Here is a 143,400-nt window from a genome sequence, read left to right as displayed (position 1 = left end):
GGACGTGGCCGGGTGGGGCACACTGTGGGGATGGCCACCCAAGTGGTCGGGGGTAGAAAGCCATCCAATCACTTGGAAGAATAAGCGATGTTTAGCTTTGATAAGTGAAGCCACCAGGCAGGACAAGATAATTGGACTTCACTTTAGAAAGCACTGGAGTGGTTGAAAAATATTTTTTGTTATGGAAATCTTTAAATATACAAGAATAGAACAATATAAGAGACCTCCATGAAACCATCCCTGAGCCACACCGTTATCAGTCAGTACTCAGCTGGTCTCAATTCACCTGTACCCCTACTCGACTATTTTGAAGCCAATCTCAGACAGCATATCATTTCATCCTCGAACACTTCAGTATGTATTTTGCAGAGAATTAGGAAAAGAAAATTTTTTGTGAGTGGAACCAGAGCCAGTGGGTAGAAGCGGAACAGATTTCAGTGAAGTATGAGAAATAATTCTAACAGACCTGTCAACCATTGAGTGGATTGCTCTGGAAGGTAGTGAGTTTATCGTAAGGAGATATTCAAGTCAAACCTGAATGAGCCATTTGTCCTCAGCGTAATTGAGGAATCCGATCACTGGACACGTGATTGGACTTAATCAGTAGTTCTCATATTTTTTCCCCATAGAGAAACAAATGACAGGAGACACAGAACTGCTCTGCACACACACTTGGTTTCCTACAAGCCACGGCCACTCCATATATCTCCCCCGAGAAAGCACGTTCAAGTGCAACTAAGAGTTGTTACCAGAGAGATAGCTTAGTTAGCTTTCATTTATGAGGCGTGAAAAGCAAATCCTTCACAAATTCTGATACTTTGAACAGAAACAAATCATGGGGACCCAGCCCACCATGACTCTTGACATCCAGTGGGTCCACAGCTCTGAGAATGAGAACCACCGGAGCAGTTGGCCATGAAGGTCCACTCTAACTATGAGGGGGGTTGATTCTATGAGTAGAGCAAAGCCGATTTGTAGTCTGTATAGGAGTTACTCACATGGAAAAGTTGGAGATGAAGGCTCCTTTGGGAATCTGAACATCAAACACAACATTCTGAGGCCGTGGGGAGTTGTTCACCACTTTGGTCTGGATGAAGGTGTTGGCCATACGAGAAGTAATAGTGGACTGGACTTTATAGCTATAAAGAGTTACTTGATCAACATCGTCCTGTAATTGGTAAGAAAGCATAGGCGTACTCATGGCAAAATGGCACAGAACTTCACCACATATTTGATGTTAACAGCACTACCTTCTACCATGAACAATCCTCAGGCATTGCGAAGCATATGACTCAGGTATTACTAGGCTTTCTCCTCGCTTAGAATATTCTCCAGGCAGAAGCCTGCCTTTGTTTTAAGATCTCTGGAGATGCCTTTCAGCTCTACGGGTCTATTAATAATGACGTTTAAAGTGAGAATGCGAGTAGAAAATGGTTGTGGGAAGCAAGGTTGGAGCGAGAAAGTTCAGGCAACAATGTCAAATGCAGGGCCCTAGCAAAGGAAAGGATACAGGATTGCGGGTCTAGGGGACCCTGGCTGTGTCTTCAGAGTGGGGCGCAGCAAGGGGACAGTGGGGTTGAAATACACGTGCGGGCCCATACTGCTACCTGCCTTCTTCCACCGTATCTGTTACGGGGCCATCTTCTCCCACTTTTCTTCTCCTTCCCCCAATTCGAACAACATACAAACTGTAACACGCTGCCGGGTGTGAGCAACCAATGGAACGTGGAGAGAAAGTATCGTGTGGACGCGATGATTGGTCCCGTGCTCTGGATCACCTTTCCCCACGCTGCTCTACAGACTTAGTGTGAGCTTAGTGTGCAGCTCTAGTGTGAAAAATTACGGTATCTCAGTGCGCTCAAAGGCAAGGTACTAAAAGCCCACATCTTTCAGGAGATGCCTGAGAACTGCGAGCTTCTTCAGGACCATGGCAATGATGTGACCCATCACAAGATTTTGCTTGTTTCTCCAAACGGATTTGCTTATTTCGATAGTAGGTGTCACGTGCCAAAGTCCGTCAGCCAAGATTAAGCCTCTGGACTCGGTAACAGCCAGCAAACTTCAAGCTACGACAAAATCCGGGCTACATTACTTGTCCTTACTACCCCTTAAATGTATGCTTCTCAAAGTTTCTGTCCGTGCAGAGCAGGAAGCCAACGTAAACCACTTCCTTTTGATGTTTTCTCACCACAGGAAGGACTTCTTCGAACATCTCAGGGAATCGGGCCATGTTGTGTTGGGGAGCTCCCTCTCACAGTCCCATTCCCCCCTCCATATTTTAAGTGAAAACGGCTAGGCTGGAATGAATACATGTGCCTGGATGAAGCCAGTGTTGTTGGCAAAACTTGAGACGGTTGAGAGAAACGACATTTTCAGCTCCTGGTGACATCTCTCCTGGCTACTCTCATGCTGAATTTCAGACACACTTCCAAACAGAATTGGGCAAGAGGATATTTCGCAAGTCAGGTAAATGCTCTCGGGGATAGAGACGAAGGAGGCAACCATATTGATCTCCAGATAATAGGTAACAGGAAAATCATTCTGGCGTTAATTTTTAACAAAATCAAAGTAAACTCACCATCGTTTCTCCAGATTCTCCGGAAACGCTTCTCTGTGAAAGGAAGTTAGATAATCATTCTTCAAGAGTGTGTTACTTATTACCTAGAGGACAAAAGCTGCTTTCTCTCAGTCAAAAAAAAAAATTTGTTTCCCTTCAATACTGATCTGTAATTGATTCACTGGAGCCGAGACATAAATGTCAAATAGTCTCGAATACTATTTTCCCAATGGTATGTTTCTCTGAACACATTTCCCAGCCACTTGGCAAGCACATCATTCTTTGATATAATGCTAGAACAAATATTTTTATTTTATTTTATTTATTCTTTTTTAATATGAAATTTATTGCCAAATTGGTTTCCATACAACACCCAGTGCTCATCCCAAAAGGTGCCCTCCTCAATACCCATCACCCACCCTCCTCTCCCTCCCACCCATCAACCCTCAGTTTTAGAACAAATATTTTTATTTTTATTTATTTATTTATTTATTTATTTATTTATTTATTTATTTTTTATTTTTTTTAATTTTTTTTTTCAACGTTTATTTATTTTTGGGACAGAGAGAGACAGAGCATGAACGGGGGAGGGGCAGAGAGAGAGGGAGACACAGAATCGGAAACTAGCTCCAGGCTCCGAGCCATCAGCCCAGAGCCTGACGCGGGGCTCGAACTCCCGGACCGTGAGATCGTGACCTGGCTGAAGTCGGACGCTTAACCGACTGCGCCACCCAGGCACCCCAGAACAAATATTTTTAAAAAACATTCAACCAAACACACACTGAGTGGCCTGTATCACCTTTATCCTGTTTTATTTATTTATTTTTTATTTAGTTGAGTGGTGATCTGGATGCTGGGGCTCTGGGCATGCCGTTCACAAGGTCTATAAGTGCTTTGCCTTACAGGGTCCCTTGTCCCCCACCCCACCCCACCCCCATCCTTCAGACCTCAGCCTGGGGGAATTTTGTCAGTCAAGCTCTCTCATGGCCCCCCACCCCCAAATCCAGGTACGTTTCCTTTAAGTTTCCATGGCAGCTAAATTCTTCCTTCCAAGCGAGACAGTGTGGACGTGTGTCTCTCTCTTCCATTGGGCTCAGCTACGTGAGGGTAGGGATTTCGAGGTATTTCCTCTCTGGGGCCAAGAACAGTGACTGTCATGTGAAAAATCCTGTACTTCAACTGCCATGCGAGGGAATTATCCACATGAAGGATTGTCCTCTGGACACGGAAAGCCGAATGGGTTTAAAGCAAAGGGTGAACACCTAATGTCTGTTGAACTTTAACAGAATAAGTCAGGTGCTGGATATAAGGCTAGTTATGCTAATTTGGGATGAACTGAGGTTTTAGGGCAGTGTTCCGTGACATCGTGAGGTCAACAGTTACCCTCTTCTGAACTTTTTGAATGTAATTTTCAGTGACGAGAAGAAGTTTTCCCTCTTGTGGCCGGATGGCATGAGAACTTGCCTATTGGATTTCAATACTACTGGTCTACAAGAAACCTGGACTTTCAGAGACTCAAAAAGTCACATCCGTACAAAATAAGCCGTTGGTCGGCTTCGTGTGGTGTCCATGAAACACCCCCATTCTCAGCACGTGGCCTCCATGCAGGAGAAGCCATACCCTGGCTGGCTTCCCTGGAGAACTCACCCCCAAGAGTTAGAGGACGCATCTGTGCTGTTGCTGGCAACCTCCAGGATACAGCCTTGGACATGGCCGGTCCCCAGACTCTGAGCTACTCCCCACCGCAGCAGTGACTGCCCCAGGAGGATGTGTGCTCAGAGGGAGGTATCTGCCACCCCCGGGAGAAGAAATGCCCTCCTTAAGAAGAAATCCTTCCTTATGAGGCAGTAACATCATCCCATAGTCTTAAAATTAGAAGGAAACACATAGCTCTTCATCCTTTAAGGAACTAAGGTGACCATTATGATAAAAAATAAAGCTCTGAGACCACTTAGCAAGAAGCATCTTAATCTTTTCCCTCCTTCGGTCGTGATCTCTTTCACTCGTTGTCCCTTTCGAGACTGAGGCTTACTGTACCTGAAATCTCTGTTTCTCTGGTGCAAACTGAAATTTCCCCGGGGCCAGCTCCACGAGATCTCCATATTCTGCAAACTTAGAAAAGAATTTAGGATATTTATTTCTATTAATAAAAAAGATTCAGAGCAAAGGAGGCAGCGAGGGACAGGCATAAGGGATTCATTCATTATGCTTTGCTATCTTGTTTCCTATAACTCTGGGAAATCCCATTTTTTAATACAATGACTTCTTTAATGTTTTTATGTTTGCTAGTTATGTCTCAGAGGTGACCAAATGGAAGCTGTTATCCTCCAATTTGTTGGACGAAGGAACGCATTTTTTAGTCGGCCAGAAGACGACGGGGGCATTCAGGTGGGGGTCACCGCAACCCAGTGATCAGGGAGGTGCCTGGGGGAGGCATGGGGTAGATCTTGGCATCAGCAAATGTGTGAGTGGATAAATATGTCCATACGTCTCCTCCAATTTAAAATGTTGATAGGAAAGGAATGCACAAACACATTTGGGTATCTTGGCTTGGATCCCTGGCTCTGTCAGTGAGATTTCCAACACCCTCTGGGGGTTCTTAAGGTGTTGGAAAATAAGATCGTTTCTAAGCAGACAGAGTGACTCCCCCCGCACCCCTGCCATCCCGTTCTTTGGCATTTTTGTGGGTAATCCACTCTGCACGTATTACAAAGCCCCTGCATCTCCTACGATATTCCCATAACACACATTGCTTTTCTGGCGTCGGAATAACTCTTGCGTGACATTCAAAATGACTCAGTCCAAAACTTTCCTTCTGTTGGCGATGGCCAAGGATCTGAAGTAAAGGCCTTGAACTCCCTGGAAATAATTCCTGCCATCTGCCAGCCTGCAGGCCATCTCCTCCCAACAGGAATATTTAAAGTGCCCTCACTACAGGACTCATGGTACACATGGGTATGAAAACCAATAGTGTTAATGACTTTTCTTATACTGAAAGCAATGTGTCATCCTCATCCAGCTAATAATTATTAAGTGCTTCCTAGTGCTTGCATGGTGCTAGGTAGTTTACATATGGCATTGAATTCCCCTAGTACCTTTGGGGTAGGTCAAGGATCCCCATTTTTCAGATAAGGAGTAGGCAGCCGGGTTCCATAGATGGCACCCCGTGGGGCCGGTCCATTGAATTTGACTTAATACTCATGCAAATCCCATTAATGCTTTCAAAGGTAAGTATACATTCCAGTAATTAGAAAAGCAAACACTCCTACCCAGATGAATTTTACCACAATTTCCTTTCCGCACAGACCACAGTCCTTAAATGGCAATGGCCACAGACTACTGGGCAAACGCACAGGGCAACGACAAGGGGTTTTCTGGAAGTACTTACTTCTGGAAGTCCACTGGTGGGGATTTCGAAGCCTCGTGTCACAGAAACGAAGAAGCAGACGAGAAGGCACGTGAGTCGACTCATTTTGCTGGGTGGCTTTGCCAAGCTCTCCGTGCAGCGTCTCGGGAGAATTCCACTCCTCGCTGAACCCAGTTCAAAGGAACAGCAGAAGAGTGCGTTTTTCAAAAGAAGAAAAAAGAAGAAAAAAGCTCTCAAACTTTGTTCAAAAACGGGACAAATATTTGTTCTGGAGTTCAAACTTGCGCTGTGGGGGTGGATCGGACACCCAGAGGTTATTCAAACAGCAAAGCCAGAGGTAGTCAGTGGGCTGTGAGGACAAGTCAGGGTCAGATGGATGTGCTTTCTTTGCCTTTTGCTGATTTCTGTTCATCTCAGAATCAGAGGGACCTGAAGATCAGCATCATCCTCTTTCACGGACCAGGTGGGGAACTATATGGAGAAAGAGAGTCAGAGAAATAGCGTCAGTGTAGAGTTTCTGGAAACGAAGCCCTTTTATTCAAATGAAAGCAGGAGAAGTTTAGCACAAGTGGAGAAAGAAACACAATGGTTTTCTGAGCAAAGCATTCACTGCTAGCCTGTTCCCCTCTGTCTCTGATAACTGAGGATCCGCTGCAGTAAAGCACCAGGCACAAAGCCGTGCCAGGTACAAAGGCACGCTCTTCAGTGGGGATATTTCATGAGTGTCTTTGACTCAGAGGACAGTATCTGTTCTTGTGGCTGTCCCTGATCAGCCTCACTCAGGTCCGTGGAAAAATTAATTCTCCTCAGTTCCAGAATCAGAGAAAACCCAGTCTGGAAACACTGTGGATGATTGCTTCCCATTTGTGGTCTGGAGATAATAAGATAATGTCAGCTAAGAGGTACTGAGCCTTTCTGGTGTCAGGCATTTTTACTTATTATCTTTAACTCTCTCTCTTTTTTTTGAATCTATACAAGAACCGTGCGAGGTATGTGCTATATTTATCCTCCTTTATAATGGAGGAAAATAAGGCTAAGTAATTTATTCCACATCTCACGTTAAGTGGAGACACAGATCCAGCAAGGTTGGCCTGACCCCAAGCACTTTGCTCTCCATGACCACGCGGGCTTAGGAGAGGTAATCTGCCGTCCATCACTGGGATCCAGTATTCCAGGTGTGAATCTAGACTAGAATTCACCTGAAGTCCCCAACCTGCATGGTAAGTCTACTTGATGAGTCTTTCTCTTGAGTTTCTATCCCAGACATTTGCTTGAACAAGGGTCATGCCGTGGACCCCAGTTTGGTCAGCAGGGGACCTGAGCCCCCATGCCTTTTCTGGTTTTCCTTCTCAGAGTAGAACCCATGGCTTCCTGCCTAATGTTCTGGGATCTAACACCTGGCCTTGGACTTGTAGCTGGAAATGACCACTCCCTAAAAGTCCACTCCCACGGGGGAACCTGCACCTGCATGGAACGAGGAAGTCTGCTTTGGCCTCAGACGCGTGATGCTGGAGAGCTCTTTCCAGGGGATCCTATTCTGAGCACACCCAGCAGCTTCCCTCGAACCCAGAGACTCACTGTGAGAGTTACATCGAACACACGGCCATTGTCTGAGACAGCCGTGGATTTTGTTTAAAGGGAAATGGTTTAAAAGTTTATTTCAGAAACAATGCAAAGGAAGAAAGAAAGTCAAAAACAATGCCCTGAAGAGAAATTTATATTGAAATATGCAGGATGGTACATAAAAAAACTACAATTTTATTTATAATATCCACGCACATGCCAAAAATCATTCGAAGTGTAGTTTCAAGTAGAATATACAATGCAAATTAAATTTAAAAAATTTGACAATTAAAAAAAAAAGTCAACCATACGCCGTCTCCATGAGACACTTCATCTCAATGAGACAAAAACAGACTAAAAGTTGATATTGCATTAAAATTCTGTTCATTTCAAAGACTTAAAAACAAAGAGGGTGTTACAAAGGGGGTATCAGGTTAAAATAGATGTAGCAAATCATAACAAAAAGAAAGTCAGAAGAGAGAATTAAGTTTAAGATTAGAAATTAACAATTTGGAGGGGCACCTGGGTGGCTCAGTCGGTTAAGTGTCCCACTTCAGCTCAGGTCACGATCTCGTGGTTCATGAGTTCGATCCCCACGTCAGGCTCCGTGCTGATGGCTCAGAGCCTGGAGACTGCTTTGGATCCTGGGTCTGTCTCTCTCTCTCTCTTTCCCTCCCCCTTTCGCACTCTGTCTCTTGCTATCTCTCAAAATAAATAAACACTAAAAAATTAAAAAAAAAAGAAATCAACAGTTTGGAGAAAAAATGATAATAAAATACGTTTTTAAATTGGAAGACAGTGATCCATCAATGTGATTAATAAATGCAGAATATGTGAAAACAATTTAAAAGTGAAGATGAGGCATACAGTATTTTTTGTGAATTTTTTTTAATGTTTATTTTTGAGAGACAGAGCATGAGCAGGGGAGAGGCAGAGAGAGAGAGAGGGAGACATAGAATCCGAAGCAGGCTCCAGGCTCTGAGCCGTCAGCACAGAGCCTGATGTGGGGATTGAACTCACGAACCAGGAGATCATGACATGAGCTGAAGTCGGATGCTTAACGGACTGAGCCACCCAGGTGCCCCAAGATATAGAGTATCCACATGAATTGACCAGTGTGTCAAATTCATTTACATTAAATGTAAAATATTTATTAAAAATAGCCCATAATATAGAGGTAAACAGAACAAAAAAACGGAGAGAGAAATAGAAAAATTACATAAAAAAATAATTGAGCCTGACCACTTTTTGGAACTTCACACGATATACAATATCTGGACAACGTACTGAAAGTGACATCGTGGTTTTTAATTAATCCAATGAAGTAGATGTTGTTTTCACCCACAAATCTGAATTACACACTAAAAAAATTTTACAACCAATTTACCTTACTAAAAATAATAAATATTATCCTGGACCACATTTTCATACCAGGAAAGAATAATCCATAAGAGTGAAAAGGGGATTTGCCTAGGTGATTGAGGCTGTTATAACATAAGAAAATTTATCAAACTAAAACTTCAGCAACAAAAATACTAAAAATTTCTCACTCTCAATAGCTATTGAGAAGTCACTCAATAAATTACAAAATCTATTTCAGGTGAAAGTGCTTAAAACATTAATCTCAGGAAGCTTTTTTTTTTTTAATATACAGGAAGAGTGCATGTGCATGTGTGTGTGAGTGTGTGAATGTGTGTGTGTGTGCGCATACACACGTATGAAACCAAGACTCAAACTGGAAAAAATCAAGAAACACTATGCAGAAAAGTCACTTCTCTTAAAAAGAGAAACCACAAGATTAGTTTTTGTTGAGGGTGTGATTCCTAATGTAGAAAATTCAGAGACTCTCATTAAAAAATTTACTAGAAGTAGCAAATCTGTTTACCAAACAGCAAGGTACACAGGTGAACCCGCAAAATCAGTTACATTTTTCTTTACTAGTGATTGCCCTAGAAATGGCGCAAAAGAAGTACCTTTTTACTAAGTGTATCAAAAGCACATAGACATTTAAGTCAGGACAGAGGTTTATAACAAGAACCATCTTCAACTTTGGTAAAATAAAGGAGTTTATAGAACTGGAAAACTCTACGGGATGAAAAGACAAAAGTCAAAGAAACATGGTTTGAAACCACTAAGAATTATGCCCCATGTTTTAGGTTTTAAAATTCATTACAAAGCACAAGTTAAAAAACACCTATGGTGTGATGCGTAAAAGTATAGATGCTGATCAATGGAATAAAATAGTGAGTCCAGAAATACATGTCATATAGAATACATTACAGACCCGTAGCAACAAAACACTAGGGAATGAATTCAGTCCTTCATAAATGCTCCTGGAACAATTTGATAGGGGTATGAAAAAGAATCAACTGTAATCCGTACCTCATGTGATATACAGCAAAAATGTAAATTATTCAAAGAATTTCATGTTAAAAAGAGTAATGAAAACTGGCTAGCCTACTACGTGCTGGGTCTTTTTTGAGACACCTAAAAAAGGAAACAGTAGAACGAGTTAAGATTTACTAGGACCGAAGAAAGCTGCAATCTGTCTTTACCTGTCCTTTATAGAAGAGGGCACGGAGGTTCAGAGAGGTTAAGTGGACTCGTTCAAGGTGGCGGAGGCAGGATGGGAACACGGGCTGAGGCTGGCAAGCCTCACAGAAGATGTGGCTCCTAGATGAGCAGAGACATGACATAGAAGGAAATGTAGACGTTACATTACACGGGTTAAACAATACTCAGATGGAAAACAAAAGCGGCTTTAATTTGCTATCAAACACATACCTTAGTCCTCTGGTATCCGTGGGGACAAGTTCCAAGATCCTCAGTGGATGCTTGAAACCGTGGATAGTACTGAGCCTTATGTACGCTGTTGGTTCCTCTACATACATACCCACGATCAAGTTTAACTTACAAGTTCGGCAGAGTAAGAGAGGAGCAACAATAACTAACAAGAACATAGAGCAATTTAACAAGATAGTGAAGTTCTGTACGTGTGGTCTCTCTCTTCTCTCTCTCAAAATGCCTTACGGTCCTGCACTCACCCTTCTTGCCATGGCGTGAAATGACAAAATGCCTACGTGATGAGATGAAGCGAGGTGACGCAGGGGTCACATGTAGCGTGAGGCTGCTGTTGACCTTCTGACCTTCTGAAGATCCTCTTCTAGATCGTGGTTGAGATGGCAGGAAACCAAAACCGGGAAACTGGAACTCTGGATAAGGGGTGGGGGGGGGACTGCTGTATTCCACCAAAACACAACTCAGAGTCTTACAAACGGTACCGGGAGCTGTAGAGAAATGGATGATCACGGATTGCTTGGTGGCACAGAGACTTGCTCCATCTGTCTGGTGACTGACGTGGTACAAATATAAGCCACAAGCTCTAAAATCTTGCCACACTATCCCTACCCCAGAAACAAAGTCCTGGGAAGTGATACAAAGGGGGAAAATGTAGAGCAAAGTTTATACCTGTGAAATATGGACAAACAGCAAAGGGAGAAACTATCGGGGGCTAAGAGAGCCGCGCGTTGGTTAACGAACTAGTTCATGTACCATAAACACCCTGATGGAGACTGACTGTCAAGTGGCTCAGCATGGCGGTGCACAAGGACGTGGGAAGGGCAGACAGCACTCAGCAACCTGTGATAAACTGGAGAAGAGGACGTGGTTCCGGAAGGTATGGCCAACTCCCTTCAGGAAGGACGCCCATTTCACAGAGGAGACGTTGCTTCCGTGGGTCTAGGAGGACGGGCAGGATTTGTCCAGGCTGACTGTGGGAGAATGCCACCCAGAAAGGGAGTGTAGGGGGTGCAGAGGTGGCCGGGGCATTCGGGGCGATGGGCGTCCCTCGGTCTGGCAGGAGATGGCCAGGGGCCCAGGTGCAGGAGAGCGTGATACGCTGCACCAAGGGACTCTCAACGTTGTGCTCTGGGCGTTGGGAGTCCAACGAGGATTTTTAAAGGACAGAAGCAAGACAAAACACGTTTTATAAAGTTCACTTCAGGTGAAGCGAGGATGACGGAAATGGAAGTTTCTGAGGCAGCGGAGGTGCTCACGCGCAAGGGAGGCATGGAGCTCTAAGCCAAGGCAGCCGCATTGAGGACCGATAGTAAGATGCTCACGTTTGAAATGCTCTGTATTTATGTCACTTAGCAAGCGGGTGCTTTTGATGTATAGAAGTGCATGCGCTGATTATTGCTGAGTAACAACGAACAGCTTGCAGATGGGTGAAGACTTGCATTTACAGCTATAAAAACTGGGCAGTTGGCAAATAGCCACAAAGTCTTGGTGACTAAAATGTAGTGTTTAGGTGGAGGTTCTTTAAAAAAAAATGTTAATGTTTATTTATTTATTTTTATATAGACATATATTTTAATGTTTATTTACTTATTTATTTTTTATTTAAGTTAATTTTTTAATTTACATCCAAATTAGTTAGTATATAGTGCAACAATGATTTCGGGAGAAGATTCCTTAGTGCCCCTGACCCATTTAGCCCATCCCCCCTCCCACAACCCCTCCTGTAACCCTCAGTTTGTTCTCTTCTGTTTTGTCCTCCTCTCTGTTTTTATATTATTTTTGCTTCCCTTCCCTTATGTTCATCTGTTTTGTCTCTTAAAGTCCTCATATGAGTGAAGTCATATGATATTGGTCTTTCTCTGACTAATTTCGCTTAGCATAATACCCTCTAGTTCCATCCATGTTGTTGCAAATGGCAAGATTTCATTCTTTTTGATGGCCGAGTAATACCCCATTGTTCATATGTACCACATCTTCTTTATCCATTCATCCATCGATGGACACTTGGGCTCTTACCATATTGTTGATAGTGCTGCTATAAACATTAGGGTGCATGCATCCCTTCAAAACAGCATATCTGTATCCCTTGGATAAATACCTAGTAGTGCAATTGCTGGGTCATAGAGTAGTTCTATTTTTACTTTTTTGCAGAACCTCCATGCTGTTTTCTAGAGTGGCTGCACCAGCTTGCAGTCCCACCAGCAGTGCCAAAGAGATCCCCTTTCTCCACATCCTCGCCAATATCTGTTGTTGCCTGAGTTGTTTATGTTAGCCATTCTGACAGGTGTGAGGTGGTATCTCATTGTGGTTTTGATTTGTATTTCCCTGATGATGAGTGATGTGGAGCATTTTCTCATGTGTCGGTTGGCCACCTGGATGTCTTCTTTGGAGAAGTTTCTATTCATGTCTTTTGCCCATTTCTTCACTAGATTATTTGTTTTTTGGGTGTTGAGTTTGATAACTTCTTTATACATTTTGTATAACCCTTTATCTAACATGTCGTTTGCAAATATCTTCTCCCAGTCTGTCGGTTGCCTTTTAGTTTTGCTGATTGTTTCCTTCGCTGTGCAGAAGCTTTTCATTTTGATGAGGTCCCAGTAGTTCATTTTTGCTTTTGTTTCCCTTGCCTCCGGAGACGTGTTGAGTAAGAAGTTGCCGCGGCCAAGATAAAAGAGGTTTTTGCCTGCTTTCTCCTGAGGATTTTGATGGCTTCCTGTCTTACATTGAGGTCTTTCATCCACTTTGAGTTTATTTTTGTGTATGGTGTAAGAAAGTGATCCAGGTTCATTCTTCTGCATGTCGCTGTCCAGTTTTCCCAGCACCATTTGCTGAAGAGACTGTCTTTATTCCAATGGATATTCTTTCCTGCTTTGTCAAAGATTAGTTGGCCATACGTTTGTGGGTCCATTTCTGGGTTCTCTGTTCTGTTCCATTGATCTGAGTGTCTGTTCTTGTGCCAGTACCATACCGTCTTGATGATTATAGCTTTGTAGTAGAGCTTGAAGTCCGGGATTGTGATGCCTCCTGCTTTGGTTTTCTTTTTCAAGATCGCTTTGGCTATTCGGGGTCTTTTCTGGTTCCATACAAATGTTAGGATTGTTTGTTCTAGCTCTGTGAAGAATGCTGGTGTTCTTTTGATAGGGATTGCATTGAATATGTAGATTGCTTTAGGTAGTACTGACATTTTAACAATATTTGTTCTTCCTATCCAGGAGCATGGAATCTTTTTCCATTTTTTTGTGTCTTCTTCAATTTCTCTCATAAGCTTTCCATAGTTTTCAGTGTATAGATTATCACCTTTTTGGTTAGATTTATTCCTATATATCTTATTGTTTTTGGTGCAATTGTAAATGGGATTGATTTTTCTTTCTGTTGCTTCAATGTTGTTGTATAGGAATGCAACCGATTTCTGCATATTGATTTTATATCCTGCAACTTTGCTGAATTCATGAATCAGTTCTGGTAGTTTTTTGGTGGAGTCTTTTGGGTTTTCTATATAGAGTATCATGTCATCTGCAAAGAGTGAAAGTTTGACCTCCTCCTGGCTGATTTGGATGCCTTTTACTTCTTTGTGTTTTCTGATTGCAGAGGCTAAGACTTCTAATACCATATTGAATAACAGTGGTGAGAGTGGACATCCCTGTCTTGTTCCTGACCTTAGGGAGGAAGCTCTCAGTGTTTCCCCATTGAGGATGGTATTAGCATTGGGTCTTTCTTATATGGATTTTATGATCTTGAGGTATGATCCTTCTATCCCTACTTTCTTGAAGGTTTTTATCAAGAAAGGATACCGTATTTTGTCAAATGCTTTCTCTGCATCTATTGAGAGGATCATATGGTTTTTGTCCTTTCTTTTATTGATGTGATGAATTACATTGATTGTTTTGCAGATATTGAACCAGCCCTGCATCCCAGGTATAAATCCCACTTGGTCATGGTGAATAACTTTTTTAATGTATTGTTGGATCTCGGTGGCTAATATCTTGTTGAGGATTTTTGCATCCATGTTCATCAGGGAAATTGGTTTATAGTTCTCCTTTTTAGTGGGGTCTCTGGTTTTGGAATCAAGGTAATGTTGGTTTCTTAGAAAGAGTTTGAAAGTTTTCCTTCCATTTCTATTTTTTGGAACAGCTTCGAGAGAATAGGTGTTAACTCTTCCTTAAATGTTTGGTAGAATTCCCCTGGAAAGCCATCTGGCCCTGGACTCTTATTTTTTTGGAGATTTTTGATTACTAATTCTATTTCTTTACTGGTTATGGGTCTGTTCAAATTTTCTATTTCTTCCTGTTTCCATTTTGGCAGTGTATATGTTTCTAGGAATTTGTCCATTTCTTCCAGATTGCTCATTTTATTGGCATATAATTGCTCATAATATTCTCTTATTATTGTTTTTATTTCTGCTGTGTTGGTTGTGATCTCTCCTCTTTCATTCTTGATTTTATTTATTTGGGTCCTTTCCTTTTACTTTTTGATCCAACTGGCTAGTAGTTTATCAATTGTGTTAATTCTTTCAGAGAACCAGCTTCTGGTTTCATTGATCTTTTCTACTGTTTTTTTGTTTTTGTTTTTTTATTTTGATAGCATTCATTTCTGCTCTAATCTTCATTATTTCCTGTCTTCTGCTGGTTTGGGGTGTTCTTTGCTGTTCTTTTTCCAGCTCTTTAAGGCATAAGGTTAGGTTGTGTATCTGAGATCTTTCTTCCTTCTTTAGGAAAGCCTGGATTGCTATATACTTTCCTCTTATGACTGCCTTTGCTGCATCCCAGAGGTTTTGGGTTGTGGTGCTATCATTTTCATTGGCTTCCATGAACTTTTTAATTTCCTCTTTAACTTCTTGGTTAGCCCAGTCATTCTTTAGTAGGATTTCTTTAGTCTCCAAGTATTTGTTACCTTTCCAAATTTTTTCTTGTGGTTGATTTCGAGTTTCATAGCACTGTGGTCTGAAAATATGCATGGTATGATCTTGATCTTTTTGTACTTGCTGAGGGCTGATTTGTGTCCCAGTATGTGGTCTATTCTGGGGAATGTTCCATGTGCACTGGAGAACAATGTATATTCCGCTGCGTTAGGATGAAATGTTCTGAATACATCTGTTAAGTCCATCTGGCCCAGTGTGTCATTCAAAGCCATTGTTTCCTTGTTGATTTTTTGATTAGATGATCTGTCCATTGCTGTGAGTGGGGTGTTGAAGTACCCTACTATTATGGTATTACTATCAATGAGTTTCTTTATGTTTGTGATTAATTTATATATTTGGGTGCTCCACATTTGGAACATAAATGTTCACAATCGTTAGGTCTTCTTGGTGGATAGACCCCTTAATTATGATATAATGCCCTTCTTCATCTCTTGATACAGTCTTTATTTTAAAGTCTTGGTTGTCTGATATAAGTATGGCTACTTCGGCTTTCTTTTGGCGACCATTAGCATGATAGATGGTTCTCCATCCCCTTTTCAACCTGAAGGTGTCTTTAGGTCTAAAGTGGGTCTCTTGTACACAGCATATAGATGGATCTTGTTTTCTTATCCGTTCTGTTACCCTATGTCTTTTGATTGGAGCATTGAGTCCATTGACGTTTTGAGTGAGAACTGAAAGATATGAATTTATTACCAGTATGTTGCTTGTAGAGTTGGAGTTTCTGGTGGTGTTTTCTGGTCCTTTCTAGTCTTTGTTACTTTTGGTCTTTATTTATTTATTTGTTTGTTTTTTTCATCTTTTCTCCTCTCAGAGAGTCCCCCTTAAAATTTCTTGCAGGGCTGGGTTAGTGGTCACAAACTCTAATTTTTGTTTGTCTGGGAAACTTTTTATCTCTCCTTCTATTTTGAATGACAGCCTTGCTGGATAAAGAATTCTTGGCTGAATAGTTTTCTGATTCAGCACTTTGAATATATCCTGCCACTCCTTTATGGCCTGCCAAGTTTCTGTAGATAGGTCTGATCCTGGATAGACCTGATCTGTCTTCCCTTGTAGGTTAAGGACTTTTTCCCCCTTGCTGCTTTCATGATTCTCTCTTTGCCTTGAGTATTTTGTGAATTTGACTATGATATGCCTTGTTGATGCTCGGTTTTTGTTAAGCTAATGGGGGTCCTCTGTGCTTCCTGGATTTTGCTGTCTGTGTCTTTCCCCAGGTTAGGAAAGTTTTCCGCTATGATTTGCTCACATAACCCTTCCACGCCTATTTCTCTCTCTTCCTCTTCTGGGACCCCTATGATTCTGACGTTGTTGCTTTTAAATGAGTCACTGATTTCTCTAATTCTTAAATCGTGCTTTTTTGCCTTAATCTACCTCTTTTTTTCTGCTTCATTATTCTCTATAAGTTTGTCCTCTATATCGCTGATTCTCTGTTCTGCCTCATCCATCTTTGCCGCCACAGCATCCATTCGAGATTTCAGCTTAGTTATAGCATTTTTTATTTCATCCTGACTAGCTTTTACTTCTTTTATCTCCACAGAAGGGGATTCTGATCTGTTTTCGACTCCAGCTAGGATTCTTATTATCGTGATTCTAAATTCTGGTTCAGACATCTTGCTTGTATCTGTGTTGGTTAAGTCCCTGGCTGTCGTTTCTTCATGCTCTTTCTTTTGGGGTGAATTCCTTCATTTTGTCATTTTGATGGGAGAAAAGGAATTAATGAGGTAAAAAAATTAAAATTAAAAAAATTAAAATTAAAAAATTAAAATAAAACACACACACACAAAATCAAATAAATGATGCTAGATCCTAGGTGTGTTTTGGTCTGGATGTTGAAAGGGGCTTGATAGATTAGAGAAAAAATGAGAAAGAAGAAAAAAAGGAAATCATTTGAAAATTTGAAAAAAATGAATACACTGAAGTAGGCTAAAATGAAATGATGGAAGTAAAATGGAATTTGAAAAAATTTGCACGAAAGTAAAAACTATAGTAGAAAAAAATGAAAGAAAAAAATTTTTAATAAAAATTGACAATAAAAATGAATTTTTTCTCTTTCTGTTTTCAAGAAAAAGAAACGAAAAAGAAAAAAGCAAAAAAAAAAGAAAGAAAAGAGAAAGAAGGAAAATTGAATAGATGGACCGGTGAACAGACTGAAATACAACTGAAATTACTTCATTTTCCCCTAGAAGTCAGACTATGAAGCGCTTTATAGTTCATGAATTAAGCAGGCGGAGAGACTTGTGTGCCTGAAGAGCGAGGTTGGCCCAGGTGGGCGGGGCTTGGTGTAACAGCTCCGCTCTCCACTAGGTGGCACTGCTCGCCTCCTGGGGTGGATCGTTGCAGAGTTGCAGAGCGTGTAGGTGTGTGTACGCGAATGCGTGATAGCGGTGAAAATGGTGTTCCCCAGCAATCAGTCTCTAGTACCAGAATTCTGTTCTCCCCGCCAGCAGTGGCGCTCCCGACCTTTGTCTCCGGCTTCCATCCACTCCCCGCTTTCACCCAGTCCGTGACCGAGCCCCAAGTAGTACCTCTCTCCCAAGTTTTGTCTCCGATGCGGCTGTTTCTCCCAACCTCTTACTTGTGAGGGAGGGCGGCTTTGACCTGTCCCGCCCGTCTGCGGGAGGCTCTCACCAGCGATGGCCGGGTGCCGGCCACACCCAGGAATGTTCTCAGTACCAGGCTGCTGCCGCTGCTGCCCCAAAACTGCGGCTGGATGCCAGCCCGCCCCAGAAAAAGTTCTCGAGACAGTGTAGCAGCAGCGCCTCCGGGATGACGGCAAATCGCAACACACGCCTGGCGCCAGGCTCCACCCCCAGCGACCTTGTTTCCAGCTGGAGCGAATGTGGTGGTTCTCCGGGGTCCCCTGGGGCCTTGCCTTTGGTGGCGGGGAGCCACACAGCTTCTACCAGGTGTCCTCCCAGCAGGGTACCGCCGCTCCCCGTGTGGCCCCAAGACCCCCGGACCCCACTCCGCTCCTGGGGATTCACCCCTCCCACCAGAGCACCGCCAGGTATGGAGCTGCAGGGCTGCAGCCTATGCGCGCCCCCTGCTTATGGTCTTAATGGCACTTAAACCCTCTCCTTTCTCCTTTTTAGGTTCAGTCCCTGCGGCTGTTTCCTTTTTTCCACCTTCTTTCCAGCTGCTTTTGAGGGGGATGCTTTTCCCGTATTCGCCCCTCCCCCATCGTCTCCGTCCTCTCTCCGGAGGCTCCCCACCCTCTGCTCTCCCCCAGTTCGCCTCTCCACCCCTCCTACCTGCCGAGTTCTGTGGTTCGGGTTGTGCAGATTGTCATGTTAATCCTCAGGTCAGTTTTCTAGGTGTGCAGGATGGTCCCGTGTTGGTCTGGCTACATTTCATGGATGCCAGACACACGAAAAACTTCCATGCTGTGCCGCCATCTTGGCTCCTCCCTCTCATGTTTATTTATTTTTGAGAGACAGAGCATGAGCAGGGGAGGGGCAGAGAGAGGGAGACACAGCATCGGAAGCAGGCTCCAGGCTCCAAGCTGTCAGCACAGAGCCCGACGTGGGGCTCGAACTCACGAACTGCGAGATCTTGTCCTGAACCAAAGTTGGACGATTAACAGACTCAGCGACCTAGGTGTCCCTAGGTGGAGGGTTTATGAACAATTTATCCTTTCTTCTGTAGGATAATGGTTAAGAACATTGGGCTTTGGGGTCTGGCTTCCTGTGTTCATAATTCTGGTTCTTTCACTTACGAGTTGTGAGACCTCACGTGATCTTCTAATCTCTTTGAGTCTTATCAGTAAAATAAGAAAGCTCCCCACTACTATGGACTGGATTATGTGCTCTCCAAATTTGTATGTTAAAGCCCTAACCCCCAAGGTGACTGTGTTTGGACATGGGGTCTATGAGGAGATAATTAAGCTTAAAGAGGGTCATAAAACCCATAAAATCCCGATCCTACAGAATTAGTGTCTTTATAAGGAGAGACACCAGGGAGTTCTCTCCCTCCCTCTCTACCCCCCACTCCCTGCCAGAGGAGCACACAGGACACAGTGAGAAGGAGCCTGTCTGCAAGCCTGGGGGAGACCACTCACCAAAAGCCCAGTTGGTCTTAAACTTCCCAGCCTTCAGAACCGTGAGAAATCAAAATATCTGATGTGTAAGCCACCCAGAGTGGTATTCTGTCACAACCGCCCCGGCAGGCCAGGTCCCTCACTCATTCTCACATGGTTCTCGTTGGCATTAAGGACAATAACACATATAAAATCCTCGCCATGTACTCAGGGCTCAATAAACATTAGCTATAGTTATGAATTCCTTTTTTTTTTAAAGTTTATTTATTTTGAGAGAGAGCGAGAGAGCACGTGTGTGTGAGTGTGGGGGAAGGGGAGAGGGAGAGAGAGAGAGAGAGGGAGAGAGAGAATCCCAAGAAGGCTCCGCACTGTCCATGCAGAGCCCCTCTTGGGGCTCAAACTCATGAACTGTGAGATCATGACCTGAGCCGGAATCCAGAGGTGGACGCTTAACCGACTGAGCCAGCCAGCTGCCCCAGGAATTACTTTCATCACTAAAGATTGATTTCTATGCACTGAGATTTAGGGCACGCAAAACCAGAGTTTAATACTTATTGAACCATTTTTATCCATGAAGTTACCTCTCCTATTTTTCAGATTTGTGACAGTGAATCTTAATTCAGCACCTGCCAGCACAGTTCCTTACACATTTGCTAAACGCCTTATGAAGTTTTCCTTCATATGCTATTTAGAGCTGCTGCTGTCTTTAGGGCGGTCATGATGTACCTTAGATTTTATGCTTTTATCACCAAACTTTCCCTGTGAGAATAGCACATAAAACCCACATTTCAGACCAACACAGTGAGGAAATTTTATATATTAGCCAGTCCTGGCAGAATTTTATTTTCCTTGCAACAAACAAGAAATGTGGCCTCTTCGGCGAAGGACTGAACTAGGCAGCCCCCGCCCGGGGAAGAACTGTGTGACAAAGCAAATGTGTCTTATCCTGGGCCCAGCTTCTGGTGGCCTGGAGCTTCCCGCTACATTTCACGTCGTCCCCACTCTGGTAAGGTAGCGGACTGAAAGAGGGGACCTGACTGGGGGGCCTCTAGGGCTCTATATCCATTGGAAATTTTGATGGCAGGGGTTTAGAGGGAAAGCAAAGAAGTCAGTATTTATTTAGGCACCTCTTGTATTTCCAGCAGAGTTAAGAGAGAGGAGAAGTGTGTCCAGCATGGGGGACCAATGGCTACAGGCTCCTGTGATCCGTCTTGTTTTCCATGGCCACCTTTCTCAGGAAGATTGAGTGGTCGCCTACGTGGACACAGGATCCGAGAATGTGGGAGCCAATGAGATTCACAGCTGGGAACCCACTGAATTAAAAGTGGGGCACCAGACTCTCCCGGCTTGATAATGGGCATTTGGGTGACATTCATCCAAATGCTCAGGATGTATAGATGCAGGTGACGTGCAGGCATCTGGTTTAAGTGGGGGCTGGGGAGCCCCTCAAGTAAAACCACAGGGGAGTCACCAAGCCATGCTTTGTGGCTGCCACATGCTTATCAGAGGGTCAACCCTATAAAGGAGACTTTCTCAGCTGTTACTCACAGCGTCCCTCACTGACTTTTTGAAGGGTCTTGGGGTGAAAGCTACTGCAGAAATCAAAAGGATAAGATTCACTGTCACTGGCGCTTGGCTGGCTCAGTCGGCTTAGCGTCCAACTCTTCATTTTGGCTCAGGTCGTGATCTCACGGTTCGTGAGTTGGGGCCCCACGTCGGGCTCTGTGCTGACAGCGTGGAGCCTGCTTGGGATTCTCTCTCTCCCTCTTTCTCTGCCCCTCCCCCATTCTCTCTGCCCCTCCCCCTCTCTAAAAACAAGTAAACATTAAGAAAAGTATAATTTTTAAACACACAAAACAATAGTACTGTATTGTATGTGGATGTATACGCTTGTAGGGAAACTATGAAAACCTACATTGGAATAATGCCTACTAATTTTCAATAATGGTTTCCCAGGGGAGAGACAGAGAATGGGAAAGGAGGAGACGTCAGTGGTATCTGTTATTATTTCTTAGAGAAAAGAACTTGAAGCAAATATGAGAAATGGAAATGCTAGTTGTTTTATATACATATGTACTTATATATGCATATTTTTTAATTATAGTAAAAGCATGTAGCATAAATTTACTCTCAACCATTTTTTAAAATGTTTATTTTTGAGAGAGAGTGAGTGCGCATGTTCATGGAAGGGGCAGAGAGAGAGAGAGAGGGAGAGAGAGGATCCCAAGCCCACTCCACACTGTCAGCCCAGAGCCTGATGTGGGGCTTGAACTCACAACTGTGAGATCATGACCTGAGCCGAAGTCGGGCGCTTAACCGACCGAGCCACCCAGGCGTCCCTATAAGTAAGCATTTAAAAAATAACTTTTTAGGTGCACCTGGGTGGCTCAGTCAGTTAAGTGTCCGACTTCGGCTCAGGTCATGATCTCACAGTCTGTGAGTTCGAGCCCTGCATTGGGCCCTGTGCTTATAGCTCAGAGCCTGGAACCTGCTTCGGATTCTGGGCCTCCCTCTCTCTCTGCACCTCCCCTGCTCGTGCTCTCTCTCATTCTCGAAAATGAATAAACGTTAATAAAAAATTTATTTAAAAAAGTAATTTTTTAAAAAGCAAAATATCAGGTTCAAATGAGTTAGCAATATTTTAAGCAACTGATAAAAGCAAACTTGGCAGAATACATAAAATCACTTGTTTTATATGCCAGCTAATTTGGTTTAAACAAGATAGAGATCTAAGCTCAACAGGTGTATCTATTAAAGGTGGAGTGGCCTTTGCTGTGAATGAAGGTGACTTGGGTCGGATTGTCTGCATTGGTTTCGTTTTGGTTAGTACACACTGCATGATCTGGGGGGGTGAATTTTCCTTCCCAAATGCTTGGGCTCAGCTGCGAGTGCCGTGGTGAGCATTTCCAGGAACCTACCAACTGATCTCAACTGCCTCTTCTCTCCATTCCCGTTGTCTTTACTGTCACCGTTTCTGGAACGTCGGCAGTATTTCTAGAGGACCCACCTGCCTTTTCTGAATCTATCATATCCCAAGGTCTTGCAAAACACCATGTTTGATCTCTCTTGATCTTGAGAAGCACCATGGCTCCCTATCAGGGTAATGTGTATTCAGGTCACTGGGTCCTGAACCTGGGGCTTTCCCAGCCAGCTTTGGGCCTGGGCAGCTGTAGTTGGTGATTGAAAGTATCTGCTGTTACTTAAAACTCCTTTTATAGGATGGAAATCACTCCTGCAAATGCCACAAGAATATTCACTTTCAGATTTGTGTAAATCAATAGGAAGTGTAGAGAAGAAAATTTCCCTATACTATAATGCTTACGCCACATAATAACTCACGTAGTGCTCAATGAAAATTCTAAGGAACATCAATAAACTTGAAATTCATGACTCTGAATATAAGTCATTGTAGCTTAGCTAACAGTATGGCAAAAGCTCGCACTCATTTATAAAATTTGGTTCTAGTTTCTTCATTGTGAAAAGAGTATATTTTTAAAAGTCCAAAGTCAAAAGTGAACTAACTTACAAATAGCTCTATCTGACCCTGACCTACTTGTTCATTGGTTCAGATGAGGCGTAATATGGAGAAAGTCTGGTTTTTTACACATATTTGAATTCTGATGGCTTCCTTCTCATAATGAAGTCAGTTTGTTTTAGGTTTTTCAAGCAGAATTTATTTTATTTTATTAAAATTTAAAAAATGTTTATTTTTGAAAGAGAGAGAGAGAGAGACAAAGATCATGAGTTGGGGAGGGGCAGAGAGAGAGGGAGACACAGAATCCGAAGCAGGCTCCAGGCTCTGAGCTGTCAGCCCAGAGCCCGACGTGGCGCTCGAACTCACGGACTGCGAGATCATGCCCTGAGCCGAAGTCGGATGCTTAACCGACTCAGCCACCCAGGCGCCTGGTAAACTCAGTTTTAAAACTATATTTGGAACACGTGGGAAAAAATTAAGAAAAGCTGTAGGTCTCCAGCCAGAAAAAGAGGCGGTAATGTTCTGTAGTAGTTTATTCAGATGGGTTTTTCCTTGGAATATGACCACGAATCTGAAGAGAGTAGTAGAAGCGATGGATGAGAGGACAGTAAACCCAAGAGAAACATGAAGAATAAGACTGCACTGAAGTAATCCAAATGAATCATTTCTAATGATATTCCAGGCAACTGAAAGAAGTTCTAGGTTAAAAGAGCTTGTATGGGGCTCAGTCGGCTAAGCATCTGACCTTTGGCTCTCGGCTGAGATCTCAATCTCTGGGTCATGAGTTCAAGCCCCATGTTGGGTCCCACACTGGGCATGGAGCCTACTCAAAATAAATAAATAAATAAATAAATAAATAAATAAAGGAACTTATAAATTAGTACTATTAGATTACTTCAGTTTTCTTCCAAAAAAGAAGAAATTTAGATTCTATAAATTATAGGGTGGGGAGCTTAATTTGTTTTTTTTGAGAGAGAGTAGGGACTGGCAGAAAGGGAGAGACAGAGAATCCCAAGCAGGCCCCATGCCCAGTATGGAGCCCAGGAGCTCAACCGAATGAGCCAGCCAGGTGCCCTAGGTTGGGGAACTTGAAGTTGACTCTATTTTTACCAAAAACAGGTTTTTCATCTATGTGGAAGGGCTTTGACAACTAAGGCTCATTAGATGTGGGACAGGAATACAGTGGAATTGGAGGGTCAACAGACCACAGAGGGCAGGGCACAGCCTGGGCACTGAAATCCTAGGGGTGACTGCATGGGAAGCGGGAGAGAAGTTTGAAAATCAAGGTAAGCTGAGAGAACACTGTACAGATATGTTTAAGGGTCAGGAAGCAGGAGAAAGGAAAGCATCTTCAGGTGCATGCTGATGTTGACGGCCAGAGACACAGGCCCGATCCAGGTCAGGCACTGAGAGGCAAACTAATTCGTCAGCAGAGCTGGGGGCTGGTAACACACATAACCCACGAACACGGCTGCTGTGTCATAGCCAAGTTCTTCCCCTTGATTTTTGAGCTTGTGAACGGCAAAGAGCCATTTACTGCCTAAAGGATCAGTGATTATACAGTGCTTGATTAATGTCAAGTTGAACTAATTTGACTTCTTTTTTACCATGGTGTTTCTAAACTGGAGACCCAGATTTGTCATAAGCACAGATGGATTTTAATGTGCTTATCATGGATGAAGTGGAAAATGAAAATAGAATAATTTTTCAACTGGTTAATTATAGAACCAGTTGTTTGAACAAATCCAAGCAGAAAAGCTTTGATGAATAGATTAATGTTAACTTGCAGGAAAGAATTTAGTGGTGAGAAATAGGGTCCTAAAATTCATGGAACCTGTTCAAATAAAAGATACTTGAAATAAAGTTGAATTAGATGCTGAACAAAATTTCAGATGACACGTAGTTGGGAAGGATGCTTAATATCTTGGAAGACAGACTGAGAATTCAAAGGCATCTTTATAGGCAAAAATAAATTCTACAAGCAGTCTTGTAAGGTCTGAGTGCATTCTCCAAGGTAGACTATGCCTGGAATACTGCATCCAATTCTGAATGAAATATCATGAAGGATTTTAATTAATTAGAGGTAAACCATGGTGGGTATTCAGGACAGTTAGGGATTTGAAAAATATCGTATGAGGATATAATGTTAATACACGGCTCAAGAAAAAGGCTATTCAAAAATGAGAAGATGGGGAGGATATCACAACTCTCCAAACAGGAGACCTCTTGGCTAAACAGGGGGTTCGTTATGAGGTGATCGTCCTGTGGAGACCAGGCACCAAAATGGACAAAAGAAGTTAGAATCCAGGAAATCACAAGCTGGAAGAACTGAGCAGGTAGCCCGTCTCTGAGGCAGAAGAATGAGCAAGATTAGCCCTGGCTGGGGAGGCTGTGAGTAGAGGAGATTCAAGTGGGTAAAACCAGGCCGTTCTAGAACTACCACCATGAGCACCAAGAACCTGCCAGCACTTTCCTCTGAGGCACAATATGGCAGGATTCGTTGGGCCAAGACAAGGGTCCATTGGTGGTAAACTGGGCCAAACTGTCCTGTGGAGATGGTCTAAATCACCATATTTCCAGAAGACTGCATCTGGAATGTTCCATTGTTTTAAAACAGCAGTTTAATATTTTTCCTGAGTCTGTGGGTTGACTGAGTTCAGATAAGCAGTTCTTCTACCCCGTGTGGTGTTGGCTGTGCCTGGGGTCAACTGGATTATGACATCCAACACAGTTCATGATGTAGCTGGTGTTGGTGCTACTGGCGGGGAGCTCAGCCTAGGTCTTTGACCAGAGCATCTGTTTCCCTCTATGTGGCCTCCCCATATGACTCGGGCTTCTCCCTGCATAGCAGCTGGGTTCGCAGAGGAGAATTCCATCTAATAATTGGCACATAGCAAGGTCTTGTAGTAACTGCTATAATAATAATTATAAAATTATTATTATTATTACTATTATTAATGCTATGTCTGTCATGAAAGTGTCTAAACTCTAAACAGAGGCTGCTTGATCAGATTTTAAGAAGGGAGTAGAAGGTATTCCCGCATTGGGAGGGTAAACTGTGGAAAGATGAACATCATTGAAGCTTCCATCATTCAACAGAAAGCTAAAAATAAAAGACTTCCTCCCATTTCTGCTTGTCTCAGATCACCCACCCTCCTCCCATCCAGCTTCTTTCTTGCCTTTTCTAGAGGACAGCCTATTGGAGACCCGTTTTGAAAATAAGGCGGTATATAAATGCATACCAAAAGAATAAGTATTTGGGGTCAATGTGGTTCTACCGCACTCTTCAAATTACAGCAAAGAAACAAACAAAATCCCTTGTAAAACATGCATTTACATGTATGGCCTTATCTTTTATATAGGATCTGATCTATATAAAGCAATTTACTATAGTTTTGTTTCTTTTAGGTGGAGATAAGTTTGTCGATTTAATCATCTACACAGCCAGCTCTTGAATATTCCCGTGTTGGTACCTAAAGAGGGGAAGCGAGGAAACTTGAAGTCACAGATGATTGTAGCTTTTGTCCCTAAGAGACTGGTATACTTTCCAGAAAATGCAATTACACACACCGTAATATTATCTTACAGGAGGCCCTTGCTTTGCACGGTTCTGATATGCCTGGATTTCAGCTGCCGTGGTTTGGTTAAGTAACACGGGTCCCCAACCACATTTCAGTTACAACCACAGTATATCCCTGGGAGTAATTGTGTCAAGGCCTTCGCCTCCAGCCCCTCAGTCCGCCAATCAATGTGTAAACAGCAGATGCCCCGTGATGGACGGCCAATGACGTCACCGCCTCTTCTCTTTCCCGATTGGCCTCTGTGGTTATTGGCTTCACACAGGCAGTAGAGCAGGTGCTTGTGTCCCACGTGATCAACCCACGTGACGCCTTACAAAATGGCTGACGGAAAGAGCGCGTGGGCCCCGGAAAGGAATTTGAACTTGAGCGTGGATGGACTCAGGGAAGGGAGGCCCCCGGGCCGCGTGGCCGCCACTGCTCCTCGAGACCCTGGAGGTGCGGCCAGAAAAATCCGTGGGGACGAATTGGGTGGCATCCTTCAGGGAAGTGGTTGTCGTGACGAGAACGTGTCAGAGAAAGCGACGCCCCCAGGAGACACGGGTGAGGGCGTGCTTGGAGATACTGCGCCACCTGGAAAGCACAGACGAAACGAATTTGGAGGAGGAGCCAAAGTTAGGAGGGCTGGGCGGTTCTCAAGGTTAGAAGAGGCTCCCTTCGCGTCCTGACCTGTGCCGCGGGAAGGAGGCCAGCGTTCAAAGCACTGTTGGTAAGTTTTTACCAAAAAACGAAACACTCATTCTCAGTCATTTCCTGTGTTTGCACTTACGGTGTATTAAGTAATTACAAGTTCTGGGATTTATGCATGTCTTACGCGTGTATAACTGCATAGTGTAATTCCCGTGCAGAATTCTTAATGTCTGGGCAAAAGCATTTAAAGGTCAAGGAATACAAATCGTATTTGTCCCTATTGATTCTTTTTTTTTTTAATTTTTTTTTTTTTAATTTTTTTTTTCTCAACGTTTATTTATTTTTGGGACAGAGAGAGACAGAGCATGAACGGGGGAGGGGCAGAGAGAGAGGGAAACACAGAATCGGAAACAGGCTCCAGGCTCCGAGCCATCAGCCCAGAGCCTGACGCGGGGCTCGAACTCCCGGACCGCGAGATCATGACCTGGCTGAAGTCGGACGCTTAACCGACTGAGCCACCCAGGCGCCCCTGTCCCTATTGATTCTTAAGGTTGGTTTGCACTCTGGCAGCCTCTGTGATCATGAGGATGTGAGAACTACCCGTGTGTGTGTGTGTAAATCTGGAAATAAACTCACATGTGCACAGTATCTTGCTTTATGGTAAAAATGAAGCCCCCTTTGTAATGCTTCAGAACCATGAAGTGGACCTCCACCGGGCGTCATTTTGGGAATTTATGGGGGCATTTTTTGGATTGTCCTGTAATTGAAAGGTGTTGCTGATAGTATTTCCTCCATGAGGTCAGGAATGCTAGGGGTCCCATTACGCACAGGACGGTGCCTCATAAGGGAGAATTGTCTTGAGGACCACAGGACATTTGCATGCTCTGCCCCACATTTGTGTCAGTGAAAATTTATGTTGAAAATTATTTGGTCCCACAACAGAATTTGATACCACATAAGATTTTTGAAATGTGTTAATACACATTGACTTTGTGGAAGTGCGGCTACTGTGTAGATTAAAGTGTAACTGTACTTTGAACCAAGAACTTTTCACCATTTTGGAAAATAACATCACCGATGACAGTGCTGCTTATGGAGTCTGTATCACCAGCGCCACATATCTTTTTTTTTTTTTTTTTTTTTAAATGTTTATTTATTTTTATTTTATTTTTGGGACAGAGAGAGACAGCATGAACGGGGGAGGGGCAGAGAGAGAGGGAGACACAGAATCAGAAACAGGCTCCAGGCTCTGAGCCATCAGCCCAGAGCCCGACGTGGGGCTCGAACTCACGGACCGCGAGATCGTGACCTGGCTGAAGTCGGACGCTTAACCGACTGCGCCACCCAGGCGCCCCAGCGCCACATATCTTTATCGGTGTGAATTTTTGGTATCAAAGTCACGGTGATCTGTTCATGTGCAAGCGTCTGACTTCTTCATAACATCTCATGTGGCTATACCTGAGCAGGTGCCTACTGAACATCAGATTTTATTATAGATTGTTTTCTTTATATTGTAGTTAAGAGTTTATATTGAATTAAAATAATTATGTGTGTAGGTATGCTAGTGATCTATGAATTTTATTCTAAGGTAGTAAAGGGAGTGTTAAAACGTTTACTATAAAAAACAAGATGTTGAGTCTGATAGAATTGAGAACAAGGGGTTTGGAAGGAGACAAGGCAAAGGAATTGCTAATATGCTCTGTGTGTACCAGGAGTTGGGGGGAGAAGAAAGAAAAGAGTGTGGTGAGGATGTGGACAAAGAATCTTTAAGTACCAGAATGTATCTTGCTTAATTTAAAAATGCTTCCTATACTCCCAGAAGTTTTTGAAAATGGTATTTTGGAGAATTAAAGAAAAAGACAAATTCTATGGATAGATCAGTGAATAAGACAGCGAAGGAGGTGGGGAGAGAGAAAGAGAGAGAATGAATATTAGTTTGGGAAGTGTATTAGTCAGTATAGGCTAGACTATGGTTGGGTAACAAATAATTCCCAAATCCCAGAGGCTTAAAACAACAGACTTCGGGCATATTTACTACCTGTCCATTGCAGGTGGGCAGAGGGGTCTGCGCTCTGGTGCCCTCACTCAGAGGCCCAGGCTGAGAGCGCCATGGTAGGGAGTATGGAAAAATGGGGAGGAGAGCATTGTTTAAATGTTTCTACCTAGAGGTGACACATGTCCCTTCCATTCATAGTTCATTGGCCAGAGCATGGCACATATATGGCCATCCTTAATTTCATAAGAGACTCTTAAATACAGAGAACAAACTGAGGGTGGATGGGGGTGGGGGAGAGGGAAAAGTGGGTGATGGGCATCGAGGAGGGCAGTTGTTGGGATGAGCACCGGGTGTTGTATGGAAGCCAATTTGGCAATAAATTATATTAAAAAGAATTTTAGGGGCCAGGGCGTTGCGATCTTTATGTATGCTTGGAAATGGAAACTAGATTTTCATGTAGAATAAACATCTGCAAAAGGAGATGTTTGTGTAAATCTTGGAGGGGGGGGAGGAAGGGGGGAAGGGCTTGGACTCTCCATCTAGCAGGAATAGCACATTCAAATGACATTCACCTAAATAGCAAAGGTGACCGACCAGCTGACGAAGGGTTACTGTAATCACAAATCTGCTCTTTCCACCAGACCGTACACGCCTCTCCTTTATGCACCAGACAACAACGTGGCTTTTCCAGGAGCTGTTTCAATCATATCTTGAAGGAAATAGCTGATAGGGAGAATGGTCCGTTGTACAAGGGAAACACTGGAGAGTTTTTAATAGGGAGCTGCTGTGCAGAACCAGGAAAATCCAGAAGAGTCTAGAGGAATGATTTTAGAACTGCTGCGTATTGGAGCAAAGATCCCAGTTTTATTCCAAGTTTCTGTTTTCATCGTGATTCTCTGGCTTTTGGATGATACCAGTACGCAATTCTGAGAAGTAAGCAACTCACTGGAAATGTTTTTCATCATGTGTCCCCACTAGATGGCGTAAGGTGCTCGCCTATTTTGAGCTGATCCAGAGGACCTTGCACAAAAGTAGGGGAAGAACTTGAACATCAAATATTGACCAGGCAGTTGGTGGATATGAACCACTACATCATTCCAAAATAATATAATCAGGAGCTTTATTGTAGTGTCATTAAAAAGACACAGCTAATATCATAGAGCTAGTTGTGTAGTTTCTCTCTAAAAACACGTGTAAGTAGTCATGTAGTAAAACTATTGATCGAGGGGCGCCTGGGTGGCGCAGTCGGTTGAGCGTCCGACTTCAGCCAGGTCACGATCTTGCGGTCCGTGAGTTCGAGCCCCGCGTCAGGCTCTGGGCTGATGGCTCGGAGCCTGGAGCCTGTTTCTGATTCTGTGTCTCCCTCTCTCTCTGCCCCTCCCCCGTTCATGCTCTGTCTCTCTCTGTCCCAAAAATAAATAAACGTTGAAAAAAAAAGTTTTAAAAAAAAAATAAAATAAAACAAACAAACAAAAAAAAAAAAAACTATTGATCGAGTCTGATATACAATACATGTACGTAATGAATATATACAAGAGTGATTCACTTACAAGTGTTACTCAGAAACTTTACTTACAAAACAAAAGATGTGGATAATTATTTACAGTAAACTAACCAGCCAGTCAACCAACCAATACTTACTGAATACTTTCTATATGGACGCATGTTGTTAGACTTTTTATGGCGCATGTAGCAGATTGGTGGTTAAGAGCATAGACTTTAGACGGCTTGAATTTGTGCCCTTAGTTTCTACCATTGATTAGCTATAACCTCGGGAAGGTTACTTAACCTCTCTTTGCCTTGGTTTCCTTAGCATATTATTAAAATGGGAATAATAATATGTTCCTCACAGAGTTATTGTGAAGGGTCAATCTTTGTAAAGCATCTCAAATATTGCCTGGAATATGGCATTATACAAGTGCTGGTCCTCGTTATCATTATAATCCGACTCTCCACTTTACAAAGGAGCTGACTGTAGGGTTCGATGAAACAAAAAATCTATCGAGTACTTATTACGTATGAGACAGGGTACTGGTCACCATGGGTGAATCAGAAGGCTACGAGAATGTGGAAGACACGGTTTCTGCCTGGCGGAATCTAGGAATTTCATAGAAGAGGTGAAATCACCCAAATAACTAGACCGTGAAGAAACACAGAGTGGTGCTGGTGACCACAATAATCTGGAAAGACGAAGTCGCTTTATTATTTTTTATTTATTTATTTATTTTTTAATTTGTTTTTTTTCAACGTTTATTTATTTTTGGGACAGAGAGAGACAGAGCATGAACGGGGGAGGGGCAGAGAGAGAGGGAGACACAGAATCAGAAACAGGCTCCAGGTTCCGAGCCATCAGCCCAGAGCCTGATGCGGGGCTGGAACTCACGGACCGCGAGATCGTGACCTGGCTGAAGTCGGACGCCTAACCGACTGTGCCACCCAGGCGCCCCCGAAGTCGCTTTAAAGTAGACCTTTCCCAAATGGGAAGGGGCTCAGTGGGCAGAAGCACTCTCGGCCAAGTATCAGCCTGAATAAACACTCAAAAACAGGGGCCGCATGGACACGTCTGTAGAATCTAGAGAGGGCCGGAGTGAACGAAGCCCGGACGCTGCAGTAAAGCGTGCCTGAGAAGGGAGTATGCACCTAGATGATCTTGCAGGCCCATGGAGACCGCTGCTAGCTCGCTCAACAGGCAACAGGCAGGGAGGCAGGCATGCTTGGTTCCTAATTCAACAGTCGTTTCTCCTTCCTCCTGGCTAACAAGACCTGGCTGAGAAGGTGATGAATCATGACTGGTGAATACATATCATGACAATTCGATGCTGCCTTGCCATCTATTGGGCTTCCCGTCCCATTTGCAGCTGGGAGTGGCCTTGTCGTCCAGTTCTGGCAGATAAGACATAAGGGAAAGTTGGTTGGGCTTCCGAGAAAGTGTTTGCTTTCCTGACAAAAACGACTGATACAGTTGGAGATTGTCTCTTTGTGTTTCCTGTCTTAATCATGTTATAGCATCTTCAGTTACAGAAGCTACATCTTCTTGAGACCCTGAGGTAACAAGGGAGAGGATGAAAAGCCAACACAAAGCAGGGAGATAAAAAGAGTGTAGGTACTGGATGGGAGAGTTGAATCAATGGTATCAACCTCCTGTTTGGAATTACTGTTAAGAGAAAAATGAGTATCATTATGAAGTTGGCCAGCGTTCATTAGGTATTCTGTTACATGGAACCGGACACATCCTGTCTGGTGGAATCAAGGTTTTCTTTTAAAAAAAATTCTTATTATGGAAGACTGGACAGCTACCTGCAAAAGAATGAAACTGGACCACGTTCTTACACCATACCCCAAAATAAACTAAAAATGGATTAAAGACCTAAATGTGAGACCTGAAATCATAAACATCCTAGAAGAGAGCCCCGGCAGTAATTTCTCTGACATTGGCCATAGCAGCAGCTGTCTAGATATGTCTCCCTGAGGCAAAGAAAACAAAAGCAAAAATAAACTATTGGGATTACATCAAAATAAAAAAAAAGCTTCTGCACAGCAAAAGAAACAACACAATTAAAAGACAACCTGCTAAAGGGAAAAGATATTTGCAAATGACATATCTGATAAAGGGTTAGTATCGACACCATAAAAACCAAATAATCCAATTAAAAAATGGGCAGAGACACGAACAGACATTTCTCCAAAGAAGACATGCAGATGGCCAACAGACACAGGCGAAGATGCTTAACATCACTCATTATGAAGGAAATGCAAATCAAAACTACCATGAGTTATCACCTCACACCTAAAATCAAAAACACAAGATATAACAGATATTGGTGAGGATGTGGAGAAAAGGGAACCCTCATGCACGGCTGGTGGGAATGCAAACTGGTGCAGCCACTGTGGAAAACAGTATGGAGGTTCCTCAAAAAGTTAAAAATAGAACTACCCTATGACCCAGCAATTGCACTGCTGGGTATTTACCCGAAGAATACAAAAACACTGATTCAGAAGGACACATGCATACTTATGTTTATGGCAGCATTATTTACAGTAGCTAAGATATGGAAATAGCCCAAGTGCCCATCAGCTGATGAATGGATAAAGAAGATGGTCTGTATATATATATATATATATATATATATATATGTACACACACACACACACACACACACACACAGAATGGAATATTATCAGCCCTAAAAAGAATGAAATCTTGCCATTTGCAACAAACAATATGGATACAGGTAGAGAAGATAATGCCAAGTGAAATAAGTTACTCAGAGAAAGACAAATATCATATGATTTCACTCGTATGTGGAATTGAAGAAACAAAAGAACAAAGGAGAAAAAAAAAGAGAGAGGTAGGGGCGCCTGGGTGGCTCAGTCGGTTGGGCGTCCGATTTCGGCTCAGGTCACGATCTCACAGTCTGTGAGTTCGAGCCCCGTGTCGGGCTCTGTGCTGACAGCTCGGAGCCTGGAGCCTGCTTCGGATTCTGGGTCTCCCTCTCTCTCTTCCCTTCCCTACTCATGCTCTGTCTCTCTGTGTCTCTCAAAAATAAAGAAACATTGACAAAAAAATTTGTTTTTAAATTAAAAAAAAGAGCGAGACAAACCAGTTAACAGACCCTTAACTAGAGAGAACGACCTGACGGTTACCAGAGAGGAGGTGGGTGAGGAGAGGGGTGAAATAGGTGATGGGGATTAAGAGCACACTTAATCACGATGAGCACTGAGCAATGTATAGAATTGTTGAGCCGCTGAAACATAACACTGCATGTTAACTAGACTGGAATTAAAATGAAGTTAATAAATATAAAAAATTAAATGAAAAGACACCATGACGGATAAAAATTTGTATTATGGAAAATTGCAAAATTTAAGCGAAAGAAAGACTAGCAGGAGTGCTCATGATGACTGACTGCTTTTCACAGAAAACCCCCATTTCCGCTATTTCCTTATTTTTTCTACATTTTCGCCTCACATACCTTTACTTGTACATTTGTAGTTGCAAGTTTCCCTACATGTCACTTCACTGTATTAGTGCTATTGGAGTGTAAGAAGGTTGAGTTTTGGTTTTGTTTTTGTAAAAGTAATTTTTTTTTTTTAATTCAAGTGAAATTCACACAAAGTAAGCGTTTGAAAGTGAATGATTCAGTGGTGTTTTGTACATTCACAGTGTGGTACAACCATCACTTCTAGTGAGGATGGAAAAGTTGGACGCAAAATTTGTAAGTAAGCGTTGGGAGCTCCCACAGTCCCTGGGTTCACGCCGGGTCTTGCATCAGGCCCGAAGCCCTCCACGGGGGCGAGCGGCTCTCCTCTGTCTCCCTACGTCACTCTGGGTCCTTGTCCTCTCATCAGGCGTGTCCTCTGGGGTACATAGGGAGAGAGATGAGAGGTGAGGGCCAGAAGAGACACAGCTGTAACCCAGTATAGGTGCTGTGATGGTTAACTTGATGTGTCAACTTGGCTGGGCCACGGTGCCCGGATATATGGCCAAACATTATTCTGGATGTTTCTGTGAGGATGTGTTTTGGACAAGATGAACATTCAAATAGGTGGACATTGGATAAAGCCGATGGCTCGTCCCACTGTGGGTGGTCCCCATCCAGTCAGTGGAAGGTCTTAGGAGAACGAAGACTGACCTCCCCCCAGTAAGAGGGAATTCTCCAACACACTGGCTTTGGACTCCAACTGCACCTCGTCTCTGAGTCTCACCCTGCAGACTTTGGACTCGCCGGGCCTCCACGATCACGTGAGCCAATTCCCTACAATAAATGTCTGTCTTGTATGCACCCATCCTGTTCCGTTTTTCTGGAGAACCCTGACTAATGTCACCTCTCAGGACACTTGCTCCAGCGGAATCTCCAGCCGCAGATTTCTTAGCAGTTACCAAGTCTGGCCTTCAGTTGCTGAGCGTGCCTCCCTCAGCCTCTGGTGTTTTCTGCTTACCCCACCCCCGTGGGGGTCACGTGCGGCCTCTTTGTGCAGTCCTTTTGTATAGAAGCGAAGGGAGCCCGTGCCAGCTGCTCAGTGTGCACACGTGTATCCCGAAAGTGCTGTTCACTTTGTAGGTTGCTTTCTCCCCTCACGGTGGCTTCAGCCAGCCGCTCGGGGAGGGGAGACACCAGGGCCACCAACAACCTTCTCCAAAGGAATCCCTTACCTCCGCCTTTCCGGCATCGACCCTTGAGGAGGGTGATGGGCGAAGAGGCACAAAACTGGTCTGGGGACAAGACCTGCATGGGGAGCGAGTGTGGTACTCATTTTGGAATGTAGCAGGACCTATCATTTTGTCCTTGATCTTTGGGAATTCACAGAAAGAATTCTTGTAGAAGACGTTTCTCTTTCTTCTCTCCTCAGAAGTCTCCTCTCCGCAGACTTGAGGGCAGGGTACGAAGTGAATATGCAGAAGACGTGGTAGGTTGAATGACAGCCCTCCAAAGATCTCCACCTCCTAATCTCCAGATCACGTGACTAGGTTGCCTTATGTGGCAAAAGGGATTTTGCAGATGTGATTAAGGATCTTGAGATGAAGAAATTATCCTGGATTATCTGGGTGGGTCCAGTGTAATCGTGAGAGCCCCGGTAAGCGAAAGAAGGGACCTGGAGGGGCAGGGTCAGAGAGATGTGATGTTCGAAGCAGAGGATGCGGCGATGTGGGACCGTGAGCCAAAGCGGGCGGCTTCTAGAAGCTGGAAAAGGCGAGGGAACTATTCTCCCCTACAGCGTCCAGAAAAGGACACCCTGCCAATGCGGTTTTAGAATTCAGCCCTTCAGAACTCTAGGGGAATACAACTGAGTTGTTTTAAGCCACTAAATTTGTTACAGCAACTATTTGAGATTAGCACAGGTGGTCTCTTATGGCGTCTGGTACCAATGAATGTATCATTTATGCATAGTAAAAATACAGAAAATGATCTTTCACTGTTGTGATTACAAAATTAGCGAGGCTCTTAATATAAGGGGAGCAGTGTTGGCCTTCCTTCTGAAAAGGTGGTAAAACCATGGCAGTTTAAAAATAAAAAGATACTCCATTATCAGGTTAAATTACATGGTCAGTGGCATTTTCTATGATATATTTAGTGACTTTAAAAATTTAGACTAGAATATGACAAAGATATAATGAAAATACAGCAGCCTTATGAGGAAATATAAGCTATGTAGCTGGGGTTTTGAATTTATTTTAAGTACAATTGGCACATTAGTTACATTAGTTTCAGGTGGACGACATTGTGACTCAGCAAGTCTGTATGTTCTGTTCTGCTCGCCACAAACGTAGCTTCCCTCTGTCGCGTGCAACACTGTGACAGCACCATTGACTATATTCCCTACTTGTCGACATTTATCCCAGTGACTTATCCATTCCATAACTGGAGGCTTACATCATCTACACTCCCTTTCACCCGTTTTGTCCCTCCCTCCACTCCCCTCCCCTCTGGCAACCATTAGTTCTCAGTATGTATAGGTTCGATTCTGCTTTTTGTTTGTTTATTGATTTATTTTTTAGAGTCCACATGCGAGTGAAATCATATGGTATTTGTCTTTTTCTGGCTGACTTATTTCACTTAGCATAATGCCTTCTAAGAGGTCCATCCATGTTGTTGCCAATGACAAGATCTTGTCCCTTTTTATGGCTGAGTAATAGTCGTGTGTGTGTGTGTGTGTGTGTTACATCTTCTTTATCCATTCATCTGTCGATGGACATCTGGGCTGCTTCCGTTTCTTGGTTATTGGAAATAATGCTGCAGGAAACACAGGAGAGCTTACATCTTTTTCAATTTGCGTTTTCATTTTCTTTGGGCAGCCATGTAGCTGTTGTGAAGTTCAGATAGTCATGGATTTATCAGATCCCAGCCCCACCGTTTTAACCCCCTGGAGAAGTTACTTCACCCTCATTAAGTCAGGACACTGGAGGTTGTCCTGAGGAGAGAATAAGATATGCCGTATACAACGCTCAGCATAACGTTGGCGAGTTGGCTTTCGCTCATGTGTCTATAAAGTTATGTTAGCCAGACTCCTGATAGAAGGGGAACGTGTACTGGCATTTTCACTTAAATGGTAAAACCATGGCGATATTTTTCGAAAAGATACTCTAGTTTATATAGCCAGTGGCAGGGCTGACAAATGAACACGTATAGCAGAAGTTCATTGGTCAGCAGTTTTATTTACTCCATATGTCATGTCTGATTGATAGAGTAAACCAAAATATGATGACCTTCTTTTCTATTTTTGATTAAACAGATCAAAAATAAAGGTGGTAGCTATGATAAAGAGAAGGTAGAAGATGACCACGCATGCCCGCGTGCATGCACACACACACACACACACACACACACACGGTGCTGGAATAATAGCAGGAAAACACCTTCCCTCCTCTGCCTGCCCCCTTCTCCACCTAGAGTCCCATTTTATGTAAGGACATAGAGTGTAGTAAATTTTATTTACTAACTTTTGTTTTATCTTGAGATGGCTATAGATACATAGGAAGTGGTAAGAATAATACGGTATATCTGTGTACCCTTCATTCAGTGTCCTCACTAGTAACATCTTACATAACCAGAGCACAACATCACAATCGGGGAAGTTGCCACTGGCACTCCACAGACTTACTCAGATTTCCCTAGTTGTACACGCATGTGTGTGTTTAATTCTCTGCAGCTCATCACACACATAGGGACGCCTGGGTGGCTCAGTCCGTTAAGCGTCTGACTCTTGATTCGGCTCAGGTCATGATCTCTGGGTCATGAGATTGAGCCCCATGTTGCACTCAGTGCTGGGCATGGAGCCTGCTTAGGACTCTCTCTCTCCCTCTGCCCCTTCCCTGCTTGCACATGTGTGTGTTCTCTCCCTAAGTCAGTAAATATCCCACATGCAGATTTATTCGTGTAACCCCCCACCACAGCCAAGAGGCACAACTGTGCTGTCACCACAAAGATGTTCCCGAAAGTATTACCACTGTGTAGATATACCCAGTGCCTCCCTCCAGCCCCTTCTCACATCCCTAAACCCTGGCAAACACTAATGTCTTCTTCTCCATTTCAAGAGCATCACATAAATGGAACCATACAGTATGTAACCTTTGTGGGCTGGCTTTTTTCACTCAGCATAATACCCTTGAGATCCGTTCAGGTTGTCGGATGTATCCGTACTTTGTTCCTTTTTATTGCTTAGTATTCCCTGGGGGCGAATGTACCATAGTGTGTTTCATCATTTACCTTTAAAAAACATTTGGATTGTTTCTGGGTCTTTACACATAAAGCTGCTACGGATATTTATGCCCAGGTTTTGTGTTTTTATTTCTCTGGGATAAATGTGTAAGGGTGGGACTCCTGGATTAAATGGTAAATTTTGTCTTTTTTCTTTTAAAGACATTTCCACACTTTTTTCCAACGTGACCATGTCATTTTACATTTCCACCCTCAATTCTGAGAGATCCAGTGTTTTGCATCTTTGCGAGCATTTGGTATTGTCACTGTTTTTTCTTTTTTAAATTATTGTAGTGCTTCTAATAGGTGTGTAGTGATATTTCATTGTGGTTTTAATTTGCATTTCCCTGGTAGCTGAAGATGTTGAACTTTTCATGTCTTTATCTGCAGTGCATGTATCCTCTTCGTGAATGTCTGTTCATGTCTTTTGCCCATTTTCTAATAGGATTGTTTGTTTACAGTTTGGAGAATTCTTTACATATTCTAGATATGAGATAAGTTAGACAAGTGGTTTGTTAGATTAGTGATTTGCAAATATTTTCTTCCAGTTTGTAGCTTCTCTTTTTATCCTCTTAGTGACATATTTTTGTAAGCAAAAGTTTTCATGTTTTGTGAAGTTCAATTTAATGATTTTTTGCTTGTATGGATTGTTCTTTGGGGGTCGTGTCTAAGAAGTCTTCAGTAAGCCCGATGGAGGTCCTAACGGAGACAGGAAGAGTCTGGGTGTCGCTAGGTGACTGAGGAGGATAGGCATGCGAGCCTGAGGGTCAGCAGACCTGGAAGGGCTTTGCAAATGGAAGGAGGGAATTTGGGGTGAATGGAGATAAACTTTATAACCGGAGGCCAGATGGGCTCTTGAGTCACTGAGTGGAGTCCAGCACAGAGGCAGACAGACATATGTCCCTAAGTCAGATGGGATGGCGCACATAGCAATGCGGACGGGTTGTTTTAGTCAGCGGCAGGCTGCTGTAACAAAATACTGTAGACTGAGTGGCTTAAATAAGGACATTTATTTCTTAAAGTTCTGAAGGCTGGAAGCCCAAGAGCAAAGTATTGGCCAATTCAGTTCCTGGTGAGGATTCTCTTCTTGGCCTGTTGATGGTCGTTTTCTCACTGTGTCCTTACACAGCTCTTCTCATAAGGTCCCGAATCCCATCATGGGAACCCCACCCTTGTGACCTCATCTAACCCTAATTACCTCTTCAAGGCTCCACCTCTAAATACCATCACATTGGGGGTCATGGCTTTAGCATATTAATTTGGAGGGATCCAAACATTCAGTGCATAACACAGGTGGTGACCAAGGACCAGTGGCCCCTCCTTTGTACCCCCACTCCACTACCTCATGACTTAATGGAGTTTAGAACCAATCCAGTGGATAGTTAAGAAGGCAAAGAACCCCAAGTTGACTAGGAAAACAATATTTTTTTTTTAAAACATCCATATTGGTGTTTTATCACGAATTTGGCAAGAGTAAAGTTTGTTCTGTGTGGGAGAATGGGGACTCAGTATGGGAACCCCTGAGATGTAGGGAAAAAAGGATTACCTGTTTTGTTTAGCAAGTCTGCTAAACCCGGGAGATCCAAACCTGCTGCGCGTGTTACGCAGACAGGAGACTTTCTCTCCTGCCAGCAGGCAGCAAGCCCACGAGTGCCACCGAAAGACCCTGATGACAGCTTGGTTGTTAGGTCTGATTCACGGGGTACGAGATACCTCTCGGCATCAACCACAAAGCCAACGCTGTTTTGTTTTATTCAGAAGCCTTCCAAAGACCCACCTGTGGCTTTCAGTGAAAGTTCTCCGGACGTCTCCCAGCATCTGTCTGGAAAGGATCTGGCAGGTCTCTGGGGAGAAAACGCACCCTGTGGATCAAGCTCAGGCTTTGCTGGCTCCTCTGTCTTTGTGCCCTGGAGTCAGACAGTAGCAGGAAGGGGCATTAACCGCGGGCACTGAGGCGGGTTGAACTGGATGTCCGTCTCCGTCATAGCATCGGTGGCTCCTCTGTGCTATTTCAAGTGTTCCGTGGTCGCAGGTTAAAGCCTGGAAAACTAGGACACAGCTTGTTGCCCTGGGCATCCCTCCAAAAGAAAATGAAAATGATCCTTAGCTTTGCACTGAGATGGTCCGCTGTTTAATGAGCACTTCTGTGGAGACAAAGCATTGTTCAGCCGTCAAATATTTCTTCAGAACTATTTGCTGGCTTTAATTCCATATTAATGCAGATGCAGAAGACAAAGGCAGCCATCTCTGGCTAATGCCAAAGAGTGAAGGACTGGCTTTGATTTGTGTGTGTGTGTGCAACTTGAGGAAATAAGGCAACATTAGCAGTGACTGTGCCTTTTGATGACCTCAAGAATATTAAAAATACATTACTACATATAAACCGTAACATTTTTCAAGGGAGAGAGATGCTTCTGATGTGTGTGCTTGGAGACAGATTGTACAGGGTTCCGAAAGCAGATTTTTTGAGGGGGGCAAGGGTGTCTGGGATAGAAAACTAGACGTAGAAGTGGGGAATTGTTGGATTCGTACTTGATTTCTGTCACCATGTAGAATTCAGGTCTATCAGGAATCTAATAATCTAATAGAAGATTCCTATCAGGAATCTAATAATCTAAGAGAATCTAATAATCTAAGAGAGCATCGCATAGAATATTATATTGAGGGTCTAAAATCCCCTTGTGTTACCCTGGTTCTTGTAATTATAACTCTTACAAAAATACATGATGAAGAGGGATCGTTGTGGGCTAAATGTTTTTGGCAATTGAGGAGACAGTATTATGTTTCTCTTTGAAAATGTGCACCTACAGGGACGTCTGTGCTCATCTAAGGTCTTGCGTGCCCTGCATGCTGGTGTTCTAGAAATTCTCAGTGAAACGTACAATATGGAAAGCATACCATTCTAACGGAGCCTTCCTTACTCACTCGATAAATATTTCTCAAGCTTGGATGACACGCTGGACGCTGACAGTGCACATGTAAAGACGAACAAAACTCAGAGCCTACCCTTCAGTGGGTCGTGGTTTAGTGAGAAAGACAGGCAGGTAAACAAAGAGATGAGAGCTCCATCAGAGGTGTGCACGATAGCACTTACCAACTTGACCGGGACCATGGAGGAGGAAGTGACGTTTGCAGGATTGGGTGGGGAGTCCATGGAAGGCATTCCAGAAAAGAGAAGAGTCCATGCTAAGCAAGAGGGCAGGAATGACCAAGAGTGTTTAGGAAACCAGAAGTTGTTGAGTATGGGTGTGTGTGTGTGTGTGTGTGTGTGTGTGTGTGTGTGTGTGTGTGTGTGTGTTTGGGGGAAGCTGGAGGTAGGGAGTACAGTCCCCTCCCACCATATGCTATTGCGGTCAGTATTTACCCAACAATCGCGATAGAGAAACCTCAGGAGTCAGCTTTTCCATTCTTGTTGCTGCTGCTGTTGCTGTAGCTACACTTTTAAGTTCATTGATTAATCCTGAAGAGGTAGTACATTTACAGTGCTCAAAAGCAAAAAAAAAAAAAAAAAAAAAGAATTAAACATGAAAACAGAATCTCTCCCTTCCTCGTGCTAGATTCTGTCCTGTTCCCGTTTTCTCACCATTCTGCCTTCCTCAAACACTTCTCTTCGTTGTTTGTCCTTCCTGGGATTCCTTCGTGCAAATTCCTTTCAGCAGTTAGGTATCTTACCTTCTTCCTTTCTTACACTAAAGACAGTGTATCCTGTACCACACGTTCAGTACGTACTACACTTGCTTTTTTTCTTAATTATATCATATGTTCAGTATCTATATCAGTACCTAGAAAGCTTCTTCATTCTTTCCTGTAGGTTCATAGTACCACGTTATATTTAACCAGACTCCTCCTGTTAATGAACTTCTGGATTGTTTCCAGACTCCGGGCATTGAAAACAATTCTGTAATGAATAACTGTGTATCTACATCCTTTTGTATGGGAGCAGGTTTATTTTTATGATAAACTCCTCAAAATGGGTTCGATGGGTCAAAGCGTAGACGGATATGCAGATTTGTGAGATTAGATTTTTCTTTGGCTTTCAACTCTGGGGCGTATCACACACATCTGCAGAGCTTTCTGCGCATACAGACTGGGCTCGTTGTCACTTGGCCAGCTGAATCCTAGGTGGGGAGTCACTAACACTGACGTCTCTAAAAAGTCCTTGTATTCATTCACCTACTCAATTTATAGTACCAATAGTGGGAGCAAGCATGGGTAACTGAAATAGGAATGTCTTTATAACTTCTAGGGATATGGTACAATGTTTTGGGGGTGTATGGACAGGTTTTGCAATGGCACGTCCCCACCCCACCCCGCCCCCCAACACCCCAAGCACCTTCCTAAGGTTCTGGTTTACCATTCTTCTCACCCGACAGGATACATACCTCCCCGGGGGACATGCTCATTTCAGTCTCCCACCCCCAGGGCCCATAGTGAGACACTGTCATTGATGGGAATAACAAAGGCCTTTAGAGCACAAGACAGTTCTTTAAAAAAAAATTTAGCTTTATGAAAAAGGTGGACTGCAATGCCTTCTTTTTTCCCCTGTTGCAAGGAGCTGGAGAAAACATTGTCATGAGCCACTGATCAGCGGATTTGTACTTGGGGATCACTGAACACGCCTTTTCCACCATTCAGCTCAAGAAAACTCTACAAGTCATTCCCCAAACTTGAACCTTTCTGTCCTGCGTCTTGCTTGTATTGTCATTTTCCTGACATCAAAGCCTTTCCCACTCTTGCATCCTCTCCTTTCTCTGTCTCCTTAATCTCCCTCTTCTCCAGCTGACTTCCAAAATCTTATTCACGCCGATAACTTCCACGTCCTGCATGAAGCTTTCTCTAATTCCCCTGTTCCACAGCTGTGTCTCACCCTCATCTACATTACCATCTCACAGTTTGAGCTCAGATGATGTCGTTTGTTGGTGCCACCTTCGTATCCAAATGGTCAGTTCCTCCAGGTGATGGACCATGTCTGCAACTTCTGTTGTATCGCACACAGCTAGCACGGAGAGCATGATGACAGATATGCCTTCTTTCACGCATCCGTCGGACGAACTGCGTGTCTGCCGTATTCCACAGCATGTGCCAGGATATAAAAATGAACACGAGCCAATCCTTGGCCAACACAGAGTCAGATCTGTGTGCGGGTACTTAGCATCTGATGTGATACACTTTGTGAATAGTTGGTAATTTCAGCAAGTTGTCAGAAGAAATCAGAAAATGTGCATTCTCTGTTTCCACTTCCGTAAGTCTTCTCCCTGGATTGCACCCAGTGGTTGGTGAAATAGGTAAAAAGTGGGTGCAACTAGACTCCCAGGATATCCTGAGCTCCTGAAAGCATGGAGCCAGGGTTGAAGGGACTCCATTTCCTCCCCAGTCCTTTGAATTAAGGGGAAAAAAAGGCCAAGAAACTGTAGCAATTATGCAAACTTGTCAGGGATCCAAGAGAAACACAAGGCCATATAAACAGATAAAAAGGTGAGACCAAGGAGAGGAGAAATGGCTGGCCCAGATTAGAACAGTGGCCTCACAGATACTCAGAAGGGAGCATGGGGCATGGGAGGGACCGAAGGGGGAGCCCAGGGGACTTGGGGAGGGCCCGATTCAAACAGAAGCTGGGTAGAGGAACCTGGGGCTTCAGGGCACAGATTCAAGGGAGAGGAAGAGACAACAACTTGCCATTTGCTCTTCAGGCGCTGCCGTGACAGGCTTAGCCACGGCTGCAGGCCCATCTGTTGGCAGTCTCTTGGGAGACCAGGATAAAGCCCCTAACTCTGATGAGTCTGGCGCTAAAATTGTGGAAGCCTTGGCCCATCCTTCAGTTATTCGGGGAGCCATTTCCTAGCAAGAGCTGGCACACGGGAACTCTCTGACCCAGCGGGTCCTTCTCTCCGAAGCCCTTGCTGCTGAACCCCACACTAGATTCTGTCAATGAATGTCTGGGACCTTGCCAGAGATTTCTCTCTAACTGGAGTGAGGTCCCGGGCAAGCCCTGTGAGGTGTCTTGAAAGAAAAATGAGCAGTGGGTAAGATGTCCTTTAGGGTCTTCTGAGGTTTAGCTGTGAGCTCTGAGGTTCTAAGAGCTCAGGAGTCTCAAACTGGAAGACCAGCTCCCCTGGAGGTGAAATGAGAAACATGACCTCAAAAGACAAATGTGGGGGGTCTCACTTCAGCCCCCTTTTGGGGGGGGGCAGTTAATTTTTTCATCCTTCTTTATAAGGCCAATATAAGTCATGACCGATGTTTGTGAACAGTTTTGGAAAACTTTCACTGGGTCTTATTTTTATTACACCGACATAGTTTTCAAAGAGCAACCCGGTGGGCCTGGGTGGCTCAATCAGTTGAGCATACGACTTCGGCTCAGGTCACGATCTCACAGTTTGTGAGTTCGAGCCCCGCGTGCTGACAGCTTGGAGCCTGGAGCCTGCTTCAGATTCTGTGTCTCCCTGTCTCTCTTTGCCCCTCTCCCACTCACATGTTGTCTTTCTCTCTCTCAAAATAAACATTTAAAAAAATGTAAAGAGCGACCCTATTCAGTCATGCAGATGCTCAGAAGTCACGAAGAAGCCTGGGCTATTACGGTATTGCAGATACTAGGAATTTCTGAAAGTCCCCCAAGTCGTGTAGCTGGGTAGTGGCTACGTTGTGATGCTAGCCCAGCCTTCTTTCCTGCACAGCCAGCTGGGGCTCCCACCCCGCAGCCTCCCATCTCCTAATGTCCTTCATCGAATGTTCGCCAAGTGCTAACCATGTATTTAGCCCGGTGCTAGAAGTTGTGGGAGATGCTTTTCCCCCAGGAATTTCTGATCCAGCTGGTAGAGCTGTCCTTGAACTAAGCATGACCATACAGCAGAACCAGGGCCTGCAGGAAATTGGAGAGTCCCACAAGATGAAGAAAGTAAAAGTCATTTTTCTTGACATTGGACCTTTGCAGAGACCAGTCGGGACAAATGTGGAAAAGATGGAGAGGGGATAAAGGAAGGGGAAGACAAAGATGTGGTCCCAGTTCTGTCGGAAGACCGAAATAATAGTAGCTGTTGTCCCCTTTCAAAAAATGCGGCTCTCAAATTATGGAAAGAGCCTAAATGTCCATCAACTGATGAATGGATAAAGAAACTGTGGTTTATATATACAATGCAATACTACGTGGCAATGAGAAAGAATGAAATCTGGTCTTTTGTAGCAATGTGGATGGAACTGGAGAGTGTGATGCTAAGTGAAATAAGTCCTACAGAGAAAGACAGATCCCATATGTGTTCACTCTTATGTGGATCCTGAGAAACTTAACAGAAACCCATGGGGGAGGGGAAGGGAAAAAAAAAGTTAGGGAGAGAGCCAAACCATAAGAGACTCTTCAAAACGGAGAACAAACTGAGGGTTGATGGGGGGTGGGAGGGCAGGGAGGGTGGGTGATGGGTATTGAGGAGGGCACCTGTTGGCATGAGCACTGAGTGTTGTATGGAAACCAATTCGACAATAAATTTCATATTAAAAAAATTAAAAGAAACCGCGGCTCTGTCCCAATTCAACTTCAGTTTATATAGTAGGTATTTTTCTTCTGGGAGGGGAGTGGGGAATAGGCAAGCTTTGATTCCAGAAGATCCGGGACTGTCCTCCTTAGTTAGAAACGAGGGGCGGGCGTGCACATAATTTGTATGCTGCGAGGTTTCCGAGTCAGCCTGGGTACAGGGTACGTTGGCAACCTCACTGGTAGGTTGTGTTCAAGAACTAAGAATAAAAATGCTTTGACCCTTCTTCAGAGTTCTTGTTTACTAGTGGTTTTGCTGTAAAACCTTGCTGGGCCAGCTGCTGTTGCTTCTTGTTGGTTGCGTGTATTTTACTGGGCCAGTGGTTAGGCTTAGAAATGAGTAACTGCTAATGCCAATGATTTTCCTTTGTTTTACAATGCAACACGTTTTTTTTTCCCCTTCTCCTAATGTCTTTGTTGAGCAAAGAGCATTTCAATAAGACTAGATAAAGTAGGGGTGCCTGGGTGGCTCAGTCGGTTGGGTGACCGACTTTGGCTCAGGTCATGATCTCACAGTCTGTGAGTTCGAGCCCCGCATCGGTCTCTGTGCTGACCGCTCAGAGCCTGGAGCCTGTTTCCGATTCTGTGTCTCCCTCTCTCTCTGCCCCTCCCCCGTTCATGCTCTGTCTCTCTCTGTCCCAAAAATAAATAAACGTTGAAAAAGACTAGATAAAGTAGGGGTGCCTGGGTGGCTCAGTCGGTTGGGTGACCGACTTTGGCTGAGGTCATGATCTCACAGTCTGTGAGTTCGAGCCCCGCATCGGGCTCTGTGCTGACCACTCAGAGCCTGGAGCCTGTTTCAGATTCTGTGTCTCCCTCTCTCTCTGACCCTCCCCTGTTCATTCTCTGTCTCAAAAATAAATAAACATAAAATTAAAGAGTAGGTAAAGTATTTTAAATTTTTAAAAAAAATGTTTATTTTTTTGAGACAGAGACAGAGCATGAACAGGGGAGGGGCAGAGAGAGAGGGAGACACAGAATCGGAAGCAGACTCCAGGCTCTGAGCCATCAGCCCAGAGCCCGACGCGGGGCTCGAACCCATGGGCCGCGAGATCATGACCCGAGCTGAAGTCGGACGCCCAACCAACTGAGCCACCCAGGTGCTCCTAGGTAAAGTATTTTAAGAAGAGGTATCACCATAAACTAACCACCCATTCTTTTCATTTTTCATGTTTTTTTCCTAGTTCTTATGTGTATGAATCCATATTTTTACCTAAATATAACCATACTGTTGAGTTTTTCCTTTAGATTATACTGTAAACCTTTTTTTTGTTTGTTTGTTTGTTTGTTTGCTTTTTTCCTGTTTCCACAGACTTTGTGATTACTATTTACTGGCTGTATAAGATTCCACAGGATGGATGTTCCATTATTTGAGTTAGTCATTTCCCAGTTCTTAGCCACTGAGGTTGTTGCCAGCCTCTCAGTATCATTCAGCTCATGGACTTGGATGCAGTTCTTAACAGAGACAGAGAAAACGTCTTGGAAGTGATTGTCTTTTGAAAGTTGAAATAAATGAGCAGCTCTAGCTACAGTGTGTGTTTACCAGATAAAAACTTGGTGCCCAGGCTATCAAGCCTGCGTGTGGGTGGTTGACAGGTAATTCTTCCTAGGGCGGAACGGAATTATCACCAATAGTTTGTCACTGACATACACAATGATATTGATTTTCATGATTAATAACCAAAAATTTAGAGAGACTCTACACAGGGCCAGTTCTGGCCTCTCCTTTTCTGCCCCCTTATGCCAGAACTGCATAAAAGAGGACAACATTGCTAGTACTCTCTGCATCAGACGACTAATTAGCGTCCCTTAATTTGGCTTTTATGCATCAGTGCAGGATGCCAAGGGGCATATGCCATTCTCCGGGCAGAAGTCAGAAGGTCTCCTATTGGCTTCATGCTAGCAGGGAGGGAGCGGTTGTGGCTATAGAGCAGGGGAGGGAGTATATTTAACAGATGGGGGGTTTTGGTATATAGAGCAGGGGGTAGGTGGGGGGGGGGCGGTGGGCAGTATACTGAGGGCCAGGCTGGCTACTCCCGTATCCTCCTGCGACAGGAATTTTAGCTAGTCCAGGAAGAAGCATTTCACACCTTGCTGGAGAGAAAGATTTGGGGATGGGGTGGCAGGTGTCATAAGCCCTGAAGGTGGCGGCAGAAGGCGACTGAGGGAGACGGGGCGAGGAGGGCGGAGCTGAAGGGCGGGCCGCGGAGGGGACCGGGGGGCGAGCTGGCTCGCGGTGAGGCTGGCCTGCGGGGGCCTCCTCCCTGGGGCGGTGGAGACCCGACTGGGAGCGAGATCGACGCGGGGCGGGCCGGGGGCGGGGCGCGTGGGGGGCGGGGCCCGGAGGGGGCGCGGAGGCGGGGCCGAGCGCCTCTGCAGCCGCCGAGCCCGGGAGCGGTCCCTTGAGCGCGTCCCGCTTGGTCCCTGCCGCCGCGCCTTAGCCCCCGCCATGCTCCTGCTGCTGGGCCTGTGCTTGGGGCTGCCGCTCTGCGCGGGGTCGCTGGGAGAGGCCTGGCCCCGGGATGACACTTCGGAGCAAGTAAGTAGAGGCGGGAGGACCTAGGGATGGCTCCGGGCGCGGGCTGCCGTCCCTTCCCACCGGCTTCTCGTGGCGCGTGGCTGTTGGACAGACGCCCTCGGATGGGTCCTGGACGCGAGGAAGGGAGGGATCACCTCCACCTCCTGCCACATCGTACCCCCTTCTGCTCTCTGTTCCCCAGTCTTCTCCTGCGCTTCCCCCTCTATTGGTCACTCTTGGCGATCGCCCGGAGGGTGAACTTCCTGCAGAATTGTGTCTGGGACTTGAAAGTCCTGCACAACCAGATCTTGGCTCCCGTTATCTGCGCGGATTTCTCCTAGTTTGTTGCGTGATGTTCATTGTTGAGAGAGAGCCCCCAGTTAATTGCAAAGTTTCTTCCTCAAGATGCATGTAGGGGGTAGTGTGTTAACTACCGTCGTTCCTAATTGTTCAGGGAAAAAGCACAATCTAGGAGAAATTCCAAACTCCCAGAACCCTCCACTTTCCCCATCTGAAAGCCAGGGTAACACGTTTCCCATCAGGTTCCTATCAGTGGGTTAGCCGTTTAAAGGTGGCCTGACGGGGAGGACCAGAACCCAAGGCTCACTTCCCCTAGTTAATATTCTGTGCGTCTGCCAGGAGTTCGTGTTTCTTTTTTTTTTTTTTTAATTTTTTTTTCAACGTTTTTTTATTTATTTTTGGGACAGAGAGAGACAGAGCATGAACAGGGGAGGGGCAGAGAGAGAGGGAGACACAGAATCGGAAACAGGCTCCAGGCTCCGAGCCATCAGCCCAGAGCCTGACGCGGGGCTCGAACTCACAGACCGCGAGATCGTGACCTGGCCGAAGTCGGACGCCCAACCGACTGCGCCACCCAGGCGCCCCTGGAGTTCGTGTTTCAAAAGGCCTAACCTCACAGGTGGTTAAGTCCTACATGTATGAACGCTCAATGCCATGTCTGAGGAACAGCAAAGCCTATTGAAAAACATAGGACGAACTGAGACAGATATCAGCCTGAAGACCTCATGGGGGAAGTGGCTGTGCCCCAGTTAAAGCAGGCAGTGCTTACCTGCATCTCTGGGTGCTGTTCACACACGCCTCATTTAAATTATTTTAAAATTGTGTAGCTTAAAGCATGTTTCACACGATGGGAACAGGAGATAAGTAGGTTTGCTTGTCCTCTTCCTTTTCCAGCACTGTGGTTTGAAGAGCAGATCTGGAAGGTGGTTACTCTCTGGTTGAGTCTGCACGTGGATGTGATTTCTGCAGAATAAACTAGGCGACCCTTCTCTTGTAGGCTTGTCAGGCAGGAGGAGGAACCAGTAAAAATTCCAGGAGGGGGAGAGGTGGAGTGGGGAAAGTGCAGGCTTTGGATCCAGAAAAGAAAATCTGGCCTTCACTTAGCCCTTTACAGTTGTGTGGCCTGGACAGGCGGTGTAATCTTTCTGGGCCTTGCTTTCTGCTTGGTCGCAGCAGAGAATACACCTCCTCTCGAGTATGCTTGTAAGGATTCAGCGGCTAGTTTGTGCAAAGGATCTGGTATGCAGTGGGCACTCAATAAATGGTAGACGTGTTAGCAAAGTGGTTAAGGGCACGGGCTTGGTGTCAGGCTGCCTGGGTTTGATTCCTGGTCCTGTCACTTGCCGGCTCTGTGATCCTGGGCAAGTCACTGGGGGCTTCAACTTCCAATTCTTTAAAATGTGGGCACTACTGGGGTGTAAAAGATTGTGCAGTGAATACGCCTCAAGTGCCTGGCCTGGTGTCCGCATTTACATTAGCTCCTGCTGCTGGGCTTGGACGGCTGAAGCGCAGAGGGAAGGAATTTGGGGTAAAGAGCTTGAAACTTTTGTGGGGGGGGGGGGGTGGAGGGAGGAAAGTGTGGGAGAAACTGAAACAAGGATTATATTTATGAGTTAGGAGGAGGGATGGAAGTGCCAGCATCTGTCAGAGCAAGTGGGCTTAGCACTCTAGACTTTTCTGCACGGACTGACATGGCTTTGCCCCTTTTAGGGATTCTTGCTGCCTCAAACCACAGCACTATTTATTCATCTTGAAAATGACTAACTCAGACAGAAACTGCAGGATACGAAGTTCTATGAAAGTTTGCAATTTTACCTTTTTATCTCTATTAAAAGGTGTGTGTGTGTGTGTGTGTGTGTGTGTGTGTGTGTGTGTGTGAGAGTGATGTGGGGTTTAAGAACACAGGCTCCAGAACCAGATTTCCTGGGTCCAAATCCTGGCTCTGCACGTACTGGAGAGTTACTTACTGTCTGTCTGGGAGTCTCTATTTACCCATCTCGAGAGTGAGAATGATGAAATTACTTAATTAAAAGGAGTTTGAAGATTGAAAGAATTAACATACTTAAAACAACAGCACGTGGGCGTGTAGTTGGTGCTTATTCCCCATAATTATGGTCTTCAAAGCTACATACAAACTTAATTGTTCAATGTAAATGAATATGTGAATTTTATGTAAATTTCAACTTACATGAACATGACCCCTTCCCTTGCATTGCAACTGCTACTTTTTAATTACCTTCATTTGTCAATATCACTAATGACACCTTAAATTCAATCTCCTTTCTCCCCTCCGGCCCTCTGCCCCATTTGTTACCCATAGCGGGGAGGGCTATCAGCAGTGGTCTTCACAGGCTGGTGTGCAAATAGGGCTCAGGAGCTCATTAACTACGCAGACTCCTGAGCCCCCACTCCCATCCATTTAGATCCATTAGGTTTGGGGTGGGGCTCAGGGGATCCTGATACAGATGATCCGCTGACCACACTTAGAATAATACGGCTTTAGAAGAACCGTCTAGGAAATTAATGTTAAAAAGGAAGTCTCTTGTATAAAGTCAGCCAGTTACAGATGTATCTGTTTCCCAAGTTTCAAACTGATATGGCTTCTTTAAATCAGGATAGGGCTGTATTCCTCTTATTACAAAAGCAGTTTTTCATGTACAAAATAATGAAAGCGACTAATTATTGCATGTTCAGAATGTCCCAGAGAGTTTGCTAGTGGCTCTGTGTAAAAATAAGAAGCAGTAAAGGATATGGGTAAGAGCACTCCGAGCCAGACTGCCTGGGTTCAAATGTGCATTCCCAGCACTAACTGGCTGTGTGTACTTGGGCAAGTGACTTAACCTTTCTGGATCTCAGTTTCATCATCTGCCAAATAGGATCATTACTCTCATCTGCAATTAAAGTTTTACATTTTTAGAGGCAAATAAAGTTTACATAATTGGCAGGGCCCTCTTAAAGAAAAAGTATGTCAAATTATGACCACCAAATTAGGTGCTAAAGTGAACATTTATTTAGGATGATAAATCACAACAAATGCCTCATTTCTATAGGCTGGCAAACGCTGCGGGTATCTCCCATTGTTAAGACTGTACAAGCGAGAGGTTCTGAAGCTTACGTTTTACTAGCCTCTAAGTAATAGTAAAATAATAAACACAGTTCTGCTCTTATGATTATTGTGAGGATTAAGTGGGTTAATCCAGGCAAAGTGCACGCATTCAGTAAGCACTAAAGTAAAATGAGCCACTTTTATTGTCTTTGGACGGCCTGGTTGAATCTCTGACTTACCACCGCAAGGAAAGTCTCCGTGTGCGTACTTTCCAGGAGAACCATGGGAATCCGCCCAGAGGAAGTGACATACCCAAGTGATACGTGCAGAGCCCGGGGTAGAACCCAGTGTGCTGAGTGCCAAAGCCAGGCTTTCAAGGACTCCTCCAAAGGCAAAGCCACTTTCGTATTTATAACCTAATAGAATTTGTTTCAATGTGATTTTTATTTGTGGCTCCTGGAATAGGGATGGTGTTGAGTATAGGCTTGTGGTGACCACATCGAGTGTGGGGATGCTCTGATCCCCCGAATCGAGAATTTCTGGGAGTGTTAATTTTTTATAATCTGTCGCTAGCAACCAAACCTTTGCATTCAGAAACACAAATCAAGAATCGAGACGACAAATTTTTTTGTTCTTGTTTTTGTACTTAACTCTTCAACAAGTAAAGTCCATAAAAGATTTTGTGAGCTCCAGGCCACTCTGTACCGTCTCCTTTATGTGCACGGGTGTGATTGGAGAATTGGAGTCGTCAGGCTGAACCGGAAGGAGGTTATTGTGGGAGAGAGTCCAGAGATTTACTCACTCCCGAACCGGCCATCTCTCGTTTCCTTGAGTGGGAGGGGGAGGGAGGATAGGGATGTATAGAGAACCGGGTCATTTTCCTAACCAGCACTCTTCCCAAACCTTGGATGCTCCACAGAAAGCGATCTGGCCTCCCGTGTTTTCAGGGTTTGGTTCGGAGACCCCAGCAAGTTCTCTGTTGCTAACGAGGGACTGGCTCCATTTAAGAAGGTGGGGCCGCGGATGGAGACCTGAGCTCTTTGTGGTGGGGGGGCTCCTGAATCCCCTCCTTATTTGCCTAGAGGCAAAGTCCATTTCCCTTGTTTTTCACAGGTGAAGAAAGGAAACAGTGACTTGCCTAAGGCCAGTGGCCGTTTGGTTTTTTTTTTAACCTACCTGGAAATGGTTTGGAGTTGTAACCCCAAACTAAAGTTTCTTCTTCCACGGCTGAGGTTATAGGCATCCTGAATTGCAAATAGCTGAGCAGCCTGTAGCAACATTACTCCGAAGGAGTAAAACTTCTGTGCGAGTCCTTCAGAGTTACCTACACGAATTGTTCCCAGCCCAGGTGACAGATGGTGACCCAGTGCCTTTCCAACCACGTTTTGTTGCAGGCCCTGTAACAGATCCCTGAGGCACTGACTTCTGAGTTCCTGGATCTTGGTTTCAGGATTGCAGACATCCTCAGGGGACGCGGGCCACCTGGTAGGTCGGTTCCTAGCACAGAGCCCTGTAGGAACTCACGACTTCAGTCCCTTGATGGCGGTGTGGCTGAGGTTAGCCCAAATGCAGTGTCCTTTGGATCTGTTATGGGACCTGGGGTCACAGACCCAGTGATAGAGCTCAAATGGAAGAGTAGAGGGAATGAACTCTGGCTTCACGTCTCTCTTCAGTCATCCTGGGTCATTAAAACATCCATGCCAAGAGGGAATGTCTGTGTCCTACATATTCTGAGTGTCTTTCACCCTGGTTAGAATTGGGTTTTGCGTTTTCCTCTCCTCGCATGCTCTTCCCATTTATGGACTTCTTGGAATGCTCTAAGGGCATTTCTCTTCTCTTCTAATCGTGATCCAACACTGTGATAAATCTTGGGGAACAAGTACAGTCCTTAGTCAAATTGTGAACATTTAAGCCGTGCCTGCCATCTTACTAGAGCTAGACTAACTGATGACCTAGATGCCAGAGCCGTGACTGTTAGTACTATATTCTTTGCACAAAGGAAATCCTCACCGACCCCCACCTCCTGGTAGTGAGTGCTGCTTGGTCCATACATATTGGAGAGGCAGTTGTGATCTCTGAAGCTGTTTCTCAGCATAGTTCCTGTTGAACCTGATTCTCCGTCCATTTCTCCTGTCCTTTCATCCACTCCCCAAACCCCTACCTGGCTGGTTCAACCGTACCTCCATCGTAAAGCTTCTCATCGTTACTTGCAGCCTAGCAAACTCGACTTTTTTCCCGTTTCCTTTGTAACTTACAAAAACGACCCTGTCTGTTAAGTTGTCATGAGCACAGTTCTTTCTTTCAAGTTGTATGGTATGGTCCTCAATGGCAAGGATCCTGGCTTACGTTTCTCACTAAATATCGTGGCCTGGAAATCTTCTGTTCTGATGCTTGAGAAGGAAGCTCAGCTCCGTAGGAGCAAAGAATCTTTTTGGAGCTCTCTGGCAAGTCTGTGATTTGGAGCCCCAAGCTCTTGAGATTACTGTTCGTGGCAGCCCTTGACAGTGAGCTGGAGTCAGTTACATTTCTGTTCTTGAACCCCACTCCCAGGGAAGCACTTGAACAATAAGAGGGATCAGGAATCCCTAACTAAAAACAATGCTGATGACATCGGTGTGATTTCCAGAGCCGATCCTAGCTGGCACCAGGAGTCTGTCTGTACCGGGAAGTTTTGATTCTGGTTCAATCTCGTTTAAACTTGGACTGAAGTGCTGCCATAGCGATCCCCTGAGACATAAGATAGTCATCTCAAAAATGAAAAACCAACTTCTCTTGTTCTCCTTAAAGCTTGTTTATTTTCTTGGAGAACTTATTTTACAAAGGAGGGAACTTCAAAGGAAATACTTTAGATCAATCACAGATCATAATACCTGGGAGGGGCTGGGCTTTCCCTCTGACCGGCGCTATGTTAAGCGGTCCCCAGCCTATTCCACAGTTTGAGGAAGGGAAAGACCTGAGATGAACCTGCAGAACTGGTGGAGACCTTGCCCAGAAAGCGTCCCTTGGAGAGTGGCTCAGACATCACCCCTCATTGTAGAAAGAGAAATCAGTATCATCCTACTAATTCTTTGGTTCTCATTTGGAGTCAGGGTGGTGGGTGTCAACCTAAATCCTGTGGTATTTCTTCTGTTCCATGCTCTGTAGAGTAGGAGGCTCTATAATGGCTTATAATGATAATTTATAATAGCATATATATATATATATATAGCATATATATATATATAGCATATATATATATACACACACACACATATATATATTTTTGTGTTTTTGAGGGGAGATCAGGAGAGGATAGGGATTAAAACAGTTACTGTTATGATTTTAGTTTCCTAAATGGAAATATCTTTATTGCTTTTTTTTTTTTTCCTGTTTCGGAAGTAAAACGTGAAATTGTCAAAATGGGAGATAATACGGGGAAGTATAAAGAAAAAGAGTTCAGCCACCCACAGGTAACAGCCATTACATTTCGGTATACATTCTACACATACAAACACGTGACTTACACACAACGAGATCATGTTAGATGTGATGTTTTGTTACCAGATTTAATCACTTAAAACACGTCATGGATTTATTAATCAGGATAGGCTAGGTCACTCTGTGGTGACGATGTCTTAAAAATCTCAGTGTCTTAGATACCAAACATTTATTCCTTGCTTGTACAGCTCGTCTGTCCTGGGTTGGTGGGGGCCACTGGGAACTTGGGCTCGATGGAGCCACTACCATTTCCAACACTGCTGTTTACTGTGCCAGAAAGAAAAAGCAGTTCTGTAGGATGGTCCACTGTAATTAAATCACTTAACCCGGAAGTGACAAATGTTACTTACATTCATAACTTCTTGGCAATAGCTCGTCACATGGCCCTGTCTCCCCACAGGGACCGAGGAAACGCAGTACTTCTGCAGATAAAGATTCAGTAAAATGAACATTTATTGATGTATGGATACACATCATTATTTTCTGTAGCTGTATTCTAATTGATCTGTGTATCATAATATACTTAACCAGACCTCTTTTTAAGACTATTTTAGGCTATTTCTAATTATTAGCAATTGTTTTAAAAGTTGCAAAGAATTTTCTTATTTTTTTTCTGTTATTTGTTTTCTCTCATGGGACTTTTCTGTTAAGTAGGGTTTCTAAATCAAAAAACATGCCTACTGGTGTGGATGTAAAAATGCTGCAGACACTTTGGAAAACAGTTTGGCAATTTCTTAAAAAGTCAAACTTAAATTTACCGTATGGCCCAGGCACTCCCCTCCTGGCTATCTATGTCCAACACAAAGACTTGCGTGTGAATGTTTATGTAAATTTAGCATTATTCACAATAGCCAAAAAGTGGAAATAACCTGAATGTCTATCACCTGGCGAACAGATACTCAAAATGTGGTCTATCCATACAAAGGAATATTATCTGGACACAAAAAGGAATAAAGTACTAATAAATGCTACAACAGGGATGGCCTCGGGGCACCTGGGGGGCTCAGTCGATTGGGCGTCCAACTTCGACTCAGGTCATGATCTCTCTTGAGTCCGAGCCCATGTCGGGCTCTGTGTTGACAGCTCAGAGCCTGGAGCCTGCTTTGGATTCTGTGTCTCCCTGTCTGCCCCTCCCCGACTTGTACTCTGTGTGTCTCTCCCTCTCTCTCTTTCAAAAATAAATAAAACATTAAAACAATTAAAAGAAAACAGGGATGACCTTGAAAAGATGACGCTAAGTGAAAAAAGCCAGTCATAAAAGACTGTGTATCGTATGAGTCCATTCCTGTGAAACGTCCAGAATGGGCAGGCCCACAGGGACCAAGTAGATTAGTGGTTGGGAGGTGACAGCTAAGGGGTGCAGGGTTTCTTTTTGACATAATAAAAATGTTCTAAATTGATGGTGGTGATGGATGTACAACTCTGAATATACTAAAAAAAAAAAAAACTAAACCGTGCACTTCAAGTGAATGAGTTATATTTGTAAATTACACATTGTAGAGCTGTTAAGAAAAAGATACTCATAAAGTCTAGGCATAGTTTTCAAGCTTTTGATCTACATTATCAAATTGTCCTCTAGAAAGGATGATTTATTACTCACAGCAGTTGTCGTTAACACTTTATTTAAGCAGTGATTTGCTATGAATGATGTTCAACAAGCAGCTAATAAGACTTTTAAATTAGTCCAGAGTGGCTGATTAATTAATACAATTTTTAATGAGGATTTTATCACCTTCTCATGCCCCTCTTCCACATGTGAGAAAGTATGGTTAAACCAGAAAAAATACAGTAAGAAAATTCAAGGTAAATTCGGTTTTGCTTGCAGAGTTTCCTCAAGTTTTGAGTTGAATAATTGAGCCCATCAGAGTAGAACTGAATACATTTACTCATTGTAATAGACAAAAAGAGCTTTATTTTCAAGCCGGGAATACAGTGAAACAGAGCACAGACATTCTGATGAATTCTTTCTTTTTATCATTTCATACTTATTGTTGTAACAGATAGAAGAACTCTCAGGTGAGGAGGTAGTGACATCATGGGTCAAGCAGTCAACCAGGACTCTGGGGGATGAATTCTAGTTCTGGCCTGGCAGTGACTTAATTAAGGGTCCAATCTTAATTTCAGGGTGAGTAATTAATTAATTTTCAATCTGCTTTTCAGGATGCATAATCCCTTCTGTAGGTTTGGATCGGTTTTAACCCCCCTCAGGTAATTCATTTCAGAATGGCCTCACAAGCCTATTTCATGGCTTTTTTCTTCTTACAGGTTGGATTCAGGGGACCGAGGCAGGTCAGACTGTTGCAGAGGCTGGTACGTATACTCATGGTGCATCTTCGATGTCCGTCCCCTCCTGTTCTGCGTGTTTTGAACCAGGCCCTGGCTCTGCTGGCAGCTTTTCCAAAGCTTGTAAAGTTGCATGTAGAAGAATCCTGACATGAAACAGCGTAGCTTTTACAAGCCTTTCTGCAAGTGAACTTTTCTTTCCGGAAGGAGACCTGATTATTTCAGGAGGGCTCTGAGGACAAAGTTTGGGGTTTCAGAGCCTTTAAAAAAAAGAAACAAAACTTAAATTAACCTACACATTTAATGGCTTTCTTACACAAGAAATAAAGGCTTTGTTGTGAAGTAAACAACTAAAGCCAAGAAGTCACATTTGTAGGTGGCAGCTTCCTGTGATGGAGCTGAGCACGGCTCTCGGCACATGTTGGGGCTCTCGGGTTGGAATTTGGGCACGTGATCAGGAACCCTAAGAGCTTACTTGACCCAGACTCGGTTCTTCCTTACCACTGCGGGTGCAGGGCCATATTGGGATGTGGGGACACACCTCCCGGCTCTGGGATGTGGATTCTGCAACAGGTCCTCAGTGGGTAGGCATCTATCCAGGGCCTCTCTACACTTTGGTGCTGTGTGAGTCAGTTCTAGCTTTAGCACGACCGCGGTCACAATCATTCCCATCTTTGCCGGACTGGGGCGTTGTGTTCTTGTTATTCTTTGCTTGGCTTCCTCCCCCTTCCTTCTCCTGATCCTCCCAAGTTTATTAATCTTGTAGTCATTCTTTCATGTTTGTCTCCATGTTCGCGTGATTATAGACAGATAGACGATGAACATAAACATTGTTTATCCAGAATTGTGAGGAGTCTGGATTTTCCCCGGTTTACAAGCCAAGGAGTTAGTTTGGTGCCATTGCGTGGATGCCGGCAGAGTACAGGAGACTCCCGGGTCAGAGACAGAGGGTGATCGTTGCTCACAGAGTAGCGGTGTTGTGACAGTCAGAGTCTGTACCGTTCCTGGGCGCGGTTCCCATATGGTCACACGGAGAGGGCCTGACGACACCTACACACGGGAGGAACTCTGCACTTGGGGAACCGGACTCTCTTATGAGGACTAAACCTGCCTGATCTTTGTCCCTCGAGGGGCACGTTCTCTTTATTGTTCTAGATCTTAATCCAGCTTCCCCTTTGCTCTGGGGGGAGATGCCAACTCCCTCTTCCAAATCTGTTCACTGTCCAAACATCCTGGAAAAGACGGTTCAAAACAAAGGTAGCTAGTGCCCCTAATTGAAAAATGTGCAGAAATAGCAGAGGCTCATGGAAAATAGTCTCCTAGTGAGACCTGTACACATATTCATTGATGCACACATCCATGCATACGTTCATTCCAACTAAGAGGGTAAGCGTTTTTTTGCATGCTTACTATCTACCCTGCACCACTGTAGACACTGGGAATACAGCAATGAACAAGACAGACAGAGGCCCCTGTCTTTCACAGAGCTTGAATTCTAAGGTGGGGTAGAGATAGACAAAAAAAAAGACAAAGTGAATAAATAAATGACAAGTGTATGAGTAATGGAGAAGATGACAGGTGCCACTGAGAAAAAGAACGTGCCAGAGAAGATGGGGGAAACAGACACTTGCAGATAGGAGATTTCTTACCATTGCTTTCAAACAGTGGGATCATATGATGATGGCTAATGGTGACCGAGGGCTAACTGTGTGCCTCCACGTGTCATAACTCAGTCGCTCTTGTCCCGTTCTTTGAGACATCACAGATGACGAAGCAGAGACTCAGAGGGACTGAGTAACTCACCCAAGACCCACGCATTTGGGGAGGTGGGGCAGAGCCGGGATTTGAGGCCCATGTCTGGCATCTGTGTGTGCTCTTACCTAACACAGCACCCCGCCTTCTCAACTACGTCTCTTTTTTTCCATTTCTTACTCTTCTCAATCCACAGTATTTCGCTTGGCCTAACCGTATCCATTCTTTTCGATGGTGAAAAATATTCCATGTCGTGGGCACACCGTAACTTACGAAGCATTCTGCTATGGATGAGCCTTAGATTTCTCTCCAGTTTTTTGTCCTTGGAAAAAATGCTGTAAAAAACTTTTTCTTTATTCTGTTATGTGGGTGCTTTTTATTCTATGACTAGATTTTCAATAGGAGGATTGTTGGATCAAAGTGCATGGGCATTTTACATATGGGTGGATGTCGCTGGATTACTTTCGAGTACTCGTGCCCTTAGTACTGTCTGTATGAATTGCATTTCTATCAGCATCGATCAGCACACACATTTCTGCCAGCAGATGTGTGTTACTTTTTGACTTGTCAGTCTCTTAGATATACGCTGTTTGTCTCATTGTTCCTTTAGCATTTGCGTGACTACTTGTGAATGTAGACTTTTTTCTGTACATTTATTGGCCATTTAGAGTGGTTCTTCTGTGAAGTGGGGTGTGTGTGTCTTGTACCTCTTTCTGTTGTGTTTTTTATCCCCTAGTCGTTGGTATGATGGAGATCTTTCTATGCCAGAGCTACTCTGTCTTCTGAATTGGAAGAATTCCCCCCTAAATGCGTCGTTTGTCGATTAACTTTGTTTATGCTGTGTTTTCCGTATAAAAGTTTTCAGTCTGTTAGTAAAAACTAAGTTTATCTTTTTTTAAAATAGCTGAGTTTTCATCCTTGGTTTCCAAGATTTTCTTGACCCTTAAACTTAGAATATTTATGTAATCACTTGGATTTTCTTAAAAATCTCTTAAGAATTTTAAAAGTCTTAGTTTCACATGCATCATGCCTGTTTAAAATGAACTTTGTTTATACCTCCAGCTGGTCCCAGAATGATCTTTCCAGCGGCCGACTTTTTGCGACACTCTTTTGCAGATGTGTTTGGTGACTGCACGTTGTCTATAGGATAAACTCCAAAGACATGTAAGGCCCTGTGTGATCTGGCTGTGGCCTGCCTCTTTAGCCTCAGTTTACCCCATGCGTCTTCTATTTTATGCTCTAGGCATACCACAGTAATCTGAAGGTCTGTGAATGTTCCCTGACCAATGAATAGAGTGTGGGTGGCAACAGCTGCTGTTCTCCCATCACTGCCAGCTCCTGAATCACAAGGATTTGCTTGATTTTCTTCTGAATTAATTAGATACCCTTTTTATGACTCCCTCTGGCAACACGTACACAGAGAAAAATGATACTTTAAGAAGCAGGGGTATCTTTGTGTCCGCAGATCCGTGGCCCCTAACAGACACTGGCCGGCTTTTCGCTGCCATCGTTTAACCTCCCAGGGGCAGGACCGTGGCTTGGCATCTTCTTCAGATTTGTAGTTGGGGTTTGTTTTAAGCAGATGTGGTGAGATGCGGAGACCTGGAACTGGTCACCATGAAGGAAGGAGTTTATGCTCCCAGATCCCTAGGAACGGGAGGCCCCGTGATGGTCTCTAGCTGTCTGGTACCTGGCCCTGGGGTGACCTGGGGAAAGGGCAATATCGGCTTGGCGTGTGAAAGCCTGATGAAGGAGGTGGCTGGGGGTGGGCTCTGGACTGGCTGCTTGTGTATCGAAGGTAGGCTCACACAAGGGGAGTTTGCTGTCTCTAGGAATTAGCTTGCCCTGGGAGGGACTTTCTCTCCAGGAGCAAGGCCCCAAACGCCAGAGCATCAGGAAGATAGAAAATACAGTCTGTGCACAGGGAGCATGGTCCTGGGGGTTGTTCACATCACTAAGGGTTAGTTAGGTGTGTGTCTGTTTCCTTTGTCCCGACTCCAGCCGTCACGGTTTATCTTTTGTTAGGAGGTGCATAGAGTACACTTTTTTTTTTCTACATGAAGATGACAGTTGCGTTTTTATGTTTCCTTTCCTCTAAGCATGATGAAATGTTGCTAAGTAGAACCCGTTGCCACAAACAGGCAACTGGGAGCTGATGCCGCTCTCTGTTTACAGAGGGATAAAATTGTCTCGCCCGGGTGCAAATACGGCCCTCAGGGAGGCGCCTTGTGTGGCAGTCTTCTGCTTCATGCAGTGACAACATGGGCTGTGTTGCTCTTCTTAGAAAGGAGAGACGTGAAGGTTCGGTACCGATCTGTGGACCCAGAGTCCGCCAGCTGCCCAGCACCAGCCTTCTCCTTTACAAAGTGAGGGGGGGGCCGAGTTGCATGACTTCTAAGGTTCTCTGCCGTCTCCAGAATCGTTTCTTCTAACAGTCACTGGAGAACTGTTAGACCAGAGTAAAACAACAAAAGGTTAATCTGGGAAGAGTCCTGGTGCTGGAAGATGCCGTCACAAACACTGCACCGTTACATTTCCAGATGGCATCTTGGGTAATTCAGGACATCCTCTGGGTGGCTTGATTTTAAGTGGCTCACATGAGTCACACACAAGACTTTGGTCCCTCGAGCAGCTCATTAAGACACTCCCTGCCTCAAACTGCTTTTCCAGTAGTTTAGCCTTTGTAAGAAAAATAGTGAAGCTGTTTTGTCACAGGAAGACTTGATTTTGCCTCCTATTTTCCAGTTGACATCCCCAACTAAAATAATGAGTTAAATATCAATATGGAAAACACATTGGATTTTTAGGAACCGTGCACTGGGAAGAACTGAAGCAACTGTTTCACATCCTTTCTTTCCTGACACATTTTCATGAAGCTCTGCCATTCCGAGTTCCGTGCTTGGCTTTGGGCTCTGGTTTCCTGACCGTCCAGGATTCTCCTCACACTGTGCCCCCCTTTCTAATTAAACTGCTCTGTTCTTTGTTCCAGGAACGAGCTAAGGTTCATTCCTGCTTCCGTGTCTTTTGTGTTTTCAGAATGTTCCTTTTGTTCTCTTTCACCACATACCAAGTCTACGTCTATTTTAAAACCTTTTCTTGGGGCGCCTGGGTGGCGCAGTCGGTTAAGCGTCCGACTTCAGCCAGGTCACGATCTCGCGGTCCATGAGTTCGAGCCCCGCGTCGGGCTCTGGGCTGATGGCTCAGAGCCTGGAGCCTGCTTCGGATTCTGTGTCTCCCTCTCTCTCTGCCCCTCCCCCATTCATGCTCTGTCTCTCTCTGTCCCCAAAATAAATAAACATTAAAAAAAAATTAAAAAAAAACCCTTTTCTTACTTTTACAGATCTCACTGATTGTTCTTTCTTCTGAACTCTGGCAGGTCTTCCAGCCAATGAGTGAAATGTATGTCTCTACGTATCTCCCTATGTTTCTTTATGTTTTTTGCACTTTCTTCCCAATGGGATCATAAGTGCCCCGAGAGAAGGAACCGTGTGTAATAGACCTTCTCGGTCCTTCATGGAATTTAATCTATGGTAGTGATTAACAAATTCTAGTTAGTTACCACTTCTTTTTTTTGGGGGGGGGATATATATTTTTCTTTAATTGTCAAGATTCAAAAATTCAGTTTCACAAATGTTTTTGAGTTTTACTTTATGCTGAGAGCTGCGGGGAAGAAAACGCAAGCACGAGGACGAAGTCACGGTTCCTGTTCTGCACGTGTGTCCTGTCTCGTTGGGACAGGGGAAGGGGTGAGCAGCCTGGGGGCGGGGGTAGGCCTGCACATAACAGGTTCCCGTACGTTGTGGACGGAGGGTGCTGTCTGGTGGGGCAAGGGCCACGAGGCGTAACAGTGGGGGCCTCTGTGGGAAAATAGTAACTGGGCAGAAGCAGTCAAACTAAAATAGCTTCTTGAAACTTTTCTCAATCTGTCTCTTGGGCCCGTAAACTATGCCTCCTATTTCTGATGTAATAGTGTGGAAAATTTCTACCACATCCATAATCTTAATTTGAGGCAAAACAGAAATACCATAATAGTTAGGCTTTGTGTTTTGTGAGGTGTCTTCCAATGTCACATTTTCAGTTTCATGAAATGGTAATTGACACTACGAATAAGGACAAATCAGCATGACAAATAGTCTCCGGTGCACGAAGTGAAGAAAATTTTAAATTATTTTCAGAACAGTGCTGGGCAAGGATTGTCCGCGGAGGAGCCGGATTTCACGCGGAAAGGCCCGCAGCTCATCTGTAACCTTTGTTTCCCTAAGCTGCACACTTACTAAATTCTTTTCCCAACTACGACTCTACTTTGACGTGCAAGAGTTAAGCGGCGGGTTGCTAACGTTTGGAAAATGCCGGAATGTGAAAGCAGTGCAGAACGGATTTGACTCAATGTTCCGTCTTAAGTGTTTACCCCGTAACAGACGGTGAGGGGAGGTTCCCAGGTCACTTTTGAATCAGCCGCAAAAACTGATATTTAGTACGTGTCTGGAGTGCTGGGTTGCAGTGGCCATCTGAGGGTGGTGGCTGTGGAAAGCCCCAAATGGCCGGGCTGCCTCTAGGTCCTTTCGCAAAAGAGGCGGGATCGGAAGCCAGGGGCTCCCGGCTCTCGCGCTGGATTGATGGCCTCCTCCCCGTGTGACTCGAGGCAAGGAAACCGTTTTGGCCTACGTTGGTCAGGCGAGGGGGCTGGACTCTTACTCTTTATATTTTGTGTTTATAATTTATACGGTGACTTTCTCCAGTAGGGTTTCAGGGGTGTTTCTTTTTTTTTTTTTAATTTTTAATGTTTATTTATTATTGAGAGACAGAGAGACACAGAGCGTGAGGAGGGGAGGGGCAGAGAGAGGGGGAGACACAGAATCTGAAATAGGCTCCAGGCTCTGAGCTGTCAGCACGGAGCCTGACGTGGGGCTCGAACCCACAAACTGTGAGATCATATCCGAGCTGAAGTCAGTCGCCCAACCAACTGAGCCACCCAGGTGCCCCTCAGGGGTGTTTCTAATAGGCACAAGTTCACAAAAGAAAACAAAAAAAATGTGTAGCGATCGGGTGCTCAGCTTCTATTGCTGCGTAAAGATCTTCCCCAAACCCAGTGGCTTAAAGCAGCAATCACTCTGTCGTACTGTTTGTGGGGCAGGGACTGAGGCAGAGCTCAGCCTGATGATTCTGTTGGCCGAGCGATGTCAATGGCGGCCGCTCAGCTGGCAGGTGGGCCGAGCCGGAGGGTTTGTGTCCTTGGCCGCTGGACCCCTGGGCAGCAGTTGGCCTTGGCTGCTCCTGTCGCCTGCAGTGGTCACGCCCGGCCTTTCCGGCGTGACGGGCTCCGTCCGACCTGGTGACTCAGGGCCGAGAGGAGAGTTCTGGAACACCTGCATCCAAGCGGTGAGGCTGCTCTGTGGCCTGGCCTCAGAGTCCCAGAACATCGCTTCTGGTGTGTGTTCTGTAAGTGAAACAAGCCACTAAGACCCAGAATCAAAAGATAAGTGAATTAAAACGCACCTCTCAATGGCAAGAAAAGCCAAGAATTTGGGCCATCAGGAAATCTTTAACATTTTGTTGTTACTGTATTAAAATACACATCACGTAAAATTTAACTTCTAAACCGTTATAAAGTGGACGGTGCGGCGGTATGAAGTATATTCACGCATCATACAGCTCCACCGTCCATTTCCAGAACTCTTTTCATTTTGCAGAACCGAAACTCTGTACCCTTCGCGTAAAACTCCCCGTTCCCCCTCCTCCCAGCCCCTGGAAACTGCCTTCCTCCTTTCTGTCTCGGTGACTTTGGTGGCTGCACGTAATTCATACAAGCGAACCACACAAGATTCGTCCTTCTGCGGCTGATTTATTTCACTTAGCATAGTGCTGTCAAAATTAATCCGTGTTGTAGCGTGTGGCAGGATTTCTTTCCTTTTTTTTGAGTAATACGCCATTGTGTGCATAAAGCACATTTTGTTTCTCTCTCCGTCGGCCAGTGCACGCTTGGGTAACTTCCACATGTTGGCTGTTGTGAAAAATGGCGCTCTCAACATAAGTGTACAAGTTGTGGCCATTTTTAATCTAGTAGAACAGAGGAGACTAGCGAGCAAAACAGGCTTGGAATAAGAACACTTCTAGTAAAAACACAGCGAACGTGGCTACTCAGGGCCAGTGTCCATGAGTCAGTAGGCGTGGGGAGCCGGGACTATGGGATTTGGGTCTGATCTAAAGCCACAGCCACTGTTAGTCACGGCCATGGGGGAATGTACCTCCAGAGTTGCCCCAGCGTCTGTTCCAAGAGATGTGAGAGTTCTGGATTTTTATGTGAACTTTCCAGTTTTTAATTTTTTTTTTAAGTTTATTCATTTTTGAGAGAGAGAGACAGAGCGTGAGTAGGGGAGGGGCAGGGAGAGAGAGGGAGACACGGAACCCGAAGCAGGCTCCAGGCTCTGAGCCGTCAGCACAGAGTCCGACAGGGGGCTTGAACTCAGGAACAGCAAGATCATGACCTGAGCCAAAGTCGGACGCTCAACCCACTGAGCCACCCAGGCGCCCCTAATTTTTAAATGTTGTCACCTACATGAAAAATTTTAAAAGATTGTGCAAGTCAAATAAAAGTGTGGTCTGTATAATTTAAGATTTCTTCCTAAAACACGCCAATCAGTAAAGGTATGTAAATGACTGATATCAGGGCTTTACCTGTTTTCAATAGTGCAGACCAGGGGTGCCTGGGTGGCTCATTCGGTTAAGCATCCGACTTCGGCTCAGGTCACGATCTCGCGGTCCGTGAGTTCGAGCCCCGCGTCGGGCTCTGGGCTGACGGCTCGGAGCCTGGAGCCTGCTTCGGATTCTGCGTCTCCCTCTTTCTCTCTCCTCCCCCGCTCATGCTCTGTCTCTCTCTTCTCAAAAATAAACAAATGTTAAACAGTTTTTTTTAAATAGTGCAGACCAGGCAGCAGCAAACTTCTACTTGAAGGAGTAGGTAGGAGGTACTCCAGGCTTTGTAAGTCAGGCGGTAGCGTGTCACAGATACGTGACTGCGTAACTTCTCTACACCATAGCATGAAAATAGCTCCAGACGGTGGAGCAGGTGAATGGATGTAAACGAATTTATGTCAAATAAGACTTTATGTACAAAACCCCTGTGGCCTGCCTGCCTGCCATAGTTTGCTGACCCCCGGTATTGATGAATCAGAGGGCAGGGCCATCTGAAGGCATGAGCATTTCAAACAATCATGAAAAATAATTATAAAGGGTTGATGGATAAAATAGGGGCTGGTTAACTAAAATGTAGTGCATCTCGGGGTGCCTGAGTGGCTCAGTCAGTTAAGCGTTCAACCCTTGCTTTTGGCTCAGGTTGTGATCTCATGATTCGTGAGATTGAGCCCCGCATCAGGCTCTGTGCTGACAGTGTGGAGCCTGCTTGGGATTCTCTCTCTCTGTCCCTCCCTCACTCATGTGTGTACTGTCTCTCTCTCAAATAAATTTAAGAATAAAATAAAATATAGTGCATCTGTAAAAAAGAAGATACTGTGCACCTGTTAAAAGAATGAGGGTGATCGTTCCGGACGGTGGCAGATTGCATTTTTCAAAGATAGTGGCACTTTGAGACTCCCCTCCTCCCATTGAGATTGGGTCTGGGCTCTCTCCCTTTCAAATAGAACATACCTTTGTGACTCCTTTGCCCAGTAGAGTATAGTGGAAACGATGCCACGTGACTTTCAGGGTGAGGGCAAAGGAGGGGATGTCGCTTCCACCTTGATGTTGGGAAATGCGCACTCATGAAGCCTCTAGCTACCATGCCATCAGCCTGACTGACGTGTGAGGTGGTCTGAACTTGATCATGTGGAAGGATCGCATAGAGGGGCCCTGGGACGACACGAGACAGATGCCATTCGGCCCCGAGCTGCTTCAGGGGCCCGTTGTTTCGGCCCCAGCCACCTTCTGACTGCTCCCGCCCCCACCGGCCAAGCCTTTCTAGAATTCCTGACCACAGAAACCACAGGAGAAAATGCCATGGTTGCTATTAAACCACTAAGTTTTAGAGTGGTCGGATGTGCAGCATTAGATAATTGGAACGTGCACAGATACAGAAAGATGAATACACCGTATCATTAAGTGAAATTAAAGCAAATCAATAGAGCATGTATTTATGGAAGGATACACCAAGAAACTGTTAATCTAAGTATTGCTTCTGGGGAACAGAACTGTAGATCCAGGGTGGGAGGGAGACCATTGTGTTTCCTTTTATTTTCTGTGTAATTTGAAGTTTTTACCATGTACAGATGTTACTTGATACTTTTTTAAAAACTAGTTTACATTTTTTTAATGTTGAAATTTTTTGTCAACTTTTTTTAAAAGCTTTTATTTATTTGAGGGAGAGAGAGATAGAGTGGGGGAGGGGCAGAGAGAGAGAGAGAGAGAGAGAGAGAGAGAGAGAATCTCAAGCAGCCTCTATGCCATCAGTGCAGAGCCCAGTGTGGGGCTTGAACCCATGAACCGTGAGATCATGACCTGAGCTGAAACCAGGAAGGGGACGCTCAACCGACTGAGCCACGCAGGCACCCCTAGTTTACATTTCAAATAAAGTGGAGAATGAGAGCTAGAATTTTCTGAGTTATTTTTTTTTAACATTGGTTCCTTTACCCGGTGCATCTATAGGAATTAGAGCTGTGTGCAGTGGGATTTTAGACTCTTCACAAATTCACTTGTATGAGAATATGAGGATATTGGAGATCAAAGAATATGTTGAAACATGGACTATTTAGGAAGAAAACCTATTTCCAGGGAAACCTAAATCAAAGTAAGACACTGCTTCTCAATTTACGGTTTAATTTATCTTGGATAAGACAAATTCCATTTTGGAAAGAGGAGAAGATACAAATTTTCATTAGGAGAAAACCCAGCAGGTTATTGTGCTCTTAGGTTCATCGTCATTAATACCTTCCCCAGCCTAATTCACATTGTCTTTACTGAAACATGGTATATGTTAACAGAAGCATTTGGTTAAACCACATCTAGAATCTCTTTTTTTTTTAATTTTTTTTTCAACGTTTATTTATTTTTGGGACAGAGAGAGACAGAGCATGAACAGGGGAGGGGCAGAGAGAGAGGGAGACACAGAATCGGAAACAGGCTCCAGGCTCTGAGCCATCAGCCCAGAGCCCGACGCGGGGCTCGAACTCACGGACCGCGAGATCGTGACCTGGCTGAAGTCGGACGCTTAACCGACTGCGCCACCCAGGCGCCCCTAGAATCTCTTTTTAATCCAGATCACTTGAGGAGAGAGCAGTAGTGTCCTAAAGAGACTAAATTTTTTGTTTTAAAAAAAAATTTTTTTTGTTTAACTTTATTCATTTTTGAGAGACAGAGAGAGACAGAGCATGAGTGGGGAAGGGGCAGAGAGAGAGGGAGACACAGAATCCCAAGCAGGCTCCAGACTCTGAGGTGTCAGCACAGAGCCCGACACGGGGCTCGAACTCATGGACTGTGAGATCACGCCCTAAGCCAAAGTGGGACGCTCAACTGCCTGAGCCACCCAGGTGCCCCAAGAGACTAAATTTTCATGAAGACTATTTACAATCAAGTATTTCTAAGTTCAGGAATGGTTTCCTAAAACCCAGTGTTTTATTCCTTTATTTTTTTTTTTGAGTATCACCATTATTTTTCAAGATTTTTTAAAATGTTTATTTATTTTTGAAAGAGAGCACAGTGGGGGAGAAGCAGAGAGAGAGGGGACGGACAGATCTGAAGCGGGCTGTGTGCCGACAGCTGAGAGCCCAGTGCGGGGCTGGAACCTACAAACCCTGACATCATGATCTGAGCCACAGGCAGACGCTTAACCCAGTGAGCCACCCACGTGTCCCTGTTCCTCAAGCTAGCTTTGCCTCAGATTCTTGGATCTCAGAGGCGAGTGTAATTTTAGTGACTTATTCAGGCCCTCTTATAGATGAGGAAATATATGAAGAGGTCCACTTCTTCCTATTACTTTAAAACAGTGGTTTCAGACTCGACCATCAGACCACTTGGAAGGCTTGTCAAAATACAGGTTTCTGGCTCCGTCCCCTGTGTTTCCGATTCCGCAAGTTTGGGACGGGGTTTGAGATTCTGCATTTTTAATCAGTTTCCAGGCGATGCTAATGTTGGTAGTTCTGGGACCACACTTTGGGAACCACTGCTTTGATGTCATTCCTTCTCAGACCAGGTCGGAGAACTTCTTTTCCTCTTGCAGGGGAAGAATGTTTCAAGTATGTTTAGAGTTCTTTCTCTACCCGATGATCACTTCACTGAACCTATATGTTTATCTTTTTCTGCTTTTCTAAGACAGCTACACGCTCTCGTAACATCTTTCCTGCACCTCGTGCCGTTTGTTTTGACCCTTTGATGTCACCAGGACCCGAAGTTCAGCCACAAGGACGAATAACCCCTTGACCTCTGCACCCAGTAGTCACCCATTCTGGCCGGGCCCCTGTGTGGCTCTGTTCCATGCAGCACCCCATCTTGTGGGTGTTCGTGGGTGTTCTCAAATGTGCTTTGTTTCAGAGTGCAAAGTCTTACCTCTCTAACATATCATATGGAATACCTCTCCAGCTTTGGATGGTTTGCTGTGAAGGGCATGCCCTTGAAATACGTTTAAACAGAACAACACTCTGTGAAACTCTTTTGAAATGGGGTTAGAGATTATCTTTGTCTCTCACGGGGCAATATGCTTTGATATCAGCAGGCCATCATCTTGTATTTATTTTGTAAACTAGCTCAGCGCTGGAAAGCAATCGAGAGGGCAGAGGAAGGTTGAAGTACCTTCATCGACTGGGCAGGACGATGCCGGTAGGGGAACGTAGGATCCTAGCAGAGTAACCTGGCTCCATTCAGCATTTATTGACAGCCCGCTGCATACTGAGGACCGTGCTGGGGTTTGAGCACACAGAGATAGAAAGACCCATCCAGAGAGGCAGGCTTGCATCATGGTGGCGCCTGAAGCAGGCGGGGTGGAGTTCAAGTCTCATTTCCATTGACGCCTGGTGAGCCAGAGGGTTGACTCACAGGCTTGACTTCCTCTCCCGTATGAAATGGGAGTAAAAAACGCCTGCTTCGCATGTGTGTCCAAGCCTATCATGAGATGATGTCTTCTTGTCTTGGTCCGCTTGGGCTGCCATTACAAAATGCCATAGACTGGTGTTAAACAACAGAAATTTAGTTTCTCGCTGTTCTGGAGGCTGGAAAGTCTAAGATCGGTATCTGTCAGGGTTCATTTCCTGGGGAGGACTCTCTTCCTCGCTCGTAGGCGGCCACGTTCTCATTCACACAGTCTTTTCTCGGCGTACGCGTGGAGAGTGAGAGCGGACCCTCCCGTGGCTAACCCCATCGTGAAGGTCCTCGTGACCTCATCTAACCAAATCACACCCAAAGGCCACCTCCCCAAGTACCATCCTATTGGGGGGGTAGGGCTTCACCACATGAATCTGCAGGGTGGGCGTGGTTGGGGGAGACTCAAACACGGAGTCCATAACATGCCTGGGAGTTGCTCAGCCAGTTCTTGGTTAGAGAACCACTCTGCCACCGGCCGACTTTCCCCATGCATGTTTCCTTAACCTCTTCAGCTCCAGCTGTGGTCAGATGGAGCGCTGCTGGGAAGGCTAGAGATACACCGAAAAGTTTAACCAGCTTTTCAATCTCCGTGTAGCGAGTGCTCTCATCAGAGACTTTGGGGACAAATTTAATTAGCCTACACTTTCCTTTTTCTGGGTTCTCATTCCCCCAATACTTTCTTGAGCTCGGTATCGATTCCCACTTTACAGTCGTGTGTTGTCGTCTCAGGAGGAAAGCAGGATATTGAATTTAACTTGAAAATATGAGAATTTTTTTAGGTAGCCTCTGACGTTTTTCATCACTTCATGATCCTGTCAATGTGACCTAAAAGTGGATAACAGTATGTACTTCATTTCTGAAATTCCACTACTTTTTGGACTAGTTAAGCCATGTATATTCTCTATTAAATTGGAAATCCTAACTGTGTTCACTTCTTTTTTTTTTTTTTTAACATTTATTTATTATTGAAAGACAGAGAGAGTCAGAGCGTGAGCAGGGGAGGGGCAGAGGGAGAGGGAGACACAGAATCCGAAGCAGGCTCCAGGCTCCGAGCCATCAGCCCAGAGCCCGACGCGGGGCTCGAACTCACAAACGGCGAGATCATGACCTGAGCTGAAGTCGGACGCTTAACCGACTGAGCCACCCAGGCGCCCCGTGTTCACTTCTTCAAGTTAGGTTAAAAGCGTGCTTCCGTGTCACCAACTGGTTGTTCAACCACGGTTACTTTGTGAGTGGGAAAGTCAGGACAAGACAAGGAAAGGAGAAGGGAATCACACGCCACAGCCTCCCCAGTTGGAGAGTATTTCTCGCACTTTCACACGGCACTGAAAACACTGCGTGTTTCCCTTCCAACAGAAAACCAAGCCCTTAATGACAGAATTCTCGGTGAAGTCCACCATCATTTCCCGTTACGCCTTCACTGCGGTCTCCTGTAGAATGCTGAATAGAGCTTCTGAGGACCAGGAGATTGAGTTTCAGATGCAGGTTCCGGCTGCGGCGTTCATCACCAACTTCACTATGTAAGCGATACTCTGATCGGAGACGCTGAGATGGAGGGGTGTGTGTGTGTGTGTGTGTGTGTGTGTGTGTGTGTGTGTGTGTGTTGGTGGCAGCGGCCAGGGTGAGTCTGCCAGGATGTGGGGTCCACAGCCTTCTGGCGTGAGAATTTATCCCAGCAGATGTATATGGCTCAGAAGGTTGGCTCCCTCCTCTCTCTCCTTCCCTACCTTCGTTCTCCCCTTTCTGTCTCCCTTCCACCCTTTCTTCCCCCTTCCCTCCTTCCCATGATCCCTTTTTTCATTCTGTTCCTGTCTTCTTCCCTGCTTCCATTCCCCATTCCTCTGTCTTTCTCTCCTTCCCTCCAACAAACGGGTGCCCACTCTGGGCCAGGAACTCTTCAAAGTGATCAGTATATTTCTGAGAAAAAGGCAGTGTTGTTCGGCTGCAGAAATTGCCTTGGGAGAAATAATAAGTAAGGAAACCAGTCAGTGGATGAGACAATTTTAGACCGTAGCGGGTGCTTAGGGATGGCAGGAAGGACCGAGAGGGGCTTGTCTAGGCAGGGAGAAATCAGGGAGGTGGCCTACAAGAGGCGATGTTTAAGTTGAGATCTGAACAATGAGGCAGTGTGAACCCTATGATATGTGACATAAACCGTATTTCTTCTTTTCTTCTGAGCTAAGGGGTAAAGACATGCAAAGTAGAGTAGGTTTGGGGGTTTAATTTGGGGCCTGGGTAAGATTCAGGCTGGTGAATCTTCATGGAAATTGGTCTGATGTCCTCCTGGAGAATCCCAGAGGCACCATGGGTCAGACCTGCCTATTTCGACCTGTTGGAAATTACCCCAGAATGAAATGAATGATTCAAGGTAGTGCCCCGGCCTGGAATGCGTTCTTTCTACATATCTGAGAGTCACATAAAAATATTTTCTGGGGATGTCATGGTTATGAGATCCATGTTTGAGTTTGACTTGGAACTGGAGGCCGGTAGCAGGGCTGTCTCTTGTGTTTCAGGCTCATCGGAGACAAGGTGTATCAGGGAGAAATTAGAGAGAGAGAAAAGAAAACTGGTGATAAAGTCAAAGAGAAAAGGAATAAAACCTCAGAAGACGACGGGTAAGTGCCGCTTAAAGACTCCATTTCAGCAAGGGGCCACATCTTCTCCTTTGCCTGCCCATCTTGTCCCTTCCCTTCCTTCAGTACTTACGTGCTTTTTATTTTTATCATAAATAGTTAAATATATATAGCTAACAACATAGCAGAAAAGGGGTTTATAATAAAAAGGAACATTTTACCACCACTGCTCTCCGGGTCTCACTTCCTAGAAACATCCACTTCTAATACTTCTGTAGTTTCTTTGTAGTGACCTCCCTAACTCTAAAACTTACGGTAGTCTTGTTTTTTAAAGATTTTTGTTTTTTAAAAAAATTCAAGTTAGTTAACATCCAGTGTAGTCTTGGCTTCAGGAGTAAAACCCAGCGACTCATCTCTTACATAGGACACCCAACAAGTGTCCTCCTTAATGCCCATCCCCCCACCCACCACCCCTCCATCAATCCTCAGTTCTCTGTGTTGGAGAGTCTCTTCTGGTTTGTCTCCCTCTCTGTTTTTATCTTATTTTTCCTCCCCTTCCCATATGTTCACCCGTTTTATTTCTCAAATCCCACATATGAGTGAAGTCGTAGGATATCTGTCTTTCTCTGACTGACTTGTTTCACTTAGCATAATACCCTCTAATTCCATCCACATTGTTGCAAATGGCAAGATTTCATTGTTTTTCATCGCTGAGTAGTATTCCACTGTGTGTGTGTGTGTGTGTAATATATATATACCACATCTTCTTTGTCCGTTTGTCAATCAGTGGACATTTGGGCTCTTTCCATAATTTGGCTGTTGTTGATAGCACTGCTATAAACATTGGTGTATACGTGCCCCTTTGAATCAGCATTTTTGTATCCTTTGGATAAATAGCTACGAGTGCAGTTTCTGGGTCATAGGGTAGTTCGATTTTTAATTTTTTGCGGAACCCCAAAGTGGCTGCACCAGTTTGCATTCCCACCAACAGTACAACAGGGTTCCCCTTTCTCCGCATCCTCGCCAACATCTGTTGTTGCCTGAGTTGTTTATGTTGGCCATTCTGACAGGTGTGAGGTGGTATCTCATTGTGGTTTTGACTGGTATTTCCCTAATGATGAGCGATGTTAAAAATGAGACCTCATCTGTTGATTTTCTGCTCTGAAGGAGTGTGGCATGTGTACAACACGGCCATCCTCCCTCTGTGGGCCACATATTTAGATTCTTTTCTTCCCTCTTCTTCTTCCATCACTGTAAGCAGTGTTATGCCGACCTAGACTAGCCTTACGCTGTCTTCAGTGGTAATAGTCCCTGTCCTTCAGTGAAACCGTACCTTTTCTTTCCCATTTCCAGTGTCCACCTTTTTCTACTTGATCATTTACTTTTGCACTGTCAGTGTTACCAACATGTAAATTCTGATCTTTAATGAAATTTATTTTCTTTGTTTGGTCTATAACTTGAATCTAACCACTGAAAGCCAATAACTAGCATTTGATTTTTAATGATTACGTAAATGGCATTAACTGCAGAGCCTCTGGGTATACGCAGATTCTGGTTCCCTCTCTACCAGCCTGTTTGAAGAAAAGTGATCTGTTCCCTCTGAAGAAAACTGATCTCGGTATCTAGATAAGTTGGTGTGAACACGTGAACCTGTTTTTGTTCGTTAATAAAAAGACGTAGTTTTGAGAAAGCTTGATCTCTAAAATCATAGACTGTCAGAAACTTTGGTGCTGGAAGTCCTATTAGCGAGAACAGAACATCTCACTCTTGCCTGGAAGATGTGAATCATGGGTTTACTTTGATACAAAAAGCAGCTGAGGTATAAGCTTCAGATAAGGCATTGTTAGACACAAAAGTCCACGTTTATCTTAGCTTTATAGTTCCTAAGGACAGAGAACCTCAAGTTTGCTTCTTAGTCCAGTCTGATATTAACCACTTTACACACATCCTGCTGTTCTTTAAGCCTCCAAATGCTCCAAACACTATCTACACTCCCCTTTCCCCCCAGTCTTACAGTATTGCCCTGTGTTCTCCTTTGGCAAAATTCTCCTTGATGCCTTTGATATATAGTCTCCCTTACTGCAGCAGTTTATTAAAACCTAGTTTTGTTGGACTGTAGGTGGGTCCCAAGTGGTCTTTATCAGAAGAATTTTATGGGGAATATCTTTTGTTACCATTCATAAATTGTTCATAATCATGCCACAGTTTAGTTGGATCACAACATATGCATTTTTGTTTTTCCTGGAGTTTTTAATTGTCTTTCTTTTTCTTATGAGGTACAACTCAATTTTGTCATTATTAACATCTAGCAAGACACATAAGTCATTTGAAATGGTGACTAAATGAACAGCTGTGACAAGCGATGACATCCACATTATTGCCAACAGCATTTGGAAGGCATCGTGGATGGGGAGGCACATCTTGATTTCAGAGCTGTCAGTCGTGGAGGCATGGTGTTTCCAGGTCCAAGGAATACTGTCATTGCTTTGCAGCCTTGTGCCCTGGGATTTCTTTTCATTTTCTTCTAAGTTGGTCTTATTTCTCCTGGTCTTCCATGTCTTCCTCTTTCTTTTTCACTTTTACTTGGCTGGAGTATATTCTGAAATAACTTCCTCAGGATGGGTATGTGAGAGACAAACTTTCTGAGACCTTGATTAACATTTTGACTGTATATGAAATTGAAGATTCAGAACACTTCATCATCCCAGCATCTTATAACAATCAGCATTGCTGGTGATGCATTTAATATGCTCTAATACCTGATTCCTTTTCTGTGTCTTCTCTACTGGATGTTTGGAGATTTTACGGTAATGGGCTTAGGTGTCAGTCTTTCTTCAGCCATTCTTCCCAACTGTCAGTGAAGCTTTTCCATCTTAGTATGTATGTCCATTTTTAGTTCTGGGAAAGAGAAGTGTAGGAAGCCTTTCACCTTAGTCACTCATTCACACATGGATTTGGAGGTCTCCTTCCTGTATTTGGCCCCCTTCTCACTCCCAGCTTGTGCTGAGCCAGAGCTTGCCGTCTCTCTGATGTTCTGTGGATGGTTTGCATCTTGGTCCTTTACTGCAGCCTCTTCCCACGTAGGCTGAGCTGTAGAGTTCTTGTTCTGCCCAATTTCCCACCTTCCAGAAATGTTTGAAGTGTTGTACCCTCTAATGGTTGCCCCTGCCACTCTTATTCCTTTGGTTTAATCCGATCCCTTTTATGGTCAGTCTGCCATCTTGAATCAGAGAACCTTCACTGCAAGCACTGAAAACATTTGGAATGGTTTGTATTTTTATATGCTTTGTAATCCCTTATTCCTTACCCTTACCCCTGGCCACATCCACCAAACCTTACCAAGTGTAAAAACCTAATATGTTAGGCATTTTAAAGTCACACCAGATGTCAGGCTTGTTTGGCCATTGCTGTAAAGAGAAGGATGCAGTTCACATCTTGACCCCAAAGCTGTGTTTTCCAGCAGGCCACCTATTTCAAAATGCCCTTTCCTCTCTGCCCCTTGGGCGTGACTTGGGGAGAGGTAAGGACGTTCAGCAGTCTGGAATTCTGTCTCTTCAGTATTCCTTGATCCTTTGTAGCCTTCCTCTAGTTCAGGCCTTTGGCTTCCCCTCCCAAAACTAACGTATCGTTTTTCTTCCCAAGGACTCTCTTGGGACAGTGGCCGGTGCCCTGAAGGGACTTGAGGGAACCAGGTTTTCCTTTTTCTCTTTCTAACAGGGAAAAGGGGACTGAAACGTTCAGAGCCTCTGTCGTGATTCCCAGCAAGGACAAAGCTGCCTTCCTGCTCAGTTACGAAGAACTCTTGCAGAGGCGGCTGGGGAAGTATGAGCACGTTGTTAGCGTGCGGCCCCAGCAGCTGGTGGGGAGGCTGACGGTGGAAGTGAATGTTCTGGAGAGGTCCGGCATCACATCGCTGGAGGTGCTGCGGTTACAGCACAGTAGGCAGAAAGGCAGCGTGAGGGGGGAAGGTGAGTGCGGTTGCTGGATCTTCGGCGCTGGCTTGGGGCGGGTGTTGGCTTTACGGAAGCCTATAAAACAGCTCCCCTTCAACAAAGGCTCTGAGAGTTTGTGGGAATCTGAAAGACGACAGCGAAGCAAAGGCAATGCCCTGTATGGGTTTTTTAATTTATTTGTTTTGGGAGAAAGAGAGAGAGCGTGTGTGCAAGCGGGGGAGGGTCAGAGAGAGAGGGAGAGAAAAAAATCCCAAGTAGGCTCTGTGCTGTCAGTGCAGAGCTCGATCACAAAATCGTGACCTGAGCCCAAATCAGGAGTCAGACACTTAACCGATTGAGCCACCCAGGCGCCCCCTTGTAGAGTATTTTTTTTTTTTCCTAAACCAGGGTTCTATCAGGAATCTTAAGTTTAAATCATTTGATACAGTAATCCTCACTTCTGGGCATCTAACCCAAGTGAAGCATCTAAAATATTGGGGATGTTACATGCATCACCCTGTTTATTTTCCTTATTTTTTAACATTTATTTATTTTTGAGAGAGAGACAGAGCGTGAGTGGGGGAGGGGCAGACAGAGAGGGAGACACAGAATCCAAAACAGGCTCTAGGCTCTGAGCTGTCAGCACAGAGCCCGACGTGGGGTTTGAACCCACGAACCGTGAGATCATGACCTGAGCTGAAGTCGGTCGCTTAACTGATGAGCCACCCAGGTGTCCCTTTGCATAACCCTATTGGATAACATTTGTAGTAGCAAAAATGTTCTATCGTCCTAAATATTCAACCATACGAACGTGATTAGTAAAATATGGTTATGAAAACAATTCAGCATGTGATTGGGGGGGAAAAGACGCATTTGTACACATTCTATAATGTTAAATGAGGGACGCCTGGGTAGTTCAGTCAGCTGAGTGTCCAACTTTGGCTCAGGTCATGGTCTCACAGTTTGTGGGTTCGAGGCCCACATCAGGCTCTGTGCTGACAGCTCAGAGCCTGGAGCCTGCTTCAGATTCTGTGTCTCCCTCTCTCTGCTCCTCCCCAGCTCATGCTCTCTGTCTCTCAAAAATAAATAAACATTAATTAAAATTAATTTTTAACTAATTATAATTTAAAAATTATGTTAAATGTGAAGTGGACAAAAGGCTAGAAAGTTATATAAAGTAATAATTTTATACTAGAGGATGAGGGATTCCATGGTGATTTTTCTAAAAATCCATTTTTGAAACATTAAACATATAACACTAACATAAACGTTTCAACAACGTGTGAGATTCTTTCTAAAATTAAGTAGGGGAAACTCTGTACTATACATTTGATTGAGGGCATGGGCATTTTGGTTCATAACCTGGACTTCTTAGTTTAGGTTTTTCTCAAAATCTGATTTTTAAAATAGCACTCTGTTTGTTGAAATGATAATGATAAATTCAGTATAATATAATTTTAATTACAGTAATTTCAGCTGAGAGTTTATATGTAAATGTTCACTTGTTTTTCTTATACCACTTTTTGTTTTATTTTTACTTATGTATGTATTTTTATTTAAATTTTTTGAATGTTTATTTACTTCTGAGAGAGAGAGAGAGAGAGAGAGAGTAGGGGAGGGGCAGAGAGAGAGGGGGACACAGAATCCGAAGCAGGCTCCAGGCTCTGAGCTGTCAGCACAGAGCCTGATGTGGGACTCGAACCCATGAACCGTGAGATCATGACCTGAGCGAAAGTCGGACACTTACCCGACTGAGCCACCCAGGCACCCCATTATACCTCTTTTTGTCTTAAATGTTTGTTTTTAAGAGAGAGAGAGACAGAGAACGCATGTGCATCTGTGCACACGTGAGCCAGGGAGGGGGCGAGAGGGGGGTGGAGAGAGAGAGAATCCCAAGCAGGCTCCATGCTGTGAGCACAGCGCCTGATGTGGGGCTCAATCCCACAAACCGTTGAGATCGTGACCTGAGCCGAAACCAAGAGGTGAATGCTTAACCGACGGAACCACCCAGGAGCCCCTAAACGTTCACCTGTGTTGGGCTGTGCCGTAAGCAGACCAGTAAGCCTTCGTGTCAAGTCAGATAACGAGGCAGATGTGCTAGAAAGCTGCACAGGGCTGGGAATCTCTAGATTTCAGTATTTGTGATGTTGAGGCCCAGAAAATGCTTTGTCTCCTTATGGTATTTAACTCAATGCCTTTTAAACTGTAGATAGCTAATTAAGTGCTTGCCAGTGAGGAAAGAAGAATGAATATATACCAAAGCTAGTAAAGAATGTTTTAGGGGCGCCTGGGTGGCGCAGTCGGTTAAGCGTCCGGCTTCAGCCAGGTCACGATCTCGCGGTCTGTGAGTTCGAGCCCCGTGTGAGTTCGAGCTCCGCGTCGGGCTCTGGGCTGATGGCCCGGAGCCTGGAGCCTGTTTCCGATTCTGTGTCTCCCTCTCTCTCTGCCCCTCGCCCGTTCATGCTCTGTCTCTCTCTGTCCCCAAAATAAATAAACGTTAAAAAAAAAAAAAGAAAGTTTTAAAATTTCATTTTTTCCTAATCATAACTTATAGGGAAATTCTCCTATGTACTGCTGTGTGAAGGAGGTATGTTTTCAGGAGAAGGAAAATTCTTTAGGAGTTGCTGGGATCTCAGAGAGGGCGGAGCCACCATGTGGAGGGGCTCGTTGGAGATGCTGGGGTAGTCCTGCTGCGGTAATGAAATGTGTGCACTTTGCCGAATTTCCAGAACCGCTGTGACTCTTTAGTGTGTGAATTGTGGCATGCATGTGTTATCTGTGGAGGCCATATGGATTAGGATTGTTAGTCAAGAAAGTTGCTTACTGTTTATATTCTGGGCCTGTGAGAACCTCAGAGGAGTTTTTCCAGACCATTGATCTCTTGGGACCTGTTTATTTTTAAGAAAGTTGTTTTCCTAGCTTTTTGTACCAAAGCAGATATTTTGCCTTCCAAAGCATGGAGATTTCACAAGCACGTATCCAAGCCAGGTGCAGTGGACCAGTTCCCTTTTGGCTCCTCGTTCCCATCCTTCCGAGCTCAGCTGTTACTGTCCCTGCAAAATGGCGGCCCCGACATGGAAATGCACAGGATATTGTGATGTTTGTCTGGACCTTATTGCGTGTTACCCAAAGAAATCCAGGGTAGAGATCAAACTAGAATTGGGCTTGCCCCAGAACATGAGCTGTAACTGTGTGAATGTGGACCCAAGCCAGTACATTCCTCTGATAGATCTGGCTGCCGTGAAGAGATCAGACTTCTGGAATTTCTCAAAGCAAATCTGTGACCACTGGACCCGTTTGCATCCTTGGGGATACACTTCTGGATTGGGATGACTGCGTGCTTGATCCTAGACTCAGCACTTGCGTGCGCTATCTCATTCAACCTTCACAACAACCCTCTTGTGTTGTATTTTTTATCCCATTTTATTTCTGAAAAAGGCTTATAGAGTTTATAATACGAACAAGGACTCATATTTAATTACTGTTAGAAACAGAATCTCTAGGCATAGAGCTGACTCCCAACTTCATGCCCTTGCCCTCTGAACTGTACTGCCTCCTTAGTAAATAGAAATGGCAAAATACCGAGGGTCTGAGCTCAAATTCCAGATGGCTCCCTAGTTACGTAAGAAGAAAAAGAAAGGCTCGAAGCAGTACAACCTATCTTGGCCTCGGTTTCATTGTCTCATATATCAGGTATGCCAGGATTGGGCCCATAGCTAGTGTTCCTTCTCAGTGTAAAAACGAATCTTGTGAGATGTAATTTGGAAGCCAAGGCATCATACTTACTGGATTATTAAAGTAGAGTGAACTCCTGTATGTGGTTCAAAGTCTAAAAGATTATAAATTGGTTTACAGTGAAAGACAAGACTTCCTCTCTTATGCCTCCCACCCGCAGTTTCTCTTCCCCTAAAATATTTTGATGGTTTATGAGCTCAGTGGGAAAGAGTCTTTGAAACTGAGACTTCTCCTGGAGCATGATGGGATGTGTGATGTTCTGAAGGCACACGCCAAGATGGATATTCTGTGTATGTGGCTTGTTTGAGGCTGGTTATTTCACTTTCTGTGTTAAACCCAAACTTCCTATTGTCCCATGACACCTAAATTACTGCCCTTTCCATGATTCCAATTTTTTTTTTTTTGCAGAAAATTTTTATTTATGATAAGATCCCAGATAGTGGGGAGTAAAACAGAATGAGATAAACAAAGTGAGAAATAGGGTAGCTTGCCTGTTTTATTCCCTTTTGCTTTACATCAATGACCCTCAAACCTGGCTCTACCCGTTAATCACCTGGAGAGGTTAAAAAAACCCAAAAAACATACAGATGACTGAGCCCTGCCTTAAGCACTTGAATCAGAATTTACCAGGGTGAGCCCTAGGTGGCTGGATTTCTGGGTGTGATAGCTTTACAAATTTATACGAGAAGCCAAACAACATATGAGTGCTTTTAACGTGTTCATTTAGTTGTAAGGCTAAAGAATGAGGCTGCGTATGTTTCTACCACGGAACGGGTCTGGTTCTATGACTTCCATGGTTTCCCCTTTATTTTAACATTTTAACAAGCAGTCTCATTGAGGTTTTAGTTTATATAGCATAAAATTTGGTCATTGTAAATGTACGACTTGTAGATTTTTAGTTTTTGCAGAGTTGTGCAACCATCACCACCATCCAATTTTAGAACACTTCTTTCGCCCAGAAAGATCCACGTATCTGCAGTCACTCCCTGTTTCCACCCCAGCCCCAGGCAGCCGCTAATCTACGTGCTGTGTGTCTTCAGACAGCTGTACTTTCAGAAGCAGCCCAGGTGATTTTGATGCTCTGCAAATGTTAGGAACCCTTACTTTGAACTTACTAGCAGACTTTAGGGACATTCGCTTGGTCAAGATCTTGACCTACAGAAACACCTTTGAAAATAAGTAAGATTGTTCTTGTACTTTCACGGGACCCTCAGCACACTCTGACTTTTGACCCTTAATAAAATGTGCATGGTCCCTCGTTTCCACTAACATGTTTTTACTGTTGAATACAGGCCAACATAGGATTACTCACACAGTTGGTGGAAAATAACCTCTTTCCATAAGCAGTTTCTTCTGCTCATCAACATAGTTGGAAATGGAAAAGTACCAACAAGCCAATGGGTTGGTGCAGTCTTTCTAGGATAGTCTTGAGCTTATTAAACTGGGTAGCCCATCTTCTCTTGGAAAAGACGAACGTGATCATTCAGTGCATTGGCGGGCAGGGGTTGGGGGGAGTCAAAAGAGCTTCTCTCCTTTCCTTGATTCCTACTGTGGCTTCCTAGACCTCTCCTGCTCTTCCCCACTCTTCCCCACACCACAGTGAGAGCAGGGGCTCCTACCTTTCGAAGCGTGTCCACCTTCAGCCTTCCTGTCTCCCACAGCTCCTTTCCTGGCCCAGTGGGTCCCGAACATCAGGTTGTGCTGCACGTTAGGATCAACCGGGAGCTTTTGTAGATCTATTAGTCATGCCAGTTAAATTAGAGTCACCAGTGGTGAAAGCTTGTTTTCAAGTGTTATTTGGCTTAATTCCTACCTCTTTGTTCCCTAAAACTGGGATCGTGGGCTGCTGACTCTGTTTCCAAGCCTCCCAGCTGGAGTTCCTAAGTAATCCCAACTCCTCATCTTTGCCAAAACTGACAGACTCATGTGATGTCACCCTAATCTGACATTAAAAGGAAATTTTAGTTTCAGGAGCTAAGAGACCAACATAACTATCTTCATTTTCTTCCAGTATCTGGTTCATCATCGTTGGGGCTCCATACTCAAGAGCACAGAAAAAGCTAGAGTACCAGGGTTGTGCTGTGAAAGTACGTTCTGAAAAGACAACCTACGGAATGGGGGAAAATATTTGCAATTCATATGTCTGAGCATCCAGTGTCCAGAATATGTAAAGAATTCTTACCACTCAATCAAAAGGAGATAAACAGCCCAATTTAGATACGGGCAAATGTTTTGAATAGACATTTCTCCAAAGCAGACATGTAGATGGCCAAGAAGCACATGAAAAGACATTCACGACCATTAGTCGTTAGTGAAATGCAAATCAAAACCACAATGAAATAGCACTTCAGGGGCGCCTGGGTGGCGCAGTCGGTTAAGCGTCCGACTTCAGCCAGGTCACGATCTCGCGGTCCGTGAGTTCGAGCCCCGCGTCAGGCTCTGGGCTGATGGCTCAGAGCCTGGAGCCTGTTTCTGATTCTGTGTCTCCCTCTCTCTCTGCCCCTCCCCCGTTCATGCTCTGTCTCTCTCTGTCCCAAAAATAAATAAACGTTGAAAAAAAAATTAATGGGGCGCCTGGGTGGCGCAGTCGGTTAAGTGTCCGACTTCAACTAGGTCACGATCTCGTGGTCCGTGAGTTCGAGCCCCGCGTCGGGCTCTGGGCTGACGGCTCAGAGCCTGGAGCCTGTTTCCGATTCTGTGTCTCCCTCTCTCTCTGCCCCTCCCCCGCTCATGCTCTGTCTCTCTCTGTCCCAAAAATAAATAAACGTTGAAAAAAAAAATATTTTGAAAAAAAAAAATTAAAAAAAAAATAGCACTTCACTCCCATTAGGATGGCTGTAATAATACAAGGAAACAAAAATGGAAAACAACAACTTTTGGCAGAGATGTGGAGACCCTTGTGCATTGCAGGTGGGAATGTAAATGGTGTAACCATTGTGGAAAGCTATTCGATTGTTCGTCAGAAAGTTAAACAGAGGATTACCTTAAGATCTAGCAGTTTCTCGAGATGTATATACGAAAGAATTGAGAACTAGTATTCACATACTTGTATGTGAATAGCACCGCTATTCACAGTAGCAAAAAGGTGCGAACAATCCAAATGTCCATCAATAGGTGAATGGATGGTCGGCATCCGGTTATGGCCATACAATGGGATATTGTTCAGCCATGTAAGGGATAAAATACAACATGGATGAACCTTGACAACATTATGCCAAGTGAAAGAAGCCAGACTCAAAAGGTCATGTGCCATATGATTCCACTTATATGAAACATCCAGAATAGATAAATCCAGAGAGACAGAAGGCGTGTTGATGATTGCCAGGGTCTGGGGAGGAAGGGACAGAGGGAGAGTGACTGCTTTAGTGGTTACAGAGCTTCTTTGGGGATGATGAAAGCATTTTGGAACATTGTAAATGTACCAAATGCCACTGAATCGTGCACTTCAGAAAGGTTCATTCTATGTTTGGTTGACTTTACCTGTTAGAATCCTACCTCGCCCCAGTGTCCTGGGCATCAGGGTCTGCTGTGCCCTCCAGCGTTTGGCTGTGCACCCTTTCTATGTCCCAGAAGACAGATGGTAGGGCTCAGTGGAACTCCACTTCCGTACAGCCTGCTTCTTAATCCCGTCCTCCCACGTGAGAAGCATCTGTAAAATTTTGACCCTCAAATAAGCCTAAGAACCGGGGAGACTTAGTTAGAAAGAAGAGAACCACTTGAAACGAGCCTCATCGCCTCTTGTGTGGGTGTGGGCAGGAGGTTGGCCCGCAGCAGGCTTTGAGGTTACGTCCTGCAAGATCGAGTGACCTCCGACCGGAGACTCGCACAGGGTCTTGTAGATCAGTAAACACCCAATAAGGGGTTGATTGAATCTGTCAAAAAAATCCCATTTATCTTTTTCTCTGTTTGGTCTGTTAACCTCAAGACTCTGTCTTCTGCTGCGCAGGCTCTCTCAGGATTGTATTCTAGGCACCCAGCGTGGTGCCTGCCGTGGAGCAGGTGCTCAGGAAGTATCTGCTCAGTGAACTCAGGAACAAATAACTGTTGGCAGTGAAGGTGCCACTAGGTTTTCAACAACTTCTTGGTTTAAGTTGGGTAATTTTGCCAGAATTTAGGCGCAGCTCTTATTTTCTGTGCATGGGTGGGGATTAGGGGAAAGAATTTGGTTCCAGAAGACTGGTTGCAAATACACGGCTGTTCTCCTCTTCCTGGGTTCCCAGAGAAAAGCTAGGATGCTCAGTTAAATTTGAGTTTCAGGTAGACAAGTATGTCCCGTGCCATCTCTGGGACATACTTACACTAAAATACCTTTTGTTTATCTGCGATTCAGATTTAACTGGGAATCCCGTGTTTTTATTTGCTAACCCAGTCACTGTGTCGTGACTGATGGTTCACCCCTGGTTCCAGCTGCCCTGCTCTCCGTGTTCTTCCCCAGGATCTAGTCTCTTCTACAGCTGGAAGGGAATGGCCCTGTTTGGGCTGTTTGGCCAGGAAATAATAATCTGGTTGTTATGTGAGGGTTTCCAGCATTGTTCAGCGTAGCAATGATTCAGGTATGAATCATTTGGCTCCATAGTTGGTTTTGTTTGGTTTTCTTTTCTTTTCTTTTGTTTTGTATTTAATGCTGATATGAGAACCGTGTTCTCTTGTTTGTTCTGACACTGGCCAACTGTGAGCAGGATGGCTCAGAGAGACCTAAGAAGTGGCCTTCTCTCTTTCACTTGACATTGGTGACCAGTCTGCTCTTCTCGGGGACGCCTCACTCTCTCTCTCTTCCTTCTTCCTTCTTCCTTCTTCCTCCTTCTTCCTTCTTCCTTCTTCCTTCTTCTTCCTTCTTCCTTCTTCCTTCTTCTTCCTTCTTCCTTCTTCTTTCTTCCTTCTTCCTTCTTCCTTCTTCCTTCTTCCTTCTTCTTCCTTCTTCCTTCTTCCTTCTTCCTTCTTCCTCCTTCTTCCTTCTTCCTTCTTCTTCCTTCTTCCTTCTTCTTCCTTCCTTCTTCTTCCTTCCTTCTTCTTCCTTCTTCCTTCTTCCTTCTTCTTCCTTCTTCCTTCTTCTTCCTTCTTCCTTCTTCCTTCTTCCTTCTTCCTTCTTCTTCCTTCTTCCTTCTTCCTTCCTTCTTCTTCCTTCTTCCTTCTTCCTTCTTCTCTGGTGTGTGAGGTGGAATGTGGTCCAGGCGTAGGCACTGCCCACTCTAGCTGTGGCTGAAGCCAGAGATGTGCCTGTCGCGTGGGACCTGGGTTACTGACAGCACCTGCCCCACCACCGGAACACTCCCACGATGGATTTCTTGAAAGTCTCCCCTTTTCGTCTGCGCAACCACATGCCGATATGTTGAGTCGTCTCCGTGTTAAATGTTCCACAAGCCTGTCCTGAGTTCTCATCGTGTTCCTGGCAGCTGTGCCAGATGCCCGGAACCTAGAAACGTCTAAGATCTTGTCACAGCCCTTGCCGAACTTACAGCTGGTAATTTTTAAAACTTAAGAAAGTTTCAATTGTGGTAACAAGCGCACGTTCAATTCACCATCTTCACCATTTCCAGGCGAACAGTTGAGCGGTGTTGAATTTACTGACATTGCTGTGCAGCCAATCTCCAGAACGTTTTTAGCTTCCCGAACTGAAACTCTGTATCCATTCAACAGCATCTCCCCATTGCCCACCCCCTGCCCCGCCATGCCCCAAATCCCTGGAAACTGCCATTCTCCTTTCCGTCTCTGGGAGTTTGGCCAATCTTAGATACCTCACGTAGTGGCATCACACAGTCCGTATTTGTCTTTTTGTGCCTGGCTTATTTCACTTACGTGATGTCCTCCAGGTTCATCCGTATTGTGGCAAAAATAGGATTTCCTTCCTTTCCACGTCTGAAAAATATTCCATTGTGTATATAGACCACGTTTTGTTGGAGGTCACTGGGTTGATTCCACTCTTCGTTAATGTGAATAGTGCTGCTATAAACATAGCGTACAGGATCTTCAAGATCCTGCTTTCATTTTTATTGGGTAGATACCCCAAAGTGGAATCACTGGACCGTATTGTATTTCTAGTTTTAATTTTTTGAGGCACCTCCATGCTGTCTTCCATAGGGCTATGCCATTTTGCAGTCCCAGTCATGGTGCACAAGTGTTCCGATTTTTCCACATCCTCACCAGCACTTGTTATTTTCTGTTTGTTTGTTTGTTTGTTTGTTTGTTTTGGGTTGGAGTCACCTTAATGGTATATAGAGCTGTCAATTTTGAACAATAACAACGCTTTTGTCAGGTTGAATCTAGGAGATGCCATGAAGGCTTTCCCAGTGATTGGGCCGTGTTCCTCCTGTGTGCAAGAGAACAGTGTAGAGGGATTTAACAGAAATCTCTGGATCTTTGTTGCTGTGGCACCGCTTTTGGTAGGCTTTCCATCTATACTTAGAGTGGCTGGTATTTGAGGCCTTCCATGGACACAAAACGATACCAGGAAGAGAGAACACATGCTTTGCAGGCTAACTGCGTGTAGAATGTGTGAGGTAGTTGACTTGTTTCCCACGTCGTTTCTCTGAGGAAGTCAGTCACACGGGGAAGACTGAGGCTCAGGAATGTACTATTTTAGGAAGAAAGAGCGTCGGGGAAGTAGTGAAGAAGGCAAATTTTCTAAGAAATTTGGGCAAGTGCCACTCAAATGTCAAGCGATGGAGTTGAATTTGAACTCTTCCAACTATAAATTTGCATTAGTATTTTATGCTGCATGTTGCTGTCATGTCTATATGATGCTGTTTTCCAAAAGGGTATAAAATACCTATTATCAGGATAGGGGACAAAACTCCCTTCCCATGAGAAAATGATAATAGGGGACTTATGAAGGCATCGAACCAAATTCCTACGCATCTTGATCAACGCAACTTTACCGCTTTCCCCCCCGAGACCGCGCCAATATGTATTTTTAATTGAGGTGTAATTCACACAACATTATATTAGTTTCAGGCGTACAGCGTGATGATTCTATATCTGTACATGTTGCAAAGTGATCACGGCAATAACTCTAGTTGGCGTCCATCACCACCCACTTACGGAGTTGTTTTTTCTTGTGGTGAGAGCTCTTTTAAGATTGACTGTCCTCAGCCACGTGGTGCAGCATTATGAACTCTGGCCAGCGTGCTGTGCCTTACAACCTCATCACCTTCTCTCCAGATGCTCCGCCAGCTTGCTTGAATTTCGTCTGTATTGCTACCGTCAAAGGGTGGTTGCCCAATTAGTCACAATATTTTGGACTGCCCTCTGTTGAAGAAATCTCCCCACTGGGGTCCAGGTGAGCAGGTCACATAAACAAATGTAGATAGTTTAGCCCTTTCCCCGGGGGGAAATGAGCAGGCGGTGTTTGTTTGGAAATCCTTTTGTAAAGCACCAGGTGTCTGCCGTGTTTCTCAGTAGCAAGCCCGCGGGCCACAGGAAAGAGGCAGGAAACCCCTCTGCCTGCTGACCCAAACGGGCATGGCTTTCAGCTGATGTCCTTGACTGTGGTTCTTTGCTCCTAAATCTTTTCACCTTTAGACCTTTTACATAGCAGCTGACTTCCGTTTTTCCCCATGTGGTTGTCTGGGAGGAGAATGTTTATTTGTGAATAACATCCATGCTCCAGGACAAAACGGAGAACATCCGTTTCATTCTCTAAAATGTATGAAGTGCTTTGTCCTTACAAGATAGAATCAGCAGGAGGACTACTTAATAGCACTTGCGTGTATGATTCTTAACCTTACGTAGACTCCTTGGAGAGTCTCGTGAAAGAAGGCTTTGGGCGCTGTGTCCAGAAAAAATCCATCCATGTATACTTTCATGCCAAATTCTGTGTATAATTTCAGGGGGCTCTTGGGAAACTACCGGCTCCCTTATGCTTTATAAAGATTGTTCTGTCTCCAAACATTCTTGAACTCCCTATTATGAATGTTCATTATGATTTCTCTTTTCTGCTCCAAATAATGATTATTTCGTTTTTACCAAGCTCTCAGTTGTGTGGAGAAGCCTGTCACCGCAAAAACGTAAACTGTGTGTTAAAAAGAGTATTTTTTTTTCCTCATGAGTTGCCTTTCATCCCAGACAGAGAGTATAAGAAGCTACTTCAGAAAGGGGCAGAGGCTGGAGGCTGATACGTATTGAGTACCTACTACGTGCCAGGCACCGTGCTTGGTACCTTATATATGTGATCTCACTTAATTCCGACAACGATGCTATGATGTGGATTTACTCACGTCAAACGGAGGTAGAGCTGAGGCTCAGAGCTTTAAGTCAGTCGCGGGGATTCTGTCAGACCCTAGAGTCCACTTTCCTCAGTAGTATGTGGCTTCTAGAAGAACATGTATCTTGTTCGAAAATACCGGGGTCTGGAAAAAAGAGCACGTCCCGGGGACACTGGTGACCTGCGGGTGGCGGAAGAGTGGGTGGAGAAGGAGTGGTTGGTGAACCTTCCCGGGGAGGTACTGGAGGCCCCGGTGGGCCACAGAAGGCCGTCTCGCTCACGAGCTCTGATGCTTGCATTGAAACAGGAAGATGCCATTAGGAGACCCGGCTTCGTCCAAATCAGAGCGGTCATCGCGCTGCATTCTCTCCCCCCAACCAAGTGGGCACGAAGGAGAGAAAACCAAGAGGAGGAAAAGACATGTGGGTTCTCATTAGAAAAGTAGGTCAGAGTCTCACTCTTTTGGTCTGCTCCCAGCCTCTTCCCTTGTATTCTTCATTATCTTTAGAGCACATGCCGTGACCGCCCAGGGCCCTGCTCATAAAGCTCATTGTGCTCGGGAGCTGTTTTGTGGCCGTCAGCAGTACGGGCCACAATGCACATAAGGAAAATCTCAGCAGTGCTCTGGTTTGGGATGTTGGTCAGTCACTGTGGGGCAGCCTATGTTAACCTCATTGATTCAAAGGCTTTTCCCTTCTCTAATAAAAAAGACGACTTTATTTCCTAGAGTTGTTGCTCCGGAATTTTTCCCAGCAAACTTTTCTTTTTTTTAAAAATTTTGATAGTTAGTGGAAAATTCGTTGGGTCACATGGACTGTCTGATCCTCAATGGGTGGAAATCAGCCTCGGGAGTTAGGTTTCGTGGTGAGTGACCAAAGTGGGAATCAACCCACTCTTGGGGCATATAAAATAAGCCCATTTAGAGGAATCTCATGAATTTTCATCACGAACTAACAAACATCGGAGGTCATTAAGAAACCAAAATAATAATACACTATCTTTCTCATGGCTTCTATCAAAGAGCCTAGTCAAATGAATTATGAAGGGAGAAATTATACTTTTGAATCCTCAGTGCTTTCGTTCAACCATGAATGGTATTAATTCAGAGCATTGTAAGGAGCATTTGAGTGAGAGAGATTTGAAGCGAGGAAAAGTAGGTACATGCTGGTAGGATAAAGAGGGTCAATTCTAATGTAGAATTTGAATGTTGGAGATAATCTAACGCCGCCCAATTACATACACCAAAAGGCACGTGACCATTGTCTCTGTGCAAGAACAGAGTCACCTGCCAGGCTTCTGAAAATACAGCTTTCTGGGTCCCACCTCCAGAGTTTCTGATTGAGAGTCTCCAGATGGGCCCAAGAGTTTGTGTTTCTGGCAAGTTCACCGGTGATGCTGCTGCCCCAGGCCGTGTCATGAGCACTGCGCTGCCCGGTCCCTGCGGGTGGTTGATGCATGCAGGGTTTGCTGGAACCCTTCCAGTGAGATGGGCTGTGAAAGCTGCCTCCTCTGCCCGCGGGGCATCTTTCCTAGAGCTTCTTCATACTGCACAGAGCCTGCTTCCCAGCAACCCTACCCCGGTCCTAATTCTGCCAGCTGGAATTACTCTGAATACACCTAATCCCCATATAAATGCCTACGCTAACAGACTTATCCTAAGGAGAAGAACAGATAGGGTCCGTTTGGCCAATGATGCCGTTCCGCTCCATGCTAGGGAATGCTTGTTCAATCTATTCTGCTACCCAACTCCCAGCGGGTTTGGGTTTTTTTAAATTGGGGTTGCACGTAGAGCAAAGCGTATAAATCTCGGGGGTGAATCTTCACACGTGTGTACACCTGTACTACAACTACTTCCGGGCCAAGACATAGAGTATTTTCACCACCGCAAAGGATTTCCCGCACTCTTTCCCCGTAGGTGCTTGTCCCCCAGGGGTATCGACCATTCTTAACCACTGTCCCGCGTCAGTTGCCGCGGACGCACTGTGCTGGTCTTAAGCTTTACGTAGATGGAAGCGTGGAGAGTATCCTCTTTCTGTGTCTTCTGTTTCCACTCAGAATGACTGTGAGATGTTGTAAATCACAGCGGCTCTCTCCTTTTTGTTGCACGCAGTATCCCAAGTTCAATCTGTTGTATTGTCTTGCATTTAGTTCCCTTATTCTGTTTCGTGTATTTTTAAGGCTTACAATAACATTAGCGAGCATGACTGCTTACCATGAGTCAGAAGGGTCTAAGTACAGTAGCCCCCCTCCCTTCTGCATGATTTCGTTTCCCTCAGTCACGATTATCCACGGTCACCCACGGTCCTGAAAGCGGATGCTTCTCCTTCCGACATGTGGTCAGAAGGTCAGTACTGGCCTCGCGCTAGGTCACGTGCCTGTGTCGTTCACCTCGCTTCATCTCATCATGGAGGCGCTTAATCATCCCACATCATCCCAAGAAGAAGAGTGCAGCCCCAGAAGATGCTTTGAGAGAGAGAGAGACCCACATTCACGTAGCTTTTATTACAGGCTATTGCTGTAATTGTTCTATTTTATTATTTGCTATTGTTGTTAGTCACTTACTGTGCCTACTTTGTAAATTAAACTTGATCGTAGGTACGTATGTACAGGAAAAAAGCATAGTGTATACAGGGTTCAGTACTATCCAGGGTTTCAGGCATCCCCTGGGATCTTGGAATGTGGATAAGGGTGGGGCTAAGGAAGGACTGCTCTCTATTACATCACTTAATCTTTTCAATAGTGTGTGTTTGGTAGACACAAAAAGAATCCATTTTGCGGATGAGATCACCAAGGCTCAGTGACTTGCCCAAAGTCTCATGGGTCATAAGAGGTAGAGCCAGTATCAGAAGCAGGTCCTTCTGACTCATTCAGGATTCCAAGTGCTCAGCTGTGTTACCAGGACTCTCACTCTTGGTGCTTTACCAGTGATCACCAATGTGAGATCCACTCTGAAGAGCGTGCATTTTCCTTCCGTGTCAAGGACCTTTCCATTTTCAGCCTTTGTTTCCTTCCTCGTCTTTAGTGGTGCTCAGGTGTCTTGGACCGTGTTGGTGAACTGGAAATGTGCGGTTGACGTTTCCAGCTCCTTCTGCAGATGAGCAGGTCTGTTGGAAGCGTGTCTTTCCTACAACTGCCTCCTGTAAGAATGAAATCTCCTATTTGCTGCCTTTCCGGTCACACCCGAAACTCCTGCCCTTGATGGGTGCAAATAATACAAGAATCAGTTCTTCCCAGTGGTTCCTGTTCAAGTTACACCTAAACTGTTCCTGAAAAATAACGTTCTGTTCTGTTTCAGGAAATGTTTAAACTTCCTTTGACTTAAATGTCTAATAAACGCTTAGCAGAAGGAAGTTTATTTTTAAATACAAATTGGCATGGGCAAATTATGCCTTGTTTCCTTTTTTATTTTGTTAATTAGTGATGGGAGATGGCTGGTCAGCTCACTCTATGGTATCAACTTGAATAGATTAAAAAAAACAGTCAGATGCTTTGCAGCAGTTGTAAGCCTGGCTTTGATTCAGTATCCGGATGAAGTCTCCACGTATACTGATGTTCCTATATTCTCCATTTTATTTTTATGTTCCCCTCGGTGCATGCAGAGCTAAAAAATTTGAATTTCCATTGCTAAGTACATAGACATGGTGGTGTTTGGATTTAGAAAGGTGAGTAGTCTGCAAAATAATTCTCTGTTCTAAGAGAAAATGAAGGTCAGGGGTAAAACATGGGCTGTACTTAATCTTTCATCCCAGTTATTTTTCATAAATCATTTAAAATCCATGTATGTATCTTTCTGTAATTCTAATTTATATGTAAAGATTTATGCTGGGGAAAACATTGGCTCTTTAAAAAGAGCCAGAAACTTTCCGGACACACAGTATGTTAGGGCAGCTAAAAGATTGGGGTGAGAAAGGTGTTTTTTGTGGAAGATTCCCATATGGAAGGCATGGCAGGACTAGACCCCGCCCTTTTGCAACTCTGATGAAATAGTGGACCCAGACGAACCTCGTCAGTGACTGGTAAAAGTACGAAGTGAAAGATCGATGAGGAGCTTGATAGTGGGGGGTCCGATTGACCATATGGGCGCCCGCCATCTTTCTTACTACGACTGAAGGTAGACAAGTAGATACTGTATACTTGTGATTTGAAAAAGCGGTAAGTACTCAGCATCACCTGTGAGGTGTTCTTGTCAGTGGTCCTGACCTGAGCCCCACCAAGCCTCTAACTTTCCTACCGGAACACAGGACAACACGGAGGATGGCGCTGGGGTTCTCAACCTTGACTGCACGTCAGACTCACATGGGGAATTTTAAAGTCTTGATGCCTAGGCTGTGCCCCAGACCAATTAAATGAGCTCTTGGCCTGGATATTGGTATTTTTTCTAGCTCCCCCAGATGTTAGAATGCGAGCTAAGGCTGGAAACTAGGGGAATCGAGGAGCAAGTTAAAAGACAAGACAAGCAAATAATCGCGAAATGCAGAATGTGAGAAATTCCATAAGACGGATGACTAGTGTTTCACCACACTGTTACGTAGCATTCGAAGAAAGGCAGGGGGAGGGGATATTTGTAGATTAAAAAAGATTTAAGAAGCATAAACCCAGTGTGATGTGTGGTCTGTTTTTGATCTGGATTCAAACAACTCAGCCCTACCAAGACACGTTCTAGAGAATCAGGAAAATTTCAATACAGACGGAGTACTCCAGGATGATACGGCACTGAACATTGGTTTTGTTACTTGTGATGAGAGATGCATACCGAAGTAGCTACAGATGAAATATGATGTCTGGGATTTGTTTTAAAATATTCTAGCAAAAGATGGTGAGGGGATTCGTGAAAACGGGTAAAAGAAATTGGTACGAGGTGGATAATTGTTAAAGTTGGATAAAGGGCACACGGTGGTTTATTTTACTGTTCTCCCTGCTTTCGTATGTTACACAGTTCACGTAAAAGTTGAAAAAGAAGGCATAGAGGTGACATATCTAACCTCTCTTGCACGGTGACATATTATCAGTATGAAGTCTGTGAAGTTCATATGGAAAGTAAACCTGCAATAAAATAAACTCTAACCCTCTGTGTCTATCGAAAACAGCCCAGCTTCTCTTCAGAAAAATACTGGTAGGTTCAGTTATTGATTATGTTTGTGTCTTATTTGCAGGTGATTCTGAGCTGCCTCCTTCCACTGTTATCAACCAAAATGACACTTTTGCCAAAATCATTTTTAAGCCTACCGTGGTACAACAAGCCAAGATTGCCCAGAATGGCATTTTGGGAGATTTCATCGTTAGGTATGATGTCAACAGGGAGCAGAGCATTGGGGACATCCAGGTAATGGGTTCATTGTTACCATTTCCTGTCAGTTGCTTGATACTTGTCGTTAGACTCAGGGCGAGGGATTCCAGTTCTTACCTAAGGGAGGGAGAACTCTCTGGTTCTTAGAAATTTGTTTTACCCTAGAATAGGTCTCCGAGGGGACTAGGGTGTTCCCTTCCTAGAGGCTGAGGCTATTTCCTGCTTCAGTAATCTGGAGAGCAAATGAAATCTGTAATATAATTTTTCCCTGCCGTGTTTTAGATGAAGTTAGAATTTTAGTTCGTCTTCAATTTTAATTGAGAGCCTGTGCAATGGCTCATTTCCCTTTAGGTTTTATTGCTCCAGAGACAGGGCAGGAATATTAAAATGTATTTGCACGCGTCCAGAATGTAGACAACTTTGACGTCTCAACTTGTAAAAACTAGATACTGAAGGAAGCAGGTATTCCAAGTGGCCAAGGGTCATAAGGGGGTGGGTAAAAGAAATTGAGCTAATCAGCATAGTCGGGAAGTTTCTAAGGGCTGATATTAACCGTATGCAGATTAAATCGGCAGTTGGGTCTCCCGGAGGGGTCAGTAGATACTTTTGCTGGGGGTGTGGAAGCTGTTTCGTGCTCTGACTTTTAGAAGTTATGGAGACTGGCCGTTTTAGCTCGTCTGCCTGCCCGTCCTGGGTACTACCATCTCGACCTTCTCTTCCCCCAACCAGGTTCTAAATGGCTATTTTGTGCACTACTTTGCCCCCAAAGACCTGCCTCCTTTACCCAAGAACGTGGTATTTGTGCTGGACAGCAGTGCCTCCATGGTGGGAACCAAGCTCCGGCAGGTGAGTGGCCGCCAGCCGCCAGATTTGTGCTTTCTCACCTGTGCCTGGAGCCATGACGTTCTCTGTGAATAAAGTGCAGTGGATGCCAAATGTCTGCCCTGCCATCCAGCTCTTCTTGCCTACAGAGAACATTCCTGAACTGCTTCAGTTAAGCCGTTGACATTATCGTTTCAGGATGGCAGTTTTAAGAGAGCAGAGACATATGCTATAGAAATACTTTGAAATAAAGGGAACTGGCAGAGTATATAATGTGAGCAGGACAGGAATTCACAGCACCATCGTCGACAGAGTCGTTCTGTCCGGTAGTGATGTCCTTTGAAGAGCAATAGAATAGAGTCCTTGGCGGCCCCCTTGACCTATCCTCAGAACAAAGGACTTCTGTCTGAGTAATTCAGGAGTGATACTATTTTTTTCTTAAGTTTATTTATTTATTTTGAGAGAGACAGAGACCATGCAAGTGGGGAAGGACAGAGAGAGGGGGAGAATCCCAAGCAGGCTTCGCACTGTCAGCACAGAGCCCGATGTGGGGCTCAAACCCATGAAACGGCGAGATCGTGACCTGAGCTGAAATCAAGCGTTGGATGCTTAACTGACTGAGCCACCCAGGTGCCCCAGGAGCGATATTCTTATAGTGTTGAGGATGAATGTTAAAGTTCTAGGGATAGGAGGGACATTAAGGTACATGAAATACTAAATATTATAAATTTATAAATTATACTAAAAATACAAGTATTAAATTATTCTTTTTCACCCACGGGAAAAGGCTATTCCTCATGTTGCTCTGGTGTCATAAATATCAGAAACTTGCATTTATAATCTAGTTTCAACTCCCATAACAGAAAACAAAAAGCTACTGGCTGCCAGAGCCAATAATAACTCTACATTCATCAAACACTTAGTTCGCTTAGCTTTTCTTTCTTAATTCACGATCTGTTTTTAGCAATTAAAAATACGTGGTTTAATGCGTGAAATAGTACCTCAGACCTCAAAAGAGTCCTCTGCTTCACCTCTTTCCACCTCTAGATCCCACTCCACATGCAGTGGAACCTGATCTTAGCTGATCAGCTGTTGTAAGTATTTTCTCTCAGTTACGACTTTGTAAGTTGTTTCTTTGGCCATCTGCGTTTGAAGAGTCATGTAGTAAAATCTGTTGATTTTTTTTTTTCTTCATGGCATCTGGTTTTTCTCCACTCCAAAATAGTAAAAAAGAGATTCCATGCAAAAATAAGGTTGAACTCTTTTTCTTTCATAAGATTGCCAGATATAATTTCAACTAGTATAGGGGCAAGATAACTTCACCCTGTAAATCGGTTCTGGATAGTTCTTCAACGCCCCCTTCTTGTCCAGAATTCAACCTGCTGCCTCCTCCACGTGATTGCTTTTCCTTCCTTTTGCATCTTTGACCTTCCATCTGGGATTAACTTTCCTTTTGCTTGAAGAACACTCCGTGGTATCTTCTTAAATGTGGATCTGCCAGTAAAGAATTCTCTTAGTTTTTGTTTGTCTGAAAATTATTTCTTGCACTCTCAGTATTTAAGGATATTTTGAAAGGAATGGAATTGTAGGTTGGTAGTGATTTTCTTTCAGTCCCTGGAAGATCGATCCCATTGTCTCCTGGCTTTCATTGTTGCTGTTGAAAAGTCAGGAGTCTTATTAACTGTTGTTCCCCTAAAGGTGATCTTCTATTGCCAACTGCTTTTAAGATTTTCCTCTTTAAGTTTTCTGTAGTTTGAGTATAATGATTTCAGATGTAGACTTCTTATTTTTCCTGCCTGAGGTTCCTAGGATTTCATGAATTTGTGGATCCGTGGAACAATCCTCAGCCATTATTTCTGGAATTGCTTTGGGTCACTTTTCCTTTTCCTTCTAGGATTCCAGTGTTAGAATATCACTCCATATTCTGCTTCCCACGATCTCTTCTATTTATTCCAACTTTTGCCTTTCCATACTTCATTCCAAAGCTATTCAAGTTTACAAATTCTCTTTTCAGTTATGTCCAGTATGCTGTTAAACTCGTCTATCCTGTTATTTCAGTTATTGTGTTTTTTAGTTCTAGAATTTCCATTTGGTTCTTTTTCCAATCTGCCACTTTTTAGAATGTTCAGTTATTTTGCAAAGTTTGTAATAACATTTTTGATTTCTTTCAAGTACCATAAACATACTTATTTTAAAGTCCGTATCTGATAATCCCAAACTTGAGGCCAGGAGGAGCTGTTCTTACTGTTTCTCTTCTCTTCTTGTGTGACTGGTCATTTTTGATTGCGTGATGAACATCATATTAAACATTTGTTTGTAGAAATAGTTTAAAGCCTCGGATGATGATCTTTTCTGCTAGAGAAAATTTGGGGTGTTTCTGTAAGGTAGCTGGGGGATTAAATCTGGGATTGTTTTAGTCCGTTTTCACGGCCTGGGGTTTTCCTGGATGGCCCAGATGGCTCACAGTCCTCTCAAGACTGATTTATTTCTGTTTGGTACAAAATATGGAGGTTTTTCCTGAGCACCTATCCCTGGTGGGCTCTGGACTTTGACTTCTGACCCTCTAAGGAACTAACATGATGCTCAGCCTCTCAGATGCTTCTTTGGCCTTGACAGACATCCCTTAGATAACAGTGATCCCAAATGCTGAGCCCACCTCTTGAAATTTTCATCTTTTCGCAGATCATTTTTTCTCGCTATTTCGATACCGTTTTGGTTCAAAATTTTTTTCATTTTGTAGTTTGCTTTTTTTAGTTGTTTTCAGTGGGAGAGTTGGGTACAGACTCGCTGTAGGTTTTCTCTACAGGCAGTATTTCCCAAAGTGATTAATCACACGTACGTGAAATGTTCTTCGGTAGTGGCTGATTCTTGAGAGGTGTTTGATAGGCCTCACAGCCTTTCCATATTTACTGAATATTCTTTATGTACTCCAGGTTCTTAAGTGCCATTGTTGTTTTTGTGACTTTGTTGGCTGGAATACAGGTGGTGACAGAAGGATAATCATGGCTTCTTTGGGGACCGCTGTTGGCCACAGAATATAGTGTTAATTACATCTTGCATTTGACCCAGTCTGGGAAGTCCCATTTGGATCTGGGAAAAATTAACAGTTAAGTTACTGAGTAGGTTCCATGAACTAGGTTTCCCTGTGTATGTCGTCAACTTCCTATGCACCCATAAATCTTCATTTTTCTTAATTATTTTTTCTTTAAGACAATGACCTTCATGAGGCCAGGGTTTGGGTTTCCTCTGGGGGAAAAATATACAACTTGATGAAGATGTTGGTAATTAAAATTCCAGGGTGGCTTAGTTGGTTAAGCGTTCCACTCTTGATTCTGGCTCAGGTCATGATCTCACGGGTCATGAATTCGATCCCCACATCGGGCTCTGCGCTTGACAGTTTGGGATTCTCCCTCTCTCCCCCTCTCGGCCCCTGCCCCGCTGTGCTCTCTCTCAAATAAACTTAAAAATCTTAAATAAAAAAAATTACTGTAACCGCTCCAAATCTGTGTTCCCACCAAATTTTTTGTATTTTGGTATTTTTACTTACCCTCATATTAGGGATACATCTGATACTATTAGCTATTCCATAAAAAGCTGACTTTAATTGCAGCACTACTCAATAGAAACTTCTATGAGAATGGGAATGTTCTGTACCTGTGCTGTCTCCAGTGTGGTAGCCACTAGCCACACGTGGCTATTACCACTTGAAATGTGACTAATGCAACTTGAGCAGCTGAATTTTTTTATCTTATTGAATTCTAATACATTGAAATATAAGTAGGCACGTGTGACTAGTGGTCACCGTGTTGGAGGGTGCAGCTGAAGACATTTACTCACACACACCACCCGCGAGAGATTTTTCAGTTATTTCCACTTTTAAGCCATTGTAAACAGCCCTGGGATGACTGACTGTCTTCTTGTAGAAATCCTTGACCACGTGCCAATCGTTTTCTTAAGTAATCTAGATTCTTAGAAGTGGAATTAATGGGGTAAGGAATACTAACTAATTTGTGGCTTGTACAGATATTAAAAACACATTTTCTAGAAAGGCCCTACCAGTTTATTAATATTTATGACTGTTGCCCAAGTAAGAATTCCAAACGGATTAAGCAGCGAAGACCAACCAATGAACCACACCCAAAAATAAGTAAGGAAATATGGGCGCATATTGAACGAGTTCTGAAATAGGGAAAGACCTTCTAAGCCTAAAAGCAATGGGAATAATTACAAAAGGAAAAAGCCAATCACTGTAGCTATATAAAAATGTTAAACTTTTGTTTTCCGTGGAAATAGAATGAAAGCGAGCAGAAGGCTGGGAAAACGTATGTGGCAAAGAGAAGTTTGCCTTTAATATAGCAGAGCTATTCCAGATCGGTTAATATTCATCCTACATGAGACATGGGCAGAGAAGATGAAACGGTTTTCAGAAAAGAAATAAGATTCAGTAAGAGTATGAAAAAAGAGCCCAGTGTACTAGTAACTAAGAAAATGCAAATTACAAAATGCTGTTTTTATCTTCATGTTGTCAAAATAACGTAAATTACTTACAGTGACCGCATCCGTAGTATGCATTGGTAGAATTCAGCACAATTATAATATTTAAGTTATGTCCCAGTAAATATTAAGGAACGCCAAAATGGTAAAATGCGTGGCCAGTATTGACGAAGGTCATCGGTTACCCCAAAGCCCCGGTAGCTTGAAGGACTCCTGTCTTTAGCTGCTTGAGTCACATCAGGGTTTAACCTCAAACCCAGTCCGTTCCTGGGCGCAGTGTCTTCTTCCACTTCTGATGGGAGAACGATCAAGAACCTCCTAACTAAATAACCCCCAGAAAGACAAATCCTGCCCCAAATCGTTCAGAGAAAACTAATGGACTAAGTCAGGGTCTCCTAGACTTACCATTAGCGATAAAATAATTTGGGCACTTCTAAAATAGAGCACGGAGCATTTTCGACACGCAGAGCATTATGCTAAAGGTATTACGTGAATTATTGGATAAGAGGATATTTAATCTTTGTAAGAATTTGGCTGTCATCCCCATTTTAATGATGGAGAAACCGAGGCTTCGCAATGGGAGATAACTCAGCTAGTACGTGGCGGGGCCGGGCTCCAAAGCCAGGTCTGACTCTAAGCCCGTGAACCCCACCACGATGGTGCGGTGTCCTGGTGCAGGTTAGCCGTGTGCTTGGGCATCGCTCTCGCGCGCAACAGTGGAAGCGCACGTGGCTGCAAGGTGAGCACAGGTTGACATTTCAGGACCCGTGTCGCGGCAGGAGGGATGTCCGCACACTGTTGCAAGAGCAGTGTGGACGTCACACGGGGAGCCAGCCTCCCCTCCTCCCTCATTCCTGGATATTAAAATTCCATCACTTCTGGGCACTGAAAATCTGGCATGTGCTCTGCTGGCTTCTGAGCTCCAGCATGGCCTCTTTCCAGGAGAACCACCCTAGACCAGCCAAACACATGTCAGAAGCTTCTAGACAATTCCTAAAGCCCATCGCCGCCTCGGAGTGTTTCGAAAACTGCTGGCTATTTTAGCAGCTCTCAAAGGCCACAGCAGTGAGTGAAAAGCTTACATGCCTGTTTGCAGAGTCTCGAACACAATATCATGTCCACCGGTGAAGAGGAAAATTATTCCAAGCACGGGGCTTTCGTGATGTGTCAACAGGCTTGGCAACGTCAGACATTTGTCACAGGTCCACTTGGATCCTGTGAAGAATCAGTCACTGTAAGGCTGGAGGTTCTTGGCTCCCCTCATCTTTGATGGGCCTGAAGTATTTCACGTTACTCATCACAATAAGGACACAGAGTCGGTATTTAATCATTGTCATTTGAACAGTTGATGTATAGAAATCGTGGGATCATCTGATCTTGAAACGTATTCTCGCTAATGGGCTTGTCAGTGCCTGGGAAGTGCACGTAGCCGTGCGCACCTGGCACTTTCTGGTTCTGGTCGTCATCCCAGTGGGGATGCGAGTCTGGAGGCCAGGACCTAACTGGCTGGGGAACAGCTACGGAGCCTCCCCCAGGCTGCTGGCACCGGACTTGGCTCTGTTTTCTATCCCGTGTGCTTTGACTGGTGAATCTGTCGAGAGACAGGTCTGGTGTTAGGGTAGGCGAGAGTTCCGCCTCTCCGTTTCAACTTGTAAAACCTCTTCGTGGGAAGAAGAGCTCACAAGAGCCTCAGAAAATGTGATCAGCGTAGACCTCTTTCTCGTTATGAATTTCATGCTTCAAGCGCTAGAACTAGCAAACATACATGTCCTTGGGAACATTAAGGGGAATGTATTTCCATGAAATTCATTTTTCCTTGACCAAGATTTACATGTTCCTCTCTTTCCTTTCCCTAATCTATATAACTGGATCTACTTTTGCCTTCATAATTAGGAACTTGGCTAACGGACTCTATCTGGCAACCGAGCAGTTGGCTGATGCATCATTTACCAGATGTCTTTCTTGCTATAACTTTCTACAGACTCGTTCCCATAATCTGTGCCATTCTGTGCCAACCCTAGATTTCCATGTAGCTTTTGCAAGTTTGTCTTCCTTTCTCCATTTTTGAAAAAGTCTATTTATTTATTTTGAGAGAGAGAGAATGAATAAATGAGCAGGGGAAGGGCGGGGAGGGAGGGGGAGAGAGAGAGAAAGAGAGAGAGAATTCCAAGCAGGCTCCATGCTGTCAGCACAGAGTTCGACGTGGAGCTCGAGCCCATGAACCATGAGGTCATGACCTGAGCGGAGATCAAGAGTCGGATGCTTAACCGACTGAGCCACCCAGGCGCCCCTCTTTGACCAGTTCATTTAGTAAACGATTTTGGAGGGTAAAGAACAAGCACAATGTTCCTCTCTGTAACTGCCAAATTAAAATGAGGGGAAACGTGAATGTTGCTTGTGCCTTATTCATTGGCTCCCTTCATGCTCCAGGAAAGCACTTTCGTCTTCACGTCTGGAATTTTGCTTCCAGGAGCTGTGTGGACATTTTATGTGCATATAGCCTGTCTGCATGGATTCGGGAACCATCCTACTTTTGATCATGAGAGTACATATTCCCACATAGTAGGTAATGATTTTTGCTGAAAAGCATACCACTACGTGCACATTAAATGCAGCATGCTCTTTTAAGTCACAGTAGGTACCACTGAGTGACTAGTATATACCAAGCACTCTTAAGTGGTTTACATACATTTTTTTTCATCCAATCTTTCAGCAATGCAATGAGAGAGACGTTGTTATTCCCTTTTTGCAAATGAGAAGGTGAGGGGCAGGGAGGTGACTTCACTGTGCTGAAATACAGAAAGTTAGAAGTCGAGAAGTTCAGCGTCAAGCCCAGTCTCTCCCACTCGGAAGCTCTTCCCCATGTCATTCTTCACTGTGCCGTTAGACATGGACCATAACACTGGACCACCTTTCCAGCTTCCAGGCTCTACCTGTTCTAACCACCAACCGACGTGATGCGGAGCGCTGCCCGTCTCGGGTGAGTGCACACGGATGCCAGCTGCCCTGGGAGGCTTCGGCCGGCAGCTGGCGCCACGAAACACGAATGGAGCTGCTCTGCCCTGCTGCACAGAATTAACTACTAGTGATTTATTATTCGACTCGAAGCACACCATGGGCACGTACAGGGATGCAGACTTCTTTCCGTTTCGGATTGGGGCTGGACAGGACGAGTGCGGGCATGGAGACAGCGGGGGTGTAGAGAGGAGAAGGTTTGTGACTGGGAGGTGCAGTGATGCCGTGACCTTCCTTCCAGCCGTCCTCTTCAAGAACATGTCAATCTGTCACAGTTTGAAAGAGAAGATGCTGGAAAAAAAGATACTGAGAAATTAGCTTTTTAAAAAAAAAAAATGTTTATTTTTGAGAGAGAGCGAGCGAGCGGGGGACAGGCAAAGAGAGAGGGAGATACAGAATCCCAAGCAGGCTCCGAAGCCGTCAGTGATGTAGGGCTCGAACTCAACGATTCATGAGATCGTGACCTGAGCTGAAACTAAGAGTCAGACGCTCAACTGACGGAGCCACCCAGGCACCCCAAAAGTAGCTTTTATGTGATGGGGATCAAAGGAAGGGCGGCCTGAGGTTCACTGAGCGGCTGGGAAGAGTGTGGGCAAGGCCAGCAGAACCCAGAAGGGCCTCAGGGAGTAGTGACCTGGTTGGAGCTCCCTGAACAAATGAAGGAGCTCTGGAGAGGAAAGATGCCAGCGGGCCAAATGAGATCATGTCTAGGAAATTTGGAGGGTCTCAGAGATAGGCACTATATGGCTGTCATCGGAATACAAATGGATGATGGAAGGTTTGGGTACTCTTGCAGACCTTGTTGTAAGCATCAGAAAACATGGCTCCAGCTAATAACAAAAACGTCCAGCTTCCCCCTCTCTGGTTTCCTGGAACCAAGGTCAACAGACCTTCTATGACGACGGATAGTGAATACCGTAAGCTTTGCAGGCTCGGCGGTCCCCGTCTTACTACTCAGCCGTGCTTTTGTGGCACAAAGGCGGCCATTGGCAATCTGCAGAGAAGCCGTGCTTATCAGAAAACAGGCACCAGTCTGGGTTTGGCCCCCAGGCCATCCTTTGCTGACCCCTGGTCTACAGGGGTGACTGACCGGCATGGCTAGAGATCATTCCGGTTGGTAGGATTTATTCTCATCTGCTGAGCTGCTCTCGCCCAGACACGGCCACCAGCAGACGCGTGTTTCAGAAGCACATTGCAAAACAGAGATCTGGGACTTCGGGTGGGGAACAGAAGGCAGTGGGGAAAACGTGTTTGTGACTCTGACTCAGAACATGAGGAAATAAATGATGGACAGAGGGCAAAGTATTTTTCCCCCTAGCACCAAGGAAAACTTGGGATTGTTTCTTTTTTTTTTTTTTTTTTGCTCCTCAACAACGATAATATAGATAATTTTAAATAAATCAGAGGCACCCATTTAAAACCCTTTTTGTGGAGGCACTTAAGATTTACCCAAATGAGGTCACATTTAAAAACTTTTGAGGCTCTCTGAATAAAGGCACCACGTGGCTGTCCTACGAAGGAAACATGAACAGTATAGAGCTGTGAGTTCTCCCGCATGATCTGTTCAGGTTGTGGGCCTCCTGGTCAGCATCTGACAGCCTGGTCCTCGTATCACCAAAAAGCTTGGCCTCTCCTTGCTGGCGTCCTACTTGTGTACTCAAGTCTCTCCAGTCGGATCAGCCGGCTGTCGGTAAAGGGCTAGACGGGGCCCGAAAGGCAACTTTTGCTACAAGGAACAAGATGAATCCTGTAGATGCCAGCTAAATGAGATAACAAATGCTTATCAGGGATTTCCCGCCCGGGCTGGGGAACTGCGCCAGGGTGAGGTCCCGGAGTGCCACCCCTGCCCGAGAGCGCGGGCTCCCCCCTCCCCTGCGGGACGCCTGACTCTGCCCCCGGGTCCCACCTTGGCTTCCACTGCAGACTCCAGATCCTCAGAGAATGAAACAGACGTTGATTATGTGCTGTGGGAGAGGTGCGAGGCATAGGGGATACAAAGATAAGTACGACAGAACCTTTTCTCTCAGGAGGTCCGGAGGAGAAGAAAAGTCGCGTGAGCGTTGTGTGCACAGTGCTCCCTGTGACAGAGGTGTACGGTGGTCCAGTCATGGCACAGAGCGGGTGCCGGTCAAGTCTTTTTAGGAGTGAAGAAGGGGGTAATGGACTTCTCAGAGCAGGGGTAGTCGAGTGAGCCTTAAGGTCTTTTAGAAGTTAGTCAAGTCGGTGGGGTGGGAAGGTCCAGAGGAGCCCAGCAGAGGGGGATGAATGGCAAGAGAAAACGTGTGTGCCGGAGAAGCACATTCAAGCCCCTCTAATTAAGGACCTCGGAATTTTGCTGGGGAAAAGAAATGTGGAGCAATCCCACGTTAATCAAACCAACGCGTCAAGTGGTTAGTGGAAAGAATTTTAGGGAAGGGCAAGGGCTTGAAGTAGCCGACAAAAGATGAATGACAGAGGTGACCTAGCAAGTGTAGTCCTTGAAGATGGGACGCAGTTTTCTTGACAGGAAGGGAGGCAGTGAATTCTTGGTTGGGGAAAAACATGCAGGAAGTCATGAGACAAGAGTGATCGTGCCATTTGGCGGCAGGCGGGCATTTGAGCCCGAGACCGTTGCGTGAAGCTGGCTCCTTTGAAGGACGGCAGTGGGCAGGGGGCAGAAGGAAGCTCCTGCCTTCTCTGCTCTGGACCCTCTAACTCTCCAGAATCAGTCTCCTTCTGCCAATAAGAGTAAGTGTTAACCAAAACTCAGAAGAAAAGCAAAGATCCTCCCCAACCCCGACAGCGAAGTTCACCTATTCCTTCCTGCGACCAGAATCTCGCTTTGCAGTCTCACGGTGTCTTCAAGGGTATGGGAAGATGAAAGAGACACAGGGACGTCATCACTGCCCCTGCCTGCGAGGGGTGACTCGACTTCCTCCGAATATCTTCTTGTACGTACCATTTACACGTGATGCTGTGTTGTGGTTACTTGCTAGCCGTTCCACTGTTCCATATTTAGCATGGCTCTTTGCAGCCTCTCCAACCTTTCGGTTCTTTTTTTTTTTTTTTAAATTTTTTTTTTCAACATTTATTTATTTTTGGGACAGAGAGAGACAGAGCATGAACGGGGGAGGGGCAGAGAGAGAGGGAAACACAGAATCGGAAACAGGCTCCAGGCTCTGAGCCATCAGCCCAGAGCCCGACGCGGGGCTCGAACTCACGGACCGCGAGATCGTGACCTGGCTGAAGTCGGACGCTTAACCGACTGCGCCACCCAGGCGCCCCTAACCTTTCGGTTCTTAAATGCTCGTCGAGGCACATCCCTGGAGGTTTATAGCAGGTGGCACAGGGTGGACCTATGCCCTGGCGACGGGCATGAGAACTGACACGTCAGGAGAGAGCTGACTGGGTCAAAGGGCACTCAGTGAGTCAGACACCACGAGATTCTGTAGAACGAAACAGGGCTCCAGAATCCAGATACGCAGTTGGGCAGTGCAAACTTAAGAAGTTAGACCAGGCCCTGGGGACGAAGAACTCAATCAGGGCAGTCGGTAGGTGTGTCAGAACATGGATGGAAGGACACCAGTTACAAAGGAGACGTGTAAACGGAGGTGGACATCTCATGGTCAGTATCTCTTACTTCCTGTTAGAGCAGGAGCCTACAGATAGAAGTGGTTCAGCTCCATCCTTGGCCAGAGTGAGGGATCAACAACGAGAACAAATCCCGACCGAGTATCCACCACGCAAAGAGGTGCGAACACATAATCTGTTTTGAGTCTTGAGTGAGTTGTTGACACATCTAGCGTGAAAAATGGATGTGATTAATGTCTAAAGAATCAAAGATGTTAATGTTATTGGCAGGGAGCCTTTTTAGAAGAATGTACAATGACATTATTAGGCAAATGTTTCCTATATTTGTCAAAAAGAGTCAACACATTAGGTGATGAATCTTAACATTAGCCAGAGCATTAACATGAGAGACCATTTGCTTCTCAAGTTAGATTAATGTTATTCAAACACCAAAGACTTGGGAAGTGTAGTTATGCTTACATCACAAAGATGTTCTAATGTCTAAACCTATTCAGATTTTTTTTTTTTCCGTTAAGGCTGAATTTAGACAGAATTTGGTGTTTAGCAATCATTTTCTCTTAGATCCAGGCCTGAAGGAATAATGATATTTAGGCTAAAAAGGGGCCTTTCTCTACCTATGAAATAACCACAATCTTATAGTTTTACACAGCTTGGGTAAGCACAGAAGTAAGGAGGTAATCTAACGGAGTCTAGTGCAATACTGCATTGAAAGAGCATTTGAAGTGAGAAGTCAAACGGTAAAGGAGATTATATAGCATAACACAATACATTTTCAAATACAGGAACCTTATGCTTTTGCTTAATTCAAATATTCTCTTCGTTCTAGCATGAGCATTACATTGTAGAGACCAAAGAAATAATGTTTTCTACATTTGCTTCGAGGTGAAATTTCAAGTTCACTTAGCATTTACTGAACTTTAAAAATTTTTTTAAGTTAAATCCAAGCTAGTTAGGGGCGCTTGGGTGGCTCAGTCGGTTAAGCATCGACTTCAGCTCAGGTCACGATCTCACGGTTCGTGAGTTCGAGCCCCGCCTCGGGCTCTGTGCTGTCAGCTCGGAGCCTGGAGCCTGCTTCGGAGTCTGTGTCTCCCTCTCTCTCTGCCCTTCCCCCGCTTGCACTCTGTCTCTCTCTTTCAAAAATAAATAAAACATTAAAAAAAATTTTTTTTAAATCCAAGCTAGTTAACATACAGTATAGTAATGGTTTCAGGAGAATTTAATGATTCATCACTTACATATAACATCCAGTGCTCATGCCAACAAGTGCCCTCCTTAATGCCCATCACTCGTTTAGCCATCCCCCAACCCAGCACCCCCTCCAGCAACCCTTCATTTGTTCTCTGTATTTAAGAGTCTCTTATGGTTTGTCTCCCTCTCTGTTTTTATCTTCTTTTTCCTTCCCTTCCCCTATGTTCATCTGTGTTGTTTCGTAAATTCCACATATGAGTGAAATCATATGATACTTCTCTTTCTCTGACTAACTAATTTCTCTTAGCATAATACCTCTAGTTCCGTCCACGTTGTTGCAAATGGCAGGTATTCATTCTTTTTGGTTGCCGAGTAAAACTCCATTGTGTATAAACCCCATCTTCTTTATCCATTCATTAGGTGGTGGACATTTGGGCTCTTTCCCTAATTTGGCTATTGTTGATGGCACTGCTGTAAACACTGGGGTGCCTGTGCCCCTTCGAATCAGCATTTTTGTATCCTTTGGGTAAATACCTACTAGTACAATTGCTCGATCCTAGAGTAGCTCTATTTCTAATTTTTGGCGGAACTTCCATACTCTTCTCCAGAGCCGCTGCACCAGTTTGCATTCCCACCAACAGCACCAAAGGGTTCCCCTTTCTCTGCATCCTCACCGACATCTGTTGTTTCAAGTACTGGAAGGCGTGATGACTTCTATTCCAAGTTTTCCATTTATGTAAAGCAGACTTCTTAGTTTCTGCTCTTTCCATAAAGAACATTTCAGCCAATAGAAAAATAGTTTTAGTTTTTTTTCAACAAGATTCCTCAAATCTGAGAGACACTTTTTTTCGACCCTCTGGTTCTTGTATTACAGTTTATAATTTTGAAATGTAAATTATATAATGAGGTTCGTTTTAGGAAATACTGTGGCAGAGAGGCGGCAAGAGGCATTGTGTTATCACGGATTTCCTTTATGAGCTTACAGAACCTCTTGAGGCGCCTTAACCGTAGTCAGTGGGGTAATGTTGTTTTTTAATGTTTTGGTTTCTTCTCTGAAACCAGTCTGTGGCTAGATTTTTGTTTTTAAATGTAACAATGATATAGGCATGAATTATGTTATGAAGAAACAGTCTCTCTCACCCCATTTATTGCCTTGCTCCTGAAGTTGGGATTTTAAAAAATCTGATAATTTGGTGGGTCAGTCACAATAAGATTTCAAAACTTTCCTTTAAATTATTGGAAGACTTGCAGTGTGTAAAAATATTAAGGTCCTGTTGCCTCTTGTGGATTAAGTTCTCGTCATCTTGAAATACCACGGTCTTGAAATAGTCCCCCTGAAGCATAGCTGATCCCCATGGACTGCAGCATCTGTTGGCACGCTGGGGCTGCTGCGGTCTTGAACCGTGACCGTGACTCCAGGGAGACTTGGGACAGCGTCCTGCGTGGAAGCCTGTGGCGTGAGCACAGAGATTCTGGGATGGCGGACGTATCCATTCCCCCCGTTTCGGGCCTGGACACGCACTTTAACGCTGCGGTGGGGATCTGGTGTTGCAGACGTTGCTGGAGTCACAGACTTTTTTGCGTAGAATGGTAGAATGACTGTGGGGACGGACTGCCAGGGGAGGCCGTGGGCAATGAGGCCGTCCCCCTGCTGGCGTCAAGAAGGACTGCAGGCTAACAGGAGCACAGTATAAATTGGCTTTGCTCCTTCTCCCCGTTACCTGTATGGACCCCCCTGGGGAAGGGAGAAGGCGGACACACGGCCTCGGTTTATAGTGGACGTCGTCCACTTCCGGGGCCTCTCTTTCAGAAACAGGGCTGTTTCCCTGGTGTGTGTCTGTTCTTGATTTTTGTTCGGGGCCCAACTCAGACGTGAGGCGGGCTTACGTTTCTTTGCGGGATTATTTTAAGCTGTTCATCAGAGGCGATTTTTCTCTTGGGTTCATTGAAAAGGACCACGTGGAAAAATGAAAGAACGCTGACGTCTTGGTAAACTTCTCAGTACGAGGAAGTGAGGGCACTGCTTAGGAGAACAGTGTGACCATTCTGCTGGAAACATACAAGGGCTAATATCTAACACCCTTGAACTTGGATTTCGCCCATGATGTCATGGCTCCCCTCGTATCATGCCCAACAACCCAGACTTTGTGGTACAAAAGCCGTTTGTGTCCTCTGGTTCCTGTCGAGTGTGGTCTGGCACAGACACAGAAATATTTGAGAGAAGCGGCATCGTCGGGAACCCTGGTGGCAGTGGTAGCTGGGAGGGGGCAGGCAGCTGTGTTTGTCACGGCCTCACTGACATTTCACTCTGAGGGTCTCACCATACGATGCTTCCCTGCTTGTGAAATGCTGAACGGTCATTCTTGGCGCGGTAGTTAGCCCGGCGGACGCTCACCCCCTCGAGGGTTCTGCCGAGCGCCTGCAGCTGCTAGGGTTCCGTTTCGCAGGGAAGGGGGAGAGGACGTTCCCATCGCTGGCCCTGGTTTAATGCAGGGCCCGACGTGCACAGGGCAGAGCTGCCTCCTGGACACTCCCCTCCCGAGGGGCGGCGTGCTCGAACTCCAGGGACCCAGTCCTGCCCGTTCGACAGATGCCATCAGAGGGTACCGTAATCGCTTCCTTCCTGAAGATCCACTAGAACAGGGGGACTGTAGCCAACCACACTGAATGAATGGAGAATCTGAACCAGAGAGTTTTATTTGTAGTTATTTATATCCACCTTGTTCCCGAAGGTACTTAACTTTAAGGACAGGGACTAAAAGACTTAATGGTAACCCTACGGCAGAGCTGGAATTAACTTCTAAGGCATTGTTTCCAAGGGAAATATGTCTTCCTTCTTTTAACCCAAGGAGAGTGTGTAAGAAGAGGAATTCATCCCCATAAAACAGGCTCAAGCCGAGAGCAGTCCCCATCCATCGTGGTTCCAGATAGCTAGGATTATACAAAGCCATCGTTAATGACCTTGCCGGCCAAGGTACTTCTTCACTGCCTGGACAGTAAGAGAGACATCCTTTTATTTTATTAGTTGTATCTGTGCACCTTTCATCTCTCTTCAGTCCGAAAGCCCTCTGGAATGTTCTGGTGACGTTTGCAGAGCGGCGTCTGCAGGGACAGTGCGGGTGCCTGTCGTCCGTGGACTGGGGCCTCTAGGAACTGATTCACGGCCCCAGAGGTGGCCTGCTGTCTCTGCTGCCGGCTGGCCTCTTTAAGAACTCTGCTTTCTTCCGCAGTCAGATCCCCCGCTGTTCCTTATGTTTCCTTCCCTCCGCAAGGGGTATGGTTTTCCTGCCTCTTCCCAACCGCCCCCTCTCCCCAAGACCTCCTGATTCCTCCCCAGCAGGCTCACCACCTGGTGGCTGGATACAGTGACCTGAACCCGTCTTCGCAGAGAAGCCCTGTCCTTGTCCCAGGAAGTAAACGTGGACGATGGTGGCTTCCTGGAAGTGTTCTCGGGACCCCAAAGGCTCAGTGTAACTTTCCAGTGTCGGACAGTTAGCCTCCCTCGCTAACCAGACCCAGCCACCGATTGTGTTAACCTCCACAGAAACTCTGTGCACACGTCGTATGTGCTTATTTTAAACGTCTCCGGGGAAGACATTTGCATGGTGTCCTGTGGTCACCTGTTCAGTGAGGGCATCGTCACTCCCAGCGCTGTGTTTGGAGTGACTGGTCTCGAGCAGACAGGCTTCTCTCTAGGACACAAGGGCACCGAGTGGAGCTCTGGGGACAGGGAAGAAGGCCAAGGAACACGGCAGGCTGGGATATCCGTGTCTTCTCCCGTCGGTCACACTAGTTGGCAAGGGTGCCGGGGCGCCGGTGGGAACTGTCGTCATCTGCCCACCTGCACTGGAAGCGTCTACAGGTCGTCTTCCTTGTCACCTTCCAGTCTCTTAAGGGTTTTAGGCCAGCCCCTCACGTGACACAGCTTTGCCTTCCGGGGAGTTGAGGCCTTCAAGCAAGCTTGGACCGCGCATTCTGTGCCGTTCTGGGCCTCCTCTGATCTTCCTGGAATGTGCTTAGTTCTCTGGACTGTACCCTTGGAAGGTCTGACAAGGTCTGTGTTCACGTTCGGCTCGTAAACAGAGCGTGCAGAAATGTCGGCTGAAGTCCACTCGCGCTCACTCTTCTTTCTGGACGCTCCCCTTCCGCCTGCCTTTCAAGCCCTCCAAGAATGCAGAGCTCCCAGAGTCATCGGCCACACGGGGAGGGGGGCCGCGGCTGCAAAGAGTTAACGGAAGGAGCTGGCCGTAGACGGTGGCGGCTTCCATCTGGGCCTCCCGGGACGAGGGGCGGGAGGCCGTCCGGCCGGTCCCCGGGGCAACTGGAAAGGCGGCCGTTGGAGCCCGCCGGCCCGCCTCCCCTGGGTGCATGTGAGGATAAGCGAGCTGCAGCTGTGGCCTTACAAGGTCACAAGAAACCTGTAGCCGCCGAGTCAAGCGGAGGAGGGGGAAGAGGCTGGAGCGACTATTCCTAAAGCAGAGTATCCATCAGGGGCCGGGGGAGGGGAGTTGGCACAGAGGAGCCGGGCGGGCCCCGGCCGAGGTCTCCAGCGCACTATTTAAGGATCCCTAAGGATGCTGGCTGCTGTGGTGTTCCCAGGAGCTGCCCCGTGTCCACACCCGCGCCCTGTGGCGCCTGGCCGGCTCTGCACTCTGGGGAGCGTGCGAGTTTGTCCGGGTGCCTGCCTTCCAGCCGGGCGGCCGGCGGGGCTGTCTCAGGGACAACAGTGCCCGCGGTCCCGTCACCGCGCAGCTGTGGGCCTCCGGGCGTCCCGGAGGTCTAGACTGCCGGGCCATCCGATGCTCACGCTGGGGGTGGCGTTGGCTCCACGTGGAAGGAAGGGTGAGGAGTCTGAGCTCTGCCAGCTTCCTGCCTCAACACCGTCCGTGTCAACACTTAGGGCCCTCCACCCACATCTGGTTATTGTAACTATCTGATTTATTTTTACTCGAACACTGTCAGCTCTGTGTGTCCTACACCCCATCCTTCTTGGTGTTCTCTTTCTGTGGGTCCCAGAGATGAAGGGGGGTGTCTGTCCGACTTCATTTGTATCGGCAACGGTATTTTGTATTCCACACCTCTCCCTTGCTCTCCCTCTATTTACTCATTCAGCTCGCTTGTCCTCGCTGCTTTCCAGAATGCCCTTCCTAGTCTTTCAGCCCACCCACTTCCTTTGGCCTCATCTTGCCCCTCCTCCGTGAAGCCCTCTCACCTCGCTGCGGCCCTATGTTTGCATTCTCTTTTAAGTTCTTAGGGTATTAATTATATATACCTTTAGTCTTATGGTTCATAAAATGTCTCTGCATGCATGTCTCTGCTGAACTTCCACGTATGCCCCCCGCCCCCCGCCGTGTGTTGGGAACTCTCCCGCCCACGGGGCGATATGAAGATGAATGGGACCTCCCTGCCAAGAGCTTACAAGACAGTAAGGGACACAGATACGAAGCAAACAATCACGACTGGGTAATTACGCACCCCACGAGTATTTTGAGTGCAGCGCTAGCCTAGAAGAGAGAGGATCGGTTCTCTTTGGAAGGAGGAGGAAATGTTTCAGATGGAGGATAGAGCACATTAGCTGGGTTTTGAAGAATGACTAGGAGCCTGTCAGGTAACAAATGGGCGTAAGAGAGAGGAAAAGAACCTTCCGGGTCAAGAGAACGGCCGCTGTGAAAATACGGAGGCCTGACATAGCATGACTCGCAGCAGTGTGTGACATTTCATATATTAAACACACATCTGTGTCTCGTAGAACATTGTGACACGTTGATGCCAGTTTTCCCCAGTTAGGTGACCAAGCTGCTCGACATCTATCCAAGTCCCTCCACATCTTAGGCACTTAATTTTAACCCCGGGATTGTTCCTGGCATGCAGTTTCCGAGCCAGGAGACGCGAGGACCCGGGCGATCAGATGTGACTGGTTTTGCTTCTGTGTTTGTTCAGACCAAGGATGCCCTGTTCACGATTCTCCACGACCTCCGACCCCAGGATCATTTCAATATCATCGGCTTTTCCAACCGCATCAAAGTGTGGAAAGACCATCTGGTGTCAGTTACCCCCGACAACGTCCGCGACGGCAAAGTGTATATCCACCACATGTCGCCCAGCGGAGGTAAATGCGAGTCCTTGTTTCCACGCTGGCTTCGACGTGATAATAAGTGAGTAGCTAATTTTCTGCCAAGAGACAAGGATTTGAAAGCCAAAGCCGATCACAGGAAAGGAGATAAAGGTGAGTGCTTTCCCAGAAGCTTACGTTTCTCTGAATACCAAGTCTGTCAGTTCTTGTCTTCCAGGCCCGGAGTAAGATGGTCAAGTAGGTTAGGGGGGAAATACTCGATAGGTTTTGGAGCCATTCCTGGTTTATCTCATGGAGCCGAACAACGAAGCCGTTTTTGTGCATTGCTCTCGGGTGGGGAATCCGAGTCAAAGAAATGGTTCCGTGTTTTGTGTGCCTGAACGTTAGCAGCGTCAGCGGGACAGCCCCGTTGGCCAGTCTGTGCCAGCGAGAAGAGCACAGGGCCCAGGCGGCCTGGGAGATGCTGTGCACGCGGAGCGTGACGAGCTCGGAGTCTTGCACACTGGGCTCGGGCACGGCGCGCAGGCAAGAGTGCGGAGGACGGAGACGGTCATACAGGATTTAAGGAGATAGAATCGGGACAGTACGTTACCCAGCTGTGCTCGATGCCTGTCCCTTCGGCTCAGGACTGGGGCTCACTGTCGCTGGCGTGTCTGTCCCTAGCACAGGGGGCACATGACCGGCGCACAGTGTTGGGGTGTTTATGAAAACTCATCCCGACTCCCTCCCCCGCTTTCTGAAAAGGGCCTTTGCAGAGACACCTTCTTCTGGGGTGATTGTCTCGGTTAATTCTGTTTTGGTTATTGGGGAACCTACTTAGTTCAGTTTTCTTCTGACGTTTTTCATCTTTCGTATGTGTATTATTTTCTATCTTCATCTTTCGATATGTATTCTTTTCTATCCAAGACAGAGCTCTGATTCCCCAAACAAACTTTGTTTGGAACTTGATCTTGCTTGGAACTTGATCTTGCTTGGATGGGACTTTGACTTTGCAGTGGGACTTCCTACTGCCTCCACAGCCGTGTGATATGGGAACTGCTTGACGGGTTGATGGGAGAGAGAAAAGATCGGATTTAATAACACGGCAGGAAGTTGACGAGACTCAAGTCAAGTCCTTGAGGGAAGAAACTCTTCATCTTTGCATGGCCCCTGGTTCCCAGCGTAGCTCCTGACATACAGCTCGTGCTCAACGAGTATTTGCTCAATTGAATGTATTTCAGTGGCACTACTCACTAGCAGAATGGGATATGTGTGTGTGTGTGTGTGTGTGTGTGTGTGTGTGTGTGCGCGTGTGTGTGCGCGTGTGTGTTGGCAGAGGGTGTGGGGATAAAACTTTAGGAGACAGCTGATGTGTATTATGTCCTTCTGGAGTCCACACCTTAGAAACCTTATTGGTCTCCTGTATTTTTTCGCCATGCGGCCATCACCCCAACCTCTATAGGTGAACAGAAGATTAATCTGTTCCTCTCAAAGAAGTGGGGACGTCAGGATCAGGAACATAGGTTCTGAAGCCAGCCCCACCGTGTCCGAGCCATTTAATGTGTCTGCACCTGAATTTCCTCCTCTAAAATGGGGACAGTAATGGGATTGTGATCAGGATGAGATCAGTTAAAATATCTGAAGTGCCGAGAACAGTGGCTGGCACACGGGAGGGTCTCTTTCGTGTCAGACGTGGCCGATTTCACCCAAGTAGTCCCTCTTGCTGGTGCACGTGGGTCCTCTGATGACCTGGGTGGGCTGTCAGGGGGAGGGCTGGGGCAGCTCTGTGGGGCCCCCCCTACCGGTGGAGGGAGCCTCCCCGTTCTTAAGAGTGCAGGAGATGCCCCCCCCTTTCTTAGCATGGGTTTGGTTCAGGCCCTGCTGTGCTTGGTGCTGGTATTAGAAAAGCTAACTGCATCCCTTTGCCTGGGCTCCTTGGCCTTAAGGTGGAATAAAAGGTTGGGCACCATTGCCAGGTTCTAGATTAAAGGGAAAATAAACACCTGCCTTTTCTTCCAGGGCCATATATCCAGAGGCCAGGTGAAAGTAAGCTGGGCTTCCAGAAAGGCATGTTAATGAGCCCAAAGAAATGCTAAATACTATTTCAGCTGTAACTTTCCCTTATCTTCAGACTCGGTGTGCATCTTAGAATTATCAGTGTGTTTGCACGGACATAGACGGGTATTGTTTTTGTTTGTTTGATTGTTTTGTTTTTCTTTTAGCCAGAAATTCTGCAGAATGTGAAGCAATGGGGGGAAATTATGTGGTTCACTGAAACATGGTACATTTTGCAGGTAGTTAAAAATCCCTCCGGTGAGGGTGATTGATTGCGGTGATGATGGGTACACCGCTTTGTACATTTACTGAAAGTAATTCATTGTGTACCGAAAGCGGGTAAGGTTTTTGGTACATAAATTTCATCTCAGCGAAGTCAGTAAGATTAAAAAACCCACTGAGGGGCACCTCGGTGGCTCAGTTGGTTAAGCATCTGACTTTGGCTCAGGTCGTGATCTCATGGTTCATGAGTTCAAGCCCCACGCCGAGCCCCCTCCTAGAGCCTGCTTTAGAGTCTATGTCTCCCCCTCTCTGCCCCTCCCCTGCTTGTGTTCTGTCTCCGTCTCTCAAAAATAAATAAACATTGAAAAAAAGAAAAAGAAAAACAACCCCCCTGGAGCCAGGGGGCAGAAATACGTGTTCGCACTCAGTCTTCCTGGGTGGTTGTAGAACACTAGCCACCGAATGAAATTCTTAGCTAATCCAGAAGGCTCATCTCGGGGCCATGCCCACCTCCACCAACCAACCACCCGTCTCTCCATCCAGCAAGCACATACCTTTCTGGCACCTGCCGCAGACACTGTCCCTGGCTTTTGACGGAGCTGCTGGCGACAAGCTGTGTGAAGGGGAAATGGCAGGGGCAGAGGTGGAGACGGGAGGCATAAACTTTAAAGCCTCTGCCTCGTGGGGGTTCCGATAGGCAGAGGTAACCCGAAGGGGCGGGAAGCAGAGAAAGGAGAGGCAGCAGAGGCCTTCCCCAGCTGCCCTTTCTTTCCCTGTGGGACTCGCCCTCCCTCCAAACTCCTGTATCCGACCCCTTTGGGGTTGCCCTTTACAGAGCTCTTCCCAGGAAAGGAGTGGGAGCCATTGATGGTTAGGTAGTGAGGGGCTCGAGCCAAGGCGCCTTCTCCAGCATACGTTCGGGAGTTCTGTACGGGGGATAGTCCCGTGCCGCTTCCGTCCGTTCGGCAGACGCTGGCGAGTGTCCAGACAGACTGTGTAAGCTGACATCACCTGCCTGTGCGGGTGACCCCCTCCCACGCACGTACTCCTGCTAACGCCTGAACGTGGCGGGGTGTCCGTGCCTGACCGTGCATGTGTGCAGCACGAGGGCTCGAGCCGGCCTGTTTTGCTGTTCCCCAGGCACGGACATCAACGGGGCGCTGCAGAGGGCCATCAGGCTGCTCACTGACTACATGGCTCACGACGACGTCGGAGACCGCAGCGTGTCCCTTGTCATCTTCCTGACCGACGGGAAACCCACCGTCGGGGAGACCCACACCCTCAGGATCCTCAACAACACCAGGGAGGCCGCCCGGGGCCAGATCTGCATCTTTACCATCGGCATCGGGAACGACGTGGACTTCAAGCTGCTGGAGAAACTGTCGCTGGAGAACTGCGGCCTCACCCGGCACGTTCTCGAGGAGGACGACGCGGGCTCACAGCTCGTCGGGTCCGTCCGCGCTGGAGAGTGAGACTCAGGCTCTCAGAAGGGGGTGCGGGGCCATGTGGCCGGAACCCATCACACTGGGTGCCGTCGGAAGGGGTTTTTAAGCCAGGTCGATCCGGGTTCAGGTCCTGGCCCTGCTTTGTGACTCTAGGCACGACTCGAGCCAGTCTGCGCCCCGTTTCCTCGTCTGTGATGTGAGGGGTACAGTCGGCTAACAGAGTTTAGTGAGAAAACCGTGCAGACTGTTGGCGGGATGGCTGTTGCACGTTAGATGTTCAGTCCGCTCTCATGGTTGTGACTCTGTTCTTGCCTTTTCTCGTGTCCTCGCCAGGGGACCAGCACACTTGCTAGTGTATTTGCTGTGAGTTCACAGGTGGCGTAAGCAGGAGAGGTCCCGCTGTCCCCTTTTTGTGAGCTGGTGAAGACTGGCCACTGACGCGCTTATTTTCTTGAGGTGGAGGAAAGACTAGATCTTAGGTCTTCTAATTACGCCCGGAGCCTTCCCTCAGATGCCACATGACCACACCCGGGGTACGACTTTGCTGTTGATTTGAGAGAGTACTGACTCTCAGTTCCACATCGTGTCCTTGGATCGCCTTCGCATATAGCAGGGAGCTCAAAGGAAAGTGAGGTTTCGGTAGATTTTCGATAGCCACATTCAAGGAACGTTCACCGGTGATCAGTCTAACTGGAGGTCTGTAAGGTGGGCAGTGAAAGTGGGTTCTTGGTAAGGGGCTAGTCACCATTCCCCCTCCCCCCCCACCGGCGTTTCCATCAAAAGATTTAAATACAAACACAGATTTGCTTCCCATATTTTCAAAATTATTCACAACTACATTCAGAGAGGGGGAATCTAGGGCATTGTATACCAGGGCTAAGATTTAATAGCGTGTTCATAAGCAAAAGCAATCACGTGGCAACAAATCAGCTTCACTGCCCTGTCACCAAGACAGTATCAGTGCCCAGCATTTCTCGAGGACTTACGGTGTGCCAGGCTTTCCTGCATCCGTTACGTCCTGCGATCCTCCCAGAAAGCCAAGGAGTAGGTGTATTAGGGTCTAAGCTAAGCAATCACGCAGGTGGCTCTCTCCTGTGATATCTGGGACACTGGACTCTGCTCCATGAAGTCATTCGGAGACCCCAGGTCCTTCCCTTCGGTTCATCTTTAGCTGCAACCCTGAGATGAGGTCACTGTCACTTCTGTATTCCAGCCCCAAAGAGGGAGAGAGAAAAGAAAGCCAGAGAAAGCCATTGTATTTTAAGCAAGCATTGCAAAAGTTGTATAGATCGCTCCTCCTCCTGTTCCGTTGGTAAGAACATGGCCGTGTTTGGCCACAGTAGAGGCTGAGAGATGTACTTTAGAGCTGGATGGTTAGAACTCAGTTGTGAAAAAAGGAGAATGGGCTCGAGGGGGCAGTAGTCTACCAAAGTAGTTACTTCAACGTTGCAACCGTGGAGAGAAAGAAACTGCGGTTCAGAGAGGGTAAGTCACATGTCCCAAGACACACAGCCGGGAAGTGGCTAAGATGGCCTCCACCGCCTCTGCTCTCTAGATCTTTGGGAGGAGGTTTTTGACTGTCCCTTTACTCTGCAAAAAGCAGCCGCGTAACAACCTGGGGAAAGGTAAGGCAAGCGAATGTGGCATCCGTTACACGCCAGCCTCGTGTCAGCATCAAGGTGATTTCTCCAGGAGAGCGGGCCGGTTAGGGTGCATCCGGAATACGTGCCGTGTTCTAAGGAACCGGGTTTTAAGAGGCCCTTTGAGAAGCGTGGGTGTGTACAGAGGGAAGTTACCCCAAGGTCCCTCAGCTGGGGATTCTTGAAATCCTATCCCATTGGTGATAGTCCTGAAACCGGGGGAGGGGTGAGGTGCACAGGAACAGGAGCACACGGCAGTCGCACACTTCACGGCCGTTTGTCAAGCATCTGAGTGCGGAAGGGGAGTTAGATCAGACCGTACGCACGGCGTTGCTGTAGCAGTGGTTGGGGCATCGCGGGTGGAAGCTGCTGGAAGGAAGGCGGGACGGGCATCGGCGGGTGGAAGCTGCTGGAAGGAAGGAGGCAGTCTACTCCCAGGTCTCCTTTGCCTCGTCACGGCAGTTGAGAGCGGGTGGGAAGCCAGTGCGAGAGTGAGTTCTCCGTCACCAGGGGTGTTCAAGCAGCTTCTGCCTGGCCTCCTGCCGGAAGTGCTCTGTGGGGAGGGCTGCACTGAGGGCCCAGAGTAGCAGATCCCTCCCCCCGCCATTGGCAAGCAGGGCCTGTGCTGCCACGGCGGCCCTGACTCTGTCCTTCCGCTGCAGGTTCTATGACGAGATCCGGACCCCTCTGCTGTCCGACATCCGCATTGATTACCCCCCCGCCGCGGTGGAGCGCGTCACCAGGACCCTGTTCCCCAACTACTTCAACGGCTCGGAGATCGTCATCGCCGGGAAGCTGGCCCACAGGACGGTGGAGCGGTTGCACGTGGAAGTCACGGCCAGCAACAGCAAGAAGTTTGTCGTCCTGAAGGCCGACGTGCCCGTGGAGCCCCCGGAGGCGGGGAACGACGTGGCGGGAAGCGCCAGGCCCGAGGGCGGTGGCGCCGGGGACCCCAACCACGTGCAGCGGCTCTGGAGCTACCTGAGCACGAAGGAGCTGCTGAGCGCCTGGCTGCACAGCAGCGACGAACGGGACAAAGAGCGGCTGAGGCAGAAGGCGCAGGCCCTGGCCGTGGCCTCCCGCTTCCTCACCCCGGTCACGTCCATGCACTTGAAGAGGTCGGGGCTGCAGACGGACAAGCCGGAGGACGCACAGAGCATGTCTGCGGCCGCAGGCCCCGAACCTGTGATGCAGAGTCTGCGAGGCGCCAGCCCGCAGCCAGGTAACCCGCCTGGAGGGGGTGGCCGTGGGGAGCCGACGTGCGTGCTCAGCCCTCCGTGGGCCGCGTCAGCTGGGCCGGCCGCCCGGGCCTCCCGTGTCACACTCCGTACACACCTGGGCCGTCCGCCTCGCCCTCCCGTGTCACAGTCTGTATAAATCGGACGCCCGCCTGCCCGCCGGTCTGCACAGGCCGTGGTAAACCCTCGTGTTTGTATCGATGCACCCAGTGCGTCTCTGCAGAGCAGAGGTGGCGTTTGTCCCAGAAATGCCGCCAGGTGAAGTCGGTCTGTTGGTAACTCGCACGCTGGAGGCCCGCCACGGATGAGGCAGCACGGGGCAGCGTGGTGAACACACAGATAAACGGATACGGTACTCGGTTTGAGTGTCCATCTACGTTTTTTAAAAGTTTACTTTCAGAGAGCCAGTGGGGAGGTGTTGCAGAGAGAGGGAGAGAGAGAGAATCTTAAGCAGACTCCGTGCACAGCGCAGAGCCTGATGCGGGACTCGATGCCCCGACCCTGGGATCGTGACCCTAGCTCGGTCACTCCACCCACCCCGGCGCCCCCGCCCTGCTACATTTTTAGGTACTTCGGGACCATGCCATTTTACGTGTTGGCGTGCACGTTCACAAGCCTTGGGCGCCCAGAGGTTAGCCGTGCGGACAGGAAGCACACGGGCCCCGAGCGGAAGAACGTTAACTCCTTTGAGCACGCACTGGGCTTTGTGGAAGGCGAGAGAACTCTCCTCTCAGATGCGTGGTTTCTGTTGTCCTGAGAACATACGTGAGGAGCTGTGTTGTCACTTCTCGAGACAGTTCATCCTCGACTGGTCTCTCAGAGCCCAAACAGAAAGCGCAGAGTTTAGTCTCGTGCCGTTTTGTTGGGGGAAATTCGTAGCGACAAGCACAAGAAAAGGAAAGGAAACGTAGTTCAGCCCACACAGAGCGCGAACGTCCTCAGTGATCCCACTCGGCGGCAAACAGCATGGTGTCTATGCGCGACATGATTATTACATTCCTGCCAAGTTCACATCTCCTAGAGAGGGAGGGGACAGGAACCCAGGGCCTACAAGTGCTGCCTCACCTGTCCCTCGTGCGCTCAACTCTGAGAAGCACCCGGGCCTGGTTGAGAGCGAGCGTGAGGGCAGGACCCAGACACCGCCGTTTCGGCTCGGCTGTGTGGCGCCGGGCAGGTTCCTGACCCTCTCTGGGCTTCTGTTCCCTGGCCTGTAAAACACAGACACTAATGATTTCCCTGAAGGGCTGCCAAGGAAAGATGTACAAGTGTTTGGTCCATAGTAAGCGTTCTACAAATGTTAGACACCCTCTGCCATGAGGTCTGTAGACCTGGATGGAAATTTATGGAAAAGTTCAGATTATAATTATATGTGGATCTTAACTGTCTTTTTTTTTTTTCACACTTTTGTATTTAAATGCTTGTTAAAATTGTGGCAAAAAAAATAACATGAAATTTACCCTCTTAACCGTTTTTAAGTGTACAGTTCAGTCATGTTAAGTAGACTCATGTAGCCCCAGAACTTTGTTTCATCTTGCAGATCTGAGACTCCGTACCCTTAGACAACTCTGCTCCCCTCCACCCCATAACTGCATCTTACATACAATAGAATGTTTTCCCCTATTACATGGGCAGAAGTCTTAGGAAGAATAGCTAATATTAGAATTAGGTAGAACTTCAGAGAATATTATCTATTTACAAAAGAATAAAATAAGCCTAGGGGCATCTGGGTGGCTCAGTCGGTTTAAGCGTCCAAATTCGGCTCAGGTCATGATCTCACAGTTCAGGAGTCCGAGCCCCGCGTCAGACTCTGTGCCGACACATCGGAGCCTGGAGCCTGCTTCGGATTCTGTGTCTCCCTCTCTCTCTGCCGCTCCCCTGCTCATGTTCTCTCTTTGTCTCTCAAAACTAAGTAAGTGTGAAAAAAAAAATTAAAATAAGCCTCCACGTGTTATGCCCTCACTCGTGTCGTGAGGCCAAGCTCCCTCTTTAAAAAAAGATGATGTTTTTAAATCGCCACGAACACCTTTGAAAGCTGTATTTCACCCACCCCAAATCTCTTGTCTTTCTCTCCCTTCATCCGTGTCCTCCTTAATAACACGGGTGGTTCTCTTTCTTCTGATTTCTAGGACCTGCTGTCAAGAAACCATACAACCCAAGAATTAAAGTCTCCAAAACATCAGGTAAAGAACAGAATGTGGCCGTGTGTCCCTGGGGGGCTGAGGGGTGTACCGTGCAGGGCACCGGTGGTACAGGGCACCGGGTGTCCCCAAAGCCAGTTACGGTACCGGCACCTAGAACACGGCCTTTATTCAACCCTCAGATGGTTAGCAAAAGGCAGCAGCGTGAGGCAGCTCCAGGAACAGGGTGGTCCTTAAACCATTGCAGGAACACCGTGGCCAGCATGGCCCCGGGAGCCCGGCAGCTCTGAGGGCAGGAGGGACAGACAGTGGGGCGTGTGTTCGTCACTACTGAGTTAAAAGGTACTTGTTTCAGACCTCCGAGGTCTTCAGGCTCCAGCTCCTGGTGTCCCGAACAGGGTTTGTTACTACTAATTATTATTATAATCTTTGGCTTTAGAAGGGAAAGACAAATAAAAATACCATGAAATGCCCTTTGGCCGGCTCTCTGGGATTATAATAAAAATCCAGACGGGATGACAACACAAAGACAGGGTTGTATTCTTAAAGGGCACATGTCTTCCTCGGTGAGTCTCTGTCATCGCCTCGCTGCCATCGTGCTGGACGCGCAGGTTCACAAAGCTGGGAGCGTCCCCGAGGTTAGCCGTGCGGAGGGGGTGCGCGCCGTCTCCGACGGATAAGAGCGCACGCTTCCAAACGCACATGTGCTCTGTGGAGTGCGAGGGAACTTCCCTCTTGGATGCCGTGTGGAGTGATGACGTTCAGACGTCTCCTCTCCTTTTTGGAATAAGGAGCATCTTTCCCTGTAGAACGATCCGGATGATTTGAGTAGAAGTGATGTGGCCTGAGCACAAGAAACCCTCTAAGAACTGTCACATCGTTGTGTTCAGACCTAGGGGGCGCCACAAGTATGCACAGCACTGTTAACCTGCTATGGGCGTCCCGGGTCCCCCCATCTGTAAAAGACCAGTACCTTATATCTGTTTATATAGTCATAGGATGCTTTGGTCACTGCACGGTGAGATCAGCCAGATTCTTCCATGGGCCTTTGTGAGTCATCCTGGGGACACAAAGGGGTTTTCAGCAGTCATACCAAGGACATGAATTTGCTTGGGACTTGAGAAGACTGACCATATGCTCACGCGGGTACGTGCACGTAAAACGGAGAGGAGTTCACAGACACGTTGTGTTCGGCATGCAAGTTAGAAGGAAACTAACTGTCCCGTCTCATGAGGGAGGAGAATTGCTGTGGACTGTCGGGAACTGTTTTGTCTGGACAATACGAGGCGAGGCTGTTCGTGTTCAGCAGAGGTGACCGTGAGGACAGTGGGAAGGAACAGGGGCCAGCCACGCTCTGTGGTCTCATCTGTGGGCATAAATTTGAGAGCGTTTAAGTCGGCGTGCCCCAGAGTGGGGGTTTCCCCTGTCACCCCCAGTGACCCTGCACCCTTCCTGGTCCCCGCCGTGTGCCGGGCTTGGCCGTTGCCGCTGTCCTTCGGGGACCGTGTACGTCGCTGTCTCCAGTGCCATGGCGTTGGGATCACAGGAGGGGGAGGGCTGTCACCACGTCTCTTCCCGGGACAGGCGGTCAAAGAGAAAGGAAATGATCTTTGCGGTGTGGCGAAAGCCTCGTGTCTGGATTTCGGGGACCTGGGTTCACAGACTCCACGCGTGGTAACCCTGGTGCCTCAGCGGCCTGGCCCTTCCTCACACACACACGGAGGATGAGGGACAGGCTAGCTAACTGACTTCGGAGAAAACAGAGGGGACTGTTTACACGCAGAAAGCACCCAGTAAATTTCTTTCTCTGTCCTGTTTCTTGCCGGCCTGGCAGTGGACGGAGACCCCCATTTTGTCGTGGATTTCCCCCTGAGCAATCTCACCGTCTGCTTCAACATCGACGGGCAGCCGGGGGACATCCTGAGGCTCGTCTCTGATCACGCGGATTCTGGTAAGTTCTTCCCTCCCTTGTGACCTCTGGGCAAGGTTAAGGTAGGTATCACAGCCCCCTCTGTCCTTCTGACGGGTGTGTGTGTGTGTGTAAGGGGACATACCACACACTGACGGCAGTGGGCTGGGTGCGGGGCTCGGTGTCACGACGACGTGGGTTAGAAGCGCTGCTCTCACGTGACTCCTTTCGTGGCCTTGGGCACACGTGCTCCTCATAGCATGGAGACAGTGGTACCTCCTCGGGCAGCCCCACCAGGCTGTTGTCAGTAATGGATCTGAAGTTGTTTTGTAAATGAACGGGTCCTGTGGAGTTTGTGACTTTCCAGCCGAGGACTCGAACGGCAGGAGGGCTGGAGTCCCGCGGTCCTCTCTCCCGGTTCCTCGGCGACGCGGATGCGAAGCCCACGGCTCTGTGAGCATTGAACACCGAGCTAACGAGGGCTCTGATCTCCTTCAGTCTGTAGAGCAGCTGGGGGAAGGAGGTCAGTGTGAAAGGCTCTCGAGTCACACGTAGGTAACAGTGCCTGAGGGCTGGCTATGTGGCATTTCTCAGTTCTGAGAGGATGTGTTTCTGGAAGGCCAGGTTACAGAGCGTCCCATGGCCGGGTGACCGTGCGATGTGATTACATAATGTGCGGTCCCGGGGCCCCTTCCCCGCCCTGTGCTCTCACGAGGTTTCGTAGCCTTTGAGCTAAATGTCAGCTTGTCCTCACTCGGGCTCAGCAGTGAGATAGGGGCCTGCCTGTGTCCTCCCCGGAGGTACCCGCCTTCCTAGGAGGTACCCACCCACCTTCCTGGCGTTCCTGTGTTCAGCGTGGTGTCTGAGATGGGAAACCGCCAGAAGGTGATGCCTGGAGCCTTGAGGCTGAGGTACCTGGCTGGGATTTCTCCTGTCCCCCTTACCCCTTGTCCCAGGGAAGGCACTTTTCTCCTGGAATGTCTAAGGAGCCGCTAGCCGAGATTTAGAGGAAGGTTATTCCCAAAGCAGAGCAAGACAAGAGTTCATTAGATAGAAGTGTTTGAGTCTTGCCAATTACACCCTCACCAGGCAGCATCTCATGCAGGCCTGGCTGCTCCACGTGGAATCTTCTCCTGTCAGCTGTCCACTGGGACAACGCAGAACCTTAGGGCCTACGTGAGTCTAGGAAAGCCGCCATGGTGTTAGTGACGATGAAGGAAAAAAAGAATGGAGTTCAGCTTGACGGCAGTTGACATCTTATGCGTGTGCGACCTCCTGGGATCTGATCTGTGTTACATGCCCATTTTATAGATGTGATAATCAAGGCTGTTTTTTAAAGTGACTTATCCAGGCATACCCACCTAGGAGGTGCAGAACCTGAGTTTTTGGACTAGAGAAGATGTTAATCTTCACATTCTCCCACACTGCCCGTGGCATCACGGGATCACCACATCAGGATTGGCGGAAACTAGCGGATAGGAAATGGGCGTCAGGGCCATGAAGGACTTTCGTCACTACAACCAGACCCAGTGACAAAGGCAAACAGACATACACACCTCCTTCTGTGGTATCTTGACCCACGCCCCCTCTTTGCTGTCCCCACCCCAAGATACGGGAAAGATGGGGGAGGTAGGTTCATACCTTCCTGCCTTCACTCATTCACGCGGTAGGACTGAGCGGCCCCTACCTACCCGGGAGTCAGACTTCATGGGGCTGGAGATTCAGAGTCAAGGCCAGAGGAGGGAGGAGATTCTATCAGATGTTCGCGTGCAGGTGGCTGGAAGGTGGGCTGGTCCGCTGACCCTTGTCCTCTCCCCTCTGCCTCCGAGGCGTGACGGTGAACGGGGAGCTGATCGGGGCGCCGGCTCCCCCAGGCGGCCACAAGAAGCAGCGCACTTACTTCCGCACCATCACCATCCTCGCCAACAAGCCCGAGCGGTCGTATCTGGAGATCACTCCGAGCAGAGTCATCCTGGACGGCGGGGACAGGCTGGTCCTCCCGTGCAACCGGAGCGCGGTGGTGGGGCGCCGCGGGCTGGAGGTGTCGGTGTCCGCCAACGCCAACGTCACCGTCACCATCCAGGGCACCATTGCCTTCGTCGTCCTCATTCACCTCTACAAAAAGCCGGCCCCCTACCAGCGGGACCACCTGGGCTTCTACATCTCCAGCAGCAGAGGCCTGTCCAGCAGCTGCCACGGACTGTTAGGTGGGCGGCCGCCCTCACGCCGGGTCGAGTGCAGACGTCAGGGTCCCAGAGCGAGGCTCCTGTTGCCCGTGCCTTTAGCTTGAGTGAGAAGCGCAGTCGTGAAATCACACGTCTTGCCTCCTGGCGACTTTCCGGAACGGGGAGGGGTTCATAAACGAATTGTCACTGGCCTTCTGGGAGAAGGGGCCGAGACTTGGGGGGATAATCCTCTCGGGGTCTGGCTCCTGACTCGGGAAGTTGCAAGCGGAGGGCAGTCCACGCCCAGCACGGGCGTGAGGCCCCCGTCCCGCCCCGGGCGGCAGGCCGTGTCCTCTGGTTTCCGCGCCAGGTCCCACGTGGGCCCTCTGCCCACAAGTGCGGGGCGGCCGCCGCCAGGGCCTGGTTAGAAAGCAGGATTTCCTGGCACTGGAGCTGGACGGGTGGGGTCCGGCCTGACGGCCAGGGGCGCAGGCCGGGATTCCTTTGGCCTCGGCCGTGCCCTCACGTGACCTGCGGTACTCTGCCGAGTGTTTCCGGAGGAGACCGAACAGACTGCCGTCAGCACCCTCGGCCCCTGCCCGCCGAATGCGTGGTCCCGAGGGGCCTGTGGCCGGAGGAGAGGGCACGCCCCGCCCTTCCCCGCTCCTGTCCTTCCAGCTCTGGTTCCCGGTCTGTACTAGTGGTCCGGCAGCCTCCCAGTGTTAACGGGGGGGGGGGGGGAAGGGGGCGCTCTGAATGCCACCTGGGCCCCCCCCTCCCCCGTCCGTCCGTACCCTCCCAACACGCGCCCCGTCGCTGACACCAGAAGGTGCGAGTGTTCCGGGAGGGTCCGACCTCGGACCGCGCTCAGCCAAACCCCCCCGCCTCCGAGCTCCTGCGCCCCCGCCCCCCACCTCGGGTACCCCCGAGCGCCGGCCGGCCGCCACCGGTGGGCTCCTCGGGACTGACGCTCCTCAGCCCAGGGCGGCCTGCACTCGACTCACACCCGGCGCTTTCTTGTGTCCCCCTAGGTCAGTTCCTGAGCCGGGACGCCACGCTCACGCAGGAGCCCGCCGGGCTCAGCGAGGGCCCTGGCCGGCCTCCGCTCCCGAGGGCGGGCGACGGGCCGGAGACGGTCCTGAAGGTGAGAGGGCGCCAGGTCCCGGTGGTCCGGAAGCAGAGGAGGATCTACAACGGGGAGGAGCAGGTAGACTGCTGGTTCGCCAGGAGCAACGCGGCCGGGCTGCTGGACGGCGAGTACCGGGACTACGTAGCAGCGCACCCGTTTGACTCAGAGACCGCGTTCGGCCTGGGAGCGTCCGGGGGGCTCTGACGCCGGGCCCGAACGAAAGGGTGCACGACGGGGACGCGCGGGGACGCCACGGTGCGGCCTCCCCACGGTTGACTGCGACCCGTGACCCACCCCTATGCGTAGGCCCCAGGTCGGCCTGAGAGAAGCGTAGGGGCGGGGCGCTGGGGCGACAGGGGTCTTTCCTGCTGCGTCCTCCCCTCCGCCGCCGCCCCCGCCGCCGCCGTGATGGAGAGAGAGGGTAGCACCGAGGAGAAAGGTCACGCCGTCTCGTCGGCCCGGTGCGCGCGCATCAGGCCGGCCGGCTTGTCCCCCTCACGGCCTGTCGTGAGGGAACCGGTGAAGGAACGTCGCCACAAAGCCGCTTTCCTCGGTGGCAAGGGCCACGTTTGGGCACTCTGCTTTTCGCCTGCCGTTAGCGCTTCGGAATCTCCCCTCGCAGAGCTCCCGTGGCCTCCGCGTGCGTGGCCTCCGCGTGCGTGGCCACCCTCCGCCTCAGGGGAGCCTGCCGTGGGCCCGGGCCCGGGTCATGCAGCTAGCTCGTAGGTTTGATCACTGTAAGCAATTGAGGCTTTTCTTAGGAGGGGATTTTCTTCTGCTGTGATACCTTGCCCTTGAAAGTGAGTTTTCATTAAAAAAAAAAAATGTGGTTGAAAATCGAAAACTTGCATCCCAGAGACCATCTCTCTCTCCGCGGGCTTCGTAAAAGGCCGCTCGGCTGTGCTGACGTGTTTCTGTCTGTTCCGGCAACGCTAATAAACGGGACAGCCCTGCGCGGCTGGTTTTTCCTGGCCCGTCCCGGAGCTGGAGACTCGGCCGGTGCTCCACTCGGCCCTCCTGCTGTACCTGTGTCGTGACTCCGGCCTCATTTGCTCGCGGTCCCGGGGGAGGTGACCCACCAGGCCCCCGTGGCCCTGGGATGGGAGGTGGGGCCGGCACGGGGCCTCATGGGCCTGCCCGCGTTCCCAGCCAAGGTGCGGCCGCGCGGGCAGTCTGGGCAGCCGTCCCACGTGTCAGGGAGGCGGAGCCAGGAAGTGGGCACGCGGGGGGCACTGCGGCTGTTCCGGACAGACGGTCCGACCGCGCGAGGGAAAGGTTACATCGGTGGCGGGGGCCTCAGAGGTCAGTGAGTGGGCCCGTCCGTGAACCCGTCGCGTCATCGGGGGGGGGGGGGGGGGGGGAGGGGAAGCCGGGCTGAGGGCGGCCGGGGGGGAGGGGGGGGGGACGCTTCCCTTCCGTCTCGAGGACCCGCTCGCTCTCCACCGCGCGAACCCACCCAGCTCTCGGGTTTTCCCAGACCCGCTGCCGGAGTTCGTGCCGGCGGTGCGAAGACACCAGCCCAGGCGCGGACAGACGCGTCCGTACTTCGGGGCTCAGAGGAAGAGGAGGGGTGTGAAGCAGGGCGGGCTCCCCGGGGGCCTCCCGTATGTAAACGCCGCCCAGCCGGGCAGACGTCCCTGGAGCTCTCCGGGTGCCGTGCTGGCCTTGCCGTCCGGGTTTGGGCCTCCAGGCTGCGGTGGGGGGAGGGGCGGGGGGGGCGGCGCCTGGCCGGCTCAGTCGTGCAGCGCCTGATGCTTGATTTCAGCGTTGTGAGTTCGAGCCCCGTGCTGGGCATGGAGTCTCCTCAAAAAAAACAAAAAACAAAACAAAACAAAAAAAACACCAAAAAACCCAAACAGATTACAGAAGGGGCTATTACTACACGTTACCAGTTAACTCCCGGTTACTACTGGTTTCTTTCTTTTTTTTTTTTTTTTTTTAATTTTTTTTAACATTTATTTATTTTTGGGACAGAGAGAGACAGAGCATGAACGGGGGAGGGGCAGAGAGAGAGGGAGACACAGAATCGGAAACAGGCTCCAGGCTCCGAGCCATCAGCCCAGAGCCTGACGCGGGGCTCGAACTCACGGACCGCGAGATCGTGACCTGGCTGAAGTCGGACGCTTAACCGACTGAGCCACCCAGGCGCCCCTCTTTTTTTTTTTTTAACATCTCTTTAACATTTATTTATTTATGTATTTATTTATTTATTTTTGAAAGACAGAGAGAGAGAGCACTAGTTGCGGAAGGTCAGAGAGAGGGGGAGACACGGAATCCGAAGCAGGCTCTCAGTGGTCAGCACAGAGCCGAATATGGGGCTCCAACCCACGAAGCAGGAGCCCATGACCTGAGCTGAAGTTGGACGCTCAACCGACTAATCCCCCCCGGGGACCCCCAGTTACTACTGGTTTCTAAGAGCAGAGACGAGTATTCCTGCGAGGTACCTCTCACTTACTCTCCTATACTCAAGTATCAAGGTTGAGCTTTTATTTTAACGTTTTTACTTCAGACAAATCCCACTTTTCTTCTTCCTCCTCTTTGTTGTCTGCGTCTTTTTATTGCGGAAGTTATTTACCATTAAGTGTTCTGTCTTAGCTGGAGACCGCGATATCTCCAGATAGCTCCACATTCACGTTGTACTAAGGACCTCATAATCTGGTTGGAAAACATAGTGTTTTCCGTGGGTCACGTGTGCTGTGCATCGCAAGCCTTTGAGAAAAAGTAAATGCAGAGGGAAGGAATTCGCTTCTCAGGTGGGGAAACTGAGGCAGAGCGCAGCTGCGCGGTTTTCCCCACGTCGTGTGGAAGACCTAAAACAGGGCCAGGCTGAACTTGCTAGCTTTGCCATGACCTCACCGTGACCTCACCGTCCGGGCCGTCATGTCTTTCCCGTATCAATGGGGGGAGTGGTGCTGAGTGAGCAGTTACATGACATCAGCCACCACCACGTTCCAGCCAGAGTCTCCTGTCCTGACCACAGCCGTGTTAGCACGTCCAAGCGGCTGACGAACTGGGGTCTTAGCAGGACCCCCCCCCCCCCACCGCCCCCGGATCCGTATCCCCTCCTCATCTGAGGAAGAGAAACCTCTGAGCGAGTCCCTCCCTAAGGGTTTCCCGATTCAAAGCGTCCCATTTCCCCAATTAAAGGGACGGAATGTTCTCTACCCACCCGTGCTGGGGGCCTTATCTTCTTCCGTGGGACTTTTGGGTGATTTACTACTTCCGGCTAGAGGGGGTGGGGCCGGTCGCATAAACCTCGGTGACACTCCATCAGAGCCGGGCGGTGGCACGCTGGGAGCGGGACAGGCCACCTCCCTGCTTCTTTCAGGCATCACGTCTTGTGTCCTCATAGGTGGATTAAGGGACAGGATTTATTTCTTGAAATTTATCTCCCGGCCGAAGTGAACGGCATGCAGAGAATGTTTGTGTTCCCCCCAGAATTCACATGCCGCAGCCTAAATTCCCAGTGTGGTGGCCTTTGGAGGGTGATGAGGTCACGAGGCTGGGGCCCCCGGATGGGATTAGTGCCCCTGTAGGAAGGGACACCGCAGAGGTGGGCTTCCTGCTCTCCCCCACGCAAGGACAGACCCAAGTCAGCGTCTGTCTGTGAACGAGGGGCAGGGCTCTCGCCAGACGCTGCACCCGCAGGCCCATGGACCCTGGACCCCCAGCCTCCAGAGCTGTGGGAGAGGAAAGTCCGTTGGTTAAGCGCCCCCAGTCTAAGCCCCCCCGGTCTATGGCATTCTTGGAATAGCACCCTGAGCCGACTGAGACAGTGAATCCAAAATGCGAATTCTATCTCCTTCGTCCAGCCACCCACAACATGTACAGTGCAGTTACTAACTTGGAACCATTAGAACGTGATCCAGCTAAAAAAAAGCAGCACATAAAGTCACACGGCTAGGCAAAGACTTAGAAACGTAACTTTAAATATTTATTTTAGTCGGTTTAATAAGTAGGGCACGAGATAGTTCACGTTCAAGAGACTTTAAAAAAAAAAAAAATTAAGACCAGGGCGCCTGGATGGCTCAGTCGGTTAAGCGATCTCACAGTTTGCGGGTTCGAGCCCCGCGTCGGGCTCTGTGCTGATGGCTCAGAGCCTGGAGCCTGCTTCGGATTCTGCGTCTCCCTCTCTGCCCCTCCCCGGCTCACGTGCACGCGTGCGCGCTCTCTCTCTCAAAAATAAACATTAAAAAAATTTTAAACTAGGAGAATGAAACGTAAAGACACAGCATGTGGTTACGTTTATGTTTTGAGGGATCGTGGAGTTAGGGCTGTAGACAAAAAGCCTTGATGAATCCAACCGCACCCCTTGCTTGTAGAAATCTCTGAATTACGTGAAATACCCGTAAACGGAGCAGCGAGTGACACGTTAAACCGACACAAACTATTGTACGGAACGGCAGACACGCAGCAACCATTCCCGACCGTTTATTTAACCGTCACACGCACAGACAAGCGGCTTATCCCTCTGGGACTCTGACATCCCAGGGCGTCTGCCACCTTCCCATTGGGTCCCTCGTGTGCACAAGGCCGTGTCTAGCAGGTACTTCTTCCATCTGCCTCTGGGGCGGTTTTGCGCTTCAAGCGGCCTTTCTGGCTCGTGGTTCTGGCACTGTCCCCACCCCCCCACCCCCCCACCCCCCAGCGCCGGTGGTCCTGCCCAAGCCTGTTCAGATTCCCACTGCACTCCACCACGTGCCGAAGGGAACAGTCCATGGTTAGAAGCAGCAGAGACACGGAACGTGACACCCGGCGCTGGGAGGCCGTGAGAAAGAAGAAACAAAGGCGGCCTCTCCGGGCTTCGGCTTCTTCGTCCGCACAAGGAAGGGGTGCACTCAGACCCTCTGATCTTTATCTTTCTGCGGCAGATGAAGGTACTTCCTGAACCTCGGAGCAATAAACGCAGCACGATTCATTCGATAACGCCGCTGTGTTTGGGGATCCAACGTTCCAGACCCGGGGATTCAGGGGAAGACCAAGTTCAGGCCTCCGTGGAGGGGACGGCTGAGGGCGGGAGAGGGAAGGAACGCCAGGGTGGAAACAGCCCTGCAGTACTGTGAGAGCTAGGCCGCGCAGGCTGGCGTCTGCGCCTGGAAGAGGCGGGAGGGAGGCCGGGAAACCATCCCAGAGATGGCCGAGAGCGCCAAGCCGCGGGAGGAAGGGAGTATACAGAGGCCGCCACCCAGTGGAGTTTTCTAGAATGTCCAGCAGCTGTGAGCATCTTGCAAACGGAAGCACCTTTCTCCCCCCGCCCACTGTCCCACGAATCCAGCGGTCACTGAGGCCCCGGTGGGTGCCACTCCATAAGGTCCCAGGTCCCTCACCACCTCGATGCCGTCCTGGGGCATCTCTGGCCCTGTGCTCTTGGCTGCAGAGGAGGCCCGGCAGAGTCACAGCGACACGGGGTCCCCTCCTGCCACCAGGGCTCCTGCTGGCATTTGGCCAACTGGGGTCACCTCTTTCCCCCGGCGCCCCCCAGCCCCAGCATTCACTCCGTTCTGCTCCAGCCTCCTAGACCACCTCGCCCACGGCTTCCCAGTTTTTTGTCCCCTGTCGTGCTGAGAAAACTGCCAGGAGCTCCCGTGTGCTCCGTGCCCCATCACAGCGGCGCTGCCGTCCCGCGGCCCTCGTCTCCGCGCCCCGTCCTTCCCGGTGCAGCTGGCTGCCTCCTTTGTCACTCCCCTGGGCAGGTGCTTCCGTTAGTCTCTTTCTTCCCAGAGTCTCCAGACTCTCGCTCCCCCCAGCTCTGCCCTCTTGATTCCACAAACCACTCCGGGAGGTCCCCTCTGCTCTGACCCCGTCGTCCCCACCCGGCTCTTGGCCTTCCCTCTTCCGTGTGCTGTGTCTGCGGGGTGGTCGGTGTTTGCAACCTCGCTTTTCTTTTCCTTTACCTCTTAGGTACCGGACTCATCACAGTCCGCTTCTGTCCTCGGCACGTCTATGGGGGCGGATCTGGCGACCATTGCCGCCACCCATTCCCGCCTCTGAGTGTGGCTGTGTCAGTCTCTCCCTCTCGCGAAATCCTGGAGCCTTTGCTTCTTTTGTGCGATTGGTTTCTCAGTTTCTTTAGCTGAATGTCTTTCCTCCTACCAACCTGTGTGCGGACTTGCCTTCAGGTTCCCCCTAGGTCCCCTGTGGGCTCTTCCTCGGGGACCCCGTCCGAATCAGCCTCTGGCTCCGCGTGGGAGATCCTGAAAATGAATGTAAGGTCCTGACCGCTCGTCTGGGGACGCTTCCTTTCATTTTTCTGGCGTCACCTCAAACTCAGGAATAAAAGCAAACTTGCTATCCTCAAAGCGTCTGTCTCTTGAATAGAAGTATTTGGAATTCAGGATCTGGGAAGAAAGGAAGAAGTTCTAGCAACAGTCCTTTCTGTTTTGACTTTTGCAAATAAAGGTGTGTGTGTGTGTGTGTGTGTGTGTGTGTATGCATCTCATAAGAGGCCAATTTAAAATTAATTTTAAAAATGTTTTAAAAATATTTTTGAGAGAGCACATGAGTGGGGGGTTGCAGAGAGAGGGAGAGAGATAGAGCACAAGCAGGAGAGGGGCAGAGAGAGAGGGAGACACAGAATCCGAAGCAGGCTCCAGGCTCCGAGCTGTCAGCACAGAGCCCGACACGGGGCTCGAACCCACAAACCGCGAGATCGTGACCTGAGCCAAAGTTGGACACCAAACCGACTGAGCCACCCGGGCAAAATTCATTTTTACGGACACAGCATTCTTCCTGAAAATTCTCTGTTAATCATATTATTTTCTCAAAACAACAGCTGTGTTTGTGCAGGAGGGGGGCCCAGTGTCCTGACTTGCTCACTGGGAATTTCTGGTTATGTAAGATGAATATCTCACACACACTGAGTTCACGGATACGTCCATGAAATTGCACCATCAGCACAAAATACATGATAAATACGTTCTAGTGTGCTTTTAAAAGATTAAGTTCTATTTGAAATGGAGGAAAGACACCAGTCCTGGCACCTGAGCGGGAATGGATGTATGAGCCGTGTACCTGCCACCGCTGTTGGCCTCACACGGCTGGGCTCGTCCAGCCCCACGAATGGGAGGGAGAGAAAGCTGCCGAAAGCCAGCTCCTACCCGAGAGTTCACACGGACGCTACAGGAAAAGCAAACCTTTCCAGGGGAAGGTAGAATCAATGCAGAGTCTGAAGGCTCGGCTCAGAGGTGAAGTGTATTTGCCTTTGAAGAAGGCTGGAGCCCAGGAATATTCTAGACACTGAAAGTTCCCCCATGCAATCTGGAGGCGACTCTTTATTCTTTTTAACCTCATCCTCTGCCTGCCTGGAAAACTTGAAATCGGGTACTTTGAGGACTTCTGATAAAAACATTATAGAAACCTGGGTGTGTAACTGATGGACCGTAACGTCTTAAATGTTCCTGCAACTTTCCCAGAAGACAAAATGCTTCAAAACAAACACGTTCACTTATTCACTCAACCAATATATGCATCTTTTAATGTTTCCATTTCTTTTTGAGAGAGAGAGAGTGAGAGCATGCAAGCAGGGGAGGGGCAGAGAGAGAGGGAGACACAGAATCCGAAGCGGGCTCCAGGCTCCGAGCTGTCAGTAGGAAGCCTGACACGGGGCTCGAACCCACAAACCGTGAGATCATGACCGGCTGAAGTCGGACGCCCAACTGACTGAACCCCCCGGGTGCCCAAAACTTATTTATTCTTAATAAAAACACTGCGGAGGGGCGCCTGGGTGGCTCAGTTGTTTGAGTGTCTGACTTTGGCCTAGGTCATGACCTCGCCATTTTTCCGTTCGAGCTCTGCATCCGGCTCAGTGCTGATAGCTCAGGCCTGTTCGGATTCTGTGTCTCCCCCTCTCTTTCTCTGCCCCCTCTCCCACCCACACTCTCTCTGTCTCAAAAATAAATAAAACAACAATAACAAAAAAAAAACACTGAAGAAAAGGAAAATAAGGTATGTAGAAGAACTAAAATCCAGGGGCTTTGAGTGTCTCACCTTCATTACAGAGCTGCGTTTTGGGCATAGGCTGATCCTGCCACAGTGCCTTTGCTTGTCTGGTGTTGCCGGGATGCTGTGGACAACACGAAGGTGGCTTCCACTGCGACTCTGGTGGATCGAGGGACCCTGCGTCCAGCACCCCCGTGGGGCTCAGCCGAGTGTCACGGGGCAAGGAGAAGACAGGATGGTGGGGGGTGTCCCCGGGGCGGTGACTTCAGCATCGCCTTTTCCCTCTGAAGGCGGATGTCCGCGGTGTGAATGTTGGGCTGCTTTCTGACCCTGGTCCGGGCACCAAGCTGGGACGCGCTGAGCCGGAGGCCACGGAACCTCTCCGGGCCCCTCCTTCTCCCTTCTCCTTAGAAACAGCTCGGGACGAGGAAGCACGTCCGGGGAGCTCGGGTGTAGGGAGCGTCTGGGGAAGGGGGTCCCGACCCGCAGCCATTAGATGTGCGGAAATGGAGCGCGACAGAACTTGCGCGCACCCTCGGCTTTTCGACGTCACTCCTGCTTGGAGAGGCCCAGACACCGCGGCTGTGGCCATGATTAATGAGCCACGGGTGCACCTGCCGGGACTGGGGCTGGGGAGGCGGGGGCTCGTGGAACTTCTCTTTTCCACGGCCAGACGGCCACGGCGATGCGCAGGTGACACGTCTCGTCCTAGTTTCTGCGGGGGGCGGGGAGGGGGGGGGCAAGGGAGCCAGAGCAGAGCTCTGCGTGGTCAGGGCGCCCGGAAGGAGCCACGCACTTGGCTCTGGGGCCGCGGGGAGGACCGCGGGGGGGGGGGGGGGGGGGGGAGGGGGGGAAGGGGCCGCGAAGAGCCCACAGCCCAAAGGCAACGTAGCCGGAGAAGGTCTCCCGCGACACCCACCTCATGGGCCCGTGCTCCGTCATGGCATGGGGGCAGTGATGCAACCCGGAGCGACAGCCTGCCGGGGCCAGAACAGGGGACGAATTTCCGTGGTTGCGCCTGCCTTCTTTTCCCCATGAAGACCCCCCCCCCCACCCGCCCCGTGTCCCCTGCTCCTGCTTCCCCACCCTCCCGTCGTCTGGGGCGCCTCACCCACACCCGACACCTGCAAGGAGCTTAGCCCCCATTGCCTCTGTGGGGGCCGCCTGCCCAGCTGCTGGACGCAAAGGGGGAGGGACACGAAGAAGGATGCGAACCTTGGCCACCACCGTCGGGAGCCTAGGGGTCCCCCCAGATCACAGCATCTGTTTTTATGTCGGTTTCCTTTCACGACCTTCTCTCAGAAGCCCCCGTGGGGTTGCGAAGTCCCGTGTGCAGGATGTTCCTTGCTGCTTTTTTTTTTTTAATTTTTTTTTTTTAACATTTATTTATTTTTGAGACAGAGACAGAGCATGAACAGGGGAGGGGCAGAGAAGAGGGAGACACAGTATCTGAAACAGGCTCCAGGCTCTGAGCTGTCAGCACAGAGCCCGACGCGGGGCTCGAACTCACAAGCCGTGAGATCACGACCTGAGCTGAAGTCGGATGCTTAACCGACCAAGCCACCCAGGCGTCCCCCTTGCTGCTTTTTAAAGGTAAAAAAGTTTTTAATGTGAAAAGCAAACACACAGACACCAAGAAATAGCCTAAATGGCCGTCCCAAGGTGGCAGCGTACTTTCCTGGTGGGAACATGAGCACCAGGGCCTACGGCTAGTGAAATGAGGTGTGGGCTCAGGCAGTGAAGCGTCCGACTTCGGCTCAGCTCGTGATCTCCTGGCTTGTGGGTTCGAGCCCCGTGTCGGGCTCTGGGCTGACAGCTCGGAGCCTGGAGCCCGCTTCGGATTCTGTGTCTCCCTCTCTCTCTGCCCCTCCCCCTGCTCGCACTCTGTTTCTCAAAACACAAAACAAAACAAACATTAAAAAAAACGCGAAAATACAGAATCTGTCTCTCTCTCTCTCTCTCTCTCTCTCTCAAAACAAGAGCTAACCGCAGGTGACTCTCTTCCTAACAGCTGTTTGACGTGGACCCTTGGCTACCATATCTCGGTGGCCGCCACACCACGGGCCGAGCGAAGGGCCCCATGCTGTGATTGAAGCCGAACTCGTCTGATGCGGATCCTCAAATGACCCCACTCCCCTCTCGGGGAGCGGAGCCTAAGTCCGGTACGATGCCTGGCCCAGCTTTCGGTGTCTCTCCCTCTCTTCAATTGCTTTCCTCCAGGGGGAGAGGAGAGCAGCTCCCAGACCTCCCTGGGGGGTCAGGGAGAGGCAGGCCTCTTCTCTCCCGCTCATGGGGTCATGGTGGCGGCCGAGAGCCGGCCACCCACCCGTGAGCGGACAGCCAGTACGGCCAGGCCCGCGCCATGGGCGCTGGGCCCGGGCGCCCCTCTACCTGGGCCTGCTAGGATTACAGAATGTGCCGGCCGAAAGGGGAGAACGGTCTGGAAGGCTCCATGAAGCCTGTGTCCCCACGCGGGAGGTCCCGGGCTGCCCTTGCGGCCGGGCTGGCTGGAAAAGAATGGAGTTATTATGTGGGTGGGGAGGGGGCAGCGAGGTGTTGAGCAGAGAAAATGGTTGAAATTCGAGTCGCACTGATGCTGGCAGCTTGGCGCCTGCTGTTAGACCGGCAGATGAACTCTGATAAACCCGAGGCACTTTCCCCACACCCGCCTGGAAACTCTAGCACCCCGCGGAGAGTGCAGGGCGGCTGGGAGGGGTCCGGGGAGACGGGGCTGTGAAGCCCAGGGTGGGGGCGCTCTGCATTTCCAGAGGGGCAGGCAGGAAGCCAACTTTGCTCAGGTCAGGCCATTCAAGTACAGGTCTGGTGCCTTAATGGGTCTGCAGGGGCAGGTACACAGCTGTGGCGGGGGCGGGGGGGCCTGCCCTGGGGCCTGGGCAGGGGTAGGAGGAGGAGGGAGGGAGCGGGTGGCAGGAAGCACCCCCCCCTCTGCCCCCGTGCACCAGCACTAGGACCAGACAGCTCCAGTGGTGACCGGAGCTGGGGATGGGACCCAGCCCCCCCCACCCTGGCAACACGTCCCTTGCCCAACCCTCCCAGACAAGCTGGTGAGAAGCTCTTCCCCCAGGGAGAGTCACAGCACCCCATGTTTCCCCTTCTAGTCCTGGAGATTGGGGTGAGTCTGAATTTGTGTGCTTAAGCTCAAGGTCCTCAGCATCCACGCACAGCAACGTGAATGCACCTGACGCCACTGAATTTTGCCTTAAAAAGATGGTCAACGATAGATCTACCATGAGGTCCAGCAATCCCGCTTCTGGGTCTAGGCCTGAAGGAAATGAACCTGTGATCTCAAAGAGTCACCTGCTCTCTGCATTCGTGGTACTCACAATAGCCAAGGCACAGAAAGAACCGAAGGGTTTTTCAGTGGAAAAGTGGCTACAGAAAACGGAATATTACTCAGCTTTGAAAAACAATTTGCCACAACATGGATGAGTCTGGAGGGCGTTGCTACTAAGTGAAATAAGCCAGACAGAACAAGACAAAACACGGTATAGGTATAGTAGCGCTTATATGCGGAGTCTAGAAAAACCAAAACCAAACAGACAAACAAGTCGAACTCACGAGAGAGTAGAAAAGTGGCTGCCAGAGGCTGCCAGGTGGGCGTAGGGGGAGAGATGGGAACACGTTACCCAAAGGGCACAAGCTTCCGGTTATAAGATGAACCAGGACTGAGGATCCGATGTGTAACATGGTGAGTACATTGGCAACACTGTATTGTGGGATTGAAATTTGCTAAGACAGTAACACTCAAGTATGAAAAAAAAATGGTCAAAACAGGGTTTTGAGGGGCGCCTAGGTGGCTCAGTTGGTTAAGCCTCTGACTTTTTTTTTTTTTTTAACGTTTATTTTTGAGACAGAGAGAGACAGAGCATGAACAGGGGAGGGGCAGAGAGAGAGGGAGACACAGAATCCGAAGCAGGCTCCAGGCTCCGAGCTGTCAGCACAGAACCCAATGCGGCGCTCGAACTCACGGACCGTGGGATCATGACCCGAGCCGAAGTCGGATGCCTAACCGACTGAGCCACCCAGGCGCCCCTAAGCCTCTGACTCTCAATTTCAGCTCAGGTCACGATCTTGCGGTTCATGGGATCGAGCCCCGCATCGGGCTCTGCACTGACAGAGAGGAGCCTGCTCGGGATTCTCTTTCTCCCTTTCTCTCTGTCCCTCCCCCGCTTGTACTCACTTTCTCCCCCAAAATAAATAAGTACACGTTAAAAAAAACAACAACAGGGTTTTGAAGAGACATTTGCACACTGACGTTTACAGAAGCATTTTTACAAACACCAAGAGTTCTGAAAGCAACCAAAGTGTCCGTTGATGGATAAATGGACAGGTAACATGTGGCCTATCCATACAGTGGAATAAAATTCAGCCTTAAAACGGAAGGAAATCCTGTCCTATGTTCCAACGTGGATGTACCTCGAGGACACCGTGCCAAGTGAAACAAACCAGCCACAAAAAAGACAAAGACCGTGTGATTCCACTTACACGAAGTATTGAAAATCGTCAAACTCATAGAGAAAGTCGGGTGAGGGTTAACAGAGGCTGGGGGAGAGGGGACAAGGAGGAGCCGTTTTGAAGGGGACAGGGTTTCCTATCTGCAAGGTGGAAAAGTTCAGGAAACCTAATTCACGACTTAACGCCACTGACTTGAACACTTGGAAGTGGTTAAGACGGTAAATTCCATGTTATTTTAAAAAACTAGAGTTTATTTTCTGGAGCAATTTTAGGGTCACAACAACATTGTGAGTAAGGCACAGAGAGCTCCCATCTGTGCCCTGGTCCTGACACCACAGCCCCCCCACTGGCAACGCCCCCCCCCCCCGACAGAGTGGGACAGTTGTCACAACGGAGCCTAAATGGACACATCCTCGCCCACACTGTTAGTGCTTTTACCACAACGGACAAAAACTGTGAGCACAACATTGATAGAAAAACCCAACATATTGCACGGTGAGAGAAAATGATAGATGAAACTTATTTACTAACATGGATGCAAAAATTTTGAATTTTTTCTGAGGTTTCTCTTTTCTATTTATTGATTTTGAGAGAGAGGGAGCAGGGAGGGGCAGAGAGAGAGAGGGAGAGCGAGAGGATCCCAAGCCAACTCCGCGCTGTCAGTGGGAAACCTGACGTGGGGCTCAAACCCACGAACCACGAGCTCATGACCTGAGCCGAAACCAACAGCTGGTCACTTCACCGACTGAGCCACTCAGGCGCCCCGGATGCAGACAATTTTAAATTAAAGATCGGCTAAGAGTCCGCATCAAAAGCATGACAAAATATGGTTTAAATGGCGAAAATTGTGTTATGTATATTTTAGCATGATTTAAAAAGAAAAAAATCCTCTCTTTTACCTTCCAGTCTGAAGAACAGGCCCTCGGGGGCTCCAGGGTCAGGCTGGAATCACCACGAGTACCTCTGGGCACCGAGGACACCTGTTCCCAAGCAGCCTTCCTGAAGAACACAACAGACACCCGTGTGCATCCAAGGTGCGGTCAGCTGGCTGCCGGGCCTGCCGGGCCTTCCGGGCGCTGTCGGGCCCTCGGGACTTGGGAGAAGGCGCCAGGCGTGGGTGTGGAGGCTGCCTCATCCTGTTCCCATCTGCCCCCTCCGCTGCAAGCAAAGCATGTGACTCCCTGGACCACCTGCCAGAGAGGGAGAGGGCTGGTGACGGGGTTGGATGCTCTGTTCCTAGACTGAGTCCTGTGGGAGACACTCTGTCCCCACCCGCTGTTCCTAAAGCCTGGGCCTCCGGTGGGAGAACACCGGGTTCAGTGACGGGACCGAGCCGCCCCTGGTCTGCCCGCCAGCAGGCAGTCTGACCCTGGAACTGCCCACCTGGTGAGAATGTCCTGGCTGGCGGACAGCCGCCTTCTCGCTGTGTCTTCTTATGGAGGAAAAAGAGAGAGAGAGAGAGAGAGCGCTTTCTTACAAGGCCTCTAACCCTCTTGGATCAGGGCTCTAGCCTCATCACCTGATTTGCCCTTAATTTCCTCTTTTCTCCAAATACCATGACACTGGGGAGGAGGGAGTCCACGCATGGGTTCCGGGAAGGACACAATTCAGTCCAGACTGTGTGGTTATGGCTCAGTCTGTACACTCCTAAATCCGTGTAACTCGACGGCAACCACAGGGAGAAAGCACTCAGGGAGGAAGGAGGAGGCGTGGGTCCCCGTCTCGTCCACCAAAGGCAGAAAACCTTAGGCAGGTCCCAAGCGCGGGGCCCACTTGGTCCCCCGGGCTCTGGAAGGAGACTGCCGGGGTGGCGGTAAATGTGTTCAGAGCCCTCCAAGCTGGTTATCGCGGTTGAGCTCCGGCCCCGTGGGTTACGAGGGGAGGAACGCTCTACACGGGCCTCGGCCGAGAATGGGGCTCTCTTCTCGTGACCCGCTTCTCACACGGAGTCCCCAGTGCAGTCCCAGCGGCTGCCCCACGCTGGGGGCCCGGAGCAGGAAGCGGAATGTCAGAGAAGTTCAGTGTCGCTCGCCCGCTGCCTCAGTCACCGCTCCACTTGCCGAGAGAGGACACCGAGGCCCGGGGAAGGAAAGTTGTGCAAGCCTGCCGTGCGGCTGGTTGGGGCAGGACTGGGACTCAGGACCCCCAAACTTGGTGTAACTTTGGAGAATCCAGTCGTTCTCTTACGGGCGAGCGTTCCTGCCTCCCCATGAGTCTTCTCCACCCACTCTGCGTTCCACGTGAAGCCTTGCACTCGTGTCCGTGAGACAGAGAATTTCCTGGGAGTCATCCCAGGAAATCCAGCGCCCTCGTCCACCGATGGCGGGAGGGAATATGGGTGTCAACAGGCTAAGGCAACCTGGCCGTAAGCGTGACCTTAAACCCGCGGTACTCCTCGACTCGGGGACCTGCGTCAAGGGGGGTGGTCTGTAAACATCATCACGATGTAGGCAGGAGATCCACGGACGATGATGGAACTGAACTAGAAACGATTCAGGTGTTTAACCAGAGAGGGTTGGTGACGTTGATCGTGATACATTCACGCGAGGGCGTCTCGTTATGCAAAGCCCAAGTGACATGGGAAAATGTTCGTCTACGTTCATGGAAAAGAAAGCCATAGACAAGTCATTGAAAAGAGACCTGAAAGACATGTGCCCCAGTAATAATAGTGATTAGCTTCGGGTGGCAAGGGTTTATGTGATTATTGTTTCCTTTCTTGAAATTATTTTTTATTTAGTTTTAATGTTTATTTATTTTTGACAGAGAGAGACAGACCGTGAGCAGGGGAGGGGCAGACACACACACACGCACACACACACACAGAGGATCTGTTGAGTAAAATCCTGACGGTGGATTGCGAAAGAGGGTAAAGCATGTGTCTATCGTAAGGTCTGAGAAGGAAGGGGAAATCGAGGGCAGAGCGCGTTTATGATTTCTTGTCCGTGTGTCTCCAGTTGGCTCCCCTCTACCCAGCTCGCTTTCAACTGTTCCAACCACTTGTTCCTGGTCATCCGATGTGACTCCGGTGCAAGAAGGTTCTAGCGGCTAAGGAAATGTAAGGAGAGAATGTGGGCTCAGTCGTCAGGACTAAAGTTGCTCAGGGAGAAAGGCGAGGATGTTGTGTATGGTGGAGAACCACAGCGACTGGAGGACGCCAAACACGTCTGAAGGCTCCAAGTAGCTGAAGGGTCATTCTACTTCCTGTAAGTGACGCCCTTGGGGTTGAAATAAAGACAGACTATTTTCCGTTTCCTGCCCTTTGACCGAACCGTGGCAGTGACAGCCGCCAATCATGTTAGTGTCCACTGGCCATCATGCCTGCTTCCTTTGGAGGCTGGATCTCAAGGACAGGAAACGCCAGGACAGCATTCAAGTGGCCAAAGGTTCCGGGCTGTTCGCAGGAAGCCAGGAGAGATCCGTGCCCCCGGGAGAATCCTTCGAAAACAAACAAAGCAAACCTCTGGTGTGGACCTCGTGCTGCACTCTCTGATCACATTCAGGGGTCCTTTCCTCCACTTAAGGGTCAGATCGCTTTATTGCCTTACGGGTTCCTTGAGGGAAACGCCAATCCTCGAGAGAAATTCCTCTGCCAAGGAGACACAGGGCTCTGCCGGCCTCAACCCCATCCCGAACGGAGGGGCTGAGACGCCAGCTTCCTGTACTGACCGCGTGCCTGGCTGTGCTCCTCCATTTTGTTCTCAGAAACCCGGGGACCCACTTACGATGACGGACCCACCTACGATGACGAAGAAAGGCACAGTGAGCGTCATGAAGAGCAGCTTCCACTGAGGGGCTGGGATGTAGTGCGATGGAACCTTCCGGAGCTAGCGGGGAGGGTGACATCACCATAGGACAAGGCAGTAGAGTCCATTTTGAGGTCATCATCACTGACACCGCGACAGCCTCTGACTGGGGAGCTAACCCCCCCCCCCCGCCCCCTCACTCCTTCCTGTCATCAGACAACGTGATGGAAACTGCACAGTAAGCAGATAGCTCACAATTTGACAGCAAATGAGGCAGGGATGTTTGGGGCCAGTGCACTGAAATCAAGTGGAGGCAATTCTCAATTATGGTTACGGAAGCACAGAGAGGTCTCGAA

General features: G+C 47.3%; 2 protein-coding genes across 2 annotated transcripts in view; one reads left to right on the top strand and one right to left on the bottom strand.

Moving 5' to 3' along the window:
• The window catches only part of ITIH2 (inter-alpha-trypsin inhibitor heavy chain 2), a 38,511-nt gene extending 32,453 nt beyond the window's left edge, over window positions 1-6,058 (bottom strand). The window contains exons 1-4 of the mRNA XM_047866624.1: window positions 5,946-6,058; window positions 4,595-4,669; window positions 2,579-2,611; window positions 999-1,168 (exon numbers count right to left, since the gene is read on the bottom strand). Of these exons, the coding sequence (XP_047722580.1) occupies window positions 999-1,168; window positions 2,579-2,611; window positions 4,595-4,669; window positions 5,946-6,029 (362 nt within the window). The 5' untranslated portion in view covers window positions 6,030-6,058. The remainder of the gene's footprint in view (window positions 1-998; window positions 1,169-2,578; window positions 2,612-4,594; window positions 4,670-5,945) is intronic.
• Window positions 6,059-47,993: 41,935 nt separating this feature from the next.
• On the top strand, window positions 47,994-127,731 carry ITIH5 (inter-alpha-trypsin inhibitor heavy chain 5). Its single transcript, XM_047866575.1, has 14 exons — window positions 47,994-48,177; window positions 57,245-57,289; window positions 71,435-71,598; window positions 72,592-72,693; window positions 76,369-76,619; window positions 93,672-93,841; window positions 94,535-94,651; window positions 112,835-113,003; window positions 116,364-116,673; window positions 118,971-119,530; window positions 121,673-121,726; window positions 123,519-123,635; window positions 125,423-125,800; window positions 126,790-127,731. Exons 1-14 carry the CDS (start codon window positions 48,088-48,090, stop codon window positions 127,089-127,091), a joined length of 2,829 nt encoding a protein of 942 aa, XP_047722531.1. The 5' UTR covers window positions 47,994-48,087; the 3' UTR covers window positions 127,092-127,731.
• Window positions 127,732-143,400: the final 15,669 nt, after the last annotated feature.

This window comes from Prionailurus viverrinus, chromosome B4 (assembly GCF_022837055.1).
Source record: "Prionailurus viverrinus isolate Anna chromosome B4, UM_Priviv_1.0, whole genome shotgun sequence".
NCBI lineage: Eukaryota > Metazoa > Chordata > Mammalia > Carnivora > Felidae > Prionailurus > Prionailurus viverrinus.
The sequence above is the reverse complement of the archived record's forward strand: the minus strand, read 5'-3'. Positions and strand labels throughout refer to the sequence as shown.

Excerpts from the sequence above, each read along its gene's own strand:
- ITIH5 (XM_047866575.1), top strand. The coding sequence starts at position 48,088 with ATGCTCCTGCTGCTGGGCCTGTGCTTGGGGCTGCCGCTCTGCGCGGGG. Across the intron at positions 72,694-76,368 it reads AAAACCTCAGAAGACGACGG|GGAAAAGGGGACTGAAACGT; the intron begins GTAAGTGCCGCT and ends TCTTTCTAACAG. Across the intron at positions 119,531-121,672 it reads AGGCGCCAGCCCGCAGCCAG|GACCTGCTGTCAAGAAACCA; the intron begins GTAACCCGCCTG and ends TCTGATTTCTAG.